The sequence below is a fragment of the Pinus tabuliformis genome, chromosome 1_1 (genome assembly GCF_031772625.1).
Source record: "Pinus tabuliformis cultivar Carrire ecotype Pingquan chromosome 1_1, CPIR1, whole genome shotgun sequence".
Classification (NCBI taxonomy): domain Eukaryota; kingdom Viridiplantae; phylum Streptophyta; class Pinopsida; order Pinales; family Pinaceae; genus Pinus; species Pinus tabuliformis.
Window position 1 is genome coordinate 566,289,639 of NC_142297.1, and position 133,486 is coordinate 566,423,124.

At 37.2% G+C, this 133,486-nt stretch overlaps 1 pseudogene; it reads left to right on the plus strand.

Annotated features, from left to right (window-relative positions):
• Window positions 1-30,441: 30,441 nt before the first annotated feature.
• On the plus strand, window positions 30,442-107,899 carry LOC149214424 (uncharacterized; annotated as a pseudogene).
• The last annotated feature ends 25,587 nt before the right edge of the window (window positions 107,900-133,486 follow it).

The window sequence follows — 133,486 nt, forward strand, 5'->3', positions numbered from 1 at the left end:
ACTCTTTTGCCTTGCTGTCGTAGTACCTTTCTGACAAGTACTTCTTTCTGAAAAGCCTCTTGAATTCCTGCCAACTCAAGTCATCTGTCTTGATGTCTCTAACTCACTTAACATCTTCCCACCAGATGTATGCTTTACCTTTCAAGCTAAGACAACTATCCAAGCCTTCATGTTATCTGTGTACTCATGCAGCTCAAAGAATTTGTTCATGCCAAGCATCCAAGCCTCTGCATCCTCTGGCTTCTTCACATCTCCATCAAAATTAGGTGGTTTTTCTTTCTTGAATTCATCCGGCAAGTACCCCCTATCATTCCTTCTGTAAGGATGATACCGATGACGATCGTAGTGCCTATCTGAATCAGAACTAGAATCATACCTGGGTCTATCCCTTCTCCTCTCCAGAGTTTCCAACAATCTGCCATCCCGGATTGTGTCCTCTCTATCTGATTGGTGACCACCATGTGATTTGCTACCATATGCCCCATTAGATTTATCTTCTTGCTCATGGTTGATCTGTAGTGGTCCTTGTCGCTGCAAATCCGACAAGCTCTGAAGTATTGCTGCATTCACCTCTGCTAACTTTTCCTATGACTATATGATTATGTCATTATCTGCCTTACAACTCCTTATCTCCTCCTTTAAAATTCTCAATGTAACTACCAAGTCATAGGGGTTCCCAACACCATACTAGTCTTTGGATTCATAGGGAGAGTCTCTATAGTCAACCATCCTGCTAGCCATTTGATATTTCTTTCTGCAAGGTGTCAGATAAATCAAATCACAATAAACCAATGTACATTAGTATAGCTCGGGGAGGATACCTTGTTTGTAAGATCACAAAATCAGTGTGATACATGTATAACATAATCATAACAACATATAGACATTTGCAATTAAATGTATCAACATACAAACATCACTCTAGTTAGGGTCTAGTCATCAATGCAAGGCCATATCAACAATGCATGTTGTGAACTCATGCATGAAAACAACCATTACTCCACTATACACATTGCCACATGCATAAGAAATGCCAAATCAACTACACCTATGCATAAATGCATGTAGTCGAACATAACCAATCAGTTCTTGTAATCAACCTACAATACTGAGGTATGTAATCAAAATATTCAAAAAATGTAACCTAACATACAAGGATGTAAGTAGGTATCATGAAATCAACATGTACGCGACATATAATCCATACACAATCAGTCACATACTTATTTCAATTACAATTCATGAAATCAATATCAAATTCTCCATGATAACCATACTACAACACTAATCCATCATCAAACAAATGCAACAAGTATATAAGTGTAAGAGACACACATGCAACTGACATGCATGCATGACCAACACACATTCAACCCATTCAGTCTGAGAGTTGAACCATGCTCTAATACCATTCTGTAACACCCTCCTCCCACATCTACCCAAGCAATCGGCCAGCCGGGGTAAACATGCAATGAGAGGCCACTATGATAAGATTCAACCTCCTTGGTGACTTTAAGGAAATGGAATCTACGAAACATCACAAACAGTCATCCAACATCATCCACATAACCTTTAGAAGACAAGTTAGCCACTCAGACTGCTTGTCCTTGGGTCCTACAGCTGTTTGAGAGACTTAAGGGCAGGGTAACACTCCCTAGACATTTCCCAGGCGAGTTAGTTTCAGGACTAACACTCCTAGACACTGCCCAGGTGCTTTATAATGCTTCCCAGACACTGCCCAGGCGAGTTAGTTTTAGGACTAACGCTCCCCAGACACTACCCAGGTGCTTTATAACACTTCCCAGACACTGCCCAGGTGCTTTATAACGCTTCCCAAACACTGCCCAAGCGAGTTAGTCTCAGAAATAATGCTAGCATTCCGGGATTTGAGCCACCTTTTTCGGCCCAGAGCCTAGGACACTGCCCAAAATGGAATGATCATTTAGAATTGGTAAGGATACAAGGTAACAAGGATACAAAAGCAATAATATGAACAAAATCATAACCAGACCCCTACTAGCCATGACAGGAATTTCGTCAAACATATCATCAACATGTAACCTACAAGTGTAAACAACAGAATTAAATGTAGGGATCTCATACTTATCTGAGAATCACCATGAACCATTGCTTCCTCATGTCTTTTGTTGCCTTATCACTTATTGGGTCATAAATACAATATCCATTCAAACACAAGTAAAAACATGCTGAGAGCCAAACATAGTTGCTGCCATAAAATGTACATATAACCGACATAATAGGAACAGAAATACAATGGACATATCAGCCATCAAAATCCATATATATATATATATATATATATATATCTGCACATGAAAATCAAGGGAATGAATTTCTCATTAATAAATGCAATGAACCAACCGATGATTGGACTACCACATTCCACCCAACCATAGAATGGCTGAGCCAAGTTTCTCTTCAACCAATCACCCCTGTGCCATATTCCAAGCATGAATGTGGGACTCATAGAACACCTCATAAACACCAATCAATGTGGATGCCATCGGAGTTCTCCACCCACACCGTGAGGAATTTGAGTGCCTCCTAGTCTCTTAGGCTTTACCATGCATCCGTAGTCTAATCCAGGGATCACTAGGCCCTACACCGAAACATACTCTCCAGGCTTTACCGTGCATTCCATCTCGGAATCACTAGGCCCAACAAAGAGAAAGTCAACCTCTTGGCTTTACCATATATCCCACCATTCACCAAATAGGATTCCTAGGCCCACTGAGGCATGCAATCTGGCTTTATTGCAACCCACAGTCTGGTTCAGGGGTTACTAGGCTAGTGGCTTCATGCATCCTCAGTCTGGTTCAAGGACCACTACCACCATGTGTTTTTCAATTCATAGATCCACCCCACTCAGCTTCGAATCCAATCCGGCCATCCCCCATAAAACGCATGAGAGAACCCATCTCATCAAAGCTATCAGGAAATGGCAAGGCTAGGATGAAAATATTGTCACACCCATAAAAACCCATGCCATGGTAGAAAAGAAACACATGCAATCCCATGCATGCCAAATCTAGTAAGGAAAAACACATGCAAGTTGATACCTGCAATGAAGCCTGTTGTAACTGCTTGATCCTGCCTTTCCCTGTGTGTTCTTTGCTTCCTCTTTCCTTCTTTGCCTTTCTTGCTCCAATGCCAAAGTGCTCCAAAAAAAATTCTAAGTGTCCAAGAGTATGAGAGAGAGAGAGAATAATGAGAGAGCTCCAAAGCTAAACTGAAAAAAAGGTTACCAACTGATTCTCAGAAGCCTTTTTATGAATGAGGCCTCTATTTTCTTCATTTTCCATTATTTTCCTTCATTTTCCCTCTCATATGCAACCTGTGACCTTTTACCTTTCTTTTCTCCTAATTTCCATTATTTTTATAAATAATTGTGCCAAAATGCCTTTTAATGCCTTAGCCATTATCTTTGCCAATTTCCTTAGCCATAAACAATCAAATGAACACCCCCTAAGATGTCTTGCCCAACATTCAGCTTGGAATACGTGTCCCAGTCATCCATGGTTATTATTATTAACATTTATTACATGGAATTTTCACCAAGGCTGTTACAAAACCTCACTTAAAGTATTTTAAATATAATTATATTACATTTCTACATAGTTTTTTTTAATAATACACAATTTTTTTTAATTACACCTAACGTTTTTTTTAAGGGGAAGTTGCTCTGAGTTTGTATCATATGTCCAGAGTGTATAGAAATATGTCATTTGTCTACAATTTGTTGTAATTTATTTCAATGGTGGTATGTTCACTGCAGGCTGGTAAGTCAACTTCCATTTCCAAGAGCAGGAAAATTGAAAAACCATGGATGATGTGGAGGTTCTACCACCTTGTTGGAGGCATCTATGATTGATCTCTCCTTAGGCCCATATCCACCTTCTGAACGAATACCATGGATGGGAACAATGCTTTCATTTGTCATCTACTCACGATCCAGCTATGGTGAACAAGTTGTGCGATTTTACAAAGGAACACTACATGGTTCCTTCATTCTAGAGGAAAGAAACGATCAAAGGATTGATCTAGAACTCAGAGGGTAGGTGGGTTCAACTTGACAAAATTAGAATAATTGAAGAACCCCATAAAAATATGAATCACTATGAAACCACCATCCTTTGAAATCCATAGCCCTACCAACATCTCCATTGATGTCCATCTTCAGTCATCATCTCTGTCGCAAAGTTGTTGATGGTGCGGTCCTAGTTTGCTTTTGCATTTGCTTATTTTCGAAATTTCATTCATGCAAATAACTTGCTTTCATATAAATCATGTGGCTTCTATAATTTGTAGCAATTGGAATTTAGATTTGGGATGTTTATTTAAATTAATATTTGTATCATAAAATGCATGCATTGTGAGCATTGTGTTGGAAAAGAAATTAGGAAGAGCTTTTAAATTAATACAGTCCAACATAGTGACTTAAAGACCTTGCCTCACACTAGGATAAATAAAAGTATGAATACATATTGTATGGTTTAGTGTCCATGTCCATTGGACCTTCTCCCTCTCTAAAATTGATTATCTGAAATACTAAAATTTGGTTGATATCCAAAATAACATTTGGTAATTATGAGCAAGGACAAGAATAAACTAAAATCAAAGCATGAAAATTACAGTTTTTAGTATTTGATTATATATTTTATACAATATTTCCAGAAAATATTCTTAACAATATTTTGAAAATGCATACAAGTACGTGTGTGTGTGTGTGTTATCACTTAGCAAAAAACCCGGATGTATAGGGAAAAATTAAGGTAACCTCTAACCAATCTCTTGAATTGAAAGTTATCCCTTTGAATTCAAAGGGGGGTCGCTTCTATAACTCATTAAAATATGACTAGTTATTTACTTAACAAAATTACTATATCTGTTGTAATAAGGTTTCAAAAATGTGGTAGGGTTTGATAGAATTCCATTGGGCATGGAGTCAAATATTTGGCTTAAAAAGGAAGAAAACTAAAACCTTCACAAAGACAAGGTAGTTGAGATACTCTGAGATTTAAAAATCTTGAGATGGAATGAAAAATAAGAAGGCAGTGGTATTCTTATAAGACCACCACAAGGACCTATTCTACAAAGTACAAGTCAGAAATTTGTGAATGACTCATCATATAAACAAAGCATAGTAAATATGATTTCTATTTATTTACTCTTATCAGTCATAGAAGAACATAAATATGTCAACATAGAAGGAAAACATAAAGAGAACACATATCCAAATCTCTCAACACAAGAATATCTATTGTGGAATTAGTCTTCCTTCATTAAATCTTCAAAAAATATACAGAGCACAATAAGTCTTCTAATAAAAAACCAACCCTTCTTCATTCTAAAAAACTTATATTTATACGAAATATTACAAACTAAAAACAAGTTCTCTGTATGTACTTAATTACAATATTTTAAAGATAAAGACATAAAGTGTATATCTCAAATACATGCACATAATACATAATTGTAAACCTATCTATATCTAAACTATAATAGTGTGCTACAAAATTGGCTAGAAAATTGGGTCAAAAAACATTGAATGGTCTTTTGCCTGATTTGTTGGAACTCGTGCCTCATCCTCCTTCTAAGAATATCATATGCTATGTAGCTCCTCCTTTCAAGCTTCTTGATTTGACAACTCTAACAATATGACTGATATCCTTTCAAAATCAGAAAATGATCAAGATTGCTGACGGGTTGTTTATCAGCACTTTATAGGTATCGATTGCAAAATTGCGCTGACACTAAAAATGTTAGCGCTTATCCACCATTAACAATGAAAATCACTGAAAGACATGTTATCGGCTTGCAAACAATTCCACCTAGATAATTGGAAATCAAAACTGTGTTGTCAAAATTTAGCTAGTTGAGTGTGCTAGTTGCCTCTACTAAGATGTCGACATTTTTTCTCCTTCATCTCTTACTCCTCTGAGCCTCTGTAGGAACCCCTTTATTTTAGTCATGGTTTTTTTAAATCTCTTTGAGCTTATCGACTCCTCTTGGTTTATGATCAATTCTTTCTGTGGGGTTTTATCTACATCTATGACCTATTTTTCTAAGTCAGGGCTCTGTTTCAATTTGATGTTCAGTCTCAGCTTATTCCACAACCTAGTGTGTGGCCTTTTTCCACCTTTAAACGTATTTGCTAAGGTGGGTTCCTTATAAACTAGTGTCTTCTCTATTTCAGGCTCAATCATTTTTCCCTTGGCTTTCTCTGTTTTTTTAACTTCTTTTTCTATAGGTAGGGGTACAGTGGGCGAAGGGGCATTCTTTGCTTTTCTTAGCCTATCATTTTTTCTGGTATAAACCTTGGGTAATTCAGGAAATAAAGGAGGAACTAGTTCCACCTCTTGTGGACTCCTTGTTTGGACAGATAAGGTCCTCTATTCAATATTTTGGGTTTGCTTGACTTTATTTTTGCTCCCTTTTTCCCTACCCCTTTTCGGTTTTACAATTTGAAGTTCAAACCCTACCAAAAAAAAACAATGTTCCCAAGTCCTTCCGACCCTTCTCAAATGGCTTTCAATTAACAACTTAATCAAACCTTTGTGATATATGAAATGGGTAGATGCATTTGGTCTTGCTCTAACCCTAGTAAAAATATGTTTCAGACTTTCTAACAGAAAACAAGGAGTCTTTATTCTTAACTGACCTTCTATGTGAGCTAGGAATTAGAAATGGTAGAGATTCACTCAATTGTAGTGTCCTTCACATGTGAAGTATGATTGAGTAATATTCAAGAGATAGTGCCACTTTTCCTTCAACCAGGATCTTTGAACTCTTGAACTCCAACTCATTTCCTTAAATTTATCTTTCAGAAGAAAAAAATGGTACATCGATGTCAGGAAGAACATGGCTCTTGAAGGCTCTTTCTCCATCTGCACGTAGGCCTATTACTTCAACAATCAACACCTTGGTGGCAGGAAATGAGATTCCCCCAACAATAACCTTTGGACCATCAAAACTTTCTGCAAAAGCTCAGGCAACTCCATCATGATAACCTGCACATTGAGAGAAAAGGTGTTCCCAACCTGTTTCTCAAAAACACTTTTGAATCTATGGATAGACTTCAAGCAGGTCAAGTGCCTTAAGCTCGCCTTTCTTTAATTTTCCTATTCTCCCCATAGTTATCATCGTTAAACAATAGCACCAGAAGTGGGATTGTGATTCATTCTGTGGTCTTCGGGGAAAACTTAACAACCTATCCTCTTTTGCCGTAAAATTACAACAACTCAATTATGCGTTATATGGGTCTTACCATATGAAGTGAATTATTTCAAGGCGTGCCAACTGGTACATCATATAAAGAACTGGCAAGTGATTTCAAAAAATCTTAACATGTAATCATGATCTTTTAACCGAACATTACCTCTCGGCAATAGAATCCAGAAACGCATCTCATGACCTCACCATCTGACTCATCATCACTCGCTTGATAAATGATTATTCATTTGCTGATGTGTGCTCTATCAGCACATTATTTGGTCATAAGACAAAAAGTTTGAATTTTTCCCTTTGGCGCTGATACTCCCATTATTAAAGTTTTAACTGGCCTTTTTTATACATATGTGTTGCTACTCCAAATGTCAGTGCATTTTTTATTTTTTAGAACTGAATATAACATTAATATTCTATTTGCTAGCATTTTAACCTTATTTATTACAAATAAGTGATGACACTGAAATTGTCAACGCTTTAAAAATACTAACTAAAATTGCGATAACAACTGGCTCCACGGAGATGTTGTTGATCACAGATGGAAGAAAGAACCCCATAGACGAGAAGCTTATTTATTACATCTAATTTTCTTTAAAGAAACACTTTTGATTGGCTCTATTCAATAAGAAAATCATTTTTTCAAATTTATTCTTTATAGACTCTTTTGGAACTAAAAAATAAAATAAAATAAGGTAAAGCAAATTTACTCTCTAATAACCATTTATCATAACCTTAGGGCCTTCTCCTCGAGCTTCAAGTCCTTCAAAATGTTTATCCACACCTGCAAGTTTTCAAATAACATGGATATATACAATGGCATAGTGGAATATGATTTCCTCAAGAAATATAATTTTTCAAAAACTGCCCATTGACTAGACCCCAGGGCAGTAACTCTCCTTTTAAATCGTTCATAACAAAGGCATTATGTCCACTATAAGATGCAATTTGATAAGGGCCCTTCCAAATATGGTCGAACTTCCCATGTTTACCTTTATCTTTAATGCAGGCATCCCATTAAAAAAAAGTCCAAGACTTTGAAATCATCTTCTTTAGTCTTTTTGTCAAATACCCTCTTGATCTTTTCTTGGAAATCTTGAGACTGTTCATATACCTTTTCTCTGTTTTCCTGCACTTCTATCAACTGAATGATTCTTCTTTGAAAATGATTTGGTTCCTCTCCTAGCTCCTGCAAGTACCTCATAATTGGTATCCCAATTGAAACTGGGAAAGTTGCATCAACACCATATACTAATTGAAAAGGAGTGGTACCAATTGATCTCTTTGTACTGATCCTATCGGCACACAAGAAAAATTTGAGCTTCGTATGCCATACTTTTTTAGTGTCCTCCAACAGTTTTTTGATTATTCTGACTAGGCTCTTGTTTGATGACTCAGCTAGTCCATTTCCTTTAGGGCAATAGGTTGTAGAGTGACTAAGAATTATAAAATATTCATCACAGAACTTAACCAATATTTTAGATTTAAAGCATTAAGCATATGTTATGATTCTTTTCGGATTACCAAATCCGGAAAGAATATTTTCTAAAAATTGTATAACAACAAGATCAGTAGCTTGTCTGCTTGGTAGAGCCTCAATCCATTTAGTGAAATATTCAGCTCCTATCAAGATCCATTTATGTTGTGATGATGATGCTGGATGAATTTCACCTATAAAATCAAGGCCCCATTGTTGGAATGGTGCTTCTACAGAAATAGGCTTTAAGGGTAAGGCCATCAATTTGGATTTCCCTTCAAACAATTGACAATTATGACACGCTGCAACTTCTTACGAACATCAACAAAAACTGTGGGCCAATAAAATCTTGCTCCCAAGATCTTGTCAACAATTGCTTTCCAATAATTGTGGCTGCCACATACTCCTTGATGGAATTCTTTCATCATCTAGATGGCTTCATCTTCAAGTAAAAAATTAAGTAATATACCCTATGGATCTTTCCAGAACAAATAATTATTAAGAATACAGTATTTAATGGACTTAATCTTCAAGAATCTAGCTCGAGTTTTATTTGTTCCTGGTAAAGCTTGCAGATTTTACAATATATAAACAATATCACCATAATGATGAAAAGTATTTAAAATGATCATTCACTGTAACAATTGATTTATCCTCTATTTTGTCTGATAATTCCATTGTCTAATTATTCCCAAAAGTTCTAAGATTCTCTTGAGTCATCAATTTGTCCAAGCCTTTTCCTTTTATTAGCCTAGTGGGCTTGATTTCTAGATCAAATTCCAGCATTTTTGCAATCCATTTTTCCCTCCTACCATCATTGTCAGGTTGGATTAAAATACTTTTTACCACAACATCTGGTACATAAGAAATTATATGAGAATGAAGTACAAAAAATATGAAATCCTTGAGTGATTTTATCAATATATAGGCATGTTTATACATTATATCGTATTTCAGCTCATAATCCCTGAATGCTCTGCTGAAGAGAGAAATAGGTTGTTCATGGCCTTCTACGTTTTTCTGAAGAAAGACACTCAAAATCGTGTGTTCAGAGGTAAAAGACAATATTACAAATTCTTTGGAAAAATCGGGACTAATGAGTAAAGGAGCATGACCTAAATTTTTTTAATGTCATCAAAATATTCCTTAGCCTGATCAGTCCATTTAATCTCATTACCTTTCTTCAACATGCTTGTGATAACTTTCAGAATCTCAACAAAATTAGGAATGAACCTACGTAAAAAATTTACCTTACCCAGGAAGGATTGAACTTCTCTCTTCTTTCTTGGCTATTCAATCTTATGTATCATTGTTATTCTACTAGGATCAATCTCAACATCTTCCTTTAATAGTATATGGCCCAGTAACTTCCCTTCCTTCATGGAAAAATGAGACTTCTTCAGATTTAATGAAACACCAAATTTTCTGCACTTTGTGAAAATTGTTCTCAAATGTTTTAGATGAGCAGACTCGGACAAAAACTGTAATATCATCTACATATATCAAACCAAACTTGTCTCTTTCATCAGCACATTTTTTATCCATTACTCTGTGCAAAGTGGCCCCAACATTCATGAGCCCGAAGGGCATCTTTGAGTACATGAATGTACCCCATGGTTTAGTAAAGACTATCTTATCTTGATCTTTCAGATTTAACAGTATCTAATTATATCTAGAGATTCCATCGAGAAAAGAAATTATTTCAGACCCAACTACTTTATGCAAAATGTGGTCCATCTTGGGTAAATGATAATTATCTTTCAAAGAAACTTTGTTTACATTCTTGAAATCTACAAAAAGTCTGATTTCTCCACTCTTTTTCCTTATTGGGACCATATTGGCTATCCAGTTTGAAAATATTAAATGGATTATCATTTTAGAAGCCATAAACCTTTTAACTGCCTTTTCAATTTGTAACATCCCTAGTGAAAATTCCATGTAATAAAAGTAGATAAAGGCAAAAAAAAAAAAACCACGGATGATGGGACACTTATTCCAAGCTAAATGTTGGGCAGAATCCTAGTGACGGGGATCACTTGTGATTGGTTATGGCTAAGGAAATTGGAAAAGGTAATGGCTAAGGCTTTGAAAAGGAAAAATGCCATTTTTGGCACATTTTTCATGAAAATAATGGAAATTAGGAGAAAGCGGAGGTGAAATGTCATAGGTTGCATGTGAGGAGGAAAATGAAGGAAAATAATGGAAAATGAAGAAAATAGAGGCCTCATTCATAAAAAGGATTTTGAGGATCAGTTGGTAAAATTTTTTCAATTCAGTTTTGGAGCTCTCTCATTGTTCTCTCTCTCTCATATTCTTGGAGACGTATATTTTTCTTGGAGCACTCTCGGAGGGTGTGGCATACCTGGATTTTTGGAGCAAGAAGGCAAAGGAAGAGAAGGAAAGCGCAAGAGGGCATCGGGATTAGCAGCTACATCAAATTTTCTTGCAGGTACCAAGTTGTGTGTATGTTTCCTTCACTAGTTTTGGTATGCATGGCATATGCATGTGGATTTTTTATTGTGATCTGGCATTGGCATGGAGGATGGTCGGGATTGATAGTGGATAGCCTAGCCTTGTCATTTCCTGGATAACCATGGTGATTGTGGGTTTATTTTCATTGTTTTGTTTTGGTTGGTTCTCATGTTTCCTTAGCTTGGGTTGAGTTATTAGTTCTTGGAAGCCCTAGTTGGACAAATGCTCTAGAAGCCCTGTAACATCTTGGGTTGAGTTACTAGTCCTGTAAGCCTTGGCTGGAAAAACTCTCTAGAAGCCCTTGGTGGGTTGAGTTACTAGTCATGGAAGCCCTAGTTGGAAAAACACTCTATAAGGTCTATATAAGCTGTGGGTTGAGTTACTTGTCCTAGAAGCATTGGTTGGAACAAACGCTATGGGAGCCCTAGAAGGCTTGGATGGAGACCAATCTAATGATGATTTTGGTGATGACCAACCAGGTGGTGGAATCACTATTTGATGGGTTGAGGTGGATGGCCTTTAGAAGCCCTAAATGAGTTTTTATTGATGTGTTCTATGAGATCCCACATTCAAGCTTGGAATATGGCACGGGTGTGAATGGCTAAAGAGAGATTTGGCTCACCCATTCTACGGATGGGTGGAACATGGAAGTCCCATCCCGAGTTTGGATTTTGCATCATTAATGAAAGGTTATTTTTCCTTGTATTTCTATGATAATTTTGGTGGATTATATGTGGTCTATATGGTTGTAATTTCATGAGTATTTCTGTTGCTATTATGCTGGTTATGTTTGTGTTTTATGACAAAAACCATGTATGGATTTATTCATGTTTTTACTTGTAACTGAATGATCAATGTATCTATGACCTAATGGATGGAATGATAATTGATGTATTGAGGCATCAACGGTTCTTAGCGATTCTTAGCTAAGTATCATACCCCTATGCTCATAACTATTAATTACACCTATAGATTACACATTTGCAATATGTTTGATGAAATTCATGGCATGGCTAGTAGGGGTCTAGTCAAGGTCTTAAATAAGTATTTGCTTTAATACTGTCATTTCCATGTTATTTCACTGATTTGAAGAGATGGTTCAATTTTGGGCAATGACCTAGGCTCTGGGCCCGAAAAAGTGGCTCAAATCATAGAGTCGATGGCATAGCACTGATATTTTTGGTCTCTGGTCACTGGCAGGCAACCTTGTGAGAGCGACTTTGGGTTTCTGGTTGCCCTCATGCCTATATCATGGGAGCGATTGAGGCTTAAGTTGTCCAAAAGATCAGTGGGATCCTAAGGCAGGGTGTCTAAAATATTGGATTGGTTCCTGAGGGTTCTATAGTTGATGATTAATGTTTGTATGGTGTGTTTCTGTCGATTCCACTTCCTTAATGTGACTTAGGAAGTTGAATCATATCTACCCCTTGTCGCATATTTACCCCAGCTGGCCAGTTTCTTGAGTAGATGTGGGAGGAGGGTGTTATAGAGTGGTATCATAGCATGGTTCACCCCTCGGACTGGATGGGCTATGTGTTGGTCATGCATGCATGTTAGTTGCATGTGTGTCTCTCACCCTTGCATTCCATGTGCTTGTTGCATTTGCATGATGTTGTTCATGGTTGTAGTGATGTTGTCATGTGAAATTTGAGGTTGTTATTGTGGAATGCATCGTTGTGAGTGTATGACTGGTTACATGTCGATTTATGTCGCTTACATGTATCATTGTAGTATGCTTGGTTGCATGTATCATTCTTGTAGGTTTGATTTCAAATATTGTTTAGTCATGCTTGATCATATGTGTGGATGGTTGTGCATCGCTTATGCATGTTCATGTTTTCATATGGTCAAGTGTATAGTAACATAATGATGGTGGTTTTCATGAATGAGGTCATGGTGTGTGTTTTTGTTGAGGTCGTGCATTGATGATTAGACCCTAGCTAGAATGATGGTTTCATGGTCATATGCTTATTTTTTAGGTTTCTATATGCTTTCATGATTATGTTATACATGTATCATACTGATTTGTTGGTCTTGTAGACAAGGTATCCTCCCCGAGCTATCTTAAGGTACGTTGGTTTATTTTGATCTAGTTTATCTGACATGATACACCTTGCAGGAAGAAATATCAAATGGCTAGCAAGATGGTTGACTACAAAGACTCTCCCTATGAATCCAAAGAGTAGTATGGTGTTGGGAACCCTTCTGATTTGGAAGTTACATTGAGAAGCTTAAAGGAAGAAATAAGGAGTTGTAAGGAAGATAATGACAGAATCATACAGGCATAGGAAAAGTTAGCAGAGGTAAATGTAGTCATACTTTAGAGCTTTTCATATTTGCAACGGCAGGGACCACTTTGGATCAACCAGGAGCAAGAGGATAGAACTAATGGGGCATATGGTAGTCGGTCACATGGTGGTCACAGATCAGATAGAGATGACACAGTTAGAGATGGCAACTTTTTGGACACTCTGGATAGGAGATGGGATAGTCACAGGTACCGTTCTAGTTCTGGTTTCGACATGCATGATGATAAATAGCATTATCACCCTTATAGGAGGAGTGATAAGGGGTATTTTCCATATGATTTTAAGAAAGAAAAGCCACCTAATTTTGATGGAGAGGTAAAGAAATCACAAGATGCATAGACATGGCTTCTAGGCATGAAGAAATTCTTTAGATTGCATGACTATGTAGAGAACATGAAAGCTAGAGTGGCTACATTCAGTCTCAAATGAAAACCAGACATTTGGTGGGAAGACGTGAAGAATGTCAAAGGTATAAATGAAGAATATTTGACTTGGAGTGAGTTTGAGCGGCTATTAAAGAAGAAGTATTTGTCAGAAAGATACTTTGATGACAGGGCGAAATAATTCTATGAGCTAAAGATGGGATCCATGACAAATGATGAGTACACTAGAAGATTCTTGGAGTTACTGAGGTATGTGCCTTACCTCAAAAAGTAGAAGGCTAAGATTTAGTGGGTTACCGATTGCATTCAAAGATAGGATTGAGTTCGACGAGCCTAGATCATTGGAGGAGGATATCTGAAAACTAAAGCATTGCTATGAACAATAAAAGCACAGAATTGAGATTAAGCCAAACTAGAGAGGTAATGCAAAAAACAAAGGAAAATGGGACAAGAAGCGAATACAAACACATGACACATGTAACAAGGAGAATGTTGCACCACCTAAGAAGTTCAATACATTAGATAGAGGACAGGGATTCCATTCAGGAAAATAGAACAAGGAGATAGGTTGGAAGCCCATATAGTGTTGGACTTGTATCAAACATCATCGCAGGAGATATTTCCTGCATAATTAGGGTGGTAGACCTCAGATATACAGTGCACAGGAGACACAAACTGTTGGGGATGTTCGTTAGAGTATTCCACGTATTTATGCAGCATTGGACAAAAAACAGGTAGAGCATCAAACATTTATCATTGAGATGGACAGTAAGTTTTGTGATCAAGCTACTTCTATTTTGATTGACCTTAGATCTAATTATAGCTATGTTAGTCATGACTTGGTGGATAAGTGTGGTTTGAGTAATGAATTGCCTACAAAATATTGGTTAGTGTAGTTGGCTACAGGTACGAAGAAGGGAGTTCATCATTGGGTAAGAGCTTGTGCATTTTGTTTGAATGGTATGCCTATAGTAGCACATTTGAATGTATTACCGTTGGGATCATATAGTATGTTGTTGGGCATGGATTGGTTGTATATTCATAGAACCAATGTAGACTATTATGACAAATCCATTGAGTGTGTTGATGACAATGGAGAACCAAGAGTCTTATAGGGAAAGAAGAAAGCCACATCAATTAGGATGGTGACAACTATGCAAGAAAAGCGTAGTCGCAAGAAAGGGTGTAAGTTATTTACAGTGCACATTTCTAGTGATAAGGGTAAGGACGTTGACGATGTAGATGTGTTGAGTAGGTACCTAGTTTTACAAAAGTTCAAAGATGTATTTCCTGAGGACATTTTAGAGTTGCCACCTCACAGGGAGGTATAATTTTCAATTGAGTTAGTGCCAGGGGCAGCTCCAACATCAAAATCACCTTACAGGATGAGCACACCTGAGTTGGTTGAGTTAAAGCTACAGTTGAAGGAAATGTTGGACAAGGGATACATCAGGCCAAGTGTATCACATTGGGGCGCACCAGTGTTGTTTGTGAAGAAGAAAGAAGGTACTCTCAGATAATGAATTGACTACAAGAAGTTGAACAAAATGACCATCAAGAAAAGGTATCCATTGTTGATGATTGATGACTTGTTCGATCAGCTGAAAGGAGAAGCATTGTTCTCTAAGGTTGACTTGAGATCTGGATATCATCAGGTACATATCAAAGAGGATGAAATTTACAAGACCGCATTCAGGACCAGGTATGGGCACTATGATTTTGTTGTTGTTCCATTTGGCTTAACTAATGCTCCAGCTACATTCATGTGTTTGATGAATAGTGTGTTGCGTTCATATTTGGATAAGTTTGTTATTTTGTTCATTGATGATATACTGGTATATTCTAAAAATGAGGAAGAGCATGCCGAACATTGAGCTGTAGTGTTGAGGTTGTTGAAAGAGCATTAGTTGTATGCTAAGCTTAGAAAGTGTAGTTTCTTTCAGACTAAGGTACACTACTTGGGGAATGTTGTCTCCAAGGAGGGCATTGCAGTAGATCTAGAAAAGATAAGAGCCATCATGGAGTGGGTTGATCCTAAGAATGTGGATGAGGTACGATCTTTCATGGGGTTGGCAGGCTATTATAGGAGGTTCATCAGGAACTTCTCACAGACCGATTATCCTATCACATCATTGTAGAGGAAAGGTAAGAAGTTCGAATGAACAGAGGAGTGTGAGGCTATTTTTGAGCAGCTTAAGCAGTTGTTGACACATGCACCAATGCTAAAGATTACATATCCAGATAAAGAATTTGTAGTATGAACAAATGCTTGCAAGAAAGGAATTTTTGGAGTCCTTATGCAGGATGGACAGGTTATATGCTACGAGTCACGGAAACTGAATGAGCATGAGAAGAACTACCTAACACATGATCTTGAGCTAGCATCAATTATACATGCATTGAAGATGTGGAGACACTATCTTCTGGGTAGGAGATTTACATTGATGAGTGATCACAGTGGTTTGCGATATCTATTTGACCAATCGAATTTGAACGTCAGGTAGGCTAGATGTTTGGCAAGAATCAACGAGTTGATTTCGAGATCAGGTACATCAAAGAGAAAGAGAACAGGGTGGAAAATTCTATTAATAGATGGATACATGTAAATCACTCAGGAACTATGAGCTCCCATGGGACATATCTACAGGATAGGATCTTGCGAGAAGGTTAGCAGGATATCAGATATAGGGATATTGTGCACAGGTCACAGCAGAGCACAGGTACAGGTGATGGTACGGGTACAGGTATAGGTACAGGTAGTGGTATAGGTATAGGTATAGGTGTAGGTGCATATGATATGGATTATTGTCTTACGACAGATGGATTGGTCAGGTTCCGAGACAGGATATATTTACCAGATAATAGTGAGCTCAAGAAGGTGATCTTAAGAGAGTTTCATGTGAAACCTTATTCATGTCACCCAAGGTATCAAAATACACTGACCATAGTAAAGAGATTTTATTATTGGCTGAATATGAAGAGGGATGTAGGAGATTTTATGGCTAGATGTTTCAATTGTCAGCGAGTGAAAGCAGAATGTAAACACCCAGGTGGGCTGCTACAACCGATTGCGATCCCAGAATGGAAATGGTAGGTAATTTCCATGGATTTCATCACAAGGTTGCCAAAGACTGTGAGGCAGCATGATTCCATCATGGTTATTGTGGATAGGTTGACAAAGGTTGCACATTTTATTCCGGTTAAGTTCACTTCCAAGTCTTGGAAGGAGTTATTTGCATGTTTGGGCACAAAGTTGGCCTTCAGTACGGCTTATCATATGCAGACAAATGGACAAGCAGAGAGGTTCAACATGATATTGGAGGACATGTTGAGGATGTATGTGATGCATCAATAGCGAAATTGGGAAGAGTATCTCCCCTTGGTAGAGTTCGTGTACAACAACGGTTATCAAGAATCATTGAGGATGAGTCCTTTTGAGGCATTGTATGGGCGGAGTTGTAATACTCCCATCAGTTGGAGTGATCTGGTTAACAGGGTGTTGATGGGACCAAATATGTTGGAAGCAATGGAACAAGAAATGTAAGTAATCAAGAAGAATCTAAAGGTAGCTCAGGATAGCCAGAAGATTTATACATATAGGAACAAGTTATTTAAGGAGTTCCAGGCTGGGGAATAGGTCTACTTGCACATCAAACCAAAGAAGATCTCCTTACATATTGGATCATGTGCCAAGCTGGCACCACAGTTTTTTGGACCCTTCAGTATCATTGAGAGGATTGGAACAAAAACCTCTCGACTTGCACTGCCTCCGACAGTGAAAGTCCACGATGTATTCCATGTATATTTGCTTAAGAAGTATGTTAAGGATGTTAATCATGTGATTGACTGGTCTGTATTACAGGTGGAACCAGATGGAGGATTCCAGCCAGAGCCTATGTGTATATTGTAGAAAAAGTTGCTCATGCTCTGGAATAGAGCAATCGAACAAGTTAAGGTGTAGTGGAAGAACTTAGGACCCGATGAAGCTACATGGGAGATGGTGGATCAAATGTATGATATGTATCATTCCTTGTTTGTTGGTTGAGGCAAAGCACTTTTGGCTTGGTATTTTTATATATCCTTTGGTATATGTTTTAGTATATGTTTTGATTAGATTGGTTTATGTTGTAGTTTTTAACCCCGTACAGAAATTACCTGCATACGAATTCTGAAACATAGAAAATAAACAATGCGAGAGAATAACACATAAAACACATAGACATAGAGATTTTCCCCTAGATCCCAAAACTGGGACTACCAGATTGATTTTTCATTTTGTTCCTTTCAATGTTACAATACATATTTATACATGCCAAAGCATCCAATACCATTGACCGAAAAACCATCGCATCCAAAACCATCGCGTCCAAAACCATGGACTGAAAACCATCGCGTCCAAAACCATGTGCAAAAATCACGCACAAAACCATAGGTAGGTTTGACCAACCTAACATAGCGTCCAAAACCAAAATTTTCCGAGGCGCTACCCCGAACCCCATAGAGTGGGCTTACATGCACCCCTCAAACCCCCTGTGACTCCCCCTGCTACGCAATCGGCGCAATGAAGGGGGGGCTCCGCCCCCCTTCTAACCCCACGGTTAACTATGTGGGCTAGTTGTGGAAAGAATATAACACAACCCAACATTCTCCCACTTGTTGTTTTCTTTCCACAGGGGGCCACAAGAGAGCTTAGTCATTTATCCAGCCCTGCAATGCCCATTGTTTCTCTACAGCAAGAGAACTTCTCAGAGCTCACAGATTTTGTCAATGCATCTGTAGTATTCTTCAAAGTGTCCACCTTTACCAGCAACATCTTTTTGTCTTCTATCATATCCATCACAAAGTGATACTGAACATCAATGTGCTTTGTCTTTGAATGATATGCAGGGTTCTTTGCCAAGATAATTGCACTTTGGTTGTCACAGTCTATCCTTATAGCTCCCTATACTAACCCCATATTTGAACACAATCTCTGCAACCAAACTACTTCCTTGCTTGCATCAGTGGCTGCCATGTATTCTGCCTCTGTAGTTGATAGTGCCACTACAAATTGTTTCTTACTCATCCAACTGACTGCACCTCCAAATAGGTTAAACACATACCCACTTGTAGATCTTCTTTAATCCAAATCTCCAGCCCAGTCTGCATCAACAAAGCCATGAATATCCAACACTCTGTCCAATCTTGAACTTCCTTGGTAGCACAAACCATAATCACTAGTGCCACGCAAATACCTGAAAGCCCTCTTCACTGTTGTCCAGTGCTCCTTCCTTGGTTTTGACATAAACCTGCTCAATACTCCCACTACATGTGCAATGTATGGTCTAGTACAGACCATCACATACATCAAGCTACCGACTGCACTTGCATATGGAACATGGGACATGTCCTCTTCCTCTTCTTGTGTCTTGGGATGCTATTCAACAAATAATTTTACACCTACAGGAATAGGAACCTTCACCGATTTATTATCCTGCATATTAAACCTCTGCAATATTATCTCGACATACTTCCTCTGGTTTAACCAGAGCTTCCTCTTTATCCAATCTCTTTTAATTTCCATGCCCAAAATATAGTTTGCAGCACCAAGATCTTTCATGTCGAATTTGGAGGACAAATGGGTCTTCAAATCCTGGATAATTTCTTTGTCATTTCCAACTAGAAACATATCATCCACATACAAGACCAGATAAATAACACGGTCACAAATTAATTTAAAATACACACAGTGATCTGCTTTGCTTCTAGTGAATCCAAGTCCCCGTATAAATGTATCAAATTTCCGATACCACATCCTTGGTGATTGTTTTAACCCATACAGAGACTTCTTTAACTTGCATACCAATTCTTTCTTACCCTTCACCGCAAAGCCTTCAAGTTGCTTCATGTAGATCTCCTCTTCTAGATCCCCATGAAGAAATGTTGTCTTCACATCCATATGTTCTACCTCAAAATCAAAAGTAGTAGCAATAGATAAAAGTAATCTAATAGAAGTTACCTTGGCAACAGGAGAAAAAATATCACCAAAATCAATTCCCGGCACTTGGGAATAACCTTTTGCTACCAACCGAGTTTTGTATTTCTCCATCTTTCCTTCTGCATTTGTCTTCTTCTTAAACATCCATTTGCTATCAATGGGTTTCCCTCCAGCCAGCAAATCCACAAGATCCGAAGCATCATTTTTGTGCAAAGATGTCATTTCATCTACCATGGTCTCTTTCCATAATTTTCCATCCTCTAAATCTACTGCTTCCTTCACAGTTCTGGGATCATCATCAGTAATAGATAAAGAAAAATTTGAACAGAAAGCAAATGGACTATACCTTTCTGGCTGCCTTCTTCCTCGAACTGATCTTCTCACACCCGGAGTTTGTGGCTCTTCATCTTCTGATTCCTCCTCTATTGTAGAGTCTAATTCTTCCTCCTTTAGATTAAACTCTATCTTCTTAGGTTCCTTTGGTTGGACTTCATGTTTAATAACATCTTTCTGTAGAATTTTCTCTACAAATCAGCTAGCTCACTAATATCATGTAGAAATTTCACCTGCAGATCAAACTGATATATGCAATGTACTAAAGCATAATACTAGATCTACATCTACCATAAACTTTGTGGCAGCTTAATTGAACATGAGCAACATCAAGCATGAATAGATATAACTAAGAATGAGAAGTAATCAACCATAACACAGAAGATATAACCTAGGGAAAGCACCAGCCTAAAACCCCATTTGTGTATTATCAATCAAGTGGAAATCCTCAACAACATATAAAAAGAATCAGCTCAAAAGCTATCGTGCTCTCTCTGTACTCTGATGATTTAGCTCATGGACTACCTAGGCCTGAATATATAGGCTACACAAGTCCTCCAAGCTCCTATTTCCTTGCACAGTTTTGATTGCGGTCCAATGTCATAACATGTGTGAATTGGCCACATCATACCTGTTGTAACCTCAGGTCCAACTACGCAATCCATAAGGAATAATATTCCTTCTGCATGCAAGGAATATTCACAAGGAATATCCTAGCAATTGATAGTACACTATCCCTCCATCTAATCTCAACTGGGTCTCTATCTGAACTGACATGCATGAGTTATCCATGAGTGAATCTTCAGTTATCTGAAATACAGTCGTTACATGCATGCAAGCATTAACTAATTGAACTCTCATTAATTTAACAACTCGTTAAATTAATCTAATTGGACTTGACTCAGTTAACTGAGCCAACTAATTACAGCTCATAATTACAACTCATCCTCATCCTTTAACTGATGGTTAAATCCCTCAATCAAAGGAGAAACTGTTGCATGTCCTCACATAGACTTCAAGTTTGTTTTTCCTTAACTAATTAACTCAAACTGAATTAATTAATTAATTTACAAACTGCTGTTAATATCAAATTCGAATTTTACTTCCTATTTTAGTCTAGGGACTGACTAAAAATAGGAATCCATCCTGAACTACTAAAAATAGAACTTCTATTTTTAGCACTTCCATTTTTCATTCCCTGTTGCCCAATCCAGCACTGGTACCCAAACTGCTATTTTTAGCAGTGTTATTTTTAGCACTTCTATTTTTAGCAATTTCTTGTTGCCATTTTCAACACTCCCTCTCAATAAGAAAGGCTTCCTCTCGAACCCGATCCTGTACCTCCGGAATGTTTTGCATGCAACACTTCTACCAAGTGTGGTTTCTCCAACAACTCTCGGAACAAAAAAAACTCCCAACTGACCTCTCTATTGGGCTAGAAACATACTCTGATGCTGAAGCTCTACCTGCTACTGACAAGTGCTCCCTCTCTGACCTCTGTGCTACTGCAACTTCTCCATGCATCTCGCATCGTTGCACACCTCTCTGTGCTACCCCGCACTGGTGCAACACACTTGTGCCTCTCACATTGTTACGGCCTGCTAGCTCTGCGCTATCCTGGGATTCCCTGCACTGTAGCTCTCTCTGCCACTCCATCCGCATCTATGTCTACCCAATCATTCAGTCCTGCTACTCCTCATTGGGGCTCCTGTAGCAAAGTCGAATCAAACAGGTTAGGTACCTCAATGATCCTGCCCCTCCTCCTTGGGACGATCACTCCACATCACCTCACCTCCTACCTGGAGGTATAGCTGCATGTGATCCCTCAGCCCACTTGGCTCGAATTTTCCCCGTACTGGAGGTCTCTGCATGATTAGATGTCTCTACTCGATCTCCACTCAGCTTCCCTTGTTGTGGCTACTCCACAACCTCCTGAAGCTACTACACCAATCGTGGCTCCTCCACAATTGTCTGAGACTTCTTCTAGCGCTGCATGTTGAGAGGTAATATGCTCTCCCTCTCAACCACCAAGTCTCCATCAGTTGCCTTGCTGCTCAAGGCTTTGCATGCATCTTGAACCTCAAGAGCATACAGGTTCTTGACCCGTGAACCAATCTGCTTCACCTGTCTAGTGATGATGTGTCTAAGGAAAACCTTTCCCTTACTGAAGACTACATCATAGCCTCTGTCTTCCAGCATCATGATCGACACCAAGTTTCTCTTCAGTCCTAGTACATACTTGACATCGGTTAAGGTAAGGCAAGCTCCATGCTCCCTCTGAAAAATAACCATGCCTACACCTAAGACACTGTACTTTTCATCATTACCCATCGCTATGATTATCTGGAGATCTTTCTCCTCCAAAGTACTAAACAAACTCTTATCGCCGGTCATGTGGAAAGAAGCTCCACTGTCAAGAAACCAACCAGTTCCCACCATGGATGAAACCATGCATGCGAAGAGTGTGAAATCCAACTCGAACTGTGAAGCAAGTGCCTCACCTTCAGATCCTTCCCCAAATCCCTTCTTAGATTTCCTCAGTGGACAATTTGTAACAAAATGGCCCACCTCATGAAAACGAAAGCATCGCACTTTCAATTTGTGAAACTTCTTCCCACCATGGGAAGAACTGGACTCAGAAAGAGAAACCTTCTCCTTCCCCTTCTTCACCTTACTCGCTAGGGCACGATTTTCTTCATTGTCCATGGATGAAGAACCATCTCCGGTGCTTCTTCTTATCTCCTCCTACATCAAATCCGACCACAGTCGTTCCCAATCTGGCAGTTTCTCTCTTCCATTAACCGAGTCCTGGTAGCTATGCTAGCTCTTAGGAAGACCAAGGAGTGCAAGACTCACCATGTCATCATCAGCTGTCACGATCCCTACACTTCCAAGCTCATCCTTGAATGAGGTGAGCTTGTTCAGATACATAGAGATCGTGTCATTCTTTTCACACTTGATCTTTCGAAGTTTGTCCTTCAGTGTCAACTTCCTTTGATCACTGCTATTCTAATAAAGATCTTTCAATGTTTTTCACATCGAAAATAGAGTCTCCTTCCCATGGAGGCTCGAGATAATGTGATCTCGAACTCCCTCCCGGAGGATTCTCCTAGCTCTAGCCACACACTTCTTCCATTCCGCCAGTTGAGTAGCATTAGTCAGCTTTGGGACTTTTTGATCAATGAAGTCCTTAAGGCCATTATCTTCTAATACTACCTCCATGCGATCCTTTCAGGCTATATAATTCGAACTGCCATCAAGGGCATATTCGAGTCTCAAACCATAGAACGCCATCGGTGAAATAGATGTGATAAGAATCCAATTCAATATTCAGAAACCACAAACTTCAACTTCTCCCTTCTAGTATATTGTTCTTCCTTGATAACCTTTCTCTGATACCATGTAGAATTTTCTCTACAAATCAGCTAGCTCACTGATATCATGTAGAAATTTCACCTGCAGATCAAACTGATATATGCAATGTACTAAAGCATAATACTAGATCTACATCTACCATAAAATTTGTGGAAGCTTAATTGAACATGAGCAACATCAAGCATGAATAGATATAACTGAGAATGAGAATTAATCAACCATAACACAGAAGATATAACCTGGAGAAAGCACTAGCCTAAAACCCCATTTGTGTATTATCAATCAAGTGGAAATCCTCAACAACATATAAAAAGAATCAGCTCAAAAGCTATCGTGCTCTCTCTGTACTCTAATGATTTAGCTCATGGACTACCTAGGCCTGAATATATATGCTACGCAAGTCGTTCAAGCTCCTATTTCCTTGCACAGTTTTGATTGGGGTCCAATGTCATAACATGTGTGAATTGGCCACATCATACCCGCTGTAACCTCAGGTCCAACTACACAATCCATAAGGAATAATATTCCTTCTGCATGCAAGGAATATTCACAAGGAATATCCTAGCAACTGATAGTACACTGTCCCTCCATCTGATCTCAACTGGGTCTCTGTCTGAACTGACATGCATGAGTTATCCATGAGTGAATCTTCAGTTATTCGAAATACAGTAGTTACATGCATGCAAGCATTAACTAACTAAACTCTCATTAATTTAACAACCCGTTAAATTAATCTAACTGGACTTGACTCAGTTAACTGAGCCAACTAATTACAGCTCATAATTATAACTCATCCTCATCCTTTAACTGATGGTTAAATCCCTCAATCAAAGGAGAAACTGTTGCATGTCCTCACATAGACTTCAAGTTTGTTTTTCCTTAACTAATTAACTCAAACTGAATTAATTAATTAATTTACAAACTGTTGTTAATATCAAATTCGAATTTTACTTCCTATTATGGTACAGGGACTGACTAAAAATAGGAATCCATCCCGAACTGCTAAAAATAGAATTTCTATTTTTAGCACTTCCATTTTTCATTCCCTGTTGCCCAATCCAGCACTAGTACCCAAACTGTGATTTTTAGCACTTCTATTTTTATCAATTTCTTGTTGCCATTTTCAACACTTTCACCTCTCTGGACACCACATCTCGGTTGTACACAACCTTCCTTGTTACTGGGTTCCAAAGCTTATAACCCTTTAAACCATCCTTATACCCAATAAAGATGCACTTTTCATATTTACTATCCAACTTGGTTCGTTTCTCCTTTGGAACATGTACATATGCATCACATCCAAATACCCTCAGATGTGAAAGAAAGGGTTTCTTACCAGTCCATACCTCTTGTGGAGTCTGGTCCTCCAACACTGATGAAGGTGATCTGTTGACCAGGTAACATGTTGTCTCCACCGCCTCTGCCCAGAATTCTTATCCTAACCCGGCACCACTGAGCATGCTTATTTCCCTTTCCATCAACATCTTGTTCATTCTTTCTGCAAATCCATTTTACCAAGGTGTATATGGAGTAGTCTTCTATCATGCTATACCACACTTCTTACAGAATTCTTCAAATTCCTTACTGCAAAACTCTCCATCATTATCTGTCCTCAACACCTTTATCTTCTTCTCTGTCTGGTTTTCCACTAGAGCCTTAAATTATTTAAACCTATCAAAGACTTCAGATTTCTTCTTAAGGAAATATATCGATGCATTCCTTGAGAAGTCATCTATAAATGATACATAGTAAATAGACTTACCTAGTGATGGAACCTTCACAGGTCCAAACACATCACTGTGCACAAGCTGTAATATCTGTTTCACCCTCTTACCACCATAGGGGAAACTCACCCGATTCTGCTTCCCATATACACATTTTTCACTAAAATCAAAATCCAAAGAGCTATTACTCATACCTTCTACCATACCTTTACCGTGAAGCATTCGAAGGCCCTTCTCTCCAATATGTCCAAGCCTTTGATGCCATAGCATGGTCTTCTCTCCAAAGACCACTAGATTTTCTGCTCGACTTTCAGGAACCACAGAACTGTTGCACCCATCAACAATAGTGCTACCTTGTAGCTTGTATAGAGTTCCAATCCAAACTCCCCGCATCAATACCAATGCTCCCCGAACCATCTTGCAAGTATCCTTCTCGAACACTATTTTTACACCTGCATCATCCAGCTTGCTTACAGAAATTAGATTTCTGGCTAAGGTAGGAATATGCAGAACACCCGAAAGTGTTCTAACCCTTCCACCTTGCAACTTCAACTTTACTGTTGGGCAATGGATGCCCCGCGTAACGGTTTTGGGGTGTAAGAGCCCACAATTTTGGGTAATGGTATTGTAAAGGCTCCGCGAAGTGCACGGAGCATGAATTGTAATGATTCAAGTCAAAGGGTTGTTCGCCCTAAAATAATGTAATTTAATATAGAATGTGTCAGCCTACCCATGGTCCGCTGACCATTGGAATGTATAAATAGAGCAAGGCTCTAGGTGTAGAAGTCAATTTTTGGTTAGTCTGGATCTTAAGTGTTATGGGTTTTTGAATGCGATATTCGCTCTGAGTCTGTAAGTCCGAGTCTTGGCCGGTAATAGTAGAAGGAGGCTCTGCAACTGTGTGCGCAAAGGCCTGGTAGAGTCTACAATTGTGTGCATGGACCCCTGTAGCTGTGTGCGCAGGGTAGGAAGTGGATTGTAACTGGAAAAAGAATTAATAAAGATAAGTTGGTTTTGGAACATCGCATATTTGTTTCTATATTTCTGTTTATGCATCTATTTACAGTTTATGATTACGTGCATGTCTGTTTATGTTGAATGGTAAATGAAAGTATTGGGCCCACTTAATTTAATTCAATATCTATAATACTAATAAGCATAGTAAAGGGTAAAGAACATTTGCGCTCTTCATTTAAGCCACGTGAAGGTAGTTGCACTGGACAGACAGCTACGCGGAAGTAGCGCAACGCATAGAGTGGGATCGCGAGCCTTCCAAGACCCATCAAGACATCCCAAGGGTGTGGAAACCTGGTTCCAGCACCCTCCCATACTACCTCAGGTGAGACCTCAGTCCGCGCTCCGCGGATTGTTTCCCAAAGGGCCGGTAGTGCGGGATTTGTTTGGCTAAAACACTTCTGAACTTGGGTTAGGCCCCAACAAGCCAACAAATGGTTCCATTGCCGGGACTGGGATCTGCCTAAGGGATGTCTGATGTCAGAACACTGGAACCCTATGAAGAAGGAAATTGAAGAGTGGTTAGATTATAAGCTTCACGAATTTGTGGTACAGGAAAACAAAACTCCGCAGATATCTGAGAAGAGGTGGCTGGATCGCTATGTATATATGGAAATCCACGAGATCTTATTTGCATCCTTCCCTTCTGAATTGTATGAGAGGATCACGAGGCTAGCCGACAGCCAGGGAAGGTGCAAGCTCGATCAACCGATTGTGTGGACCCCAGAGTTAGTGCGCAAACTAGAGGCATCAGAAGATAAGATCACACGGGTTGTGAACCATTGGCTCGATCAGATAATAGGAGGATTTATCACTGAGTTCGCGATAGACATGACCATAATCTATAGCAAAGGAGAACGACGTTTTCTCAAGGGACCACGTAGTAGGTGCATCAAATCCCTGAATACCTGGATTAAGATGTTGTTATGTGAGAAGCGGGTTATGCGAATACATTAATGATTGGAACGACGCAAAGCAGAAAGATCTACAAAGGGATCGAAGGGTTAGGAAACAGTCCTTTAATTTCACCCTCGCGAGCAAGCGAGGAAGAGCGTGCTCGGGCTTCCCTGAGAAGTGCGGTTAGTTTGATAAGGCAGCGCATTCCGCAGTTATCACCTCCACTTACGCCATCACCCACTTCACCTACTTCACCTCCATCTTCAACCACCCTCCTCCACCAAACCCGCAGTTCAGCATGGCGAGCGCAATCAAGCTACTTGTATTCAAAGGAGTAGGGAATGAGGATCTGGACCAGTTCTGGTTTGTGGTAAGAGCAGTGTGGGAAGCCCAAGGAGTCACATATGACAACATTAAGAAGGCCACATTAGTGAGCACATTGCAGGATCATGCGCTGACATGGTATATCAAGCATTCGAATGATCACCCAAACGCAGGAATAGGGGAGATCCAGAATGCGCTGAACAGAGAATTTAGCCAGCCGAAATCAAAGACACAGTCAATCATCGGATTTCAAGAGATCCCGAAGCTTCCAGGTGAGACCCCTTGGGATCTAGATTAGAGACTGAAGAGTACGATCCGCGAGGCTAATATGACACTAACGGATGTGTAGCACCACGCGTGGTTTGTGGTGTCCTTGACACCACACCTGAGGATGGCGCTGTCACAGCAGAAGCTTTTGACCCAAGCAGAAGCATTGGAAATGGAAATGAGGTTGTTGCATGAAACACCGATATAGGATCCAAGGTTGGGAGTCCAACAAATCCATGCGCAACTACAGAACCTATGCTTGGAGATGCAGAGTTTGAAGCAGGATAGGGCGCCGCAGCCAGAGGCACGCGAAGAAGTGTGGTGCATAAAATGTAAAGGTCAGGGCCATGATAAGGATCACTGTCCAGTATTCACGAACTACTTGGCAGGAGGGGGGCCAATGCCGTTGAGACCAGAGGCATAGGTAGGGCCAAGTGTAGCACCCGCGCTCTGGTGCACGATCTGTTAGGTGGTAGGAAAGCACATGACAGATAATTGTCATTTTTTGCAGAATTATACACAGACTCCCCAGCAGTTGTTTTGCAATTTTTGTAGATCAGTGGGCCACGATGAGCGAAACTGTCGAAGTTATGAATTGTTGATGGATCGAACACCTGCCTACAGGATGCAGACCGAGGTGCGAGGTCAAGATCCAGCCGCAGCAATAGCGCGTGGTGGATTCCAAGGACGCGGGCGAGGACGAGGAGGAATGGGACCCGGAAGAGGGCGCGGACAGTTAATCTGCTATAATTGTGGAGGACCTAGGCACTACATGCGCGACTGTATGAATCCGACTAGAACATGTTGTTCGTATTGTTATCAGTTTGATCATGAAGCGGTAGATTGTCCTACGTTGATCGCACAGATGCGTGAGAAAGGGGTACTACAGCCTACTCCGACTCAGAATATCCAAATGATGAGGTCTGAACCACGCGAAGAAGACCCCAACGTGAACATGATGCTCAGAAGCAGCATGACTACAGGGGAAGATAAGGGGAAGCAGCCCGAAGAAGATACATGGGTTTGCAAGGCTCCTACAAAGGAACTTGAGTTTGACTTGGAACATGCAAGGGAGATGTTTATGGAAGCTAAAAAGAGCTTCACGAAGGCCTCTACTTCAGGTAGTAAGGATCAACCAAAGCCAGGAATGGATCCTTCTATGCTTACTACCTTTTTAGAGACATGCATGAAGCTTCTACATGACAATAAAGCAGTTAAAGGACTACAAGAACTGATCACTAGGTGCGCAAGGTCGGGTGAACGGCACGTAGTCCAGAAGCTAGGAAGGCATGCATTGCGCACCGGAAGGGAAATGAGATTGACAGCGCATATTGGCGAATATGAAATTGATTAGGTAATTCTAGACCTAGGTTCAGATGCGAATGTGTTACCAAAGAAGACATGGGAATGCATGGGCAAGCCCGCATTACAGTGGTCCCCTATTCAATTACAGATGGCAAACCAACAAAAGATCTTGCCCATGGGGAGGTTGCAAGGGGTGGCAATTGATATCGAAGGTGCGAGCACGCAAATGGACTTTGAGGTGATAGAGATTGTTGATGACAGTAACCCTTACCCCGCGTTGCTAGGAATAAACTGGGCCACGGATATGAATGGAGTCATCAACCTGAAGAAGTGGAAGATGATTTTTGAGAAAAATTCCCTACGCGTAATAGTTTCACTAGATCCAGCCAAAGGAGCATGCTACACTGAACCTGTGCACGATGATGACAACGACGATGAGCTGGATTGCATTTACCAGATAATAGCGCAAGACCAGGATTGGGTGAACCCGACTGAAGATGGGAGAATCTCATGGGAGCGCGATAGTTCCTGTACTTCGGATTCATATGAAGAAATAGAATGCTGGCAAAACCGGTTGCACGAAGTAACAATGCTGAATTGCAACATGATGATTAGATCACTGTGACACGTGACGACCGAAGCAAGGGAACTGCCAATAGATGATGGGGTAACAAACGTGGAGGAATCCTTAGACCAATGTGAAAGTGCGGAACCAGAAAAATAGCAGTACGGTGCACTAGAACGAGCGTTGCATGCGACACCCGCGCGATGGGGGAATATACATCAGAAGACTATCGGGAACTAGCATGAAGGTAGAAGACAGATGCGCTTACGACCTAGAAGTCCCAAATGATGAATGCGAGCCAGGCAGCCAGGACGCAACAGTTTGGGTGCCCACTTGTGTCGATGCGTGTAGACGTGCGTTGTGTAAGCACCTCCCAGACTAGGGATCGAAAATTAGGGAATGCGACACATGCCACAAAAATTTCACGTTGACATCTTCACAAAGCTATGTGGAATCATGAACAGAATTTACCAGATAGGACGAACTGATTGGGAGCATGTGCCAGCAATCCGATGGGCATATAGGGCCATGAGCGAGAACTGGGGCACGGAAAGGGTTCCGAAGACAACGAACAGAGTCAACGCTGTAGTTTTGGGAAAGAATCCTCACACAATCACTCCCATAATTGCGACAGCTCGCGAGGACCAGAGTGAAGAAATTATGCAGCTGCACGAGGACGAACATATGTAGATTCAAGAAGCCATTCAGCGAGGGAACATTGAGCTGTGTGAACTCGAAGAAGATCGGGTACGATTGAAGTAGAAAATCACATTAATGGACGAGGATATCAGAGAACTGGAAACCAAAATCTCGCAAGCATTATGCGCCGACAGTAGGACAGGGCCACGTATGGGAAACCCCACCACCGTGCTAGCAGATTGTTGCCGGGAGCTGGTGACTATACTACCATGGCTGCGACCGCACCTTATCAGGCGAAGCAACCAAGGAAGCGCTCTGCATAAGGGAGAACGCGAGGTGCTGATTGGCTCAAGGGTAACTAAGGAAGGCCCGCGGACCAGGTCGGGCAGTGACTTGAAGCCTCACACCAGTAGTGCGACCACCTGACTATCTGTAGGAAGCACAGTCTCAGTGCTCCAAGTAGTTGAAAGAGAGCGCGAGACTATAAAAAAGTCTGTATGGGAGCTGCGCGACCCGGACGTTGCGTGTAAGATCAGTATGACGCACAGATCGTGTTCGCGCACAAGGGACTGTGCTGCCACGCGGATGGGATGGAAAGTGACCATTGGTGACACTGTTCATGAAAAGATGTCCAATTTAAGACAATGAGGAGCGGACGATGAGCAATTAAGACACGGAGTCAGAACTGGATTTGAAACGATCTGTCGCCAATATAGCATTAATGAGCCAGAAAAGGGGGGAATGGTCGAATTTGAATTTCAACAGGCCTATAAATCATAGCTGGTCATCCACCGAACAAACCGTGGCATCTTGAGAATTAAGTTATTGTGCTATCCAATAGGTATGGACCCGTCGAACTTCAACGCTTTGAGAGTAAGCCCAGTGTTTGCAACATTGCCAAAAGAGACGCAGGACCTTTGGGACAGCGTAATGTCGATAGCCAAGGACGTCGCACTGAGCCCAACACCAACGGTGGGAGATGTACCAGAAATTCCCAGACAGGTAGCAGGACTGGTCTGGATGTCACCGCGAAACCCGTGGTCTGGTAAGCAATCTATGAAAGATAAGGGCAAGATGGTGAATCTTGAGACAAAAGACGGAATTCTATTTAAAAGTTCATCTCTGGGCCGTGTGCCCACGATGAAACTTGAAGATTGGGACCTCACAGACAGCAACAACTCTCTTGCAAAAATGCAACACAAGCTTCAGCAAACATTGAGTATACTGAACCAGAGATCGCAAGCTTGCTGCTCTTGCACAAAAAGTTCACGCATTTGACATCTCAGCTAGAGCTAAAATCCTATGAGTGGTCGCTTTTTGTTAACCTAGCATAGTAGAATGAGAATCATCAGTTACGTAAATTAGTAGGGGAAATGGAGCAGGAGCTTGAAGAAGCGTTGCAGGAGGCAATGACGGAGCAACAAATTGTAGTGCGTCACTCACAGGGATGGCAGACCGCGAAGCTTTGGTAGCACAACTCGCCACACCGACGGGGTGACTCGAGGGCGAGTCACGATGTTTTTGTTGGGGGCCTGTTGGGTAGCGAATCTCCTGCGTAATAGTTTTGGGGCGTAAAATCCCACAATTTTGGGTAATGGTATTGTAAAGGGTCTGCGAAGTGCGCGGAGCGTGAAGTGTAATGAGTCAAGTCAAAGGGTTGTCTGCCCTAAAATAATGTAATTTAATATAGAATGTGTCAGCCTGCCCACGGTCCGTAGACCATGGGAATGTATAAATAGAGCGAGGCTCTAGGTGTAGGAGTCAATTTTTGGTTAGTCTGGATCTTAAGTGTTATGGGTTTTTGAATGCGATATTCGCTCTGAGTTTGTAAGTCCGAGTCTTGGGTGGTAATAGTAGAAAGAGGCTCTGCAGCTGTGTGCGTAGAGGCCTGGTAGAGTCAACAGTTGTGTGTGCAAACCCTTGCAGCTGTGTCCGCAGGGTAGGAAGTGGATTGTAACTGGGAAAAGCATTAATAAAGATAAGTTGGTTTTGGAACATCGCATATCTGTTTCTATATTTCTGTTTATGCATTTGTTTATAGTTTATGATTGTGCACATGTCTGTTTATGTTGAATGGTAAATGAAAGTACTGGGCCCACTTAATTTAATTCAAGATCTATAATACTAATAAGCACAGTAAAGGGTAAAGAACATTCGCACTCTTCTTTTAGGCTGTGCGAAGGTAGTTGCACTGGACAGACAGCTGCGCGAAAGTAGCGCAGCACGTAGAGTGGGATCGTGAACCTTCCAAGACCCATCAATACATCCCAAGGGTGTGGAAACCTAGTTCTAGCACCCTCCCATACTACCTCGGGTGAGACCTCAGTCCACGCTCCGCGGACTGTTGCCGAAAGGGCTGGTAGTGCGAGATTTGTTTAGCTAAAACACTTCTGAACCTGGGTCAGGCCCCAACAAGCCAACATTTACTTTTCCGCGACCAACGATTCTAGCCTTCCTGTCATCCCCCAAGAAGACATCACCACCATCATATTTCTCATACTCGCAGAACCACTCTCTATGGGGAGTGAAGTGAAAGGATGCACCTAATTCAATCAACTATGCCTCATGATCTACATGTGTACTTGAAGAATCCAAGTACACATCCTCACCTTCACTGAGGTGGTTTTCACCTCTACAGAAGGAGCATCATCAGATCCCTTTCCTTTATCAGGAGCTTTAGATTTACAATCCCTTTTGTAGTGCCCTTCCTTTCCACATTTTGAGCACACCACCTTTACAAGTTTTCCTGGAGATTTAGATCTCCCTCTAGATTTAGATCTCCCACTCGATGACTTAATTTTTTTTCTGTTCTGGGACCATCCTCATACAAACACGGCATCACCATTCTAGATCTCCATATTTTTTCGTCTCATCTCCTCCGTCAACAAGGATGAGACTATTTCATCAAACTGCAAGGTAGTTGTATTGCTACCTATTGCAATAACCAGACTATCCCACGAATCTGGTAGAGAACACAACAAACTGATGCACTTATCTTCATCTGAACTTTTAATATCAACATATAATAACTGACTTACCACAGTATTAAATGCGTTTAAATGCTCTGTCACCGAGTCTCCATCTTTCATCCTCATGTTATACAACTTTTTCTAAATGAACAGTTTATTCACCAGAGACTTAGATTGGTACAAAGTCCCTAACTTGTTCCACAAAGCCTTAGTCGTAGCTTCCCCTGATACATTCAACAATACTGAATCTGAGACACACAATCATATTGTGCTCTTTGCCTTCCTATCTAACTTCTTCAATTCTTCATTGGACACTCCCGTTGGTTTCGTACCTGGATCTACCATGATCCACTGATCTTTATCCACCAACAGATCCTCCATCCTGAGTTTCCACAACTCAAAACTCTGACCATTAAATTTCTCGATCTTTATCTTTCCACTGCTCGCCATCTTCTTTCACCACCACAATCGATCTCACAGATCTCCCACTGAACAGGGTCTACCACGGGCCCAAGTGAAACCCCTCAGTAACAAAGGCATCCCCTTGAAGCCAAAATAGATCTGATACCAAATGTAGTTTTAAACCCCGTACAAAAATTACCTACATACGAATTCTAAAACACAGAAAATAAACAATGCGAGAGCATAACACATAAAACACATATACACAGAGATTTTCCCCTGGATCCCAAAACCGGGACTACCAGATTGATTTTTCATTTTGTTCCTTTCAATGTTAAAATACATATTTATACATGCCGAAGCATCCAATACCATGGACCAAAAAACCATCGCGTCCAAAACCATGGACCGAAAACCATCGCATCCAAAACCATGTGAAAAAATCATGCACAAAACCATAGGTAGGTCCGCCCAACCTAATGTAGGGTCCAAACCCAAAATTTTGACCCCATAGAGTGGGATTACATGCACCCCTCAAACCCCCTATGACTCCCCCTGCTACGCAATTGGTGCAACGAAGGGGGGGCTCTGCCCCCCTTCTAACCCCACGGATAACTACATGGGCTAGTCGTAGAAAGAATATAACACAACCCAACATTCTCCCACTTGTTGTTTTCTTTCCACAGGGGGGCCACAAGAGAGCTTAGTCATTTATCCAGCCCTGCAACGCCCATTGTTTCTCTACACCAAGACAACTTCTCAGAACTCACAGATTTTGTCAATGCATCTACAGTATTCTTCAAAGTGTCCACATTTACCAGCAACATCTTTTTGTCTTCTATCATATCCCTCACAAAGTGATACTGAACATCAATGTGCTTTGTCTTTGAATGATCTGAAGGGTTCTTTGCCAAGAAAATTGCACTTTAGCTATCACAGTCTATCCTTATAGCTCCCTATACTAACCCCATATTTGAACACAATTTCTGCAACCAAATTGCTTCCTTGCTTGCATGAGTGGCTGCCATTTCTTCTGCCTCTGTAGTTGATAGTGCCACTACAAATTGTTTCTTACTCATCCAACTGACTGCACCTTCAAATAGGTTAAACACATACCCACTTGTAGATCTTCTTTGATCTAGATCTCTAGCCCAGTCTGCATCAACAAAGCCACAAATATCCAACACTCTGTCCAATATTGGTCTTCCTTGGTAGCACAAACCATAATCACTAGTGCCACGCAAATACCTAAAAACCCGCTTCACTGCTATCCAGTGCTCCTTCCCTAGTTTTGACATAAACCTGCTCAATACTCCCACTGCATGTGCAATGTATGTTCTAGTATAGACCATCGCATACATCAAGCTACTGATTGCATTTGCATATGGAACACGGGACATGTCCTCTTCCTGTTCTTGTGTCTTGGGACACTGTTCAACAGATAACTTTACACCTACAGGAATAGGAACCTTCACCGGTTTACTATCCTGCATATTAAACCTTTGCAATATTGTCTCGACATACTTCCTTTGGTTTAACCAGAGCTTCCTCTTTGTCCGATCTCTTTTAATTTCCATGCCCAAAATATAGTTTACATCACCAAGATATTTCATGTCGAATTTGGAGGACAAATGGGTCTTCAAATCCTGGATAATTTTTTTGTCATTTCCAACCAGCAACATATCATCCACATACAAGACCAAATAAATAATACGGTCACCAATTAATTTAAAATACACAGTGATCTGCTTTTCTTCTAGTGAAGCCAAGTCCCCATATAAATGTATCAAATTTTTGATACCACATCCTTGGTGACTGTTTTAACCCATACAGAGACTTCTTTAACTTGCATACCAATTCTTTCTTACCCTTCACCGCAAAGCCTTCAGGTTGCTTCATGTAGATCTCCTCTTCTAGATCCCCGTGAAGATATGTTGTCTTCACATCCATCTCTTCTACGTCAAAATCAAAAACAACAACAACAGATAAAAGTAATCTAATAGAAGTTACCTTGGAAACCGGAGAAAAAATATCACCAAAATCGATTCCCGGCACCTGGGAATAACCTTTTGCTACCAACCGAGCTTTGTATTTTTCCACCTTTCCTTTTGCATTTGTCATCTTCTTGAACACCCATTTGCTGCCAACGGGTTTCCTTCTAGCCGGCAACTCCACCAGATCCCAAGCCTCATTTTTGTGAAAAGATGCCATTCCATCAACCATGGCCTCTTTCCGGAGTTTTCCATCCTCTGAATCTACTGCTTCCTTCACAGTTCTGGGATCATCATCAGTAATAGATAAAGCAAAATTTGAACAGAAAGTAGATGGACTATACCTTTCTGGCTGCCTTCTTTCTCGAACTGATCTTCTCACACTCGGAGTTTGTGGCTCTTCATATTCTGATTCCTCCTCTGTTGTAGAGTCTGATTCTTCCTCCTTTAGATCAAACTCTATCTTCTCAGGTTCCTTTGGTTGGACTTCATGTTTAATAAAATCTTTCACCTCTCTGAACACCACATCTCGGTTGTACACAACCTTCCTTGTTACTGGGTCCAAAGCTTATAACTCTTAAAACCATCCTTATACCCAATAAAGATGCACTTTTCAGATTTACTATCCAAGTTGGTTCATTTCTCCTTTGGAACATGTACATATGCATCACATCCAAATACCCTCAGATGTGAAAGAGAGGGTTTCTTACCAGTCCATACCTCTTGTGATGTCTGATCCTCCAACGCTGATGAAGGTGATCTGTTGACCAGGTAACATGCTGTCTCCACCGCCTCTGCCAGAATTCTTGTCCTAACCCGACACCACTGAGCATGCTTCTTGCCCTTTCCATCAACGTCTTGTTCATTCTTTCTGAAACTCCATTTTGCTGAGGTGTATATGGAGTAGTCTTCTATCGTGCTATACCACACTTCTTACAGAATTCTTCAAATTCCTTACTGCAAAACTCTCCACCGTTATCTGTCCTCAGCACCTTTATCTTCTTCTTTGTCGGGTTTTCCACCAGAGCCTTAAATTCTTTAAACCTATCAAAGACTTCAAATTTCTTCTTAAGGAAATATATCCATGTGTTCCTTGAGAAGTCATCTATAAATGATACATAGTACATAGACTTACCTAGTGATGGAACCTTCACAGGTCCAAAAACATCACTGTGCACAAGCTCTAATATATGTTTCGTCCTCTTACCACCAGAGGGGAAACTCACCCAATTTTGCTTCCCATATACACAATTTTCATAGAAATCAAAATCCAGAGAGCTATTACTCATACCTTCTACGATACCTTTACCATGAAGTATTTGAAGGCCCTTCTCTCCAGTATGTCCAAGCCTTTGATGCCACAGCATGGTCTTCTTTCCAGAGACCACTAGATTTTCTGCTCCACTTTCAGGAACCACAGAATTGTCGCACCCATCAACAACAGTGCTACCTTGTCACTTGTACAGAGTTCCAATCCAAACTCCCCACATCAATACCAGTGCTCCCCGAACCATCTTGCAGGTATCCTTCTCGAACACTATTTTTACACCTGCATCATCTAGCTTGCTTACATAAATCAGATTTTTGGCTAATGCAGGAATATGAAAAACACCTGGAAGTGTTCTAACCCTTCCACCTTGCAACTTCAACTTTACTTTTCCACGACCAATGATTCTAGCCTTCCTGTCATTCCCCAAGAAGACATCACCACCATCATATTTCTCATACTCGCGGAACCACTCTCTATGGGGAGTGAAGTGAAAGGATGCACCTGAGTCAATCAATCATTCCTCATGATCTACATGTGTACTTGAAGAAGCCAAGTACACATCCCCACCTTCATCTGAGGTGGTTTTCACCTCTACAAAAGGAGCATCATCATATCCCTTTCCTTTATTAGGAGCTCTAGATTTACAGTCCCTTTCGTAGTGCCCTTCCTTTTCACATTTACAACACACCACCTTTACAAGTTTTCCTGGAGATTTATTTCTCCCTCTAGATTTAGATCTCCCACTCGATGACTTATTTTTGTTTCTGTTCTGGGACCGTCCTCATACAGACAAGGCATCACCATTCTGTCTCTCCATATTTTTCGTCTCATCTCCTCTGTCAGCAAGGATGAGACTATTTCATCAAAGTGCAAGGCAGTTGTATTGCTACTTATTGCAATAACCAGACTATCCCACGAATCTGGTAGAGAACACAACAAACTGATGCACTTATCTTCATATGAAATTTTAATATCAACAAATAATAATTGACTTACCACAGTGTTAAATGCGTTCATATGCTCTGTCACCGAGTCTCCGTCTTTCATCCTCAAGTTATACAACATTTTCCGTAGGAACAGTTTATTCACCAAAGACTTAGATTGGTACAAAGTCCCTAACTTGTTCCACAAATCCTTAGCTATAGCTTCCCTTGATACATTCAACAATACTGAATCTGAGACACACAATCGTATTGTGCTCTTTGCCTTCCGATCTAACTTCTTCCATTTTTCATCGGACACTCCCGTTGGTTTAGTACCCGGATTTACCGTGATCCACCGATCTTTATCCACCAACAGATCCTCCATCTTGAGTTTCCACAACTCAAAACTCTGACCATTAAATTTCTCGATCTCTATCTTTCCACTGCTTGCCATCTTCTTTCACCACCAGAATCGATCTCGCAGATCTCCCACTGAACAGGGTCTACCACATGCCCGAGTGAAAACCCTCAGCAACAAAGGCGTCCCCTTGACGCCAAAACAGCTCTGATATCAAATGTAGTTTTTAACCCTGTACAGAAATTACTTGCATACGAATTCTAAAACACAGAAAATAAACAATGCGAGAGCATAACACATAAAACACATATACACATAGATTTTCCCCTATATCCCAAAACCGGGACTACCATATTGATTTTTCATTTTTTTCCTTTCAATGTTACAATACATATTTATACATGTCAAAGCATCCAATACCATGCACCAAAAAACCATCGCATCCAAAACCATGGACCGAAAACCATCGCGTCCAAAACCATGTGAGAAAATCATGCACAAAACCATAGGTAGATCCACCCAACCTAACATAGGGTGCAAAACCAATATTTTAGAGTGGGGTTACCTGCACCCCTCAAACCCCCTGTGACTCCCCCTGCTACGCAATCGGCGCAACGAAAGGGGGGCTCCGCCCCCCTTCTAACCCCACGGTTAACTACATGGGCCAGTCGTGGAAAGAATATAACACAACCCAACCTATGTACATATGTATATGGATGTAAATACCTCCATGAGCTATGTTATAAAGCTCCATTATGTGGTATATTTTTATGATGTCACGTTATTATGTTGTTATGTTGGTTTGCTTTCAGCAGGGTGATCATTGTAAATATTGCATCGAGCTAAGTTATAAAGCTCCATCGATAGTATATATTTTTCTTACAGTGGTTTTCTGGTGATAGGTGTTATTGAACACAAAGGAGAGTGTTCCCCCAAGGGGGAGGGTTCTGTAACAACCCTAGTGAAAATTCCATGTAATAAAAGCGAATAAAGGAAAAATAATAACCACAGATGATGGGACACTTATTCCAAGTTGAATGTTGGGCAGAATCCTAGTGATGGGGATCACTTGTGATTAGTTATGGTTGAGGAAATTGGCAAAGGAAATGGCTAAGGATTTGGAAAGGAAAAATGGAATTTTTGGCACATTTATTTATGAAAATAATGGAAATTACAACAAAAATGAGGTGAAAGGTCACAGGTTGCATGTGAGGAGGAAAATGAAGGAAAATAATGGAAAATGAAGAAAATAGAGGCCTTATTCATAAAAAGGCTTCTGAGGATCAGTTGGTAACCTTTTGTCAGTTTAGTTTTCAACCTCTCTCATTATTATCTCTCTCTCATACTCTTGGAGACTTAGAGTTTTCTTGGAGCACTCTTGGAGGGTGTGGCATACTTGGATTTTTGGAGCAAGAAGGCAAAGGAAGGGTAAAAAAGCACAAGAGGGCATTAGGATCAGCACCTACATTATATTTTCTTGTAGGTACGGAGTTGCATGTGTGTTTCCTTCATTAGTTTTGGGATTCATGGCATATGCATGTGGATTTTTGGTTGTGATCTATCATTGGCATGGAGGATGGCCGGGATTGACAATGGATTGCCTAGCATTTCCGTTTCCTGAATAGCCATGGTGATTGTGGGTTTATTTTCATTCTTTTTTTTTGGTTGGTTCTCATGTTTCCTAAACTTGGGTTGAGTTATTAGTTCCTAGAAGCCCTGGTTGGACAAACACTCTATAAGCCCTATAACATCTTGGGTTGAGTTACTAGTTCTAGAAGCCTTGGTTGGACAAATGCTCTGGAAGCCCTTGGTGGGTTGAGTTACTAGTCCTGGAAGCCTTGGTTGGACAAACGCTCTGAAAACCCTGTATAAGTTGTGGCTTGAGTTACTAGTGCCGGAAGCCTTGGTTAGAACAAACACTCTGACAGCCCTAGAAGGCTTGGATGGACACCAATCTGATGATGGTTTTGGTGATGTCTGACTGGGTGGTGGAATCATTGTTTGATGGGTTGAGGTGGATGGCCTCTGGAAGCCTTAGATGATTTTCTATTGATGTGTTCTATGAGATCCCACATTCAAGCTTGGAATATGGCATAGGGGTGAAACACTGAAGAGAGATTTGGCTCAGCCATTCTACGGTCAGGTGGAACGTGGAAGTCCCATCCCGGGTTTGGATTTTGCATCATCAATGAAAGTTTATTTCTACTTGTATTTCTATAAGCATTTTGATGGATTATATGTGGTCTATACAGTTGTACTTTCATGAGTATTTCTGTTGCTATTACGCTAGATATGTATGTGTTTTATGACAACAACCATGTATGTCTTTCATCATTTTTTTACTTGTAATTGAATGATCAATGTATCTATGACCTAATCGATGGAATGGCAGTTGATGTATTGAGGCATCAATGGTTCTTAGCGATTCTCAACTAAGTATGAGACCCCTATGCTCAAGACTGTTAATTAAACCTATAGATTACACATTTGCAATATGTTTGAAAAAGTACCTGTCATGGCTAGTAGGGCTCCAGTCAAGTTCTTAAACAAGTATTTGCTTTAATACTGTCATATCCATGTTATTTTACTGATTTGAAGAGATGGTTCAATTCTGGGCAATGACCTAGGCTCTGGGCATGAGAAAATGGCTAAAATCCTAGAGTTGTTGGCATAGCACTAATAGTTTTGGTTTCTGGTCACTGGCAAGCAGCCTCTGAGAGCGACTTTGGGTTTCTGGTCACCCTCATGCCTATAACATAGGAGCGAATTAGGCTTAAGTTGTCCAAAATATCAGTGGGACCCCAAGGCAAGTTGTCTAAAGTATTGGATTGGTTCCTGAGGGTCGTGTAGATGATGATTAATTCTTGTATGGTGTGTTTACGTCGGTTCCACTTCCTTAACGTGACTTAGGAGGTCGAATCATATCATAGTGGCCTCTAGTCGCATATTTACACCGACTGGCTGGTTACTTGGGTAGATGTCGGAGGAGGGCATTACACAATTAAGGGCAACAATTTGGGATTGATTCTTCTTATTTTATGTTTGAAGGGATTTTCATTTTCTTTGAGTAGAATAGTGTGTTGAATAATGACCTTATCATAAACTTTTAGATCCTCATACCTCCAGGAAAATACATCTGAAAATTCCTTCAACAAATCTGCATGTTGTTTCTTTTGTTCTAATTCCAATCAATTAGAGACCTTGACTACTTTAGGATTATCTTTTGTCCCTAAATTATAGTCCTCCATTTCTCCATCACTAGGTAAAATTATGGGTTTGACAGCCACATCATTTGAGTCCAAAAGTTTTTCAAAAGGGACTAAACCTCTAGGGATTATATTATTGTTTAGCTGAATGATATCCTGTCCAACTATAGCATTTAAGAAGGTTATTGCCTCGGTATTTTCCTCTATTGTTTCATCATCATTTTTGTCAATTGGAGTATTAATAAACTCATCGGTCCTCTCTAAGAACCTTCTAATTTGTTGATCATCCTCAAAGGCTTTTCAATGCTTCATATTTTTTGGGATAGAAGGTTTGTGTCTCACATTAATTTCATATTGTTTTTAGGAAAATGGGAATTCTAATAGCACTGGAAGCAATGGCTAAAGAAACTTGTATTCTATTTTATTCCCAATGGAAAAGAGAAATTTGATGGTCTGAAAAGAAATTAGCAAACATGTCCCATACCTCATTGTGGTAAGCCCTCATCCTTGGGTGTCTAGTTTGATATATGCCTTTGACCTGCTTCACAACCAACTCTGAATCTCCAAAAATACAAACTTTCTTTGCTTTCTGCTCTCTTAACAAATTCATCCCAATGATCAAAGCTTCATATTCTGCAATATTATTTGTGCAGTCAAAATATAACTTGAAAGAATGTAGCTGACTAGTGAGGTTTGGTGGGATGATCCAAATTCTTGCTTCGGAACCTTTTACACAAGTAGAACCATCAAAATATAAATTTTAGATACCGTCATCTGAAGTTGCTTGAACTTATTCTATCTTAAAATTTCCTTTGACCTATTCAAATACTTCCCCATCATCACACCAGTGATTAAAGAAAATCTGAGATCCAACCTCTATATCCACTGCATAAATGGGATGGTTATCCGACTGATCTCGATTATTGACCATATAAGCCATTTGGACTTCTCTGTATAACCTCTTTAATTCACCAAATAGTGGAATTGATGCATAAGACATATCCATTTGCAGTGTTCCTCTTAGCCTTGCTGACCAAGACTAAGACAATAACATACCGAATCTTGCTGGAATATCTACCACCACTATGTCCATCATCACGCTTTTTGTAGGTATTTGTGCCAAGGTTACAACTATATCTTTTATTAACCCTAAACACTTAACCTTCCTTGAATCAAATGAGAATAAGTATTTATAAGGCCTAGTAATTTGAAGTCCCAAGTGGTCCATGACTGGCTTAGGCATTAAATTGTGTGAAGCTCCATAATCCAACATAGTGTTATGAAGGATCATGTCATGAATATTTAGACTAACATAAAACAAAGGGACATCATCATTCACGCTAGTTACATGTGGACCAAACATGAACTCAGGAGCATCATCATCCAAATTGAGAGAATCTTGTGAATTGATATTTACTTGATCATTTTCTAAACTTTTAACCATTGAAAAAATTTGTTTCCTATACTATTCATTTCTCAAAAGTTCAATAAAATAGTTTACCAATTTCACTCTCCAAATTGAACATTGATTGTGTTTTCTCCACTTCTTTCACCTCCTTCTTAATTTCTTCTGCTCTTTTTGGAACATCCTTTTTAGGCTCCTCTAGTCTTTTAAGTATCTCCTTTCTTGGTTCAGCTTGTTGCTCTCCTACTGTTGTTTTTTGTGGTGGAGCTCTAATTGGGATAGTTTGGCCTCTGAGATTATATTGCTTTTGAAAATCTTCCACTGCGTTATTATAACCCTGTTGGTAAACTTCTGAATCACACATTTGAATGTTGTCTTTTTCTCCTAAATACTCGACAGAATTATCATGCTCTTCCTTGGTAGCAAACACTTGTGTTTCCTTATCATTAAAACAACCAATTTGTTGATCTATTTCTTTAGTTGAATCTTCATCAACAAAACTCTCGGAAAGGAGGCCTAACAGCCTGCTGATCTTCAGGACCTTTTTGTTCTCTTTGACGGTTTTGAGGGCCTTGAGGTCTTCTGAAATTTAGGTTCCACACCTGAGGTTGAGTCTCACTCCTTGGAGGGGTTAGTTTTTCAACCAGTTTCTCCATTGTCTTTAACATAACATCAAATTTCATGTCCAATGAGGAAGATGATTCCTCCTTGAATACCACTCTTCTCTCAGACTTCATATTTTCTATTTTACCCAACAAATTTGCTTCTACTCCTATAACATTTTTTTGCATTTCCTCTAAGGTAACATGATTCCTCTCTTTAAGTTGATAAACCATTTTAGTGTCAAAACCATTAGGATAGTGGAGCAAGGCTAGACCCAGTGGGGAGGCTTAATATTAGTAGGAATTGAATTGTAAATCCTGTTAAACCTTGCTCAAAACTCCTAAAATGTCTCCCTTGGGTTTCTTTTCAGATTCTCATATTCAACCAAAATCTATAGAGGGTTTTTCTTCACCTCCCACCTAGTGAGGAAGAGTTGTTCGAACTGTTGAAAATTAGAAATACTTGCTACTCGTAAGGTTCTAAACCATTTATTAACCTCTTCTGAGAGGATTTGTGCAGAAAGTCTTAATTTGACATCCTCATGGTCTACCTCCTCTAGATCGATGAAATCATTCAGTTTTCCCACATGTTGTTGGGTTGTGAGAGGTCTTGTACCATCAAACTGAAATATACATTGTTCATAATTCAAGGGCAGGTCATGCAATGGGCCTTGAGGATTGAGAGGGGTGTATCTAGCAGCCATAGTTATGTGAGATAGGGTTGAACCAGCAGTGGGAACCTGGGATGTAGATGGCAGAGAAAAATAAACTACTATTTTAATAGTTGATGGAATGGGTGTAATGAAAGAAACAATAATAGTTGGAATAGAACAATATGGAATAAAGAATTCGGGTGGACCAGTTGGAGCAGAAAATGAAGGGACAAGATGTTGAAATGTGGGAGATCTAGAAGAAAAAAAATTGAAGTCGATGAACCAGATGTTCTAATTTATGGAACTGCAACCAAATCTTTGTATCTTCTTCTGAAACACTTGCTTCTTGAATGATACTAGAAACAAAAGGCTTTAATTTTGTTTCATCAAAAATTGTTTCTAATAGGTTAGACTCTGATTTTGATCCAAAAAAATTATGTTTGAATTTAAGATCAATTTGAAGGCCCTTAATAGATTTTATCTCTTTAGGCAGAGACAACAACTTTTCTAAAAGAAATGTACCTTTTTTTTCTTTTGGAGGCTTCATTTTTCTGAAAAGTTTTTCTGGCCTTGTAAAGATCTCTGACAGATTGGGATTGGTGTTCCTTCATGTGTATACTTCTCGATCATCTATAGCTTCCCCAGTAGGATCATCTTAAATAAAAATGGAGTCGCCACAGTGAAAGGTTGCAGCCAAACTAATATTCAAATATGTGTTTTCTCTCAGAGATCTGACTTAAACAATCGAGTCATTTGGGGATAATGTATCTTTCATTCCCCGACAACGGTGCCAAAATGTTATCACTTAGAAAAAACCCTGACTGTATACGGGAAAAACTAAGGTAACCTATAACTAATCCCTTGAATTGAAACCTAGCCTTTCAATTCAAAGGGGGATCCCTTCTATAACTCAGTCAAATTGTTATGTACTTAACATAATGACTAGATCTGTTGTAACAGGGTTTCAAAATACATTAGGCTTTGATAGAATTCCATTAGGCATGGAGTCAAATATTTGGCATAAAAAGGAATAAAACTAAAACCTTTACAAAGGCAGGGTAGCTGAGATACTCTGAGACTTAAAACTTTTGATATGGAATGCATAATAAGAAGGAAATGGTATACTTATAAGAGCACCACAAGGATGAATTCTACAAAGTATAATTCAGAAATTTGTGAATGACTCATCATCTAAACAAATCATAGTAAATATGATTTATGTTTATTTACTCTTATAATCAATAGAAGAACATACATATGACAACATAGAAGGAAAACAGAAACAAGAGAACACATATACAAATATATCAACACAAGAATCTTTGCTGCAGAATTAGTCTTCATTAAACTTTCAAAAAATATACAGAGCACAATAATTCTTCTAATAAAAAACCAACCCTTCTTCATTTTAAAGAACTTGTCTTTATAGGAAATATTAAAACTAAAAACAACTTCTTTGTATGTACTTAATTACAATCTTCTAAATATAAAGAGATAAAGCATATATGTCAAATACATGCACATAATACATAATTTTAAACCTATCTATATCTAAACTATAACAATGTGCTACAAAATTGGCTAGAAAACTGGGTCAAAAAATGTTGACTGGTCTTATGCTTGATTGTTTGGAACTCATGCCTCATACTCCTTCTAAAAATATCATTTGTTATGCAGCTCCTCTTTTTGGGATTCAAAATCGGAAAATGAGCAGGATCACTGACGAGTTGTTTGTCAACGCTTTATAGGTGCCGATTGCAAAAGTACATTGACACTGAAACTGTTAGCGGTTATCCACCTTTAATATTTCAAATCGCTGACATACATCCTATCGTCTTGCAAACAAAATTCCACTTGGATTGTTGGAAATCAAAACTATGTTGTCAAAATTCAGTTAGTTGAGCGTGCTAGCTGATATGTCAACATTTGTTTTCCTTCGTCTCTTACTCCTCTGATCCTCTGTAGTAACCCCTTTCTTTGAGTCTTTGGTTTTCTTAGATGGTGCCGCCTAATCAATGTCGAATCAAGGAGTCCCTTTAGTTTCACTCCTCTTTGAGCTTGTGGACTCCTCCTGGTTTATGATAAAGTCTTTCCGAGGGGTTTTAGCTACATCTATGACCTATTTTCCTAACTCAGGGTTCTGTTTCAGTTTGATGTTCAGTCTCAACTTATTCCATGACCTGATGTGTGGTATTTTTCTGCCTTTAAAAATATATGCTAAGGTGGGTTCCTTAGCAACTGGTGTCTGATTTGTTTCAGGCTCAATCATTTTTCCCTTTGCTTTCTCTATTTGTTTGCTAACTTCTTTTTCTGCAGGTAGGGGTACAGTGGGAGAAGGGGCATTCTTTGTTTTTCTCAGCCTATCACTCTTTCTAGTATAAATTTTGGGTAATTTAGGAACTAAAGGAGAAAATTGTTCCACCTTTTGTTGACTCCTTGTTTACACAGATGAGGTCCCCTGTTCAAGATTTTGGGGTTGCTTGACTTTATTTTTAATCCATTTTTTCCTACCCCTTTTCGGTTTTAAAATTTGAAGTTAAAAACCTTCCCAAAACAAAAAAAAATGTTCCCAAGTCCTTTTGGCCCTTCTCAAATGGCTTTCAATTAACGGATTAATCAAACCTTTGTGATATATGAAATGGGTAGATGCATTTGGTCTTGCTCTAACCCTAGCAAACATATGTTTCAGACTTTCTAACAGAAAATAGGGAGTGTTTATCCTTAACTGACCTACTATGTGAGCTAGGAACCGGAAATGGTAGAGATTAACTTGATTGTAGTGTCCTTCATGTGTGAATTATGATTGAGTAATCTGCATGAGACAATGCCACTCATCCTTTAACCAGGACCTATGAACTCGTGAATGCTAGCTCATTTCCTTAAATTCATATTTAAGAAAAAATGGGGCTCTTGAAGGCTCTTTCTCCATCTGCAAGTAGGCCCATGACTTCAGCAATTAACTCCTCAGTGATAGGAAATGAGATTCCCCCAATAGTAACCTGTTAACCATTTGCAAAAGCTCTAGCAACGCCATCATGATCATCTGCATAGCGAGAGAAAAAATGTTCCCAACCTGCTTCCTGAAAATGTTGTTGAATATTTTGATAGACTTCAAGCAGTTCGGGTGCCTTAGGCTCACCTCTATTTACTTTTGTGCTTCTCCCCACAGTTCTCACCGTCAAACAATAGCACCAGAAGCAGGATTGTGATTTGATCTGTGGTCTTCAAGAAAAACTTAACAACCTGTCCTCTTTTGGCATAAAAATACAATATCTCAATTATGCATTATACGGGTCTTACCATATGAAGTAAATTATGTCAGGGCGTGTCAACCGGTACATCATATAACGAACTAATAGGTGATTTCAAAATATATTAACATGCAATCATGATCCTTTAACTAAACATTACCCCTCGGCGGCGGAATCCAAAAACACATCACCTGACCTCACCATTCGACTCATCAACGCTCATTTGATAAATGATTATTCATTTGCTGACGTGTGCTCTATCAACGCATTATTTGGACATAAGACAAAAATTTTGAATTTTTACCTTTGCCGCTAATACTCTTGTTGCTAGAGTTTTAATTGACCTTTTTTACACATATGCGCTGCTACTCTAAATGTCAACACATTTTTTAATTTTATGAACTTACAATAACATTGATATTTTGTCTGTTGGTGTTTTAACCATGTTTATTGCAAATCGGTGCTGACACTAAAACTATTAGTGCTTTAAAATTTATTGACTAAAATTGTGATAACAATGTGTAATATGACCATTGTATCAAAAATAAAACAATGTAGCTTATAAACGATTGCATACAACAACCAATAACATGAATATGAATATTAAAAGTCACTGAAAATGAATAAAAATCAATTCATGACTTATTTTTAATCATGTCAAGACTATTTTTAATTTTCAGTTTGATTGGAGGGGATGTAATTTGAGAATGTCTCATGAACACTAAATTTAATCAATAACATTAATTATATTGATTATAATTCAATCTAATGATGATATAATGTTGTTTAAATTTACATATTTTAAGAGTGCAATTGCTTATAGTCACAAACGGAAAGAAAAAATCATCCCATACATTAAACCTTATGCATTATTCGCATGGCTTCATTTTTAAAAAAACATATAAAAATATTCTTAACTATGGAGATCCACCCGTACTTTATCATGTTGATTCTTAATATATAGACAAACTTTTTTATAATGCCATGGGTCAACACCATCGCTTATGAATACCATAAGCCTGAAAACCCATAATTCATTTCATATGGCACTATTGATATGACATTTTTTTAAATAATAAATTTAATTAAAAGAGAAAAAATAGACATAACTACTTTGGAATTAAAGCTTAGCCCTTGATTTGTGTATACTAAGAATATTCTAGAATATTTTATAGAGGTTAAATCCATACCATCTAACTAATAATTATTGATAATTAAATTAAAATTGTGGACGCTCTATTCCAACATAGGCATGCCCATAAGCATAAATATTTTGTGGATATTATGAAAATTTTAAATACTATTAAATACCTACCATCAATGTATTACCTATTGATAATTAAATCTAAATTATGGAAACCCCTATCTAGGTAATAATTGACTTAATTTTATAATTTATGGAATACATATGCATAATTGATTTGATTTTGATCATTTTTATTAAAATAGTTAAGATATGATACTTATGAAGATTTTTTTCATTGAAATCTAATGTAAATGAGACAAAAGGTGACAATTAGATCAATATTGAGTGGATATTATAAGTATTGTAGAAGTGTAAAATACAAATTGTTTTGTAATACATTTGGTAGGGAAACAAGTTTGTAATATATTTGATGTGTTATAAATATATTACCTTAGTAACAATCTACACATTGTTTATCATTCCAATCACACATTGTTATTGGTTTGCATAACTATTTAAACTATTTATCAATGCTTTAAAAAAAGTCTGATTTAAAGTTACTCAATTGGTTATATGTATAGTGGATATTTGCTCAAATTCTAATTCCATATTTGATAACATGACGACATTTTGTCACATGATATTGACAATGGTCTTACTAGTCCTTGGCAAAGCAATACTCTAGGAATAGATTTTCTCATTGACCACTACTAGTTTAACATAGACTAATGCAATTTATAATGTTTACCTTTGAAAAATATTTTTAAAATATTATTAAAAAAACTGTCTTTCAAATATTTGATGAAACCATAACTTGAAGGCCTTATTACTACCTTTGCACAATATAATGTCCTTATGGATCATTGTCTCACATATTTGTTCCTATACTTTTTGGATATTCTTGTGATATTCATGTGTGATTTTTAGATAATTATATAGTGATTTTTTATTCTTAAATTTTGGAAGAAAACTATCCAAAATTAAAATCTTTGAAAATAGCTCATACTTAAATAACATATTTACCATCAGTTATTTCCCACCATAATTTAAGCAAATCTTTTCTTAAAAAAAAAGACAAGAATAATATGTAAATAAATATACTAACCATGAGTTATTTCCCACCATTACTTATGTCAGAGTAAAATTGTAAATGTATAGACATATCAATTTAATAATTCTGGCCAAAACAAAACTATAGAATTCAATTTATTTATATATTTATTTTTTATTTTTTATTTTTTTTATTTATGGCTAGTTAAATTAAATAAAAGTGAACAAATGCTTATTATTAGTTTAGGTTTTTAATTAAAGAAAAAAAAAGATTACCGCTTCAAATTGCACTGGGATTTAGTAAGAGAAAGACCATTGCTACTTTAATTAAACTAGATTTAGTGAGAGAGAAGTACCACCACTTTTTTAAATTTCACTGGATTCAAAACTTTCACCCTCAAATTTTGCAAATATTTATTAATTTTCAAATAGCAATATAATAAAAGATTTTAACATTAAAACTATATACAGGAAAAATATAAGAACAATGAATTTATTAGTGGATTTGGCCTGAAAAACAGCTTTCTTAGTTACAACTATTCTAATATTCATCATATTCATTTCTTGAGATAGGGAGAAGTATGCAACATTTGAAGGGAATGAATCTCAGTTATGAAACAACCTCTCAAATTACAAATCCTCATGTTTGGGATAGTGACCACCACTGTACTTTGAAACTATTTAGTGAAAGAGGTATTGTTAATAAAATAATGTCTCTATACAAATAACTTGATATGTTTTCTGATTTTGAATTTGTTATAATTATGTTTTCTGATTTTGAATTTGTTATAATTTTATTCTAATTCATTTGAGAATTAAACTGAGTTTAAAATTAGTTGGAGTAATATTGCAATGGAGATGTTTAACAATTTGATTAGAGTCCCCATAATCACAAGACGAGAGATACTAAGATATGAAGCTTGCTTTATTCTTTGGTATGTTGAGTACACTTCAACTTAATTCTTGGACGCTCTACCAAAGCTCTAAGAGAATGCTAGTTCCTTTTTTCCATTGTGGTGTAAGCATCATGCATCCCCTAAACAATTCCTAAATTATCTTGATACAAAAGAATTTGTCACCTAAATAATCTTAATATAAAAAAAAATTTGCAGGTTTATCTTAAATGGAAAATAAAAAATGTAGTATTTTAAAAATAACTATATTAATTTTTTATCTTTATTTTTTTTAAATTACACCTAAGGTGTTTTCAAGGGAAGGTTTCTCTAGAGTTCCGTGGTTTGTCCAAAGCAAGGCAGTCTGGTGGTCCGTTCACTGTAGACTAGTAAGTCAACTTCCATTACCCGCGGGTGGAAAATTGAAAAACCATGGAGGATGTGGAAGCTCTAGCACCTCATTAGAAGCTCCCACGAATGGTCTCTGGTGCTTTCTTAATCTGGAGGCCCATCTCCACCTTTTGGACGGATACCATGCGTTGGAACAACGCTTTCATCTATCATCTAGCTATAGTGAACAAGTCATGCGATTTTCTAAAAGTTCCTCCATTATGGAAGCAAGAAGCATCAAAGGACTGATCCAAAAATAATTCGAGAACCCCCATACATGTACGGATCACCATGAAACCACCCATCCTTCCTAGAACCAGAGCCCTGTCCATGTCTCCATCAATGACCATCGTCAGTCATCATCTCTGCCGCAACAAATGTAGATAGCGCCGTCCTAGTTTGCTTTTGCATTTGCTTATTTTCTAAATTCCATTCATGTAAATGAGTTCTAGACTTTGTAGCTAATGGAAATGAGATTCGGATCGCTTATTTAAATTAATATTTGTATCAGAAAATGCATAATGGAAACGAGATTTGGATCGCTTACTTAGATTAATATTTGTTTTAGAAAATGCATAATGGAAATGAGATTTGGGTCGTTTATTTAAATTAATATTTGTATCAGAAAATGCATGCGAGGTGAGTTATCTGTTGAAAAAGAAGTTATGAATATCTTTTAAATTAATACATACCAACACAACAACTAAAGGACCTTTCCCCACTCTACGATAAATAAAAGTATGAATACATGTCCACTGGACTTTATCTCTCTCAAAAATCAATTATCTGAAATACTATTGGGAACAATAAGCAAGGCCAAGATTGCATATCTCACGTGGTTGGGACGGACGGCTTTCCGCCTCCTGACCCGTGTTTGAACCCTCGATGCATGCTTTCGCTGCTCCGCAGCTATATGTTGATCAATCTTGCTTATCGTTGCCTGCGTGCAACAGATTTGTCTCATGTGAGGTTTAATGATATTTTGAAATTTTTTGGATATATATATATAAACTAACTATGGTATGAAAAAAAAAAACAATGTCATTTATACAACAATCAAGAACATAAACATGAATATTAAAATTCATTAAAATTAAAATCAAAATTAAAATCAATTCTTGACTTTTTTTTAATGGTGTCTGATTAAGTCTAATGAAAAGGGATGTTATTTGAGAATGTTTCATGAACACTAAGACTATATCTAGTCAATAACATTAATTATATTAATTTAATTATAATTCAATATAATGAGATAAAGTTGTTTAAATTTACATATTTGAAGAGACTAAGACTATATCTAGTCAATAACATTAATTATATTAATTTAATTATAATTCAATATAATGATATAAAGTTGTTTAAATTTACATATTTGAAGAGATTAATTGTTTGTAGTCACAAATACCCAAAAATAAATAAATAAATAAATCTTAAAACTTAAACCCTTTCTCCAAAGTGATCAAAAAAATTCTTAAAACTTAAACCCCTTCTCAAAGGTGACCATTTTGAAAATGATGGTGGTTCTATTTTTTATTTTATTTTCTTTTCAAGAAAAAGATTCTAAACGTACAAGTGTGGTGCCCACAAATACGAATAATTGAATGCAAACAGTCTACTCAGACAACACGGAAAGGATGGGTCACGACTCACGGACTGAACATCGCGTAGCGAAAACGCGCCAACTTGTTGAGACTATGAAAAAGCAAAGAATCCTTTTCTGAGGTTGGCGCATCCATCCTTGGAAGTGGGGACCAGGTGTAGAAATTCAAAGTTACTAGCTTACCTATAAAGTGAAAAGTTGACAATCATTACTTGTTTTTAATATATGTGATTTTACCGGTTAATTACTGAGTATCAATCTTTTCTCTTCTCTGGTTGGCTATATGTAAAATTGTTCCATCTACGTCGACGGGGTTATTTAGTTGAACATCAGATATAGGACATCCAAAACCGTGTATTTTTTTATGGCTAGTTAAGTTGAGTAAAAGTGGACGAATGCTCCTTATTGGTTTAGATTTTGAATTGGAAGGAAAAAGGATTACCACTTCAAATCATACTAGATTTAGTGAGATTGGACCACCACTATTTTATTTAAACTTAGATTTAATGAGATTGGACCACTGCTTCTTTAAATTTCACCATCGCAAACATTTATTAATTTTCAAATCCCTACATAATAAAACATATTAACATTAAAATCATATACGGGCGAAAGAAAATAGCAACGAATTTATTATTGAAATTGGCTTCAAATACTTCTTAATTTTCAAATTGCAACCTAATAAAAGATGTTAACATTAAAACCATATAGAAGAAAAAGATAAAAACAACGAACTTATTAGTGGAATTGGCCTGAACAACAACTTTCTTTGATACAACTATCTTAATATTCATTATATTCATCTCTTGAGATTAGGAAAAGTATCATCATATGAAAGGAATGAATCTCAGTTATGAAACCACCTCTCAGGATAGTGACATTGCTTATTGGTAGGTTATAGTGTCAATTCTCCTCAACCCTTTTGGGGTTATGCCCTTTTAGTTTGGATAGGTGGATTTGATTCCCTTTGGGGTTGATCTTCCAAGATTTTCTCGTGGATGTAGCAACATTGTTCATGAACCACCATAAAAAGACAAACTACTCATGTAAATTAATCAGTGTTTATTGTGCTTATCAGATCCAACTGATTCCAAACAAGGAGATTGCTTGTTGAGAAATTATCTAAACAACCCAACCAATCAACAAACCAAATCTACCTACATACTATTGTAAGTGTTATTTCCAAGTCCCCCTTTAACTCTTACATTATTACATAAATCACAAATCACATCTATCTAATATGGTCTTCATCAGCAATTACATCCACTCTATAATCTCATAGATCCCACTCTTTCTTCACCGCCACTCGAGCTACCACTTGACCTCCATTTAAAACATAACTACCTCTGACCATTATTGACGAACTCATATGATCAACAATATTGAAAAAACTCGGCTCGTCGAGGCTTCCGTGATAAGATTTGTCAAGTAATTAACCACTATATGGACCAACCACCGTATATTAGATGTTTTGCTTTCGATTATCTATGAGTTGCTAAGAAGGTTTTCTGGATACTAAATGTGTTCAAAAGTTGATCAAACAACTTGACCTATCTATCACACAAAGATCTCATATTATAACCTGTAGTCGTTGTTCAAAGGTTTATAAGCATTAAGAACAACAAACCGTAATAGTATAAACATAGTCAAACTAGTGATGTGTTCAAGGGTTTCCAAGTGTAAGAACCACTAATTTGAATTATGCAACATTGTTCAATAATTGGTTATGCACCTTTTATGTAACAACCTTGGTCAAAAATTCATGTAAATAAAGTTAATAAAGGAAAAATAAGACCAAGGTCATGGGACACATATTCCAAGTTGAATGGTGGCGAAACATCCTAATGGGTGTTCATTTGGTTTATTATGGCTAAAGGAAATTGGCAAAGGCAAAGACAAGAGGCAATTATTGACAGCTTATTTACGACAATTATGGAAATTAGGAGACAAGAAAGGTGAAAGGTCACGGGTTGCATGTGAGGAGAAAATTGAAGTAAAATAATTGAAAATTGAAGAAATTAGAGGCCTCATTAATAAAAGGCTTTTGAAAATCTGTGGATAACCTTTTTGTCAATTCAGTTTTAAAGCACTCTCTTTCTACTCTCTCTCACACACTCTTGGACACTCAAAGCATTATTGGAGCACTCTAGTAATGGATCAAGGAAGAAAAGGAAGGAAAAAGAAGGCATAGGGAAGAAAAGATCAATCAAGGAAGATCAAGATTAAGCAACTACAACATGATTACTTACAGATATCGATTTGCATGTGTGATTTCCTTGCCAAATTTGGCATGCATGTGTGTATTTATTCTATTTCCATCATTGGCATGGCTTTTTCTAGGTATGACAGTGATTTTCAGCCTTTCCTTTCCATTTCCACATAGCCATGGTGTGGTGGGTTCTCTTATATTTGTTTGAGATGGATTATCGAATAGACTCAAAGCTGAGTAGGGTGGTCTCAGGACTATTCACAAGGCGTAGGAATCCCAAGATGGGATATATAGTAAAGCCTAGTTGTGAACACCTCAATTGAGCCTAGGAATCCTCGACCGATGAATGGTAAGATACATGGTAAAGCTCAAAGGTGAATACCCTTGATTGGGCATAGCAATCCCTTGACCGATAATGATAGGATACACGGTAAACCCCATACGGTGGAGCCTTGGTACGCATAGGAATCCCTTGACCGGTAATAAAGGGATACATGGTAAATTCGAGAGCTTGAGACAGACAAATTCCTCACGATTTACATGGAGAGATCCAAAGGCACCCATGCTTGTTTAAGGCCTAGTGATCTAGTGGGGATTGCGGTAAATCATGGTTGTATTGATGACGGTTCGAGTCTAGGAAACCCTTGGTGGGATATATGATAAAGCCTGAGGAAGCCTTGGTTCGGTTTGTTGTGAGTCCCATATTCATGCTTGGAATGTGGCACGGGGGTGATTGGTTGAAAGAAAGATTTGGATCAGCCCAATCGATGGTCGAGTGGTTCGTGGAAGTCCCAGACCTGGTTGGCTTATGCATTCATTAATAAGAGCTCCTTCTCCTTGGTATTTCATGTGTAAATGTACTGGTTCATATGTGATTATTATAGCTTTTGTATCCTTGTTATTTATGTTGGTTATATGTTGATTATGAGTATGTTTTATGACAAACTTGATGTATGGCTTTCATCATGTTTTGATTAGAAAATGAAAGTACAATGGATATATGACCTAATAGATTATAATGCAACTATTGTGCTAAGACAACAATGCTTCTTTACGAATCTCAGATAAGTATGAGACCCCTATGTTCAGATGTGTATTTATGACCTGTAGATTTCACGTTCAGCATATGTTTCAGGGAATGTTTGTCATGGCTAGGCCTTGTTAGGTCAAGTTTGTGTCTAAGATTTGTATGGAGAACTTTTTCCTTATGTCATTCATGGTTCTGGAAAGCGTCATCAAGTTTTGGGCAAAGGTATGGATCCTAGCTTGAAAATTGGTTTAAATCTCGGGGTCGCAGGCATAGAACTAGGTGAAAAAGATTGCAATCACTCCCTTCTAGGCATCATGGGTGTGATTGGAGGGTTTCAGTCGAAATTAGGCAGTGTTGTGCCAGCGTCTGGGATATAAGGGCACTGAAGAAAGAGGTTTAATTCAGGTTCTAGGCACCTAGGAGGGTGGCTTAGCCCTTGGGGGTCCTATAACACCTAATATGGAAGTCATTAAGGGTTTTGGTTTGTTGATTCCACTTCCTTAAGGTGATCTAGAAGGTTGAATCATATCATAGTAACTCTTCGTCACATGTTTACCCCGATAGGTCAGTAACTTGGGTAAATGTGGGAGGAGTGTGTTACATTTTACAAACGAAAAATTATACATAACTTAAAACATACATCAACGATAGATAAAAGAGCCTCAGTGGCCCTGCATTGAACTCATCATCACTATCACAATTTGAGAAATCCTCAAAGTTGTCCTTTGGAAAGTCCTAAAGTTGTCCTTTGCTACGTTAGTTGATTCTTTCAATTTTCCATTTAAGAGTTCTTTGGCACAAGTTTTCCAATTGAATATTGTATGTCCATGTTTTTGGCAATAAAAACATTCGACTGAGTTTTTGTTTTTATTGACCCTCCCCTTAGAGAATAGTGCCATCTCAGTATGTGAATTTTACTTTGTGTCACCTATTTTCATCCTTTTTTCTTATGTTAAGAGTGATGCTATCATTTCATCTAATGATTGAGAGGAAAATTGACTTAAGGTGAAAATTGCATTATCATAATTTGGAGATAAATTGTTTAGCAAAATAGCATTAGCACATTCATCTTCTATTTTTGCCCCAATTTCCTCTAACTTCCTTATGAGAGATTTTAAGTCATTTATATGTATAGACAATGATACCCCCTTATGCATCTTAAGTTTGAATGACTATAATTTCAAGGAGAATTTTGCGTTCACAACCTTTTTGCTTAAATCTTACCATATTTGTGCAAAAAAAAAATCAAGCCTATAAGATAAAGTTGTGAATCTAAAAAAGAGAGGTCTATAATAGACTTAGCTTTTTCTTCCCTTTTAAGCCAACCATTTAATAGTTTACGATCTTGAGTTGTCTGTTTTGTTCCTTTTACTAAACCCCATAATTTTTATGTATTAAATGCATTTGGACTTTTACCTTCTGTTATCACTCAGATTTTCCTTGGAAGTTATTAGAAGAAGGAAAGGGGTCTGAGGTAACCATAAACCAATCTTTTAAGTACAGAATCTAGCCAATCTGTACTCAGAGAGGGCTCTCTCTTTATGATTTATTGATGTTTGATATGATATTAGGCTAGTTATGAATGATTTAAGGGATTTTGGTTGGGATGTGGAATTCAGTAAACAAATGGACAGAGCAAGGCCTTCAAGCCATTGGGCTATGGAGTCTATCAAAGGAATGGCTTAACTAGATTAGATCAATTACTAAAGGGAAAATCACAGGGCAAGGTAGTAAAACAAAAAGCAAATGCCAGGTTCAGATGGATGGATGAAATAGTATTAAACAAGGAGAAAGGGCAATGAAGAATCCTTTAACCAGGTTCAATATGCAGAATAGAGGGTACTCATTAACAAGGAGCAATTAAGTATTCTTTTTTAAATGGGTAACTGTGATAAACTATGAAAGCAAGGGAGCATTTAAGAATTCCCTAACTATGATAGTCTAGAAGAAAACATTAAGAAAGATAAACTTTTAAAGACATATTGCAGCAAAGCAAATTCTGAAATATCATTATTTTGTTTATCATTCAGATTTCAAGAAAACACACATGATCATTAATAAACAGAAGGGAAAAACCAATAACACAAGAGATATAGAATACTTATTTGATTTTTGTTTGACACAAGTATCTTGTAAACTGTCTCAGCTTTATTCCTTGATCCAGCAAGCCATACAAAAATTGATACAATAGCATTTCAATTTCCAGAAGAGAATGTCTAAAGAAATGTCTTTGAATGCACCCCTAATACTTCAAATAAAGAAGTATTTATACAAAATTTACATCAAAATATCTTATAACTAAATGAGATTTATTCTATGGAAACTAAATATCTTTTTACATAAATATAGAGACAGATGGTCTCGAATATAGAAACAAGAAGTGAACTAATTGTTGTTGTCCCTATTTTCAATGAAGGAGCTGGAGGCAGGTCCTATGAATATGCATCTTGTTGTCGTGCTAGTAACTCTGTGTTGGACATCTGATTTGATCTTTCAACTGATACTCTTTCACCTGCATCTGATACACTTTACCTATTCATCATCATTCTTCCTTTTTACCAAACTTTACTGTGGTAATTATTTCTATTTACCTCACTTTAGTCAAGGTAATTTATAGGATGTCAATCATGTTGGTCCACCACTCATTAGTTGGTATTTTTGTTCTTATCAGCTTCCTGTACATTTCATCTGCTTCAGTATATTTCACAAAATTGGGTTGCATGGGGAATAAGTGCTTCACTTCGTGTTCAATGAAGAAAATGTTATCCAAACCATCATAGAGAACTTTCCCTGTGGGCAATGCTTTGGTTGCAGATGAATTAGTCTGACTGTCAGCTAAGTGATGTAACTTATCAATGTAGTCAATTTGAACCATTAGTTTATCATTGATGACTAATGGGCTAGGAAGTCCTTTAATCCTTAGGATTTCAAACTTTTTCATGAATTCATCTATATCTTCCTGCATACTTTGACATTTACATTCTAGGCCTTGCATTAGATTCCTTTTAGTCAACACTTTCTTTAGTTCAAGGATAGTAGCAGTCCTATCCTGAATGTCCAGTTGTTCCAACTGTTGCCTGCTTTTACTGTTCACAAAGTTGATCAGTCTGGTTGCTTCCTCAGGTTTTCTACCCAGTTCTACTATGGTCTTCTCAATTGCTTCAAGAGCAAGTTTTACCAAATCTATTTGCTCAAAAATGATTTGAATCGATGGCCAAATATCATTGATGGAATCAATGATATTGGTCCACAATATTTTCCTGATTTCTGCTAAAGGCCTGTCAAATGTCAGGTCTTTCTCCAATGCTTTAATTTGTTGGGCCATGCCTTTGTTTTTCCTTACCTCTTCTGCATAATTGATCTTTGATATATCATATTTTTGCTCCAAGGTAGTGAATTTCTCTTTCACATTCTGTAGCTCTATGACCTGGAGTTTCATTTCTTCCATTGATTTGATCAAGTCCTCTGTACTTTTTGTTGATGCTCATGCTTGTGTTCTACCTGTTGCTTCCACTGGTGTGGCTATTGTTAAAGGAATATTCGTTGCTAAATCTGCTGCCGTTGTGGAAGTGACTACCGTTGAAACTATAGGCACTACATCCTGGGGCTGGGTGGTTGACTCACTTTGCCTTGATTGCACTACTTTTTCCAATTCCTGCTCTGTTTCCTTCAATTGCTCGTTTAACTTAAGGACCAAGTCCATAAGTTCTCCTTCATTTTTCTTCTCTATCACCTCAGCAGTCTGAGGGTGAATGAGTGGTGGCAACTTCAATTGTTTTCTAAGTGCAGTTATGTCTTCATTCTTTTTCTTGATTAAGCTTTATGCTGCCTTAACATCTTTTGGGTCATGGCCCAGCTCAATCACTAACTCTTCCAATGATTTTATTATGTTGTCCTTTGCTTGTGAGGAAGCTTTTTCCAGTTGCAATTGGGTTGTAGTGTTGCTCAATGAATTTTGTAGCCTATGTGCCATCATTGCTTTGTTGGTCAGAGTTGAATACACCACCTCACCCGTTTGCTTGTGCAGTTCAATCTAGTCGATAGGGTGGATGTCTTTAGCCAAAACTTCAAAGTCATTTTTGAGGTAATCTGCCAAGGATTTTGGCTGCTGCGCTGTGGGTTTCATGAAACTCATTTGCATTTTGCCTTCTTTGATGTCAAAGGCTGACATCAATCTGGTTTGGTTTGTAGGGGCCACTCTTAAGTATTGAGCATAGGCTTGGGCCTTTAGCTGCTCATTCTTTGTCTTGATTTCCTTAAATTTCTCCTTTATATATGTAATCTTCCCAGAAGAAGACCTGAAGGATGACACTTCTGTGCTAGGTTGTCTTTCTAGTTCCTGCATTTGTGAACTTGAGGGTGTCCCACCTGTTGGGAATGTTTGTAAACTATCTATCCCTCTTTTCCCCATGCTCTCTATTGTTTCCCCAATGAATTCCTCCTCTGAATATGGATTCAACCTTTGCCTCTTAGTAAAGGGTTGATCCATGGGCATGCTTGGAGGGGTAGATACTTCCTTATCTCTTTTCAAGTTCCTTTCTCATTTAGAGGAGTCTGTAGCACTGGAGGATTTCCCATATTAGTTTGAGCTGGTAGTGGCTATGGTGGAGCTAACTCTACAGAGATTTCAGGCTGCTCTGATTCCTCTGGATGTTCTACTATTCCTTGTTGTTTTGATGTAGATGGACTTGGTTCCTGAGTTTTCCTTTGTGAATGCTCTGTTGTGGGTGCACTTGGTTCCGGTGGTTGCCTTTGGGAGGGCTCTGCAGGTACATGTAAAAAGGAGTCTAGGTCAAGTTTTTTCTCCAAATATTTCATCACATTTTCAGCTTCGACCTCATCACTGTACACTTTGTCTCCCAGATACAAGTCTTATGCTTTGGTCCTTCTGTCAAATATTTTCTTAAGTTTCTCCTGCAGTACTTGGGATCTTTGGTATACTTCCTCCCTGGTTTGTTGTAAATGGATGGTCTGGTTAATTCTCCTTTGAATATCATTTGGTTCGACTTGAGCTTCTTAAAGTAGTTTCATGACAAGAACCCCTAAATATGAGGGAAAAACTGCCTCCATGCCATAAACAAGTTCATAGGGACTAGTTCCAATGGATTTCTTAGTTGTAAGCCTGTCTGCCCACAAGGCATTGGTCAATTTTTTGTTCCAAGTTTTATTATTTTCTTCCAATAGCTTTTTGATAATATTTATTAGAATTTTATTGGAAGATTCTGCAAGACCATTGCCTTGAGGATAGTAAGTTGTGAAATGACCAAGTGTTATGTGATATTTGTGACAGAAGGCAATCATTTTCTTTGAATTGAAGGCTGCAGCATTATCAGTAATTATTTTAGTGGGGCAACCAAATGTGGACAAAATATTGGCCTCTAGGAAACCTATGATAACAATGTCATTGGCTTGTCTAATGGAATGGCTTCTATCCATTTAGTAAAGTGGTCAGTTGCAATGAGTATCCATTTGCGTTGACCAGAAGAGGGTGGATGAATTTCTCCAATGAATTAAAGACCCCATTGTTGAAAAGGTTTTTCGGTGGAAATAGGTTTCAAGGGTAAAGGTAACAATTTTATTTTGCCTTCAAATATTTGGCATTTATGGCAAGAAGTTACAAATTTCTTCACATCTACAAACAAGGTTGGCCAATAGAATCCATCCCTTAGGATTTTTTCATCAGTTTACTTCCAATAGAGGTGTCCACCACAGTCCCCTGCTTGAAATTCTTGGAGAGCATTGTTAGCTTCTTATTTTAATAAACAATTCAGCAAAATTCCTTCATGATTTCTCCAAAACAGAGTATTATCTAAGATGAAAAACTTTGAAGCTGTCATTTTTAAAAACCTATTCTTGGTTTTAGATAACCCTAGAGGAGCCTACAGGTTTTGTAAAACATAAATTATATCAGCATACCAAGGTGAATCTGAAAATGCCTGGCTGATCTGTGGAGTCGCCATCTCCTGTTTGTTATCCAGCTCTGCAACAAGGTTTATGTCCAGAGCTTGGCAATTAGTTTCTGCCATGAGTTTGGCCAATCCCTGACCTTAATTAGATTAGTAGGTTTTATCTCTATATCATACTTTAAGATAGTAGCTATCCATTTTCCTCTTTTGCCATCAACTCCATCCTGAGTTAGGATGTCTTTGACTACTGCATTAGGAACATAAGCTATTACATGAGAGTACAATATATAGACCTTGAAATCTTTAATGGCTTTTACCAATGCAAAAGCTTGTTTCTCCATTATTTTGTATTTTAATGATGCATCTCTGAGAGCTTTACTAAAAAAGGTTATTGGTTTTTCACATCCTTGATCATCCTTTTGTAGCAAAACTGCAGTTATGGTGTGTTTTGATGCAAAAGAAAAAATGATGAAGTCTCTGTCAAATTTTGGGCTTGTAAGGACCAGTGTTCTAGTTAAGGCCATTTTAATTTCTTCAAATGATTGCTTAGCCTCTACTGTCCATTTGATACTTGAATCCTTTTTAAGCATGTTATTTAATGACCTAATGAGTTCGGCTTGGTTAGAAATGAATCTCCTTAAAAAAAAAAAAAATCCTAGGAAATCCTGAAGCTCTTTAATGTTTCTTGGATGGGGTATCTGTAGAATAGCTTCAATCCTGGAAGGGTCAATTCGAATGCCATCCTTGGAAATGATGTGACCTAACAGTTTTCCTTCCTCCAAACCAAATAAAGACTTCTTTGGATTTAAAGAAATGCCATACTTTCTGCACTTTAGAAAAACTTGCTTGAGATGCTCCAAGTGTTGTTGATCTGATTTGAAAAAAATAGTGAGGTCATCAAGATATATAACAAGAAAATCATGAATTTCCTTTGCAAAGGCAATGTCCATTGCACTTTGAAAAGTAGCACCTTCATTTTTAGTCCAAATGGCATTTTAATGTACATGAAGGTACCCCACAGTGTGGTAAAAGCAGTTTTCTCTTGGTCATCAGGATGAACTAGGATTTGGTTATAACCTGAAAACCCATCTAAAAGTGAAATTCTAGAAGAACCCAATACCCTTTGTAATATATGATCCATTTTAGGTAAAGGGTAGTTATCTTTAAGAGAGACCTTGTTTACATTTCTCAAGTCAACACATAACCTTATTTCTCTTGTTTTATTCCTAGTAGGTACTAGGTTAGACACCCATTCTGAAAACCTAGTAAGGGAAATAATTCCTACGTCATACATGCTTTTGATTTCTTTCTCAATAGATGGTAATAACACAGGGTTAATTCTTCTGAGTTTTTGTTTAAAGGGCTTTTGATTTTCCTTCAAAGGGATAGTATGTTGAATGATAGAGGTGTCATAGGACTTCAAATCTTCGTAACTCCAGGCGAAGACATCTTGGAACTCTTTCAAAGTTCAACATATTTTAGCTTCTGATCAGGGTGTAAAGATTTTGACAATTTTATTAATTTGGGCTTATCCTCTGTTCCTAGGTTATATTCTTCAATGTCTGCTTTTAGAGGCTCCATTTTGGGTTTCTTTGGAATGTCATTAGAGTCAAACAAATCCTCCAACAGAGTTAATCCTTTGGGTAAATGATTATCTTTCAGATTTATAACCTCTGTTTCTTCTTCAATACTCTCATCTATGTCCATTTGTTTTAGGTCTTGAACTTCTATTTGTGAAAACTTAGTAGGATGAAGCATGTTTATTGATTCCTTTTCCAAGTTGTTACTATCTAACTGATTTATCTCATCAAAACTAGTAACTGTATCAACATCTATATTAAGATTAGAAAATTCCTCATCTAAAGTTAGAAAATTATTAATCTGCTTATTAGTATCAAAGACCTGTCATTTCTTAATATTATCAGGTATGGCCGGCCTATGCCTAATTTCAGCAGTATACTAATGATTAGGTTGAAAAGGAAACTTGTAGGTGCTGGCAAACATGGCCAGGCTGTGGGCTTGCATATTATGTTTTCGGGGAATTGTAGCAAGCTTAGTTTCTAGAAAGGTGTTAAGGATTTCTACCATTGTTCCTCTGTAGAGTCCTAGTCTTGGATCCCTGGTTGAGTAAGTTCCTTTTATCTGTTTCACTACTAATTCTGAATCTCCCATGATGGACACCCTAATAGCTCCTAATATTTTGACCAGTTTAAGACCTAACAAGAGTGCCTCATACTCTGCCATGTTATTGGTGCATTTAAATTTAGTCTATAAGCATGTCCCTCTGCATGATCATTTTCTAAGTTGTGTATCCATACTCCTGCTCCTGCACCTAATTTGTTGACTGAACCATCGAATTCTAAATGTCATAGAATTTCATGTTCATAGTTTTCATCTGGGGTATGCTCTTTCGTAGTTAAGGTGTTGGGGTCTTCTTTGTCATCTATTGTATGGTCGAGTGATGTCTAGGTCTAGCTTTTCCATGACAGACTTGTGCATGAGATTATGAGATGCACTAGAATCAAACATGGCATTGTGCAGAATCTTATCATGTATGTTTAAGCTAACATAGAAGGGAGGAATTCCTCCTTCCAATGGTTTCCCATTAACTTCTAGGCCAAAGATTAATTCGGGTTGGTCATCAAAAAGATTAATTGAGTCTTCAATTCCAATGATTTTCAGTGATCTATTGATTTGAGTTCGGTAAACATCATGTTTGTCTAATGCAGATAACGGAACAGAAATTTTCAACTTTCCTACTTCTACTTCTAGATTAAAAGGCTTTTCTATTTGGGCTTTTGGGTTTCGAGCAGCAGTGTTTCCTATGTTCTCTGTGTCTTCTATGTCTTTTCCTCTTTTAGGATGAGGGTCATGATTAGCTGATTTTCCTAAATCAATCTTTGGAGGTTCTTCCACTGTTTCCTTGGAAGGAAGGACAGTGGAAGGTTGTCCATTATTTGGTTGGTTGTCAGAGATATCTTCAATTATGGGGCTAGGGGGATCAGTGCTTGGTTTAGAAAGAATTTGCAAGGGTCTGTTTACTGCCTTACCTTTTTTGGGTTGGTTTGGGACTGTTTTCTTGTTTGTTTCAGGGGCATCATTGACTTTCCTACCTCTTAGGTTGTATTGCTTATGGACCTCGAAAATTGCTGAGTCATATCCCTGTCTAAAGTCAAATGATTCTCCTGATTGAGTGTGGAACTGTTTGAGTATGTGGGCTTCTTGATCATCTTGGGATAGGAAAACCTCTTCTTCATGATCAAGGTCCATCAAATTGATTTGAGTATCTCCTTCTAGGTCTTCAGAGTGTGAAGCCTGTACATAATTTTCCTGGAAAGGAGGTCTAATGTTTTGGTCAGGACCATTCTTTCCAATGTTCTGGTTTTGATTTTTTCTAAAATTAGGATTTTTCCCTATATTGGCTGGTTGATTATCCCAAGGAGATTTCCTTTCAATTGTCTCCACTCTATCTCCTAATCTCTCTATTCCTTTAATTATGGCATCTAGATTTTGGTCAAAGGGTGAGCTTTCTTCTTTTAATGGTATCCTCCTTTCACTCCTAGCTTTGGATCTTTTGGATAGCAGGTTAGCTTCAACATTGACTGTTATGCTTTACATATCTTCCAAAGTAGGGGGGTTTCGTTCTCTCAGTTGGAAAGCCATATCGGAGTCAAATTCATTTGGGAATTTGACTAAGGCTAAACCAAGTGGGGGCCTAAGATCTAGTGGAATGGCACTATACACACTGTTGAATCTAGTGCAATAGTCCTGGACAGTTTCATGGGGTCCCCTTCTTAAGTTCTCATATTCAGATAAAATCTGAAGGGGGTCTTTCCTCTTCTCCCATCTGTTCAAGAATTGTTGGTAGAGGGTCCTTAGGCTATCTATACTATTGGGTGTTAAGGCTCTGAACCAAGTTCTAACTTCTCCAGAAAGACTTTGTACAAAGATTCTCATTTGCACATCAGCAGTGTCTATTTCATAAATCTCGAAATAATCAGTCATCTTCTTGGTGTGTTGTTGGGCTGTATAGGTTCCAGTGCCATCAAAAGTGGTAATATTACTCTGATAGTCTTGAGGCATAGCACCTAGGTTAGCAGGTAGCACTAGGGGAGCATATCTGTTAGCCATGGCTGTGAGTTGGGTAGTTGTATGAATGGGAGTTGAGGTGACAGGGGTTGTTTGGGTTGTGGAGGAAGAACTGGAAGAAGTGTTTGGATGTTGTGTGATAATTGGCTGAAGAGGAAGTGAAGGAATGAATGGAGGGGTGAATTGGACTTCAGAAAGGTGAGGGAATAATGATGAACTAGCAGAAAGAGAAGTAGTTTCAGAGAGCTCAGGTGTTCTATCTGTGGTAAGAGATGATTCAGCAAAATTCTGTAGATATCGGTCAATTAACAAATTGGCTCTTTGGATCTCAAGTTCTCTAAGAAATTCCGGGTCTTGGACCAAGTCTAATAATTCACTGTCAGATGTGGTTCTGAACAGAGAGTGTTCAAAATGTTTGTCAAAAGGAAGATCTTCTAGGAAAAGCCACTTAACAGGACAGGAATGTGATCTGAACACAGGTCTAGGGCTCAATGAACTTTCCTGCCTTCTAATGATTCTTGGGATCAGATTGGGATTTTCAAACACAGGGGGAGGATTGGGATCAGGATTAGCCCTAGTGTAACGAGTCCTTTCTGAAGCCAGGTTTTAAATTTTTTATGAATTTTCTTGTATAAATTTTCCAAAATAACTTCTAAAATCCTCTAAGATGCTTTAAATCAACTTTTTGGTTTCTTAAAGGTTTATTTTGACTGAGGAATTGTTCTTCCCCAGTGGAGTCACCACTATGTTATCACTCAGATTTTCCTTAGAAGTTATTAGAAGAAGGAAAGGGGTCCGAGGTAACTACAAACCAATCTTTTAAGTACAGAATCTAGCCATTATGTACTCAGAGAAGGCTCTCTCTTTATGATTTATCGATGTTTGATATGATATTAGGCTAGTTATGAATGATTTAAGGGATTTTGGTTGGGTGGTGGAATTCAGTAAACAAATGGACAGAGCAAGGCCTTCAAGCCATTGGGCTATGGAGTCTATCAAAGGAATGGCTTAACTGGATCAGATCAATTACTAAAGGGAAAACTCACAGGGCAAGGTAGTAAAACGAAAAGCAAATGCCAGGTTCAGATGGATGGATGAAATAGTATTAAACAAGGAGGAAGGGCAATGAAGAATCCTTTGACCAGGTTCAATATGCAGAATAGAGAGTACTCATTAACAAGGAGCAATTAAGTATTCTTTGTTAAATGGGTAACTATGATAAACTATGAAAGCAAGGAAGCATTTAAGAATTCCCTAACTATGATAGTCTAGAAGAAAACATTAAGAAAGATAAACTTTTAAAGAAAGATTGCAACAAAGAAAATTTTGAAATATCATTATTTCGTTTATAATTCAGATTTCAAGAAAACACACATGATCATTAATAAACAGAAGGGAAAAAATAGTAACACAAGAGATATAGAATACTTATTTGATTTTTGTTTGACACAAGTATCCTGTAAATTGTCTCAGCTTTATTCCTTGATCCAGCAAGCCATACAAAAATTGGTACAATAGCACTTCAATTTCCAGAAGAGAATGTCTAAAGAAATGTCTTTGAATCCACCCCTAATACTTCGAATAAAGAAGTATTTATACAAAATTTACATCAAAATATCTCATAACTAAATGAGATTTATTCTAGGGAAACTAAATATCTTTTTACATAAATATAGAGATAGATGGTCTCGAATATAGAAACAAGAAGTGAACTAATTGTTGATGTCCCTATTTTCATTGAAGGAGCTGGAGGCAGGTCCTATGAATGTGCATCTTGCTGTCGTGCTAGTAACTCTGTGCTGGACATCTGATTTGATCTTTCAACTGATACTCTTTCACCTGCATTTGATACACTTTACCTGTTCACCATCATTCATCCTTTTTACCAAACTTTACTGTGGTAATTATTTCTATTTACCTCACTTTAGTCATGGTAATTTATAGGATGTCAGTCATGTTGGTCCACCACTCATTAGTTGGTATTTTTGTTCTTATCAGCTTCCTATACATTTCATCTGCTTCAGTATATTTCACAAAATTGGGTTGCACTGGGAATAAGTGCTTCACTTCGTGTTCAATGAAGAAAAGGTTCTCCAAACCATCATAGAGAACTTTCCCTGTGGGCAATGCTTTGGCTGCAGATGAACTAGCCTGACTGTCAGCTAAGTGATGTAACTTATCAATGTAGTCAATCTGAACCATTAGTTTATCATTGATGACTAATGGGCTAGGAAGTCCTTTAATCCTTAGGATGTCAAACTTTTTCATGAATTCATCTATATCTTCCTGCATGCTTTGACATCTACATTCTAGGCCTTGCATCAGATTCCTTTTAGTCAACACTTTCTTTAGTTCAAGGATAGTAGCAGTCCTATCCTAAATGTCTAGTTGTTCCAACTGTTGCCTGCTTTTACTGTTCAGAAAGTTGATCAGTCTGGTTGCTTCCTCAGGTTTTCTACCTAGTTCTACTCTGGTCTTCTCAATTGCTTCAAGAGAAAGTTTTACCAAATCTATTTTCTCAAAAATGATTTGAATCGATGGCCAAATATCATTAATGGAATCAAGGATATTGGTCCACAATATTTTCATGATTTCTGCTAAAGGCCTGTGAAATGTCAGGTCTTTCTCCAATGCTTTAATTTGTTGGGCCATGCCTTTGTTTTTCCTTACCTATTCTGCATAATTGATCTTTGATATATCATATTTTTGCTCCAAGGTAGTGAATTTCTCTTTCAATTTTTGTAGCTCTGTGACCTGGAGTTTCATTTCTTCCATTGATTTGATCAAGTCCTTTGTACTTTGTGTTGATGCTCCTGCTTGTGTTGTACTTGTTTCTTCCACTCGTGTGGCTGTTTCCAAAGGAATATTCGGTGCTAAAGTTGCTGCCATTGTGGAAGGGACTGTCGTTGAAACTATAGGCACTACAGTCTGTGGTTGGGTGGTCGACTCACTTTGCCTTGACTACACTGCTTTTTCCAATTCCTGCTCTATTTACTTCAATTGCTCGTTTAACTTAAGGACCAAGTCCATAAGTTCTTCTTCATTTTTGTTCTCTATCACCTTAGTAGTCTGAGGGTGAATGAGTGGTGGAAATTTCAATTGTTTTCTAAGTGCAGCTATGTCTTCATTCTTTTTCTTGATTAAGCTTTCTGTTGCCTTAACATATTTTGGGTCATGGCCCAGCTCAATCACTAACTCTTCCAATGATTTTATTATGTTGTCCTTTGCTTGTGAGGAAGCTTTTTCCAGTTGCAATTGGGTTGTAGTGTTGCTCAATGAATTTTGTAGTCTATGTGCCATCATTTCTTTGCTGGTCAGAGTTGAATACACCATCTCACCCGTTTTCTTGTGCAGTTCAATTTGGTCGATAGGGTGGATGTCTTTAGCCAAAACTTCAAAGTCAATTTTGAGGTAATCTTCCAAGGATTTTGGTTGCTACACTGTTGGCTTCATGAAACTCATTTGCATTTTTCCTTCTTTGATGTCAAAGGCTAACATCAATCTGGTCTGGTTTGTAGGGGCCACTCTTAAGTATTGAGCATAGGCTTGGGCCTTTAGCTACTCATTCTTTGTCTTGATTTCCTTAAATTTCTCCTTTATATCTGTAATATTCCCAGAAGAAGCCCTGAAGGATGACACTTCTGTGTTGGGTTGTCTTTCTAGTTCCTGCCTTTGTGAACTTGAGGGTGTCCCACCTGTTGGGAATGTTTGTAAACTATCTGTCCCTCTTTTCCCCATGCTCTCTGTTGTTTCCCCAATGAATTCCTCCTCTGAATATGGATTCAACCTTTGCCTCTTAGCAAAGGGTTGATCTGTGGGCATGCTTGGAGGGGTAGCTACTTCCTTGTCTCTTTTCAAGTTTCTTTCCTCATTTAGAGGAGTCTGTAGCACTAGAGGATTTCCCATATTAGTTTGAGCTGGTAGTGGTTGTGGTGGAGCTAAATCTACAGAGATTTTAGGTTGCTCTGATTCCTTTGGATGTTCCACTATTCCTGGTTGTTTTGATGTAAATGGACTTGGTTCCTGAGTTTGCCTTTGTGAAGGCTCTGCTGTGGGAGCACTTGGTTCCGGTGTTGGCCTTTGGGAGGGCTCTGCAGGTACCTGTACAAAGGAGTCTAGGTCAAGTTTTTTCTCCAAATATTTCATCACATTTTCAGCTTCAACCTCATCACTGTCTTGTTCTATCAATGTCCCTTCCCTCCATTCATCTAAATTGGCATATTGTTCTATTTCAGGAATTCTGTGATGGATGTAAGGGGACAGCTTGTGCTTTTGTCTTCGATCACAAATGAAACTATGAGGATCATAAGGCCAGATAAAACTCTTTCTCAATCTCATCCTCCTCTCAAGGATTTCCTCTGCTTCTTTCCCTGCTTTCCTGTTGTTGCACACAAATGGGCCTAAGTGGTCTTTGATCCTCAGCTGGGCTTTCTTTTTTGCTTTCGTGAAGTGGATTTGATCAGAGTTGATCATTTTCCTATAGTACTCCAGGGCAAATAATCTCATGGGGACATACTTGGGTAATTTGAAGGGAGGCAATTCACACCCATAGACTCTAATCTCAGTATGATTCTGGTATAAGTACCAGTCACCTATCTTATATTGTTTTGACAACTGAAGGATTCTTTTGATGTCATCACTGATTCTAGGGGGAGGATGTCCTATCAGCATGGTAGTGACAGGATGAACAAATTGATCAATGAAATCTATATATGAATAAGGAGAAGAGGGGGAGTAGTGAAAATAGAGGTCCAGGAAATGACTGACCTAGGGTTCCCTTTGGTATCAAGCTTATGCACAGAGAAGGGGAATTTTTTAGTTTGATAGTATAGGAAGAGGTGATACAAGACTGTGGAATATTTGAGCACTCTTTCATTCTCTAGCCTCATAAATTGGTCATGTATCTTGTCAGCTATGAATGTAGCATAGTCATATTTGGCAGCAGGGGGCTGACCAAGGATGAAGATAGTCATGTAGGCAAAGGTCAGCTCATCTACATATTCATCAGTTGTGAAACCTAGAATGCTAGCAATCATAGAGATAATATCCCTACCTAGGCTAGTAAATGCACATGTCATGTAAGGAGGGGGGTCCTTTGTTATGTATCTTTCTATCATGAAGGTCTGACAAACTCTAGTGATCTCTGAGCTGGATAGCTTTGAGGATTTTTCAAGTAAATCAGCAATGGACAGGGGGGTAAGGTCTTGGCCAGGCTACAGTTGCAACATATTATTGATAGATTCGGCTGTAATGGTAAACAGGATTTTCTGGTCGAGGGACATCACAGCCCTTAGATTAGGGTTATAGTTTGCTTAGCATTGGTGGACAATTTCTGGGAAGATGTGGACAGAGGGGAATTGGTACTTAGGGAGGTTTGATTCCCAAAGACCAATTTTATCGGCATTATTTAGATAATTGTCCCGGTGTCTGCAATGTAGCTTCAGAAGGCATTCACCAATTGAAAGGTCTTTAATTTGGAAATCTTTATCGGCTAAGGGGAGGTGATCCAAATCCCTGTGAGGAGTAGAGATTGGAGGAACATTTAGGGCAACTGGGGTTTCCATCCTGGTTCTTGTGTGTTCAGGGGAAAAATGGGGATTTTTAATGAATTTGCTTCAAACCAAGGTGCCTGGGAAGTTCTAGATTAAGCTATTGACTCAATTATACTGAAAAAATTTGGCCTTTAAAGAAATTTTAGGGGAATTGCAGCATTTAACAGGGTTTCTGAGAGAAAAACTAGTAAATACTTGTTATTGAGTGACTGGTAATGGTGTACTTTTTGACTGGAAGCACACAATGGATTGGAGTGGCGTTGGGCAGCAACTTTCAGGGTAGTTGATGGTTTTGGTACGAGTTGATTGATTTCTACGTACTGACTGCATGCATGGGTTGTTTAGGATAAAGGGTGAAAATGGATTATACTTTGTTTTTTATGCAAAATCTATTTTTTGGCAGGTTTGTGACACGGATAGGTTGCGTCAGCGGGGATGATTTTGACGTTTTTGTCGTTTGTGGAAGGCGGTAAGCAGGTTTCATCGCACCGCTTATGGGAGGGAAATGGTTTTTAGGGAGGACCGCGCGATTCCACACATCTTTCGACATGTAGCATCGGCACTATTTGGGAAACCGCTCACATTGCATGCTAAAGGTCGACCAAAAGGCTCATGCGATATGAGCGATAGCCGTCGGATCTGAGGGATCCAATCGGACGGTGGTCGAGATGATGAAGTGACTGATGGATAACGGAGGGCGGGCCCAATATTAATTTGAAGGAGTTAATCATATCGGGGGCGATTTGATTGGTCACTGAGTTATTAATTAGTCCTGGTGACCAATTAATCCTCTTTTTGTATGGCGGGGGTTCGGGTTCTTAATTAACCACAGATTGGTTAATTAATTCCATTTATTTACTTTATTAAGGTTATATTTAACCGCGGGACGAGATATGTATTTTAATAATAATACGGGGAAAGGGTAATTGTTCGGGATTTAAATAATAATACACATTAGTGGTTAATATGACTTTGTAGATTATGAAATGCGCTAAGAAAAATGTTTCCGAAAGTATTTTATCATACACATTTAAGACTTAGGCTAAGTGAATATGAGGGTTTATATGGAGAATGTTTTAATTTCCCTAAGTAAAATAGAATTTTACTTAGGAAAAGCTTTATAAAGGGAATGAGTGATTTTATGAAGGGGTAATTGTTGATGAAGGGGATTTAAGTACTTTAGGTATTCCAAATTATTGGGCTGAGCATCCGGTCCCTCCAAAAGTCAAAGAAATGCTCTGAGCCCCTCTAATTTGTTTATGGGTACCTTTAGCACTTAGGGGAAATTAGTGAAAGCTTAGGGAAAAATGAGTAAGGGAGTTTAGTAAATTTGACTTTGATTCCTTGATGTGTTGTCTTCAATGTGAGTTATGCCTTGTCCAAGTGATGAAAACAAAATATTTAAGCATTAAACTTAACCATCCACCACACATTTATTCTGCAACCAATCATCTACTTACCCTACCTACTTAACCTAGCATTGTTACTCCTTTATTAGGGTGCACTTAGACTGGAAAACCCTTATCAAACTTTCTTTTCTTTTCCATAATGATATTTATCTAAATCTAACCTTATTACTTCCAAGGGCTCAGATTAAACTGTTGAGCTCCTTTTTTTCACTCTACCTATCTACTTATCTGCCAATATTACACTGTTTGGTTAGATTTTTATTCTCTATATTTAAAAACATGGAATAACCAATATTAAGCTATTTGGTTACCATGGATTGTGGCATAGGTGACAAGCTGCACACAAACTTTATTATGCATAAAGTAAATAGCAGTGGCATTTGGACTTGCACACTTTCATGGTCTTTTCTTTTGTTGGGGTTCATTTTCTTTCATTGTTTTGACCTTTTTCTTTATTCTTTTTGCCTTTTGATATTTATTTTAAGGCATACCTTCTTTACATTTTTATTTTTTTTTCACAAATATGGAAAACATTTGCAACAAGCAAAGGTATGAACATATTTCAGAGTTAAACCAAGTTAATCATGATATATGACACCTATTGGTATAGGGGCCTAACACCTTCCACGTGTGGAAGTTTAATCCATTAAATTTTTCATTAAGTATGTGTTCCATATTTAAAGAACAATAGACAATTATTTTACCTCGTACACTAATTTTCTCCATGATTCATGGCTCTTGTGCTAGATCCGGTGGTTGGCTCCATTTCTCAGTAGTCCAGTTTATTTAGATCCTATTCACACGTTTGGTTGTGCTCAAAACCAAGTGAATGGAAGGGAAAATCACCACAATAATATGATCCCCACTAACATACTTTAAAATATAATATAAATAATTTATAATACTTTAAAAATGCTCCACTAGCCAATATCAGCGCATGCGTGAAGAGACAGCCTATGCAGATCAATCTAATTAAAATAAAAGCAAAACAACACATCGATCTAACTGGAATCGAACCTGGACATTGAGATGCCACTACAAGAATATGGAGGACGTTGTTGCAATAAAGTATGTTGAGACACTACTGCAAAAAAATGGGGGATAGTCCTGCAATAGAGGACTCTATTGTGAATGATTTAATCAATGCAGAAGATCACCTTGTTGATTGCAGATGATTAATAAAGGGTCGCATGATACATCTTTGCACAACTGTCATTTATGATATGTTGTAAATAAATGAGCCAACAAAACTGGAGAGGCTGCTATACACTGCGAATTATCACAGTGATTGATGAGATGAGCCATGTCCCAAGAACTATGGGTCATCAATCCTTGACGAATCTTCATGAATCGTATCTTCATATTCATACACCCACATCAAGCATTGATCCCACACAACTAATTCCCTATCATCAACAAAAGTTAAATTCCACTCACATTTTCCTAGGCCCTCCCTTAAGGAGTTAACCCAAAGCTCCCAACTCTGATACCAAGAAAGAAAATAGAAATTGCACACCAGACATAAATTATTCTTCAATTACACCCTAAATCACACAAATACATCCCATATTTCTGACACTTATGAGATCCAACTGATTCCAAACAAGGAGATTTCTTGTTGAGAAATTATCTCAACAACCCAACCAATCAACAAACCAAATCTACCTACATAGTACTGTAAGTGTTATTTCCAAGTCACCCTAAATATTTGAATGTCAAATTTGTGGTTTGAAAATTATTTTACATGTCACTTATCATGTTTAAAAAAAACTATCATCAAATATGTTTAAAAATAAAAAATAAAAAGTTCTAGAGAACATTAAATTCCAGACCTTCTTGGAAGTGGGGACGATGCATTCATTAAGTTGCAAAGTCTCTCCATAAATGCCACACACCTATTAAACTGCATACCCTCCCGTAAATGACACACAACTGTTGCAGCAAGGTGGGCTAAAATTTGATTGATATTTAATGAGTGTTTTGTTTATTTAAATACCTATCATTTTCAAATACCTATCATTTTTAAATCTAGACTTCATTAATGAGGTTTATTTAATACTCCATAAGGTTTATTTAATTTTTGAAACAGAGTCAATTATATATATATATATATATATATATATATATATATATAGACACACACACACATTTCAAGGAAACTATCACACTATGTGGCAGAGACAATACTAATATCCCAAAATGAGACTCTAAGATAAACTCAAAATGCCTCATAGTGTGAGACTCCAAGATATAAATATAGACTAGCCCATAGTGGGTCTTTGGATTTATTAGAGAAATGGTATCTCACTCTCCACTCACATCATGCAATTCTACAATGTGCATACTTAAACCTAAAGCATGAATAGAGAAGCTTAAAGTTTCGAGGTTGAGATTCATGCAACATCACACACCCTTGGATTTGACCAAGTTAATGGGTTTGTTTGACCAAGCTAATTCAAAACTTTTCAAAAATGGTTGGCAATGAGTTGCAAAATCTTTGAAATTAAATAAATATTGAATTAATACAAGTGAATATGTTTTATCTTTCATAAGTAATATAACACATGTACATCTATAATATTAGTTCATTGAACGGAAAACTTATTTTGACAAAAAATAACTTTTATATATATAACAAAAAATTATCGAAAACACATATAATATATGACATTAAAATGATGAGTAAAAATAAAAATCAAACATCATGAGAAGCACAATTTTAAAAGGAAACCATCATAAAATAATTTCTTAACCAGTAGGAGTGCTCACAAATTTATACCGTGTTTTTCACTCACTCCCCTATGGCGAGCACTATCCATCGAACTATAAAGTCTTAAATACTTCATCAGCTTAGTTTTCACTCATGATGCATAGTGTGTGCATGATTCCATCCATTGGCTCTGACATCCTTTTCCTCCCAGATTCCGGCCATCCATTTTCCACTTGCCCCTCATTTCGACATCATCTCCATTATCACCATCATCATTGTTTGTTTCCAATTGAGTTGAGTTGACAAAAAATTCTAAATCACAAATGAGATGGGATGGTCCTTCCTGCCCTCATAAGGTTTAACACTTAAGAAAGGGTGTGGTTCATTGGTACCACTAGTGAATAGTGTCATGAGTTCGAGTTTCGCTTGGGAGCTGATACACAATTCGAACAACAGTTACCCGAGGTCCAAGGAAGCAGACCTGCGGGTTGTCTTGCCACCTGATGAGTATATGGGTCAAGTGGACCCACTTGATGGGTAACCCGACTACACTTTTGGAGTTTTATTTTGGGAGGTTGAGTAGGGGATTTCTAATAGCCCCGATCACTTTTCACCTTTGTAATGTTGTAAATATTTTGAAGAAAAAAAATATGCACATGGGCTGAGTCAAGGGACATTAATTCCAGTGCTAAGGAGGATTACTGCTTGGGATATATTTTGGATCTTTTTTGTTAAATCCATGGAGGTTGACAGATGGAAAGCAAGGAATAGGGGATTAAGTGGCACTTGTGATTTCCCTACAATACTTTGGCAGGAAGACACAAAATCAAACTAAGGATGACAATGATAACTAACAAAAAAATATGGAAAAGGAAAGATAAATGGGGCAACATTGATTGTTCCAGAGGATTTTGCCCAAATTGGAAAATAACCACTAGGAAGTAGAATTCAAACAACTACATGATAGGCAGAAGAAAATGGGTTGGGGGTTGTTGGCATTTGATCACCACGAACCAAAAAAAATATGGTGGGGGGGAGGGGGAGTGGGGGCTGAGGAAGTGTGGACATAAGAGTAGAGAGACAATGGAAGAGGAAAATGTGAGGAACAATGTACCCATAACATGATGCTAGTGTAAGTGTTATTCGAGTTAATTGGAAGGAATTAGACAAGGATGAGAACAAATTCAAGCAAATAAAAAGAAGGAATGCGAGGAGAAGAACTCGAAGGGGGATAGGGACCCAAAGGCAAGCTGTCTAAAGTATTGGATTAGTTCCTGAGGTTCCTATAGCTGATGATTAATGTCTGTATGGTGTGTTTACGTAGATTCCACTTCCTTAACGTGACTTAGGAAGTTGAATCATATCATAGTGGCATCTCGTTGCATATTTACCCCGTTTGGCCAATTGCTTGGGTATATGTGAGAGGAGGGTGTTATAGAGTGGTATCATAGCATGGTTCACCCCTCGGACTGGATGGGCTATGTGTTGGTCATCCATGCATGCCAATTGCATGTGTGTCTCTCACCCTTGCATTCCATGTGCTTGTTGCATTTGCATGATGTTGTTCATGGTTGTAGTGATGTCGTCATGTGAAATTTGAGGTTGTTATTGTGGAATGCATCGTTGCGAGTGTCGATTTATGTCGCTTACATGTATCGTTGTACTATGGTTGGTTACATTCTTGCATGTTTGGTTACATTCTTGTATTCTTGGTTGCATGTATCATTCTTGTAGGTTTGATTTCAAATATTGTTCATTCATGCTTGGTCATATGTGTTTATGCATATGTGTGGATGGTTATGCATCACTTATGCATGCTCATATTTGCATGTGGTCAAGTGTACAGTGACATAATGATGGTGGTTGTCATGCATGAGGCCATGGTGTGTATTGTTGTTGAGGTCATGCATTGATGACTGGACCCTAGCTAGAATGATGGTTGCATGGTCTTCTGCTTAGGTAAATATATTATATTACCTAAGTATGAACTATTTTCATACTTAGGTAATATATTATTTACCTAAGTATGAAAATAGTTCATACTTAGGTAAATAATATATTTAGCATCAGTTACTTCCCACCATAATTCAAGCAAGTCTTTTCTTAAAAAAGGGGAGAAGAATAAGATGTAAATACATATATTTACCATGAGTTATTTCTTATCATTATTTATGGAGTAAAATTGTAAATATATAGACATCTCAATTTGTGCAAAACTATAGAATTCAATTTGCTCATTAACCACTTTTAATTTAGCATTGACCAATCCAAGTTTTAATGTTTTCATTAATTTTGTCTAGATCATAATTTTTAACTTCAATGATAGATACTAAATTATCTTACAACACTTGTTTTAAATAAATTATTAATTTTAATTTCAATACATTCACCTATAATAATAAAAAATTAACCTTTGCCATTAGATATTCCCTCCCTTACTTTATTCCCTTCCCTTATTTTCTTCAGAAATTTGAAAACTATATAATATTTTCAATCATAACACTAAAATTTTAAATAAATCAATTAACTTCTCGTCCTAGATTTGGTAAGCCAAAGTTAATCTTAAAGAGTGATAACGCTTGTCATCATCAAATGTTAAAAACAAATTATTAGTTAACTTTAAATTGTAATTCTAACACCGTTTGAACCCTTTTCCAAACTCTAGATGGTCAATTCAACAATATCAAATGATATTATGATTATTTTTAAATTAACCTTAAAAAAATTAAAGCTTAAATCCCTTTTTCTTTTAAAGCTTAAACCCCTTTTCTTTTAAAGCTTAAACCCCTTCTCAAAGGGGACCATTTTGAAAATGACGGTGGTTCTATTTGTTTATTTTCTTTTCTTTTCCAGAAAAGAATTCTAAACGTACAAGTGTGGTGCCCACAAATACGAATAATTAAATGCAAACAGTCTACTTAGACAACACGGAAAGGATGGGTCACGACTCACGGAGTGTCGACTTGTTGACACTCTGAAAAAGGAAGAATCTTTTTCTGAGGTTTGGACACCTATCCTTGGAAGTGGGGAAGTGGGGATTAGGTGTAGAAATTTTAAGTTATTTAGTTTATCTTTGGTTATATTAGAAAAATTTGGCAAGAATTTTTGTAAATTCAAGTTATAGTTGTTAAACTTCAAAATTTTAAGTGTTCTGCACGTTTTTGATGGTGCTGAATTTATTTCTACCATCAAAAACATGATTCAAACACTGTGTCTACAAGATTTTTTGAATTTTTTTATCCAGATTCCAGACATTTTTGTTGTCGAGGCAATTCCTCCACCTAATTAAATGACTTCTTTTTAATATATGTGATTTTATCGGTTAATTACTGAGTATCAAACTTTTATCTTCTCTGATTGGTTATATGTAAAATTGTGCCATCTAAGTTGACGGGAGGACATCCAAAATCGTATATTTTTTACGGCTAGTTAAGTTGAATAAAAGTGGATGAATACTCCTTATTGGTTTAGACTTTGAATGGGAAGGAAAAAGGATTACCGTTTCAAATTTAATGACACTAGACCACGGCGTCCTTAAATTTCACCATCGCAAACATTTATTAATTTTCAAATCCCTACATAATAAAACATGGTGACATTAAAATCATATACGGGCGAAAGAAAATAGTAGCGAATTTATTATTGAAATTGGCTTCAAATACTTTTTAATTTTCAAATCGCAACCTAATAAAAGATTTTGTAAATTATTTTCGGGATATATTGCATTAGGTTTTTTTTTTTATCAAGGTTTCGAATTAACTACGGTGATTCATTTTTAAAATGTGAAAAATATTAACATTAAAACCATATAGAGGAAAAAGATAAAAACAATGAATTTATTAGTGGAATTGGCATGAACAACTTTCTTTGATAAAACTATCGTAATATTCATTATATTCATCTCTTGAGATTAGGAAAAGTATCAACATATGAAAGGAATGAATCTCAGTTATGAAACCACCTCTCAGGATGGCGAAGGAATTGCCGGGATGGCGAAAAGTGGCTGGAATCCAGGCAGAAAATTTTCAAAAATCTTGTAGAGGCAGTGTTTGAATCGTGTTTTTGATAGTGGAAATGGATTCAGCACCATCAAAAACGTTTAGGACACTTAAAATTTTGAAATTTAACGACTATAACTTGGATTTACAAAAATCCTTGCTAGATTTTCTGTAAATATGATCAGAATTTCCATAACTTTCCGGACAATTCCTCCGGCTAATTAAACCACTGCCTCAAGATAGTGACCACCATTGTACTATGAAACTGTTTAGTGAAACAGGTGTTGTTAATAAAAATACAGAGTATTATGATTGATTAATGTCTTTATACAAACAACTTTGAACATACTTTACAGTACAGGGCCTCCTCTAAGTTCTAACTTGTAAAAATCTGTAAACCAGCCATTAAAACTTATGAATTTAAATTATTGTTGGTCAATTACACAGATTTTATTTTTCCCTTTACTGGTCACTTTTGATATTATGAAAATTTTTATTTACACTCAAATACCTTTGAAAACCCAAAAGAATGTTTCCAATCAAAATGTGATATTTACTTTTGATATTGTGAAATTTTTTATTTACAGTCAAATACATTTGAAAACCCAAAAGAATGTTTCTAATTAAAATGTGATGTTTTATGTTTTAGAGTACCGTATGCGCGCCTAAGTCATCAGTGATTTAACTCGTGTGTAACGCGTCGCTTCGTCCCATTTACAACAGGCACCTTGAATTCACTTATTCGTCAGTTCAGTTTTAAAGCACTCTCTTTCTACTCTCTCTCTCTCACTCTTGGACACTCAAATCATTCTTGGAGCGCTCTAGCAATGGATCAAAGAAAGAAAAGGAAGGACGAAGAAGGCATAGGGAAGAAAAGGTCAAGCAAGGAAGAGCAGAATCAAGCAACTACAACATGATTACTTATAGGTATCAATTTGCATGTGTGATTTCCTTGCCAGATTTGGCATGCATGGTACATGCATGCGTGTATTTATTCTCTTTCCATCATTGGCATGGCTTTTTCTAGGTATGACAGTGATTTTCAGCCTTTCCTTTCCATTTCCACATAGCCATGGTGTGGTGGGTTCTCTTGTATTTTTTTAGATGGATTATGGAATAGACTCAAAGCTAAGTAGGGTGGTCTGAGGATTATTCACAAGGAGTAGGAATCCCAAGATGGGATACACAATAAAGCCTAGATGTGAACACCTCGATTGAGCCTAGGAATCCTCGACCGGTGAATGGTAGGATACATGGTAAAGCTCAGAGGTGAATACCCTTGATTGGGCCTAGGAATCCCTTGACCGGTAATGACAAGACACACGTTAAACCCCATAGGGTGGAACCCTAGTACACATAGGAATCCCTTGACTGGTAGTGAAGGGATAGATGGTAATGTCGAGATCTTGAGACAGAAAAAGTCCTCACAATTTACGTGGAGAGATCCAAAGGCACCCATGCTTGTTTAAGGCCTAGTGATGTAGTGGGGATTGCGGTAAATCCTGGTTGTATTGATGAGGGTTCGAGTCTAGGAAACCCTTGTTGGGATATATGATAAAGCCTGAGGAAGCCTTGGTTGGGTTTGTTGTGAGTCCCATATTCATGCTTGGAATGTGGCACAAGGGTGATTGGTTGAAAGAAATATTTGGTTCAGCGCAATCGATGGTCGAGTGGTTTGTGGAAGTTCCAAACCTGGTTGGCTTATGCATTCATTAATAAGAGCTCCTTCTCCTTAGTATTTCATGTGTAAATGTATTGGTTTATATGTGATTCTTATAACTGTTGTATCCTTGTTATTTATGTTGGTTATATGTTGATTATGAGTATGTTTTATGACAAACTTGATGTATGGATTTCATCATGTTTTGATTAGAAAATGAATGTACAATGGATATATGACCTAATAGATGATAATGCAACTATTGTGATAAGGCAACAATTCTTCTTTACGAATCTCAGATAAGTATGAGACCCCTATGTTCAGATGTGTATTTATGACCTGTAGATTTCATGTTCATGATATGTTTCAGGGAATGTTTGTCATGTCATGGCTAGGCCTTGTTAGGTCAAGTTTGTGTCTAAGATTTGTATGGAATGCTTTTTCCTTATGTCATTCATGGTTCTGGAAAGTGTCATCAAGTTTTGGGCGGAGGTATGGATCTTAGCTTGAAAAGTGGTTTAAATCTCGGGGTCACAGGCATAGAACTGGGTGAAAAAGACTACAGTCACTCCCTTCTAGGCATCATGCATGTGACTAGAGGGTTTCAGTCAAAATTAGGCAGTGTTATGCCAGCATCTGGGATATCAGGGCACTGAAGAAAGAGGTTTAATTCACGGTCTAGGCACCTAGGAGGGTGGTTTAGCCCTTGGGGGTCCTATAACACCTAATATGGAAGTCATTAAGGGTTTTGGTTTGTTGATTCCACTTCCTTAAGGCGATCTAGGAGGTTGAATCATATCATAGTAACTCTTCGTCACATGTTTACCCCGGTAGGTTGGTAACTTGGGTAAATGTGGGAGGAGTGTGTTACATTTTACAAACGAAGAATTATACATAACTTAAAACATACATCAACGATAGATAAAAGAGTCTAAGAGGCTCAGCATTGAACTCATCATCACTATCACAATTTGAGAAATCTTCAAATTTGTCCTCTGGAAAGTCCTCAAAAGTTGCTATGTTAGTTGATTCTTTTAATTTTCCATTTAAGAGTTCTTTGGCACAAGTTTTCCAATTGAATGTTGTATGTCCATGTTTTTGGCAATGAAAACATTCGACTGAGTTTTTGTTTTTATTGACCCTCCCCTTAGAGAATAGTGCCATCTCAGTATGTGAGTTGTACTTTGTGTCATGCATTTTCATCCTCTTTTCTTCTATTAAGAGTGATGCTATCATTTCATCTAATGATTGAGAGGAAAATTGACTTGAGGTGAAAATTGCATTATCATAATTTGGAGATAAACTGTTTAGCAAAATAGCATTATCATCTTCATCTTCTATTTTTTCCCTAGTTTCCTCTAACTGCCTTATGAGAGATTTTAAGTCATTTATATGTATAGACAATGATACCCCCTTATGCATCTTAAGTTTGAATAACTATAATTTCAAGGAGAATTTTGGGTTCACAACTTTTTCCCCAAATATTTTGCTTAACTCTTACCATATTTGTGCAAAAAAACATTAAAAAATTAAGCATATAAGATGAAGTTGTGAGTCTAACAAAGAGAGGTCTATAATAGACTTAGCTTTTTCTTCCCTTTTAAGCCAATCATTTAATAGTTTAGGGTCTTGAGTTGTTTGTTTTGTTCCTTTTACTAAACCCCATAATTTTTATGTATTAAATGCATTTGGACTTTTACCTTCCACGTGTGGAAGTTTAATCCATTAAATTTTCAATAAGTATTTGTTCCATATTTAAAGAACAATAGACAATTATTTTACCTCGTTCACTAATTTTCTCCATGCCTCATGGCTCTTGTGCCAAATCCGGTGGTTGGCTCCATTTTTCAGTAGTCCAGTTTATTCAGATCCTATTCACACATTTTGTCGTGGTCAAAACCAAGTGAATGGAAGGGAAAATCACCACAATAATATGAACGCCACTAACATACTTTAAAATATATTATAAATAATTTATAATACTTTAAAAATACTCCACTAGCCAATATCAGCGCATGCATGAAGAGACAACCTATGCAGATCAATCTAATTAAAATAGAAGCAAAACAACACATCGATCTAACTGAAATCGAACCTGGACATTGAGACGCCACTACAAGAATATGGAGGACGTTGTTGCAATAAAGTATGTTGAGACACTACTGCAAAAAAATGGAGGATAGTCATGAAATAGAGGACTCTGTTGTGAATGATTCAATCAATGCAAAAGATCACCTTGTTGATTGCAAATGATTAATAAAGGGTCGCATGATCCATCTTTACACAATTGTCATTTGTGATATGTTGTAAATAAATGAGCCAACAAAACTGGAGAGGCTGCTAAACAAAGAATTCCACACTGTGAATTATCACAGTGATTGATGAGATGAGCCATGTCCCAAGAACTATGGGTCATCAATCCTTGACAAATTTTTGTGAACAGTATCTTCATATTCATACACCCACATCAAGCATTGATCCCACACAACTGATTCCCTATCATCAACAAAAGCTAAATTCCTCTCACATTTTCCTGGGCCCTCCCTTAAGGAGTTAACCCAAAGCTACCAACTTTGATACCAAGAAAGAAAATAGAAATTGCACACCAGACATACATTATTCTTCAATTACACCCCAAATCACACAAATACATCCCATATTTCTAACACTTATGAGATCCAACTGATTCCAAACAAGGAGATTGTTTGTTGAGAAATTATCTCAACAACCCAACCAATCAACAAACCAAATCTACCTACATAATACTATAAGTGTTATTTCCAAGTCACCCTAAATATTTGGACGTCAAATTTGTGGTTTGAAAATTATTTTACATGTCACTTATCATGTTTAAAAAAAATATCATCAAATATGTTTAAAAATAAAAAATCAAAAGTTCTAGAGAACATTAAATTCCAGACCTAGTTGGAAGTGGGGACGATGCATTCATTAAATTGCAGACTCACTCCATAAATGCCACACACCTATTAAACTGCATACCCTCCCATAAATGACACACACCTATTGCAGCAAGGTGGGCTAAAATTTGATTTATATTTAATCAGTGTTTTGTTTATTTAATTTTCAAATACCTATCATTTTTATATCTAGACTTCATTAATGAGGTTTATTTAATACTCCAAAAGGTTTATTTAATTTTTGAAATAGAGTCAATTATATATATATATATATATATATATATATATATATATATATAGGCACGCACACACACACATTTCAAGGAAATTATCACACTATGTGGCAGAGACAATACTAATATCCCAAAATGAGACTCTAAGATAAACTCAAAATGCCTCATAGTGCGAGACTCCAAGATATAAATATAGACTAGCCCATAATGGGTCTTTGGATTTGTTAGAGAAATGGTATCTCACTTCCACTCACGTCATGCAATTGTACAGTGTGCATACTTAAACCTAAAGCCTAAATAGAGAAGCTTAAAGTTTCGAGGTTGAGATTCATGCAACATCCCACACCCTTGGATTTGACCAAGTTAATGGGTTTGTTTGACCAAGCTAATTCAGAACTTTTCAAAAATGGTTGGCAATGAGTTGCAAAATCTTTGAAATTACATAAATATTGAATTAATACGAGTGAATATGTTTGATCTTTCAAAAGTAATATAACACATGTACATCTATAATATTAGTTCATTGAACACAAAACTTATTTTGACAAAAAATGGCTTTTATATATACAACAAAAAATTAGCAAAAACACATATAATATATGACATTAAAATGATGAGTAAAAATAAAAATCAAACATCATGAGAAGCACAGTTTTAAAAGGAAACCCATCATAAAATAATTTCTTAACAAGTAGGAGTACTCACAAAGTTATAATGTGTTTGTCACTCGCTCCCCTATGACGAGCATTATCCATCGAACTGTCAAGTCTTAAATACTTCATCAGCTCTGTTTGCACTCATGATGCATAGTGTGTGCATGATTCCATCCATTGGCTCTGACATACTTTTCCTCCCAGATTCTAGCCATCCATTTTCCACTTGCCCCTCATTTCGACATCATCTACATTATCACCATCATCATTGTTTGTTGCCAGTTGATTTGAGTTGACAAAACATTCTAAATCATAAATGAGATGGGATGGTCCTTCCTGCCCTCATAGGGTTTAACACTTAGGAGAGGGTGTGGTTCATTAGTAACACTAGTGAATAGCTAAACAAAGTCTTTCGGTAGAAATCACATGAGAGAATTTTTTGGCCGACGCATTTCGAACCAACAAGTGTGGTTCATCATCAGGACCAGGTTCATCTGGTCCTGATGATGAACCACACTTGTTGGTTCGAAACACGTCGGCCAAAAAATTCTCTCATGTGATTTCTACCGAAAGACTGTTTAATTCATTATGGATCACAGAAGCTTGAATACAGAAACTAGTGAATAGTGTCATGAGTTCGAGTTTCGCTTGGGAGCTGATACGCAATTCGAACAAAAGTTACCTCAGGTCCAAGGAAGCAGACCTGCGGGTTGTCTTGCCACCTGATGAGTAGATGGGCCAAGTGGACCCACTTGATGGTAACCCGACTACACTTTTGGAGTTTTATTTTTGGGAGGTCGAGTAGGGGATTTCTAATAGCCCCTATCACTTTTCACCTTTGTAATGTTGTAAATATTTTGAAAAAAAATATGCACATGGGCTGAGTCAAGGGACATTAATTCCAGTGCTAAGAAGGATTACTTCTTGGGATATATTTTGGATCTTTTTTGTTAAATCCATGGAGGTTGACAGATGGAAAGGAATAGGGGATTAAGTGGCATTATTGATTTCCCTACAATACTTTCGCAGGAAGACACAAAATCAAACTAAGGATGACAATGATAACTAACAAAAAAATATGGAAAAGGAAAGATAAATGGGGCAACATTGATTGTTCTAGAGGATTTGGCCCAAATTGGAAAATAACCACTAGGAAGTAGAATTCAAACAACTACATGATAGGCAGAGGAAAATGGGTTGGGGTTTGTTGGCATTTGATCACCACGAACCAAAAAAAATATGGGGCGGGGCTGAGGAAGTGTGGACATAAGAGTAGAGAGACAATGGAAGAGGAACAATGTGAGGAACAATGTACCCATAACATGATGCTAGTGTAAGTGTTATTCGAGTTAATTGGAAGGAATTAGACGAGGACGAGAACAAATTCAAGCAAAGACAAAGAAGGAATGCGAGGAGAAGAAATCAGAGGGGGAGAGGGAGAGCGTGAGAATTGAGGTAAAAAAAAATGAAGGAAAACGAAAGAACACTACATGAATTCGAACTGCTATGGCGAATCTTATACTAGCAAAGGAAAGAGATTGTAACGCAAGATAAACAATAGAACATAGAGAATGGTGTAGGGAGAGTTTTCTAATGAATTTAAACATGGAACTTGGGGGAAACACTAGCATAGTAGTGATGAATTATGACCACAAGTTGCATGAAGGACACTATGTAGAAATGGTGAAATAACCAATCTGTAATTTCAGGAGATTGTGTTTGATAATTTATGGGGATGGATGTAAACTTCTCCTAGAAAGGGAATTTTTCAGTAAGTTTTATTTGTATATAGTAGACTATATAGATCGATGTTCAAAACAACTTAAGTCATTATAGTCTTGCACATCTACAACTCTAAGAAAAAGGAAATATATCTCGGTTGAGTGGAAGGAGAACTGGTGGAAATTCCTTTAGGTGGGGATGGAAATTATTTGGATACCATGGGGTTAGAGAGGGGAGATGGTCTTCAATGGAATCCCTTGATAACTAGGTTGGAGATTGTTCCTTATATTCCTAGTAAGAGAAAAATTCCCAATCTCCTTTGCTTATTTCATTATTTTGGAAGTAGGTTCTCAATTCCCTTCACTGGGTGGACCCACTGTGGTAAATTAATTTACGGTGGAGGTGAAGCCTCTGGAATCCCTGGTGTTGATTGAGGGTGGATATTCCTATCTCTAAGCTCCCTTATTTGATAGTGGGTGGAGGTAGAAGACCTCTAGATTCCTTGGACTAGCCTATTCTTGAGTCATTTTATGACAGAAGGGTGGAGGTAACAAACCTCTGTATTTATTTGCTTGGCCCATTACCTGTGTTAATTTAAGTGTGGAGGTAGATTAGGCATCTAGAGTCCTTGGTTCAACTAGCATATTTGGTTTTGTCCTTTCAACAACCTTCTCAAGCCATGGAATATTGCTTGTAGTGACAACTACAAGAGAGACTTAGTTGCAACCTATCTATGGTTAGGTGGATATTTTTAGTCTAGAACTTAGTTTACCAGCTCCTTCTAACATAAGTATTTCTTATGTGTGGTTTACAATAAATTTTATGTCTTTGTCATTGAATTTAATTGGTACAATTGGCATATGAAACCAAATGTGTGATGTAGTTAAATTCTCATATCTAAAAAATTAATGTTGATTATGTACCTTAGCTACGTATTGATTATGATGTTTATGTATGTTGATTATTCCTAGAAAATCTGGCTTCAAAATTGTACTCAACCATGTAGACGAACAATATCATAACTTGATGTGTTTAATCTTGAAAACTGGACAGGGCTAAGTTAATTTAGTTTATATAGAGAGAGAGAGACACACACACACACACACTCCTGCACAAGTAAAATCATATAAAATTCATGTGTGTATTGACTTTGAATCTAGTTAACTCCAACATTAAGTGTAACTATGGCACTTAGTATGTCTGCCTTCCTATGTGGTGTTATTCATAGCCCAAATTTTATTAAATAAATATGTGTTGGTGTGATATCTCACTTGTCATGTTTACAAAGTGAAAAAGAATGGAAATTACAATTATGAACCTATCTTCACTACATGTGTCACATGAGTGCATCCCATATATTAAGAGACTAGTTATACTCTATATGAAGCTAATCCTTGGTTACAAGGACAAACATACATATGTGTCGATGGTTGTTTTTCTAGTTGTTCGGAGCCCTTATGAAAACCCAAACCGTAACAATGCGATGGTATGGCTAGTTCCAGTAGCTAGTTCTTATTGGGAAAACACCATATATTACTGGAGCACTTATAGGCCATTATAGGTAAATATCATAGTACACATAAATATGAAGGTATACTAAATCTCTTAGGCATATCCATTAGGTCGAGTAAAACAATTGTGGGATTATTGACACTACTGGAAGAAATTAACTCCTGTAAGAAGCTAATAGGGATACATTTCATGAATAATGTTCCACAAGTCATACTTACAGGTAGGATTCCTTGTATTATGGAAACTCTTATATCCTTATTATGGGATTCTTCTATTCCGCAAGTCTTATTAGGTTTCATCAGTCATGTATATGGTGGTGTATATAACAATGGCTTGGAGTTATACATTTAGTATACATTGTTTCCTTGTGTGATATTATGTAGGCCACCTATAGGCATGGTTGTAGGTGTTCAACTTGTATAACAAAATCGATAGTTGAGAATCAGGCATAACTTCCATATTTCATACCCCACAATCGAGCATTGCTTCCATAGTTCATACTCCAAAATTGAGCATAGTTACCACAATTTATACTCCAAAATTGGGCCACCAAAACATTAGATAGGGTTTAGGTCGTCGACCTATCAGGAGGGGTTTGGTCCATCAAACCAACACAATGAAAATAGGGTGACATAAAAATCTAGTGGTTGGACCAATGCAATGAAAGTTGGACTTTTGCCATTGGATTGTTTAGGGATCCTCCATGCCTAAATATGTTTTAATGTTTATGTCAAAGGGTCAACACCGTAAGGTTTGTAATGCAATCAAATCTTGACCATCATGTCCTCTGCCTTCTCATAGTCATCAGAACATCCTAAGGGTCCAAAAATATTAACCACACCTGAATTATATTATATCAAAGTGTTGATATCATGATTTCTTATATTGAAAATATTCATATGACATTTAGTATACATTGCCAACCTTAAATCATGAGGTTTCTATTATATAATTGTGAGGAGGGTTCTGCAAGCACTAGGATTAGATTCTTGTATTATGCCAGTCTTGTTAGGTTTCATCAGTCATGCATGAGGTGGTGTATATAACAATGGATTGGAGTTATACATTTAGTATACATTGTTTCCTCGTGTGATATTATGTAGGCCACTTACAGGAATGGTTGTAGGTGTTCAACCTATTTAATAAAATTGGCAGTCGAGAATCATGCATAACAACTGTAGTTCATACTCCAAAATCGAGAATTGTTGTCATAGTTCATATTCCAAAATCGAGCACAATTGCCACAACTTATACTTCATAATTGGGTTAAAACATTAGGTGGGGTTCATGTCATCGACCTGTCAGGTGGGGTTCAAGTCATTGACCTATTAGGTGGGGTTTGGCCCATCGAACAAACTTAATGAAAACGGGGTGACACCAAAATCCGGTCGTCGAACCAATGCAATGAACATTGGACTTTCGTCATCGGATCGTATAGGATCCTCCATGCCCAAATTTTTCATAATGCTTATGTCAAAGGGACAACACTGTAATATTTATATTGTAATCAAATCTTGAACGTCACATCCTTCGCCTCCTCATAGTCGTTGAATCATCCTAAGGGTCCAAAAATATTTGAATGCATTTACTATGCAGCAATATGTTGGAGGCAACTAGAGAACATGTAGGAGGCTTGTCCCTACATTTACTCACTTATAACTTGACTTTCTCCTTGTATTTACTCACCCACAGTTCAAATATCTACTAACAACTGATGCACTCAAGGATTGCGAGGATCTCAGGGAGTTAGGTCGACCTTTTTATGGATTTTGGAGGTAAGCAACCCTCTTTCCAAGGAGGCTACCCCTCAATCATTTTTGTATAAATAAAGAAGCATGAGGGCTAAATGGGATTCAAATTTTTTGAGGAGATAGAGAATACTAAGAGTTAGGAGCTAGAACTTGTCATTTTCATTCCTTTATCATGTACTTGAACATTATTTTATATTAATGAGAAGCCTGCTACTATCTTCAATATGAGTTTTCTTTAGAGGTTTGAGTCCCCTTGGGTTAGGGCCCAACCCAAGGGCTCTAGTCTCTCTCTTTGTATATTTTTTTCATGCATTTCCTTTCCTAGCAGTATTTTCTTCCCTTCCTAGTAGAATTTGTTTATGAAAATTGTTTATGCAAGTCTATAAATCACCTCTCTTGTTGTTCTGGATTTAAACAGGAATGCAACAAATTACAGAGATAACCATAAACACAGATATGCAGCGGAAATAATACTTCATTTCATTAATGTAAAATACTGAAATATGCTTACAAACAGTAATGGAAATAAACCAGTTAGGGTGATGGTAGCTTATCTCTGAGAAGAGATGTGGAAGCTACATGCCTCTGAACTGTCTTACAATGAGGCTCCAAGGCCTATTTATTGTTGAGAAACAATGGAAAACCATAAACATCCAAAAACCTAGCCCTAGAAGATGAAACACCAAACTGTGGGCCTCGTTTGGGTAAATTGGTACATCAACTTCCTGGGGTCGTAACTTTGGCATATGATCTCCATTTGACGTGCACAATATCTCGTTAGAAAGATCTATCTGAGAACTACAACTTTGGGAAGAGCAACATCGGTCCATGGACCCATGTTTCTCCTAGTTTTCCCAAAAAACGTCGTTTAGGGCCTCAAAACGGCTCCGGAAGTTCAGGACCCGAAAAACTGCTAAAAATAGTAAGTTGTGCTACAATTAAGGAAACTGAAAATGCTGAGAGAAACAATGGTGGGGGTCCAAGTGGACTTGGCAGGTGGCCACCAATGTCCACCTGGATCATTCCTCCCCCCTTAGGAAGCAATGGTCCCCATTGCGTTGAGTTCCTCCATGAGATGAGGAAACTTCTGCTGAACTTGGTCCCTAGTGAGCCACTTGCCCTGGTGAAGGAGTTGTCCTGCTTTGACAACTCGATACAGTTGGATATTCTGTTGGTGAGTATTCTTGATCTGTGTGTCCATGATCCGATCAATTGCAGCTTGTTCCATGCAATCTGGATTTAATTCTGTGGGTGTGAGTTGTTCTACAATGTCGGATGTGTCTAGTAATGGTGGAAAGTATGGTTGAAGGCGGTCCACATTAAACACTGGGTACAGGCCAAGGAATGGGGGAATGTTGAGCTTAAATGCATTGTCTCCCACAACCTTAGTAATGGTGTAAGGACCATATCGGAGTGGTCTCAATTTCCTATTGGCTCCAATAAGGTGTTCCTTTTACAAATGCAACCATACTTTGTCCCCCACCTAAAACTTGTGTGGCACCCGATGTTGATCATGTCACTGCTTGTACTTGGCATTTGATTTCTCCATAATGTCATGGACCTGCTGGCGAATATGTTGGATGTGCTCAATGAAGTTGGTTTCCTTATCTGTTTCGGACTGGACATGAGCCGAATCTGTGTGAGTAACTGCAAGTGGCATGTCCACATCAATGGGGCATAGTGGCTGGAATCCCAAGTCCACCTGAAAAGGGCTATGGCCAGTCGACTTGTGAAGAGCTCGGTTGTAGCTGTGCTGAACATAGGGGAGGCTCTCGTCCCATGTGCATGGATGCTTTGAGTTGTACATGCGTAGAATGTGTACAATCATCCTGTTGACAACCTTTGTCTGGAAATCAGTTTGAGGATGGAAGGTTGTGGACTTAGTGAGTTTGGTGTCCAGCATTGACCAGAGACTGGACCAAAATGTACTGAGGAACCGACTGTCCCGATATGAGATGATAGACTGTGGGATCCCAAAGTGCACCCACACTCATTCAAAGAAGAGTTTAGCAGTGGCTTCTGCTGTGATATTCTTCTTGCAGGCTGCCATAATGGCCATCTTTGAGAACCTGTCGACGACCTAAAAAACACAGTCATTTTCATGCTTAGTGGAAGGAAGGCCTGACATGTAATCCATGGAGATGGATTCCCAAGGTCGAATAGGGGTAGGCAGTGGGGTATAGAGGCCTTGCTTCTTGATGGTTGGTTTGGCAATGGCGCAGGTGGTACATGATTTGATGTATTTCCTGACATCCTGTCAAAGATTCGGCCAATAGAAATACTTTTGTAGTACTACCATCGTTTTCTCAACCCCGAAATGCCCAGCAGCCTGACTGTAGTGTGCTTCCCAAATCATCTTGGCACGCTCGCTTGAAGGAACATAAAGGTGACCTAGGTGGCATAACAGGACATCCTGGAGGTGAAAATCTGGAACATGCCAACCCTCCAAGAGTGTCTGGTATTTGTGGCCGAATTCTGGGTCGCTTTTGTAGAGAAGTGGCCAATCAGAAGTATCGTGCCCACAAGAGTTGAGCACAGTGGTTAACGCCATGATCGGAGGTCGACTGAGGTAATATGCAACATTATTGGTGCTGCCCTTCTTATACTTGATATTTAAATGGAACTGTTGCAGGTATGTAGACCACTTCTGATGGCGATCATTCTACAATTTCCCTTGGGTATGTATGAACTGCAGAGGTTGGTGACCTATGTGGATGACCGTTTCCTTCCACAAAATGTAATGCTTCCATTGTCGACAGGCCTGCACAATGGAATACATCTCTTTGTCATAAGTGGGATACTTCCGGACTGTGTCTGAAAGTGTCTCACTGTGATATGCCACTGGATGCCCGTGTTGAGTAAGGACTGCCCCAATAGCATAGTCAGAGGCATCTGTCTCGACCTCAAATGGTTGTTGCAAATTTGGTAACGCGAGCACTAGTGCCGTGCAGAGGCCATCTTTCAACTCTGTGAATGCCTTTTGTTGAGATTCAGACCAAAATAATTTTTCTTTCGCTCCTCCCTTGGTGACTTGACTCAAGGGCCAAGTAATATGAGAAAACCCCAACACGAACCTGCGGTAAAAGTTGGCAAGACTTAGAAAGCTGCAGAGCTCTGTCAGAGTGGTTGGAGATGGCCAATCCCGAATGACTTGGATCTTAGCTGGATCCACATGCACCCCCTGTTCATCAATAATGTATCCTAGATACTAAACCTAGATCATGCCAAAAGTACATTTCTCCAAATTGGCACATAGCTTGTGTTGCTGCAGTGTTTGGAGAACCTGTCAGATGTGGTGGAGGTGCTCTTTCCAACTTTGGCTGAAGATCAGAATGTCATCCAAGTATACCACTAAAAATGAGTTGGTGAATGGCTGCAAGATGTCATCCATTAGCCTCATGAAGGTTGCAGGAGCATTTGTCAATCCGAAAGGCATAACCAACCATTCGAAAATTCCCTCCTTGGCTTTGAAGGTAGTCTTCCACACATCAGAGGGTTCGATTGGTACCTGGTGATATCCTGACTTTAGATCGATCTTACTGAAATATTTTCCCCCATTTAGTTGGTCAAGGAGGTCATCAATCTACGGGATCAGGTACCTATTACAGACAGTGATCTTGTTCAACGCCCGATAGCCAATACAGAGTCTCCAAGTCCCATCCTTCTTCTATACCAACACGATCGGGCTCTCACAAGGTGATGAACTCAGACGGATGTGACCTTTCTGCAGCAACTCTTGAATCTGCCTCTTGATTTCATCGTTCTCTAGAACGGAGCGCCGATAGATTGGTCCATTGGGTAGTGGCGCACCTGGGGTCAGATCGATGGAGTGCTTGAACTGATAATGCAGAGGAACCCCTGCGGGGGAGGTGAAGATGTCCTCATACTCCTCCACGACCTTGTCCATCTATAGTTGTCATGCGAAGGGGCCCTGTTTGGAGGTCGTGGCCACCATCTTCTTCTTTCCTTGAGGGCATATCATAAGGAAAATAAATTTCCCGGTTTTGGAAATGAGCTTACTGCATTGTTTTGCAGTAACCAAAGCGCTGGTGGTAGGCGATGCTACCTCCGGTATCCTATACAGCTTATTTCCCAATGTAACAATAATAGCATGAGGCCGTGATTCATACACAACATGTCGCTTCCACAAGTATGGTTGTCCTAATAATACATCATAAACTTCAATGGGATCAATGTCACACAATACCTCATCTGTGAAGGGCTTGATGTTGTATGGAAGGTGACACTGCTGGCTCATGCGAAGATCCCGTCCTTGGTGAAGCCACCCAATGGTGTACGGTTGTGGATGTGTTGTGGTCGGTAGGCCCAACTGCTTCATGACCTCTGCCAAAATGAGGTTCTTTTGGCTCCCGCTATCGACAATGAACTATAGCGGGGAGCCCTTTACCCACATCTGGGAGTGGAAGAGATGCTCCTCCTCCTCTAGGTCTTCGGGTTCCTCCTTTTGTATCTTCGTGGTGGCAACAATGGCGTTGGGCTCCGCATCAATAATTTTCTTCCCTTTGTCATTCCCCTTGTCGAGTTCTGACTCAGAGTCGAGACATGCATCTGATTCTGAAACCTTTAGCTCAGCCACCAGTGACTGCTTGGCTCAACACTCACTTGTGTTGTGAGTGGAGCTGTTATGGAACTCACACCATTTTCTCGTGTCCTTTTTCAGCTTTGCGACGCTATTCTTTGCTTGCAGCTTTGGCGGGTTGTCTTGGACTTCCCCACCTTGGCTTTGTCCTTTGTTCTGTGGTTTAGAGGCACCTTTCCCTTGCTTCGAATTCGCAGATCCAAAGTCTCACTTCTTCTGTTTAAACTTTTGCTCGACCTTGACGACATATCGGTAGGCTGTGCCGAGCGAGGAGATGTTCAGGAATTCTATTTCTTCCTGGATGTACTTGTGCAGGCAGCCACGATATTTTAGTATCAAATGCTGCTCCAAATCCTTGATACCCAACTTTGTGTGAAGGGTATGGAAAAGATTGGTAAACTCCGGCATGTCTTGGTCCCTTCCCTGCCGCAACGTGGTCCACTTTATGTATTGATCCTCATCGCTTTCGACGGGGTAGTACTGCTCCTTGATGGCATCCCAGAATGAATTCCAGGTGGGTGCAGCTAAAAATAGTGAGCCAGTATTTTCATACTTTTCCTTGCAGTAGGTTTCCCACCAGTCCTTGACGTGGGGGGCTGCTTTGAGAAGAGCGAAAACAATCTTTTCCCGACTCGAAAATTCATGAATAGAAAAATAACCCTCTAGCAAATTTAACCATTTATCTACGACATATGCATCTATCTGACCCTCGAATATGGGGATTTCAAAATTAACTTGTACCTTAAAGGGTGTGGCATTTCCAGAGTAGTTGCTGGAAGTCGATGCATCGCTTCTGGGTAGCCGCTGAAGGATCTGGGCAAAGCTGTACATCATAGCATTCCTTTGTCGCTCGAGGGCTTCTTCGAGCAAGATTTTGATAGGATCTCCTACCCCCTTGTCTTTCTTCTCATCCACCATGGGAGGCCGTCGGGATTTGCGAGGCTGGTCTTGCAAAGGTTCGACCAGTTCAAGCCTTAACTCCTTATATCCTGACCTCATTGGGGACATGCAAAGAAAAACAGAGAAAAAAAAGACCGCTCTGATACCACTGATCCAGATTTAAACAGGAATGCAACAAATTACAGAGATAACCATAAAAACAGATATGCAGTGGAAATAATACTTCATTTCATTAATGTAAAATACTAAAATATGCTTACAAACAGTGATGGAAATAAACCAGCTAGGGCGATGGTAGCTTATCTATGAGAAGAAATGTGGCGACTACATGCCTCTGAACTATCTTACAATGAGGCTCGAAGGCCTATTTATTGTTGAGAAACATTGGAAAACCATAAACATCCAAAAACCTAACCCTAGAAGATGAAATTCCAAACTGTGGGCCCCGTTTGTTTAAATTGGTACATCAACTTCCCGGGGTCGTAACTTTGGCATATGATCTCCATTTGACGTGCAAAATATCTCGTTAGAAAGATCTATCCGAGAACTACAACTTTAGGAAGAGAAACATAGGTCCACGGACCCATGTTGCTCCCAGTTTTCCCAAAAAACTTCGTTTAGGGCCTCAAAACGGCTCCGGAAGTTCAGGACCCGAAAAACTGCTAAAAATAGTAAGTTGTGCTACAATTAAGGAAACTGAAAATGCTGAGAGAAACAATGGTGGGGGTCCAAGTGGACTTGGCAGGTGGCCACCAATGTCCACCTGGATCACTTGTGGGAAGTGTGGTTGGGGATATTGTGTGGGAAATAAAAAAAGCTACAATTACTTTCCTTTGCAATAGTTAGGTCTCATATTAGTCTTATTTTTGCATCATTGTCTTTCAATAAATTTGTGATTTGGTTTAGAAAATGTATTTAAGTAGAGAAATCATGATCTCTTATGGTTGTGGGTCTTGTGCAGAATCCAAGATAGGTTGTTTTTCAATGCAATAGTAAGATTTCAAATAAAATTCAATTCATCCTTGCCTTTTTATTTCTACTTTTTTGCAATTTACATCATTAACATGCTCTAGATGATTGGAAAGATTGAGTAACTTTATTTGGTGTGTAGGTACTACTGTTATTTGTAGGGTTAGTATTTTCATTTACACTCCTTATCATATCACCATCTCCCTTATTTATACCTCAAAAAATCCCTCAAAAAAACGTTCATCGAGAGTATATTTTTTGGTTGTTCAAGGCCACCATGTGCATTGGTCCTTGTGCAAGATGGGCCCTTGAAGGGTACTAATATTGGAAAGGGCCTCATACAACTTTTATTTACCTCAATTACAATTTCCTGCCTTCAAATCACCTTTTTCACCCTCAAAATTCTTACAAACTCAATCCTGTAACAAAAGAGGACAATCCTGTAGCATCTTGTAGCAATCATGTAGCATCCTATAACGCAATGTAAAAGCCTTCCAAAATTTACCAGAATTGTCCTTGAAGCTTGATTTTTTCCTCCTAGCCCTAAATAATGTCTCTTAGGCTCTGAAAGTATGATTAACAAAGACCAAAGACCATTTAGGACTTTCCTTTCTTCCACTGAAAAACATTTCAACAATTAGGGTTAGTAGAGAGATTCATGAATTGAATAACACAATGATGATTTTCATGATTACCTCATAAAGCACTTAATGAACTCTGTTACTAGATCTAATCTATTTGGAATGAAATGATTAAAGGTTGATTACATGCTCTTTACTTTATTCAAGGTAGATTAGGTTTCCTTTCTTTGTTATATGCTTATTAAGCTAGGGTTTCTATTTCAAGCATTGTTATTTCCTATGCATAGACTAGGTTTCCTTTTAATGAAACATCTACATTCTGCAAGTAGTGTAGCCTTTAAATTTGATCAAGTAGGTCAACATTTACATTTATGCAAAGAAGAGTAGCATTTCCATTTTTGCAAATGGATTACGATTTCCATTTCTGTAAGTAAATTAGAACTTTCCTTTTGTGCAATCCCTTTTCTTGCAAATCTAGATTCATTTATAGAGTGGTCTCTATACACCTTGGTCTGGTCCATTGCTTCAAAGTAGCTTGAGTAGTGCTTATCCTACTGTGATATATCATTTCCACCTCTTAAGTTTGTACGAACCCCAGGTTGATAATTAAAGCTAGTATCCTTGGGACTAGTTGAAACACCCTTGTTGAAATGTCGAGGCTCATCACTAAGATAAATTTGATTTTTGGTAGATGATTGATAAATGAAAAAACAATGCAATAAAAAAAACCAACAATTACAACATATTTCAAGCCATATAATTGAGCTTTTGCTTCACTTACAAAATCCACCTCCTTCGCGTTTGGTTGTCATGTTCTTCAAAACCTACACTCACTATTGACATAAACATTCACTATTTTGTAACTAAAAACAAAAAAACCTTGAAACAAAGGAAAGGTTAAAGAGAAATCATGCTATATATCTAAGGATGAAATTTTTTCTTTGGAAATTTAACACTTTCTCTTCCAATTTAGAGTTCCTCTATTGAAGTTCATTGGCCTTCATTTCAACTTGTTTAAATAAGTCTTCTTCCTCTCCCTCACTTGTTAAGCGAACATTATTCTCAACCATCTACAACTATTTTCCTAACTCAAAAAACACATAAACAGAAATCCCCAAAACAACTAAAAATGCTAAAATCACAACAATCAATCAATGATATGATTTTATTAAAATGCTACATGAAAAAACATTAATTTTCAACCTATTTAAATGCATGTGCTCTTTATGGTGTAGTTTAGAGTTGTGTGACATTGTGTTCTTTATGGTGTAGTCTAAAATTTTGTGACATTTCATGGTGTGTACAACAATCTATAGATATTGTTATACAAATGTCATACTATCAATAAAGCTTTGTTTTTCTGGGATACCTTTGATTGTATGGTGTGTACAACAATCTATACATATTGTTGTCCATATTTGAGAAAGTTGCATTATTAATGAAGCTCTATTTTTCTAAGATATTGTAGTGTCCCACCTTGTTAAGGTTAATTTTGTGACACTTGAAGAGGGTGATTTTGATTAAGTGATATAAGATTATGCATGTCAGACTTATGTATATGCTTATATTTTATAGACTTGGTTTGGGTCACCTAGTTTCTATGTGCTTATGATAATATCTATGGTTGGTGTAAAAGACCGATTTTGGTTAAGTGCATATTATCATTGTTTTCTCTTTTGGTATCCTAGTTTTGACATATGTGTATGACATGGATGGTGATCTAGGATTGAGAAACATAGATCCATAGATGATCATGGTTATGTGGAACATATGGTTAATTATTATTTATGGATGACACATGATTTGTATGATTATATTGCTTACGCTTGTACTAAGAAGGATCCAACAGGGGACTTAGTCAGTTTCCAACAAGGATTCTGAAATTATAAATGATTGTGGAAGTCATTTCTTCAAAACCAAAATGACTGTGGAACTCATGCACAATTCTTGGTAAAATGTGAATAAGTTAATTATGAAATTCATTTGATTCCTTTGATCTATGAGATTGTGATGTGTGCAGGTCTTGGAACAAGACCTTACCAACAAACCATCAAATGGGTATGAGCTCACAATCAGTACCTTAAGGTGAAGCACGAAGTTTCAAAGAAGGGTAGATGAGAAGCCGTGGAAATTAGGGTGTGGTGTCCTAAATCCATGAAATATAAATACGTGGAGTATTGGATCTACAATAAAAGGATTAGGGCACAAAGTCCTAAATCCATGAAAGATAAAGATGTGGAGTCTTAGATCTATAATAAAAGGATTAGGATGCAGAGTCCTAAATATTTAAAAGATAAAGGTGTGGAATCTTGGATCCTTGGAGTAGATCAAGGTGTAGAGTCCTTAATCTACTAAGGAACAAAGATGCATGCAATAGGGATGTGTAATCCATATTCTCCAAAAGAAAAATACCACCCATGGGAAGCTCAGGGATGAGTTTCCTTAATAAAATCTCATTTCTGACAATTTTGGAGTGACTTTCTAAAAATAGAAAGTCGTGTCTAGTATCTCAAGTATGACTTTATAAAAATAGTAAATCACCTTACATCAATTGGTAATCGAGTATAGTTGAAAAAACACTTAATTTATCACTAATAAATCCTAATGTTCAATCTTGACTTAATAATCAATATTATTAATATATTATTATTATTATTATTATCTTTTATGAGACTATGATATTATTATTAAAAGGGAATTACAAGTCACCTTCATCACCTCAATCACTTCACACCTCTCTCCTTGATGAATCTAATGATATACATAACTCTCTCTCTCTCTCTTAATGACACATTACACTCTCTCTTACACTCTCATCAAAGACATGGGATATTCCTCTTACACTCATTAAAAGCATGTGATAAAATATTCCTCTTACACTCTTTTTAACTAAGGCATGCATACCTCTCCTTAATAGCACGAGCTACATTCATCTAAATGGAATATGTACTTTTCCTCAAGGAATGGATATTACTCCTCCTTTATGACAAAAAAATGTTGCTCCTCCTATATATGTGTCTCATATCTTCTCACTTGAGAGGGAGGTTCTTGGTGATACCAAGAGTTTGAGAGATTTGAAGAAGATTGTGAGAAGGAGAGATTTGGAGAGTAGCCAAATACTAATCCAAATTACTAAGTAGCCCTACCTAGAATTCGATAAAGAGATCATACATAGTGGGTAAAGTCAAAATGGTATCCTCAAAAGCTGAAATGGCTAAAAAATCTGTCAAACCAGGTGGTAACTCCTCAAATCAAAACTCATATTATTCATTCAGGTTGTTCATTATTATATACAAGAGGGAGAGACTGTTTGGTTCATATCCCGATGACTCTCTATATTTTCTATTATTTATTTACATTAATTACAGTTGTACACCCAATCCCTCTAATTAGGTGTCAACATTCCCCCCCTTAATCTGAAGGGATGTTGGTGAGTCCAAGCATCATTCTAAATCTTTCAACATTTTCTCTTCCAAGTGCTTCGATGAAGATGTTTGCAAAATGCTCATTAGTGGAACAATGGTGGAGATGGATTGTTTTGGCCTCAACATGATGTCAAATTAGATGATATTTAGTATTGATGTGCTTTGTTCGATCATGGAACTTTGGGTTCTTGGCCAACTTTATTCCAGAGGTATTGTCAATCATGAGTGGATTCGATTGTACTTGTTTTACCTGCAAATATTCAAGAATTTTCCTGAGCCACACAATTTCTTTTGTTGCCTCAGCTACTGCCACATATTCTGCCTCTGTTGTGGAATCTGCTGGAACTAATTGTTTGCGTGATCTCCAGGAGACAGCTCCTGATCCAAGACTCATAACATAACCTGAAGTAGATACCCTAGTTTCTTTGTCTCCATCGAAGTCTGAATCAGAGTATCCAATCAAGATGAAGTTGCCCACCTGTGTATACTTGATTCCAAAGTCTTGAGTTCCCTTCAAGTACTTTAGAACTCTTTTTTCAGTAGACCAATGTCCCTCACAAGGCTTTTGCATAAATCTGGAGAGGATTCCAACAACAAACGAAATGTCTGGTCTGGTAGTAGTTAGGTAGTTGAGACTTCCTACAAGTTGTCTATACTTTGTTGCATCCTCAAATTCTTTTCCTTCAATGGATGTGAGCTTTAAGTTTTGTTCCATTGGAGTAGTCAGAGGATTGCATTTAGTCATGCCAAACCTGTTCAACAAATCTCCAATGTACTTCTTTTGAGAAAGGAATATGGACTTCGGATGTTGAGTTACTTCAATACCAAGATAGTAATGAACATAGCCCAAATTAGTCATTTCAAAACCTTTCTTCAATTCCTTCTTTATGGATGCAATGTAGCTTTCATTGTTCCCTGTCATCAAAAGATCATCTACATATACCACAAGATATACAACTGTTTTGCCAACTTTCTTGACAAACAAAGTTGCATCATCAAGATCATAATGTTTGAAATTTAGTTTCAGAAGATGCTCAGTCAATTTTTCATACCAGGCTCGTGGTGCTTGTTTGAGGCCATACAAGGATTTCACAAGTTTGCATACTTTATGTTCATGTCCTTTCACAGCAAATCCTTCAAGCTGGGACATAAAAACATTTTCTTTTAGATCTCCATTCAAGAAAGCAATTTTTACATCCATTTGATGGACTTTCCAACCGTTCTGAGCTGCTAGGGCAAAGAGTGTCCGGATGGTAGCCCATTTTGCTGTGGGGGCAAAAGTTTCCTCATAATCAACCCCTTCCTTCTATGAAAAACCTTTTGCCACAAACCTGGCTTTGTGCTTGTCAAGTGAGCCATCAGCTTTATACTTGTTCTTGTAGATCCACTTGCAGCCAATTGGTTTAGTTCCCAATGGAGGATCAACCGGCTTCCAAGTGCCATTCTTTATCAGGGCATCATACTCCTTTTGCATTGCTTCTCTCCATTCATCATGAGAAGCAACTTCTTTGAAGGAAGTTGGCTTAAAATCTGTAGAAAAATTGAATTCACAATCATAAGAAACATCCATATCAACAGGTGAATCAGAGTCATCTACATTACCTCCATTTTTCCGGTTTGAATTTCTAGTTCCTGTCTTTCCAACCTCATCAGGATGAACACTTTCAAGTGTCTTTGTCAGCCACTTTGGGGGACCTTTCTCAGATGGTCCAGGCTACTCCGTTGATTGAGTTGGGACTGAATCAAGATTGAGTCTCCCAATTCTGTCAATCACATCACTCAGAGTATCATCCGTTGTTGGAGTTTCATGTAGGGGAGAGAGTGCTTTAGAAGAAGATTCCACGGATTGATCTAGTATAGGAACCCCCCCTTCAAGATGTGGAATCTGATTATCAAATTCTTGAAATGATTTTGCATTTGTGAATCTATATAAGCGATCAAGTTGCCTTTCAACAACATTGTTAGTTTTGGATGATTAAAGAAAGATTACATCTCTGGATACAAAAAAACTTTTGTTGACTTCATCATAGAGACGGTATGCTTTGGAGGTGTTTGAATACCCTAGGAAGATACACTTACGACTTCTTGCACCAAGTTTGTTTCTATGTACCTTTGGTATCAAGGCATAACAGGTGGAACCAAAGACCCTGAGATTCTTTACCGAAGGAATGTGCCCATACCACATTTCATAAGGAGTCTTGTTTCTGATAGCATTAGATGGACATATATTCTTTATATATACAACACATAAAACTGCATCAACCCAAAACATCATTTTTACATTTTTGAAGAACAACATGGAGCGTACCATATTTAAGATTGTCGTATTCATTCTTTCAGCTACTCCGTTCTGTTGGGGATTATAAGGCACAGTTGTTTGATGTTTGATCCCATGTTGGCGAAGATATTTTTCAAATTAATTTGAAGTGTATTCTTTTCCATTATCAGTGCGAATAGAGCCAATATGAGATTGTGCATCATTTTCAATCCATGTACAAAAGTTCTTGAATGTTTGAAAAGCATCAGATTGTTCTTCAATAAATAAACCCAACATATTCTGGTGTAGTCATCAATAAATGTCATCATATATTTATCTCCATTTGCAGAAGAGACAGGAATTGGACCACATAAATCTAAATGAATGAGTTCAAGTTTTCTATGTGCTCTGGAGTGTGAATCATGAAAGGACTGTTTGCTATGCTTTCCTAGAATGCAAGCATCACATTGCTTAAGCTTCCTAGGAATTGTAGGCAAACCAGTAACACCATTTTTTTTCAACAAGTGGAGGCTGTCATAGTTCAAATGTCCAAATCTAGCATGCCATAATAAACTTGATGGAAGTGTACCTTCTTCATAATGAGACTTATAAGAGAAATTTTGTGTACAAGTAGAGGTACCCTGCAGCTTGAGAAGCCTTTCTTATTCTATCCCTATCATGACAAGTGAGTGGTAAGATGCTTTTCTCACCTCAAGCTTGCCATCAAACATATGAATGGAGTGACCTTGCTAGCGGATGTGGACCAAGGACAGCAAGTTTCTCCTCAACTGTGGGAGATATAGAACATGATGCAGAAGAAAGTTTGGAAGACTAGGCAATTTAAGCCTGATTGTGCCAAGTCCTGATGGCTTGAGTTTTGATTGGTCTGCAAAGTATACTACTCCATCAACATTGTTAGTAAATTCTTCAAAAAAATATTTTCTATGAGTCATGTGGCAAATTTCTCCTCAATCAAGCAACCAATCATTTTTCGAAGAAGCAAGTGAAGCATTAAATAAGTCTTCATTTACTCCAATATTACATTGTGCCACAACATAATGAGCAGATTCAGGTGCTTTATCTTTGTTTGTGTCATTAGTTTTACCTTTGGGTTGATTTATTTGCTGCTCAATTTTGTCCCAAGGTAACTTGCATGTGGAGGCATCATGTGATCCATTTCTTTTGCAGCGTATGTAGTGCAAATCTAAATTTTCTCTTTGAGAGTGTCTGCCTCGACCACCTCTTCCTCTGGAAGAATCTTGGGCAAGATTATTTTCTTTATGAGCAAGGCACATAGCCTCTTCAGAAGATTCAGGGGTTGTCTTCTTTCCAAAAGCTTTCTCTCTTTCAGCAAATTTTTTCACAAGGGAGTCAAAGGTAATATCTTTGAGATTTCCTTTTTCTTGCAATGACTCAAGATAATTGGAGTAAGTAGGATAAATTGACTTGAGAAAAACGATTAGAGGAATATACAATTCAACCTTAGTGAATTTGATATCATGCATTATAGATTTTACTTCGAATGCAAGAGCAAGAGGATCATTATTTTGTAATTCAAGGGTGAAGAGTTTAATCATGAGTTGAACAACTTCAAGTGCAGAGTGTGAGTCATAGAGTTCCTTCAGCTTTTGTAAGGCTTCGAATGCATTTGAAAATGGCAAAATGTGTCGACTCACCTCTTCACTTACTGATGCTGCAAACAATGCATAAGCTTTGTTGTTCTTATTTTCCCAAATGGCGAGCTCCTTGTCTGAGGTAGGCTGTTTTGGTGCTTTGTCTCCTTGTCCGACACACACTCCTTTCCATAGCTCATTAAAAATGAGAGTGTGTTGGATTTTCCGCGACCATTCAGGATAATTCTCCTTTCCATTGAGAACTAATCCCACAATAGATATAATTGAATGCATTGTAAAATCTGTGTACACTGGAGAAAAATATTGCTGCTGCAAAATTTTACTCGTAAAATGATTGTTATACCAACAACGTTCACCTTAACAACATTCAACGTTCACCCGAATATCAGATTCTGACTGTAGCTATAGTTCTTTTAATGCTTTGTATGGCAGAGATGAACAAAGGAGGGCCATCGATGGTAAGTGATCAACGGTTATCGTAAGAAAAACAAGTCGGGACGATAACCACGGCTAAAGGCGGATTTCGTGTTAAAAGCGGGATTTTGGGCGGATAAAAAATGGTAAGTGGTATTGAGAGGGGAGCACCCGATTCCACTAAGCGATTGACACGTAGCGACTAGGGGAGAGAGAAAAACCGCTCGTATCAGGTGGTAACTCTCGTGCAACTAATGCACCCGAAATCGCTATAAACCATCGGATTTTGAGGTGATGATCAATGGTGGAGATTAAAAGGCACTTTTCGGGCGGGTAATCGTCATGCAAGTGGTCCCCCCCAAAATCTGGAGGTTGAGATCAATGGTGGAGAACGAGCCAGATAAAGTGAAACCTCAGGAACTGTGTCCAAGCGGGTTTAATGAAGGGTATGATCGCATCGGAAACATGCAGCGGTATTGATCGGGGCAAGAGATTTGCGATATGTGATTAAAAAGTGGACCTGACGATATTTATATATATGGGTTTATAATACTTGAGATCCAGCTCAAGGGAATACGAAAAAGGATATATGTGAATACGAAAAAGGATATATGGTTCTTCAATGCGAAAGGGTATATATACCATACTTAAAGCAGGAGGAAATCCAAGTCATTACAACACCTTTGACTTCAACAGCTAGCTCCAATGCAACGCACTTCAACGAATGTATTAAACAATAAATGAGATTTCATAGGGATTTAACAGAAATGTCAGCCTACAAAAGATGCAAAACAAAGGCAAAACAAAGGCAAAATATAATAGGAGTTACAAATTAAAAAGGAAGCCAAAAAATGGCGCCTGCTCTGCTACCATGTCAGACGAGGAGGTAACTCCTCAAATCAAAACTCATATTGTTCATTCAGGTTGTTCATTATTATATGCAAGAGGGAGAGACTGTTCGATTTATCTCTCGATGACTCTCTATCTTTTCTATTATTTATTTACATTAATTACAGCTGTACACCCAATCCCTTTGATTAGGTGTCAAAAAAATCTTGTCGAAATTATTCATTAAAGGCTAGCAAAACTAGATTCTTTATATTGTGGCAAATGATTCCTAATATGTGGTTAGTGGAGTTAGTTTTGGGTGGGAGCAAAGTGCATGATGGAAGCAATGGGAAGATTGTTTGGCAGCACACACCCTAGCTTGGTTCACATGCTGCCAAGGGTCCTCCTCGGCCTCCGCGTAGGGATCTTCAGGTTTGTCTATTCCGATGGCACAAGAATGAGGATCTTTTGGTTGCAGAATGTGTTTAAAAATCAGCTTGTGATTCAGTGAAAGTCATATTGTTTTAGTACGAAATCATGTAGTTTAGGCCTAGGATGAAGAGAAAATTGCAAGTCTAGTAAGTAAATGCATTAATATGACTGCATTTTATTGGCTTTTGCAGCTAGTGAGAATTCAATAAATTCTTGGGTTTTATGCTTGCATGCAAAGTAGGTTACATAAAGATCGATTTTAGTGAAGGATGATTGTCTTGGTATGGTATGGTTTTTTGAATGAGACCTTTTTGGCCGGGGTTATGAGGCTAATACATGTAGAGTAGGCCTAGAATGAGGATCAAATTGAGAACATAGTGAATTTAAAAGCATTTGTACAACTACATTCGTAATGGGCTTCACCAACTACTCAGAATTCAATAAAATTTGTGGTTTCATAATGGGCTTCACCAGCTACCCAGAATTCAAGAAAATTCAGGGGTTTTCTATGCTTGCATGCAAAGAGAGTTTAACGCAAAGGTTGATTTTGGTAAATGACGATTTTCTTGGTTATGGTAGTTTGAATGACACAATTTTGGCAAGGATTCACGAGTCTCTATGATTAGGCCGAGTTTCAGTAAGATTGGTGCAAGTGTTCATGTAGTCTAGGCACTAGGTTGTAGGCTTCAGTTAACATAAACAGTACAAATGGTTGTCGACTAGATTCCTAGTTAGGGTAAGAAAACAAAAGGTTGATGTCTTCATATGAGTGCTTGCAGATTATGGCCTAGATTGAAGTTTCATCCAATGAGAAATACCAAATAGATTATGCATTGTTGTTTGCAGAATAGGCTCTCAGATCAGGTTGTGATTACGTTAAGAGTTGAGAATTTTAGCATGAGCGGTTGCAAAAAATAAAAAGAAGGGAGTTCAAACTGCTAAAGTTAGTTTTATGGTGATTGTTGCGAACGTAGTTAATTGGTGGTTCTTCTATAATATCTCATATTAACATGTTTATAATGATGCACGTTCTTATGCTTGGTTAATCCCTTTTCCACTCTGGTTTAGATCCTAGTACAACAATCACTGCATAAGGTGAATTATTTATGAAAATTCTAATTTTGTCTAATTTCAAGCAATGGTAAACTGAATGTATAATTTAATCAACCTTGTAGATTTTTATTTTATATTTGGGTCTTTTGAATTTAATGAACCATGTAGAATTTTTTTGAGTATCAAAATCAAATGTTAATATTCGGTTGTTTTTGTTAAACTTGAAAAATATTAGAACAAGACTGCATGTATGTTTGTTAGCAATGTCAATTTTTTTTCAAATGCAAATCACTAATCATGGGAATGAGCTTAGGACCATGGTAACTATGCAGCTTAGATTAACTTGTTGGTGATGATGCACGTCCTTATTCTTGTTGACCTTTATATTCTTGGGGTTTAGATCCTATAACAAGAACAATAATGTTTGCAAATGCTCGTTTCTTAGGAGAAAAGAAAATTGGAGATGAAGATTGCTTCATTTTAAATCTTGTCACTGATCCTTCAACTCTGCATGAAAGGAGTGATGGACTTGTAGAAATTATCAGACATGTATTTTTTTGGATATTTCAGTCAAAGAACTCGCCTCCTTGTATATTTGGAATATTCCCATCTCACACAGATTCATGCCACTGGAATAGACGTTGTTCACTAGGAAACCAACATAGAAACAATTATCGACAATTACAGAGCAATAGATGGTGTGATGATTTCTCATTCAATTCAATCAAGTGTCACTCTTTTTAAATTTGGAGAGCGTTCAATGAGCCATACTAGAACAAGAATGGAAGAAACATGGACAATTGACGATGTGGTTTTCAGTGTGCCTGCCCTTTCAATGGATTTCTTCATTCCTCCTACCAACATTATCAAAAGTGGATCAGGAGTGATGCCTACAATTATCAATCTGATGGAAAACCCATGTCAAGGAAGCCTCAAAATGGAATCTTGAAACAAGTGCCTGTTGGGGGATCAAAATGCATGGTTAAATACATTTGTTAATAACACTTTTATAATTTTGGATTTTTAATTTTGATACTGCCTCAACCTTTCAATGGGTACTTATGTGAAAGTTATAAGATGCTTGCAAGAATGCCCTACATCATATGGAAACTAACTATTTAGAGCATTAGGACAACTTTCAAGGAAAGTAGTATTTTCTTACTGTTGTTGAAACTGGAATACCATTTTATCATACAATTCTTGAAAAACATAGGTTTGTTGTTATGTTTTAGCGAGTTCTCAATTTTTTTTAAATAATTGCAAGCAAATCCCTGTCATATCCAGTTTAGCAGTAGAATAGTAATAACAATTGACATTTCTACTTCAGATCCATATGTTGTAGAAATGTCTAGCAACCCGACTGTAGTGCACCTCCCAAATCATCTTGGCACGCTCGCTTGAAGGAACACAAAGGTGCCCCAAGTGGCATAACAATGCATCTTGGAACTTTGTTACTTTCCAGGAGTGTCTAGTATGTGTTTTCGAACTCTAGATTGCTATTGTAAAGATGTGGGAACCCCAAAGTCTCATGCCCACAAGAGTCGAGCACAATGCTCAGTGCCATGACTAGCGGTTGGCTGAGGCATTCTACAACATTATTGGTGTCACCCTTCTTGTACTTAATGTTCAAAGGGAATTGTTGTAGGTATGTGGACCACTTCTAGTGGTGATCGTTCTGCAACTTCCTTTGTGTTTGTATGAACTGCAGGGATCGATAGTATGTGTGGATGACCGTTTCCTTCCCCAGAATTTAATTCTTCCATTGTTGGCAGGCCTACATAATGGAATACATCTCTTTGTCATCGGTGGGGTACTTTTGGACTATGTCGAAAGTGTCTCACTGTGATATGCCACTGGATGCCCCTGCTGAGTAAGAATTGCACAAATAGCATAGTCAAAGGCATCTGTCTCAATATCAAATGGTTGCCGCAGATCTAGTAATGTGAGCACTGGTGCAAAGCAGAGGAAACAATTCAACTCAGCAAATGTCTTATGTTAGGATTCAAACCAAAATAACTTTTCTTTTGCTCTACCCTTGGTGACTTGACTTAAAGGCCAAGTGATATGAGAGAACCCCAACACAAAAATGCAGTAGAAAATGGCAAGACCTAGAAAGCTGAGCTCTGTTAGTGTGGTTGGGGCTAGCCAATACCTAATGACTTTTATCTTGGCTGGGTCCACATGCACACCTTGCTCATCAATGATGTACCCTAGATATTGAACATGGGTCATACCAAAGGTGCATTTATCCAAATTAGCACACAACTTGTGTTGTTGCAGGGTTGGGAGGACCTATCAAATATGGTGGAGGTGCTCTGCCCAACTATGGCTAAATATTAGGATGTCATCCAAATACACCACCATGAATGAGTTGGTGAAGGGTCGCAAGATGTCTTCCATTAGCCTCATGAAAATTACGGGGGAATTCGTCAACCTGAAAGGCATGACCAGCCATTTGAAAAGGCCCTCCTTGGATTTGAAGGTAATATTCCACACATTGGATGGTTCAATTGCTACCTGGTGATAACTAGACTTCAAGTCAATCTTGCTGAAATATTTGGCTCCCTTGAGCTGGTTTAGAAGGTCATCAATCTGTGGCATTGGATACCTATTCCGGACAACGATCTTGTTCAACACCCAATAGTCAATACAAAGTCTCCAGGTCCCATCCTTATTCTGTACCAACACGATCGGGCTCCCACATGGTGATGAACTTGGCCTGATGTGCCCTTTCTACAACAACTCCTAAATCTGCCTCTTGATTTCATTGTTCTCCAGAACATATCGTTGATAGATCAGTCCGTTGGGTAGCAGTGTTCCCGGGGTCAGACTGATGGAGTGCTTGACCTGATAGTGTAGAGGTACCCCTTTGGGGGTAGGTGAAAATGTCCTTGTACTCCTCCATGACCTTGTCCATCTGATGCTGTCGTGCATAGGAGCCCTGTCTAGAGGTTGTGGCCACAATCATCTTCCTTCCCTTAGGTGAATCATAAGGAAAACAATTTTCCTGGTCTGGAAAATGATCTTACCACATTGCTTCCCAGTGATCAAAGAGAGGGTGGTAGGCAGTGCTACCTCCAGTATCCTGTACAATTTATTGCCCAAAGTAATAATAATGGTGCGAGGCCTAGACTCATACACATCATGTCGCTTCCACAAGTATGGATTTCCTAATAATACATCACAAAATTCAAGATCAGAAACGTTACATAGTACATCATCTGTGAAGGGCTTGATGTTTTAGGGAAGGCGACATTGTTGGATGACACAAAGATCTCATCCTTGGTGAAGCCACCTGATGTTGTATGGTTGTGGGTGTTTTGTGGTAGGTAGGCCAAACCGCTTCATGACCTCTGTTGAAATGAGGTTTTTCTTGCTCCCAATGTCGACAATGAACTGCAGCGGAGAAACCTTCACACACATCTGTGAGTGGAAGAGGCGCTCCCCATCCTCTGGATTTTCGAGCTCATTCATTTGGATCTTGGTGGTGGAAACAATGGCACTAGGCTCCACATCAATAATCGTCTTCCCTTTTTCATTCCATTTATCGAGTTCTGACTCAGAGTTATAACATGCATATGATTCAAAAGCCTTCATCTTAGCCACCAATGACTATTTGGCCCGAAACTCACTTGTGTTGTGAGTGGGGCTCTTATGGAACTCACACCATTTCCATGTGTCCTTTGTCTTCGTCGTGTGGTTCTTTTCTTGCGGCTTCGGCGGGTTGTCCTAGGTTGCCCAACTTGTATTTTTCCTTTCTTCTACGGTTTCGAGGTGCCTTTCCCTTGCTTCGAATTCACAGATCCAAAGTCTCGCTTCTTTTGTTTAAATTTCTACTCGATCTTGACAACATATCGATAGGTTGCGCTGAGCGAGGAGATGTACATGAACTCCATATCATTTTGGATGTACTTGTGTTGCGGTACTTAAGGACCAAACGTCACTCAAAATCCTTGATACCCAACTTCGTGCAAAAGGTATGAAAAATATTTGTGAACTTTGGCACATCTTGGTCCCTTCCCTACCACAGCATGGTCCACTTTATGTATTTATCCTCATAGCTCCCGATAGGGTAATACTACTCCTTGATGGCATCCCAAAAAGGATTCTAAGTGGGTGTGGCTAAAAATAGTGAGGGTGTACTCTCGTCCCTCTTCTCATAGTAGGTTTCCCACAGTAATTGATGTGGGGGGTGACTTTGAGGAGTGTAAAAGTAATATTTTCCTGGTTGGAAAAATCATGAACCAAAAAATATCCTTCTAGCATATTTATTTAACTACAACGTCCACATCTATTTTACCTTCAAATACAAGGATGTCAAAGTTAACTTGTACCTTAAAGGGTGTGGTGCTTCCAGAGTGGCTGCTGGAAGGAGATGTGTCGCCTATGGGTAGCCGCCGAAGGGTCTGGGCAAAGTTTTCCATCATTGTGTTCCTATGTCGCTTGAGGGATTCTTCGAGCAATATTTTGAAAGGATCTCCTACCCCCTCGTATTTCTTTTCTTCATCCATGGGAGGCCATCAGGGTTTGGAAGGTTGGTCTTGCAAAGGTTAAACCAATTCGATCCCTAACTCCTTATACCCTAACCTCGTTGGGGACATGCAAAGAAAAATAGAGAAAGAGCAGACCACTCTAATACCACTAATCCGAAGTTAAAAAGGTACGCAATAGAATACATACATAACCATAAATACAAAGTTGCAACAGAAATAACACTTCATTCATTAATATAAAAGAACTAAAATATGATTACATACATAATAGAAATAAATTAGCTCGGGCAATGGTAGCTTATCTCTGAGAAGGGATGTGGTGGCTACATGTCTCTAAACTATGTTACAATGAGGCTAAAAGGCCTATTTATTCTTGAGAATTAATGGAAAACCATAAAAATCCAAAAACCTAACCCTCGGAGATGAAGCGCCAAAACTATGGGTCTCGTTTGGGTAAATTGGTACATCGACTTCCCAAGGTCATAAATTTCGTATACAATCTCCATTTGGCTATCATAATACCTCCTTTCAAATATTTTGAAGAGGAGGCTAAAAACAAACTCGTAAACAAGTTTGGAACTTTTCTGGTCTCTCAGTTTTTCCTAAAAACATCTTTTAGTCCCTCAGAACGACTTCGGAAGTTTAGGACCCAAAAAAACTGCCAAAAATATTAAGTTGTGCTACAATTAAGGAAAATGAAAAGAAACAATGGTGGGGGTCCAAGTGGAATGAGTGGGTGGCCACCAATATCCACCTAGATCAAGCCCCATAGGAGCTTTGCACTATTCTGGTACTGTCGCTCCAGAAAGATTATGTTTTATTTACTGCTTCTATCTCTTCGAGCTTAGTTTCTTGAAGATGAAGAATCAAAGATCGCTCTTTGTTTACTAAACCTTTAACTGATAGGGATTTTGAGGGCCTTCCCAAACCCCTTATTTTCCATGATAATATTTTCATCATTTTTTGCAGGGTTATTTTATTTTCCGCCTCCCACTTATGTTTCTTCCTTATATTTGGACGCTAAGGATTGAGAATCTTAGTTATTACTGGTTGATTTCCCAACTTCTTTTTTTTCTACTTCTGATTCTCACGTCATCTTCTTCTGGGGCTTCCTTTATTTTTCTTATTACTCTGTGTTTCTTGACTATTGATCTTATCATCCCATTTTAGGGTTTGGGCCTTGTTTGCAGTCGTTATCCTTGAGGAGTTTCCTTTGGTATTCTTTGTCTTATTTGGAGTTTTCTCGACTTCTTTTCCTAATCTGGCTAAAAAACTTACAACATTATCCTCTGGTATTGAGTTTCTAATTATTTTTGAGCCATAACTAGGGTTTTGGTGTTCTCTTGTTGCTTCATTTCTACATCATTGTAAGGATCTTTGATTTCCCCTTCTTCTTTTTTAGCATTTGTAACTTCTTCTTCAAGGGCCCCTTGCCTTTTCTCATGGTTTGTTTCCTCCTTGTTGTTTTCTTCTTGAGACTACAAGACCTCAAAGGGGTTTTCTAAAGACAAGGCCACATTTCTTCCTTGCGTGGGTTGGGGTTTTCATTATTGTTAGTTTCCTCTTATTTCCTCCCCTTCTTTGAGTTTTCCATTGCTCCTCTTGCCCTACTATTGAATCCTCCCCTTTGTCTGCTTGAGCCTTCTTACAGTATCTTGAAAAGTGACATATTCGTGGCAGAATTTCCATTTAAAGGGAAATTGTTGATAATCCTCAGGCCAAACATATTTTTAACAAATAGTGTATACCAATTTAATAAACAATAAGTTAAGGGATCAATAATTGGTCTATGAAAAAATTGATTATAAAAAAACTAATTTACAACAACTCTATGCCTCTTTCAAAAGATAGATTATAGAGAGTTGGAGGTTGGCCATGCTAATAATACATACATACATAAATATTAACCATAAGTAAAATATTATATTTGTAAAAAATATATGTTGTGGACGCAACAATTACAAAAAGAGGGGTTATTCCAGTTATTTGACTTGCACACAAATCCTTGGAATGCCCAGTGGATCAAAAAGTATGATTTCTTTGATATCTAAACCATTATGCATATAATGCATCAACAAAATTGCAAAAGTTGACAAAATTTACAACACATACTAATTGATGGGATGTGGGATTACATCCACAAACTCTTTACACAAGTTGATGTAAAAATAGAGCATGATCAAGAATCAGTAAAAGACACTACCAGTAAATCGTAGAAGTTTGGAGATTTCTAGGAGTTTGAGTTTCCTTCTTTGTTGTCTTTACTACCTCTTGTTGAATGAGGGGAGGGACCTAAGTTTTTCTTTAACACTTTTGAAAAGGACAGAGAGGAGGAAGCACTATAATCTTCAATCTTTTGTGACATTGCAATATCACCTTCCTTAATTTTGTCTTTTTAGCAGGTGTTGCTTCTTTTTCCAACCTCGAGTCCTTGTTTTGGGTTTGTTGATAGATTGTCTAAAAGGCCTCTTCCAATGACATTTGAGAGCCTAAATCTTTATCATTTTATGCATGTGCACTTCTAACATAGTTACCAATCAAACGAGAAAATGAACTGGTACCCGTTTTTTTGAGGTAGCAAAAAATCACCCAATTTTGAAAAGTGGTGATGCCAGAATACACTTTTTTTTAGCATATTTTTAGCACTTTAAATTTTCTTATGTATCAAGTATGAACATTTTTTTTAAACGTTAGTGATTTTCATCTTGATTTTGAAAAGTGTTGATGCAACATCAACACATTTTTTTAAATAGTTTATTTTTGACACTATAATTTTTTTTTTTTTTTTTTTTTTTTTTTTTTTTTTTTTTTTTTTTTTTTTTTTATGTATCAAGTATGAACACCTTTTTTAAATGTTAGTGATTTTCATCTTGATTTTGAAAAGGGTTGATGCAGCATCAACCCTTTTTGTTTAGAGGGCTTATTTTTTACACTTTAAATTTTCTAATGTATTAAGTGTGGATATATTTTTTAAATGTTTGTGATTTTCATGTTGGTAATAAAACATTAAAAAAAAATAAAAAACATGACAAAAAAACTCAAATAATAAAAAAAATATAAAAAAGCACAAAAAAATGTAAAAATAAAACAAAATTAAATTTTAAAATTAAAAAAATTAAACGAAAAATAAATACATAAAAATATTAAAAACTAAATAAGAAAAAGGAAAATATTTCAAAAAAGCATAAAATGTAAAGAAAAAAATTGAATATTAAACAACAAAAAATAAAATACATCCTCAACGATTTTTTAAGTTAAAAAAAGAAAAAAATTAAAATTATAAAATTAAAAAAAAAAAAAAAAAAAAAAAAAAATCAAAACAAAAAAATGAAAAATACAAAATACAAAAAATTAAAAAAAAAATAAAAAAAAAAATATTTAAGTTAAAAAAAAAAAAAACAAATCAAAACCAAACAATTAAAAAAAAAAAATTAAAACAATTTTTTTTTAAAACAAAAGTTAAAAAATAAAAAATAATAAAAAAAAATTTCCCTGCAACCTGCCTCCTGCCCGCACCTGCAGCCATCCCCCGTCGATGGGTGGCGTGAATTTTTTGATTTTTGATTTTGATTTTCTATTTTATTTTATTTTTAATTTTTTAATTTTATTTGAATTTTAATTGTTTTGTTTTGATTTTTTTATTTTGATTTTTTATTTATTTTTAAATTCAATTTAATTTTTTAGTTATGTATTTTTTTTAAATGTTTTTTATTGAAAAAAAACTATTTTTATTTTGTTAAATTATGTTTTTTTTACTTATTTTATGATATTTAAAAAAAATCAACTTTTTAATTTTTATTCTTTTTGTCTAATTTTTTATATGTATAAGTTAATTTTATGTATTTTTTAACATTTTTTAAGGTTTTTTTGTCCTTTTTTTATAGTTGATTTTTTTGTCATGTTTTTAAGTTTTTTTATGCTTTATTTCTTGTTATTATGTAATTTTTTTTTTTTGGTTTTTTTTTTTTAACTGTTTTTAATTTTTTATAATATTATAGTTTCTTTTTTCTTATTTTTTTATTGATTTTTTTTTAATATTTAAAATTTGCTTTCTTTTTATTATTTTTGTGTTTTTTTCATTGTTTTTTCTTTTTATTAATATTAAAAAAAAATTCTTTTGTATTATTTTTTGTGTTTTTTTTTGTATATTGTTTTTTTTTTTTTTTTGAATTTTTGAATTTTTGTATTTTCGTTTTTATTTCTTTATACATTTATTTTTTTATTTTGGTTTTTATTTTCATTTTTTTTCTACAGGGTCTGTGTCGATGCTCGTCTAACAACTCGATCCTATTATGGCCATTTTGATAGTTGATTTTAAAATTTTCGTTATAATGAATCGTGTCTGCCTGCACAATGTATCAATTTCATGGTTGGTCTTTAAGTTTTCATTACAACGGGTCGAGTTCACCTACATCGCGTGTCAATTTGATGGTTGATTTATAAATTTTTGTTGCAATATATCAAGTTGTCTTAGGCTAAGATTTTAAAATCGTTATAGATTTAGCATTTAAAATTTAAATTACTCTTGGGTGTTCATTTTTTAAGTTTTTTGTCATAATTTTTTTTCATAATGTCATGCTTGAAATATTTTGAAAACTTGAGATTTTTTTGTAGTCATAATCTTTGGTTTTAATTGCATGGTTGAAAAATTGTCAAAATTTTAATGTTTTTCTAAGTCATGATATTTTATCTTTAATGCTATGGTCGAAAACAATTACAATTTCAAGGTTTTTTAGAGTCAAGATATTTTATCTTTAACAACATGGATGGAAATAGTTGGAATTATCAGGATTCGAGACATGATATTTTATCTTTAACATCATGTCCGAGAATTGTTGGAATTTTACAGTTTTTCAAAGTCTGGATATTTTCTCTTTAACTCCATTGCTAAAAAATGTCAAAATTGTAACCTGTTTTTTTTTTGTTATTCGAGAAATAATAATTTTTTTAAGGGTGTTTTTTCATCCATTTAAAAAAAATGGTTTTTACTTCCGTTTAAAAAAAATGTTGAAAATTTACCCTAAAAAAAAAACATGAAAAAACAATCCAAAAATAAAAATTGTTTATTGGGGTTTTTGGGCTCGAGTACCCGTTTCGAGGTAATAGTCTGTTTCATCGGTAACTATGTTTTCTAACATCTCTATTAGTGTGGTGGCTAGATTTCTTATATGGTTTTTCATGGATTACCTTTACACCCTCTGATTTTTCATCTGTAAATCCATAAACTGAAGATCCCTGGTGGTTCTTGGTGTTTCTAGGGGAATGAAATACTTCTTCGTCTTCTAATGCAACCTCTTCCTCCAGGACTAAATTTTATTGAGTTGGAATATATATGAGGGGAGGCATGTCATTTTGATACTCATAACTCGCACGTTGGAAGTTGACTAGTTAGATCTCTTGGAGCAGTGGATCGGGGATTACCCCTTCTTCATCTGCCTGATTATGGGCATCAAATTGTTTCCCTATCAAACCTTTTTTCTTGCTAGAGGATACTTCTTCAACTTTGGCAGTCGATTTCCTTGGAGGGGGAGGGCCTGTAGGTCCCAATCCTTTTCGTTCTTGTTTTATTATGGTTTGATTTTTCTTGACGCACTCTTTCTTCTTTTTGGTTGCTGCCATTGTTCTCTTCCTCATTATTTTTCTATATTTCTTTAGCCTTTTTACATCTTTGGGAAAAATTCCCATATTCATAACAATTATTACATTTAAATGGTAGTTGACCATAATCCATTTCCTGATAATGAGTCCAATTATCTAGTTTGAGATTTATTGCCATTGGTAGTCCCTTATCAAGATTCACTTCTACAAACATACTAGAATAATATTGCATACCTTCTCGTGTGGTTTTACCTAATTGATATGACAGCCTATAGCATTTCCAATGTTCCTAAAGGTTTCTACATTCCAATTGTGAAGGGGAAGACATGTCAATTTTACCCAAATAGGAACAGTTGATGGAAAATCATTTTCTAGGTTGACATCTCGACTCCATCAATTTAGATACAAACCCTGAACCCCCATAAAATATAGCTCACTTCAAAAAATTACATCTTGATTTGCTTTCTTTTCAAAGAGGAATGAGAAAACCCCCTTCCCACAAAAGTAAACAAAAAGTTGCCCTTCAATCATGGGCCTCCAGTTTTTATCCACCCATAGATTCAAAGTGTACGGTGAGGGCCATAAGCCCATAAAATATCCAAATAGGCCTCTCTTCACTAGCCCAAGGGCCATTACACAGTATTTATTGGCATGAACCATAAAATTTAGGACATCATCCAATTCCATCACAAATCGGGGCTAGATTGGAGCATTGGAACCTCATACCACCAACAATCAATGCATTGAAAGCATTAATATTGAGATAAGCTGGAGGAGGTAGAGGGTCAGGCCCTCTAGAACCTGAAACTGTCAATGAAGCTACTAGGGTTTCTTCAGTTCTTTCCTTGATGGCTTGTCAAGTATTTTTTTTCAATTAAGAAAAAAAGGAGGACATGGGGGTGGGATTTGATCCACTTATGTATGCACAGGCCATGAAACCATTTAATATGGCCTCTCTCGATGCAACTACAAATTAAAACACTAGCTCAAGGTTCCCCCATGGCTCTAAGGAAGTGCTCATGGGAATCAAACCTTACCCAATGGTGAAAAACTCCTCACTTTCCACCATTGGATCCAACTCCTTTGGGCTTAATTTTAAAAAGGAGGACATGGGGGTGGACTTTGATACTCTTATGTGTGCATGGATTATGAAACCATTTAATACGGTCTTTATGGGTGAAACCACACGTTTGACCACTACCTTAAGGTTCCCCTATGGCTCCAGGGAAGCCCTCATGGGAACTGAACCTTACCCAATGGTGAAATTTAAAAAGGAGGATGTGGGGTTGAGATTTGATCCACTTATGTGTGCACGGATCATGAAACCATTTAATATGGTCTTTGTGGTTGTAATCACATGTTTTAACACTACCTCAAGGTGACCCCATGGCTCCAGAGAATCCCTCATAGGAATTGAACCTTTCCCAATGGTGAAATTAAAAATGAGGCCATGGGGGTGGGATTTCATCCACTTATGTGTGCATGGGTCATGAAACCATTTAATATAGTCTCATTGGGTGAAATTACATGTTTTTCCACTACCTCAAGATTCCCCCATGGCTCCATGGAAGCCCTTAAGAGAATTGACATTTTCCAATGGTGAAAAACTCCCCACTTTCCACCACTGGATCCAACCCCTTTGGAAAAATTATGAAAGGAGGACATGGGGTGGGATTTGATCCAATTATGTGTGCACATGTCATAAAACCATTTAATATGGTCTCTTTGGGTGCAATCACAAGTTCAACCACTTCTTCAAGGTGTTGCCATGGCTAGAGGGAAGCCCTCATGGGAATTGAACCTTGCCCAATAGTGAAATAAAAAAAGGAGGATATGGGGGTGAGCTTTGATCCACTTATGTGTACATGTCTCATGAAACAATTTAATATGGTCTCTCTGGGTGAAACCACACATTTTACCACTACCTCAAGATTCCCCTATGGCTCCAAGGAATTCCTCATGGGAATTGAACCTTGCCCAATGGTGAAATTAAAAAGGAGGATGTGGGGGTGGGCTTTGATCCACTCATGTGTGCATGGGTCACGATACCTTTTAATATGGTCTCTTTGGGTGCAACCACGTGTTCGACCAATACCTCAGGGTGTCCCCATGGCTCCAAGGAATCCCTCATGGGAATTGAACCTTGTCCAATGGTGAAAAAATCTCCACTTTCCACCATTGGATCCAAACCCTTTGGGAAAAATTTGAAAGGATGGGGATGGGTTTTGATCCACTTATGTGTGCATGGGTCATAAAATTGTTTAATATGGTATCTCTGCATGCAACCACACATTCTACCACTACCTCAAGCTACCACCATGGTTGCAGGGAATCCCTCATGGGAATTGAACCTTTCCCAATGGTGAAAAACTCCTCTCTTTCCACCATTGGATCCAACTCCTTTGGGTTTAGTAAAATAAAGGAGGACATGGGGTTGGGATTTGATCCACTTATGTATGCATGAGTCATGAAACCATTTAATATGGTCTCTCTAGATGGAATCAAATGCTCGACCACTATCTCAAGGTGACACCGTGGCTACAAGGATAAATCTCTCTCTCTCTCTCTCTCTCTCACACACGTTAACTTTTTGAATTTTGTTTTATAAATAATTTTTTAATTTCATATTGTTACTTTAAACATTACAATTATAAAACCAAATATATTACTAGCATGGATAAATTTATACATTAATATATAATTGATGAAATGGAATATGAAAAATAGAAAGTTTTTGTTTTATAACGAAGTTAAGTGATGTGCTTAGATTTAATACATTAATATGTAATTGATGAAATGGAATATGAAAAACGGAGGGTTTTTATTTTAGGTTGATGTTATGTGATGTGCTCGAGTGATTTTGGGAAAATGTATTTCATCTTTCGTGTAGTCTAACTAATAGGTGAAATGGCCTTTCTGGGTATTTTTCTAGTTAATTTTAACCAAAATCCCATGGATAATTTTAAAAGCTTGAGTTTAAATTGTTTAATATGTAGAATTCAAGTTCACTAAGGTTTTTTAGGCTGCTAACTCCATTTATGCATTTAAAAATGTATTTTAAATAATAAAAAATCACAATTTTGTTTGAAATTGTATTGTTAAACTCCGGTGAAAAATGACATTTCTTCATAAGTTAGATTGTGCCTTTCATATTTTAAAATTGATTAATATTGTTATAAATAAATGATTATAAGATTAATAAAATATTTTATTTTTATAAATTTGTTTTTATTTGACATATTATTTATTCACATTTAAATTTTATATTATTTTTATTATTTAAATATAAAATTAAAATTCTAAATTTAATTAAAAAAATTAATACTTATCGTAAAATTCTATGTTAATTGATATTAATTTTATTTTTAAATTAAATGTATATATAGTCAAATTGTTTAGTACCTAAAATATTATAATATAACCATATTCATATTGTTTTAAAAACTAAAAGATGAAATAATATACATTTATATGTTAAAAAACATAAATACATTAATAACTACTATACAAATCATGTCAAAGGACAATAACTCGAGTGGTAGCGAGAGATTTAATTCACCTTCCATGTAAGTTCTATTCTTCAAAGACATGTTAGCTTGTGTGGCAAAAATTTGAACATGTTGAAAATTGTGACAAGTAATTCTTATAAGCTCAAAGGGGCAGGAAAATTTGAATATCTTGATATTGAGGTGAATAGTGGCATACGTTGTGATTTGATCCTAGGTCTTGCCCAAAACAATCCTTCGAAGTTACCGATTCACTAGTTACTATTAAAAAAAACAACTATACTAATTAAAGAATAAATACATTAATCAATTATCTTAATTAAAGTATAAGCACATGTATTTAATTTGTATCCTTTGATTTTTAAGAATATAGTAAGATTAAGCCTACATAGTCAATTGAAATAAACAATTGTAATTTTGATCTTCTTTTGAAAATGAAAGAAAAGATATCACATAATATATTTTAGTTGGGTTTATCACTATGCAGATATTGAGATACTTATGCATAAAGATCGAACAACTTTACCCATTAAGTATAGAAGAAGTAAGTGGTTTTTAAGCTTTAAAAAAATTACCATTAAGTACCATTAAAGAACAACGTGTTAGACCAAAGATTACACTGTGGATTGGCATGGGTGGGGGGGTTGAATCAATGCAACAACAAGCTTATGATTTTAACACTTTTAATCAATAATTAACCATGTATTAATGTACATAACGATTAGCATCACATTCATGAAGAAGCCATCATCATATCATCACAAGGGCACACAAGCTTTTGTGTGGAAACCCTTACGAGAGGAAACAACAAATTCTTCTTCTTCTTCTTCTTTAATACATTACATAGATTTGCAAGCACCTATCTGCTAGAGGCAACCACCCCTAAGATATGAAAGAAACTACTTGTGGTAGGCTACAACCTAATTGAGGTACCAACCTCAAAAATGTGCAAGAAACCACTTGCAATAGGCTACAACCTAATTGAGGCACAAACCTCAAAAATGTGCAAGCAACCACTTGCAATAGGCTAAAACCTAATTGAGGCACCAACCTCAAAAATGTGCAAACAACCACTTTCAATAGGCTACAACCTGATTGAGGCACCAACCTCATAAATGAGCAAGCTTTGAGTTGTTGTAGGTTTCAATCTGATTGAGGCACCAAACTTAGTGGAGGTACCCACCTCCCTCATCAACTCCGTGTGGACCACTGTTCATAACATTTCAAACTAGATCCACCTGCTCTTCAATCAATAAAAGTCTTAAAATTGATCATATTGTTGTTGTTATAATGTTTTCATATCCTATCTGTAACCTATTACCACCTACACATCAACTTCGTTACATAAAACCATTCTTGGAACTTGTTATGGCCATATACACAATATTCAATACAACTTGCTCATGAATCCCAAAACACATAATTATTGGTTCTGAACATCAAAAATGCATCATCAATATTTTTCATGCCTATATGATTGTTAAAAACTGAACCCTGATCATCACGCCTCTTCTAGAATTCAATTTAGCCTTAAAAGGAGCCCAAAAACCCTAAAAAAAATATAGACCCATATAAAATTGTACAAAACTATACAAAGATTAATCATTCGATAGAATGGCATAATCCAGGCTCATTCTACAAAAAACATTTTACAACTCTACAAAATGTCTAATTGTTCGATGGAATGATCAAATCAAGTTTGCCAATAACCACATATATATATAAAAAAAATTGATCGAGTTTGACTAAACTCGAACCCATAACCTTCAACAAACAAACCAAGCCATATGGCCAACTAAACTACGTGGTGAGTTGTTACCTATATATATATACACACACACACACACATACACACACATGGTGTCCAAAACCATAGCTCACTCATGCATCAATCTGTCGTGGCTCACCCAAATTCGAATCAATAACCATACATTCTATGTAGAAACACAACCACATGAGGGCTTGTCCCTTCCACCAATAACATTGAAACAACTTTGCAAATATATCAGCGTCACAACACTTGACCCTAGAACCTATGATTAAAGTTGTATATGTGTTGAATTTAATGTGTCTCATATTGAACCTGGGTCATATATATTTATATGAGGGTGTGGTCCTGAGCTCATGAGAGTCAACCAATGATTTCACTTGTAGACCAAGGCTTTTATCATACAAGGTTGACATGCAACATAGCCTCGTTCTTAACCTTTGCACCTTGGTCATTTGGGCCTTGCCCTTAGGTGACCATATGACCATGTTCGATGTGACCTTGTTATTAACCATTGTTCCTCAATCCTTTGGGCCTTTCCCTTAGGTGACCATGCCATATGACTGTGTCTTTAGGGGTCCATGGTCGACCACATGATGATGTTGACATGATGTCATCATTCTACATGGTAGCTTGTGAGGGGTGCCATGCGTCACCCATTTTCGACTGTTTGACCAACTAAAAACTTCCATTTGTCCTTACCACATGGAAGTCCCTAGAGATTCCATGCCATGTTTCTATCACCATCCTGATGATATGTTAAGCCCTATCAACACCACATCATCCTCATTGCCATGCCATTTCCTCTATCTAATTGATCTCTGCCACATCATCTTTGTTTCCACATCATAGTTGGCTCTGCAGGAGGGACACATCACTACCATGTCATCCAATCAATAGTTGTGACATGTCAATATGGGAGAGGCTCATTAGGAAGGTTAAAGTTCGAGCAACTTGACACATCTTTTGTCATTCATTTATTTATCTGACCATTTGATCTGTCTGATTTGAGTAGATATGCTCAAATGTTAAATGTGTTAATTCTCATGCAATTTGTTTTTGTTTTCCATAGATTTGATCATTGAACCATAGATCCACCCATAAGATGTGAATTTTTTAATAAATTTGGTGTTTGTGGGTTTGACCCAATAGTTTAGGCCCTTAACTAATGTTTATCTTAAAATGACCATAACTTCTCGTTTGGGAGGAGTTTTTTAGAGTGTGATATACCATTAGAAAGGTCTTGATGACCTCCCATTTCCACTCTGGAATCGCAATCAGCTGTATCAGTCCACATGGATGCTTACACTCTACCTTCACCTACCAATAATCCAAGCACCTAGCCACAAATTCTGCTATGTCTCTCTTCAAATTAGGCCAATAATAGAATTTCTTCACTATTGTCAGTGTCTTTTGATATCCTGGGCGACCTGAATATGGTTTCACATGAAAATCTCTCAATATCACCTTCTTGATCTCACTATTGTCTAACACATATATCCTTCATCTAAATCTAACCAATCCGTCTGCTGTGAGACGATAGTCCTCATCTCGTGCCCTTGCACATGTACCTTTACTACTACCGGTGCATGTACCTGTATCATCAACTATACTTGTACCTATACCATCAATTGTACATGTAACTATACATGTACCACTACCTGTACCTGTACTTGTACCATCACCTGTACCTGTACCACCACCTATACTCTACTGCATCATGTGCACAATCTCCATATACCTATCATCCTGCTGACCTACCTACAAGATCTTATCCTATAAGTCTGTCCATATGAGCTTATAGCTGCTAAGTGATTTGCCTATATTCACTTGCTAAGAGCATCTGCCACCATGTTCTCTTTACCTCTGATATATCTGATGTCAAAATCGAACTCGTTGATCGTGGCCAACCACCGGGCCTTCCTACCATCCAGGTTCGGTTGGTCAAATAGATACTGCAAACCGTCGTGATCACTCGTCAACACAAACCTTCGGCCCAAAAGATAGTGCCTCCAAATCTTCAATGCATGTATGATCGCTTCCAACTCAAGATCATGAGTGAGGTAGTTATGCTCGTGCTCATTCAGTTTTTGTGAATCATAGCATACCACCTGTCCATCTTGCATAAGGACTCCACCAAATCCTCCCTTGCAAGCATCTACACATACTACAAACTCCTGGTCTGAATCTGCAATCTTTAACACTGGTGCATGCAACATAGTTACCGATCAAACGGGAGTTATTACCTCAAAATGGGTACTCGAGCCCAAAAATCCCAAAAAAACATGAAAAAACACCTTGAAATTGAAAAGTGTTGATGCTAGAATAAAGTAGTTTTTTTGTTTTACCTCAAAATGGGTACTCGAGCCCAAAAATCCCAAAAAACATGAAAAAACACCTTCAAAATGAAAAGTGTTGATGCTAGAATAAAGTAGGTTTTTTTTTTTTCGCAGAGTAAATTTTCAATATTTTTAAAAAATAACAGTAAAACACAATAAAAGCCATTTTGTTTGGTGCAAAAAACACCTTGAAATCGAAAGGTGTTGATGCCGGAATAACGTTGTTGTTTTTTTTGTTTTTTTTTGTTTTGTTTTGTTTTTTTTTTTTTTTTTTTTTTTTGGTTTTTTTTTTTTTTTTTTTCCTTTAGCAGGGTACATTTTCAACACTTTTTAGGAATGGCGTTAAAAGTAAAATATTGTAACTCTGAAAAACTTTAAATTTCCAATGATTTTCAAGCATGACATTAACGATGAAATATCACGTCTTTGAAAACCCTTAAAATTGCAACGATTTTTAAGCATGACATTAAATTTAAAATATCACTTCTTTGAAAAACCGTAAAATTCCAACAATTTTCAAGCATGGTGCTAGGAAAAAATATTTATAATTGTTTTCAGCTATAACGTTAAAGATAAAATATCACAACTTAGAAGAACATTAAAAATCTTGACAATTTTTCAACCATTAAATTAAAACCAAAGATTATGACTACAAAACAATCTTAAATTTTCAAAATATTTTAAGCATGACAATATGGAAAAAATTTATGACTGAAAAACTTTAAAAATGAACACTTGAATGAAAGAGTTATTATACCAAGAGTAATTTTTTTAAATGCTAAAAGTATTTTGAAATCTTAGCCTAACACAACTTGACACATTACGAAAAAATTTAAAAATCAACTATCAAGTTGACACAGTGTAGGTGAGCTCAACCCATTGTAATGAAAACTTAAAGACCAACTATGAAATTAAGACATTGTGGGGCAGACTTGATTCATTATAACGAAAAATTTAAAATCAACTATCAAATTGCACATAATGGGATCGGGTTGCTAGACAAGCATCGACACATATCCTACAAAAAAATAATATATATATATATAAGATATGTATGTATATAAGAGATACATAAGTATATTGAAATAAATAAATAAGAAAACATAAAATTCAAATATTCAAAAAATAAATAAAAAAATATATAAAATTAATAAAACATAAAAAAAAAACATGACAAAAAAAATCAAATAAAAAAATATATAATAACGACATTAAAAAAATAATAATAATAAATAAATAAAATCTATAAAATGTAAAAAAAAAAAAACCATACCATGTAAAATTTAGAAAAAGAAAAAAAGAGTAAAATAAAATAAAAACAAAAAAAAAATTACAAAAATAAAATACAACATTAAAAAAAAATAAAAACCTTTAAAAAAATTCCCCGAGGCCCAATTGGCCAGGGGTGGTAAGGGGACGATTCATGACAAAAATAAATTAAATTTCATATTATATATAAAAACAAAAAAAAAAACAAGAAAAACCATAAAAATCAAAAAAAAAAATCAAAATTAACTTGTAAAAATGAAAAATTTAAATAAAAAAAATAATACAAAAAAATAAACAAATAAAAAATATATATTAATATAAAAAATATAAATAAAAATTAAAAAAAGATAATTATTTTAAGTTTAAAAAATCAAAACATCATTTAAAAAAATGTTAAATAATTATCAAAAAAATAAAATAAAAATAAAAACAAAAAAATTCAAAACAATTAAAAAAATAAAATTAAAATTAAAATTAAAAAAATAAATAATTTTTTTTTTTTAATTATATTTTAAAATTTAAATTATAAACAAATTTAAAACTTAAAATATTTAAATTTAAAACTTAAAATAAAAAATATTTGAATTTAAAAATTATAAAAATTAAAATACAAATTAAAAAAATAAATCAAAACAAACAAACAAACAAAAAACTTAAAAAAAAAAAAAAAAAAAAAAAACAATTACAAAATGCCATTACCCCGCCCCTCTCTCCTCTCGCCTCCCTCACCCACCTCTCCACCCCCATCAGCCCCCACCACACCCATCTCCCTCACCGCCATCCCCCTCCCCCCCTTATGCCCCTCCCTACCCCGCTCGGGCCCCTAGCTAGCGGCCAAGAGTCCGCAGGCCAATTCTCTTGGTCGCTAGCTAGGGGCCCGAGTGGGGAGGGGAGGGGGGTAAAGGGGGGAAGGGGAATGGGGTGAGGTGGGGGCCGGGTGGGGAGGGGAGGGATGAGGAGAGGAGGTGGGTGAGGGAGGCGAGAGGGGAGGGGATCGAGGGAGGGCCGAGGATGGAAATCGGCCTGCGGATTCTTGGCCGCTGGCCGGGGGCTCATGTGGGGAGGGGAGAGGGGTAAAGGAGGGAAAGGGAGCGGGGTGAGGTAGGGGCCGGGTGAGGGAGGTAACGGATGAGGAGAGGAGGTGGGTGAGGGAGGCGAGATGGGAGGGGATCGAGGGAGAGGGCCAAGGATGGGGAGGGAGGCGAGGGACGGGGAGGGTTGAGGGTGAGGAGGGGAGAGGGGAGGACCGAGGGGGGTGAGGGAAGGCGGGGGAGAGGACGGGGGTGACAAGGGGTCAGGAAGGGGAATTTTATTTCAATATGTTTTTTTTTAATTGTTTTTCTTTTCATTTTTCTTATATTGTTTTTTTAATTGTTTGTTTATTTATTTATTTTTTAATTTTTTAATTTTATTTATTTATTTTTTTTAATTATTTTTTTTAATTGTTTTATTTTTAAATTGTTTTTATTTTTTAAATTGTGTATTTTTAAGTTTTTTTTTTTATATTGTTTTTTTTAAATGTTTTTTTCTTAATTTTTTTTAATTTTTTTTATTGTTTTGATTTTATATATATTTATATATATATATAGTGTTGTTATCTTTTTATAATTTTTTTTAATGTTATTTCTTTATTTTTATAATTTTAATTTAAAAAAAAAAAAATCTTAAATTTTATTTTTTATTTAAATTATTTAATTTAAATAGTTTTTTATTTTTATTTTTTATTTTAATTAAATTTTTTCTTAATTTTTTTTGGTAATTATTTTAATTTAATCTAATTTAATTTAATCTTAATTTTATTTAATTTATTTTTAATTTTTAATTTTTATTTTTAATTTTAATTTTTAATTTTTATTTTTTATTTCTTCAACTTAGAAAAAATGTTTTTATATTTTTTTTGCATAGATCAATTGGTTTTCTTTAAATTATATATATTTTTTTGAAAAAAAAAAAAAATCATTTTTAATTTTTTTATTATTATTTTTTAATTTTTTTTTTTTTTTCATTAATTTTCTATTCAAATTTTTTTTTTTTTTTTTTTTTTTTTTTTTTACGAGTTAATTTTGGTGTTTTTTTTTTTTTAACGTTTTTATAGATTTTTTGTTTTTTTTCTTTTCCTTTTTTATATTTTTTTGTATTTGATTTTTTTTGTCATGTTTTCCTATTTTATATTTTTGTATATATTTATGTTTTATTACTAACATGTTTTTATTATTTTTATTTTTGTCATCCTTTATGTTTTATTTTTATGTTTAAAGTTTTTTTTTAACATTTTTATAGGTTTTTTGTTTTTGTTTATATATATATATATATATATATATATATATAGATTTTGATGTATTTTTTATTTTTTTTGTTTTTATTACTAACATGTTTTATCCACACTTAATTCATTAGAAAATTTTGTTTCTGGGTTGATGCTCATTACTTTTCAAAATCAAGATGAAAATCACTAACAAAAAAAATGTTCACACTTTATACATAAAAAAAATTAAAGTGTCAAAAATAAGCCCTCTAAAAAAATGTGTTGATGCTGCATCAACACTTTTCAAAATCAATATGAAAATCACTAACATTCAAAAAATGTGTTGATGCTGCATCAACACTTTTCAAAATCAGCATGAAAATCACTAACATAAAAAAAAATGTTCATACTTGATACATAAAAAAATTTGAAGTGCCAAAATATACTAAAAAAAAAGTGTATTCTGGCATCACCACTTTTCAAAATCGGGTGATTGTTTGTTACCTCAAAAAATCGAGCACCAGTTCACTTTCTCGTTCGATCGGTAACTATGTCATGTGTCAACAACTGCTTGAGCTGCTCAAAAATAGCCTGACACTTCTCTGTCCATTTAAAGTTCTTACCTTTTCTCTGCAATGATGTGATAGGATAAGAAATCCGCGATAAGTTACCGATGAACCTCCAGTAATAACCTTGCCAAACCCATGAAGGATCTCACCTCATCTACATTTCTAGGAGTCACCCACTCCATGATAGCTCTTATCTTATCTGGATCTACTACTATGCCATCCTTGGAAACCACATGTCCCAAGTAGTGTACCTCAGTCTGAAAGAAATTGCACTTGCTGAGCTTAGCATACAATTGATTCTCTCTCAATAACCTTAACACTGCTGCTAAATTCTCGACATGCTCTTCCTCATTTTTAGAATATACCAATATGTCATCAATGAACACAAAAACAAACTTATCCAAATATGGTTGCAACACACTATTCATCAAGAACATAAATGTAGTTGGAGCATTAGTCAAACTAAATGGAACTACAACAAACTCATAACGCCCATACCTGGTACAGAAAGTTATCTTGTAAACGTCCTCCTCTTTAATGCGTACTTGATGATATCTGGATCTCAAATCAATCTTTGAGAACACTGCTGCTCTCTCCAACTAATCCAACAAGTCATCAATCCTCGGTAATGGATACCTGTTCTTAATGGTCCCTTTGTTCAACTGCTTGTAGTCAATGCACAATCTGAGAGTACCATCCTTCTTCTTCACAAACAATACTGGTGCGCCCCAAGGTGATACACTTGGCCTAATGTATCCCTTGTCCAACATTTCCTTCAACTGCAGCTTTAACTCTACCAACTCAGGTGTACTCATCCTGTAAGGTGCCTTTGATGCAAGAGTTGCTGCTGGCACCAACTCAATAGAAAAGTCTACCTCCCCATGCTGTGGCAACTCCGAAATGTCCTTAGGAAATACATCTTGAAACTGTTGTAGAACTGGGTACTTGCTCAAAACATATGCATCCTCAACCTCCTTACCTTTGTCACTAGAAATTTCCACTCCAAATAACACACACCATTTCCTGTGACTATGTTTTGCCTCCATAGCTACCACCATCCTAACTGATGTCGCTTTCTTCTTACCCCACAAAACTCTTGGTTCTCTATTTTCATCCAAACACTCAATAGCTTTGTCATAAGAATCCACCTTGGTTCTATGAAGGTACAACCAATCCATGCCCAACAACATACTGTATGAACCCAACGTTATACATTCAAATGTGTTGTGGTAGGCATACCATTCAAATCAAGTGCACAAGCTCTTACCCAATGGTGAACTCATCTCTTTGTACCTGTAGCCAACTGCACTAGCCAAGACTCTGCATGCACTTCCTTATTCAAACAACATTTATTCACCAGGTCAGGACTAACACAACTATAATTAGATTGAGGGTCAATCAAAACAAAAACAACTTGATCACAAAGCTTACTGTCCATCTCAATAATAGATGCATGATGATTTGTTTGTCTATTATCTAATGCTGCATAGATAGGAGGAACACTCTGATTAGGTGCTCAGTATTTAGCTCAAAATTAAAAGTTCTTAGATTGGCTCAAAAATTGTATGGCTGCATCCGTCTCGTCAAGACGATCACAACGCAATTCGTTTCGTCGAAAACAGAGTCCGGATGAAGGAGAAAATGCCTGCTGTTCGTTTTCCTAAACAACTAAAAAAATTGCAGAATGGGATAGAATGATGACATGGCAGTCCAGTCAGCAAGGGGAATCTTCTTCAGTTTTCACCCAATGGGGTTGTGACAAGTGTCACCTCCGTATTTGCCAGTTTGGCTCAGAGAAGGTGAAATTGCCTAGTTGGCTCCAAGGTGGAATTATGAGTTTATGATTAATATTATGTGGAAATTGTATTTTTTTTATATATATATATATATATATAATTACAATCCCGCATATATTATAAACTTTATAAATTTCCACATTTCCAAACCAAATCAAATCAAAGTCAACGAAATTTTTCGGGTGGCTCAGTTAAAGTATTTATGGTAATATATTTAATATTCGCAAAATTATGTGAAGAGCAAACGGAGGGGGAATGGAACCCACGACCTCCCACACCCCACTCCATGTGGATTACCAATAGACCACTGGTTGCACAATTGAAAGGAGGGCCGCCGCAAGTGGTTTTACACTGCAGGTTGATGCCGACGACGGAGTGGTGGGAGCCAGCCCCCACCCCATGTGACCTCAAACACGTGACCAAGGGCCATCGCTAGCATTAAGCGCGATTAGCGCCATAATCAAGATTAACAGTTAATTAATCCATTGATTAAGTTGGTAGAATTTATGGCGGAGCCACCAAATCCGGAACTGGCACCAAACTTGATGGACTTAACTGGAGTCTCTCCAGATTTAGTGGAGGTTTTCTAGGAAAAATTGGTTTTGCCATAACTGAGGCAATTCTTAGCCAAATTTTGAAAATGAATAGTCATTTTTGGCTATTTGACATGCTAGGAACCCATTGGAGTAGGTTTCATAGGTAGAAGAGGTCATCTACAGATTTTTTTGGTCACTTGAAGATTTTTGAAGCCTGGGGCCACTAGGTGTTGGAGGCCATTCCTAAAGTAGCTGGTAACCAAAATGAGTAAACAAATAGTCATTTATAATAGATTTGAATGTTTTAAACTCATTGGAACATGTTCCAAGAGAATTAGATGCATGTAACAGTAATTTGATCACTATTGAAGATAATACAAAGTCCCACACTATGAAGTTGGACCAATGAGATGTAGCCCAGGAGGGGTGAACTCCTTCAACAAAAAATTGTGTATTGAGCTCTGTTATTTGTGATTGCTGTGTTTTTATATTCTTATGTTCAGCCATTTAAATTCATGCTTTTAAGTTCATGAAAAACACTAAATTTCATCAAGTTAGATGAATTGACAATCACATGCTCATGGATAAACTCTTTATGTATAAGCAAACCAAAGCAAATGAAATTTTATATTTGGAAATGATACTAGCACAACATTAACTAGCAATAAATTTCATATCAAGTGGTATCAGAGCATAAGGTTTCTTGCTTGATTTGCTTGAAGGGTTTAATAGTTGCAATTGTTGTTATGATTACAAGGTTGAAGTTGCAGAGAGGAGAAGGGAAGCTACTAAGAGCTAGTCCTAAGATTGGAAAAGAAGGAAGAAGGCTGAGAAAGCATCATCCTCACCCAAAGGACCACTCAAGGCAGCACCTGAATCACCTCAAGTTCCATCGCCATCATTTGAGATAGAAGAGGCACAAATTGCACAAGAGGCCGAAGTGCTTGAAGAGGTACAATCAGTACGAATTTCTGAGCCTGAATCCATAGCCATTATGTTTGGAGAAAGAAAGCATGATGGTCCCTCTTCAGAAGAGGAAGAATTTAAGAAATCACTTTTGACTGAGATGGTTAAAGTCGTCTATGAAGATAGGAACACTAGAATGGTTGGAGAGAGTTCTAAACCTCCACATGGAGAAGGAAGCTCAGAGGACAAAAAAGATGAGAAGAAGGATTCCAAAGGGAATGGTGGAAAGCCACCTCCATCTTCATCATTTTCCTCATCATTTTCACCATCTCACACAACATCATCTTCCACTACCACCACTGCCCGTGCTCATTCCAAAACCCCAAAACGAAAAACTCCATTACTGAAATTGGAAAATTCGAACTTCCCATGTATAATGGAGAAGTGAATGCATAAAAGTTGGACAATTGGATTCGACAGTTGGAGGTATATTGTAGAATTCAAAACCTTCAAGAGGATGACATAAAGATCCAGTTGGCTTCACTGAGGCTAGAAGGAGTTGCACTAGTTTGGTGGGAAGCAAGGACTCAAGAGGAAATTTGAATCCATTGTAAGATATCCATTTCTTGGGTTGAATTTGTTTTTGCAATTAAAAGAGAGTTTTATCCATTAGCCTATATGCAAAAATCCAGTATAAGTTGGCAGAATATTAGGCAGCTTAAAGGTCAAACAGTCCAAGATTATACACAGGAGTTTAGGAAAAGGTCTTTATTGTTGGGAGTAAACTTGAATTCACAAGACACACTCTTGAAATATATTTGAGGTTTGCATTCCTATTTGCAGCATACTATCCTGATGTTTAACCCAAGCAACTTAGATGAAGTATGTGTGCAAGCCACACATCTTGAGGCAAGGGGAAAACAAAACATAGAGGAGAAAGGTGAAAGTGAGGGTAAGGGAAAAGAGAAGGGAGGAAAATGAAAGGGAAAAAGGAATGCAAGTATCAAAAAAGAGAAGGGAGGAAAATGGAAGGGAGAAAAGAATGCAAATATCAAAAAAGAGAAGGAAAAGCTCACATGCAAAAACTGTTCAAAGATTGGCCATGATGAAGACCACTGTTGGCAACTTCATCTAGAATTAAAACCAGATAGATTGAAAGCCAAAGAGATGGGCAAAACTATTGCTATAGCTTAAAAAGACTTAAGGTTAGATTTAGGAGATGAGACAAAAATTACAGCTATGGGTTTGAAAGGTCAACATGTTGAAAGTACTAGTTCCTCAAATAGTCACAACAACACTCCAAATGAAGACAAAAGGGAGGAGTTGTTCACTGTCAAAGTAATCTCAAATCATACCAAGATTGATGCACTCTTTGATAGTGGATCACAAGAAAACCTGATTTCAGAAGACTTAGTTAAAGAGCTTAAACTTGAAATTGTACCACATCATAAACCATACCCTTTGGGTTGGATAGTTAAGGATGCCAATTTACTGGTTTCAAGGAAATGCATTTTTAGATTTACTATTACTGCAAACTTTGTAGATAAAGTCAAGTTAGACG